Source organism: Salvelinus alpinus, chromosome 26, assembly GCF_045679555.1.
Source record: "Salvelinus alpinus chromosome 26, SLU_Salpinus.1, whole genome shotgun sequence".
Classification (NCBI taxonomy): domain Eukaryota; kingdom Metazoa; phylum Chordata; class Actinopteri; order Salmoniformes; family Salmonidae; genus Salvelinus; species Salvelinus alpinus.
Window position 1 is genome coordinate 13,978,144 of NC_092111.1, and position 115,243 is coordinate 14,093,386.

Consider the following 115,243-nt stretch of genomic DNA (forward strand, 5'->3'; position numbering starts at 1 on the left):
AAGCCCAGGAGGCCGGCTGTTAAGGAAATATTGGATCTGGCACTGACAATCATACCACGCTCAAAGTTGCTTAGGTCACTCGTTTTGCCCATTCTAACGTTCAAACGAACAGTAACTCGATGCCTGTCTGCTTTATATAGCAATCCATTTTCAGGTAAGGGGTGGTGTACCTAATAAGCTGGCCAGTGAGTGTATATGGTGATTTAACCAAAGCGCTCACAGTGTATTAGTCTTGAGAGAACACATGATGGAACCAATACAACTACGATGTTAAAAGAAGAACGTTTATTCTCTATTCTATGACAATAACCAGTTGGAAGGAGGGAATTACATAGCATTTGGAGTTTAGTTTCATCCAGATGGACACAATCTGAAAACATTTTCACTCACTTTATTTGAGTAGTGTACAACAACCAGTTTTTTTAAAGACAACCTCAAATTCTTACAATTGACACCAGGGGGGAAGACCACTCGCACACCTTTGCAACTTGGATTGAAATATTTAGCATCTCGTGTAGTTGCTTATTTGGTATGACGAGCATCCATTAAATGCTGTTAGGGGAGTTTCAACCAAAGACAGCAACATACTTCAATTCTCCAGAAGCAAAGCTTAAGTTGGTGGCGTTAAATAGAATAAAAACACAAAAGATTTTTCTAGAATTCCCCTTGTAATTCTCATTCGATTTTTTTCTACTCGAGAGTCAAGTCTTTGTACACTTCTGCTAACACAGTAAAAGGAGCATCCAATACTAAATACAAATCCTAACATAAAAACACAGTAGTAAAAAATAGGTTTACGAAATATAAGAAGTGGATGCTAGTTAGACATGATGGAGCTAAAGCACTTTTAACCATATGGACATAGATGCAAAGTTCGGTAATAGTCCCAATTCAGCTTCAAAACAGATTCTCCCAAGAGATTCTGGTCCAAAAAGCAGGCATTTCAGGAGCGTTGATAATGTTGGTTCTTGAAGTCTACTCCGGTCAGTGTCGTCCATTCCTCTCTTCCAAAAAGCAGGCATTTCAGGAGCGTTGATAATGTTGGTTCTTGAAGTCTACTCCGGTCAGTGTCGTCCATTCCAAGTTTAAAAGATCTTTGCGTTCTTCATGCACACACAGGAAAAAGGTTTCAAACTGTGCAGGTGCGAGTCTACTTTGTACTGATACTGATAGAATGGTCATGTCCACATTCAGGAAAAAGTTCCATTTCGAACAGTTCTCTTCATAGGCCCACAATTTTAGAACAAGTGTGTTTGTATGCATGTGTGTCAGTGAATGTTTTTTTTATATTCAAGCTGAGGTTGTGATCACATCAAATTTTAGCCATGTAATGTGAAACAGTGCAGAGTTTATGTAAGTGCGTTTATCATTACATTTGTGTGGTGTAATAGTACTATACAAGCTTCTCTGCGTCTTTCATGTTATCAGTACTGTCTCAGTGTGGGCCTGTTGAAGGAGTCCCTACTCTCACAGTGGAGGTCCTGGTTCACTCCATGCCCTCTGGGTCAGCTTGGGCCATGTATGCGTCCAGCTCAGCGTCCAGGTTGCCCTTGGTCTTGGACATGTAGGCGTCAAGCTGGTTGTCCAGCTGCTCGCGGGTCATTCCTGGGCCACCACCCCTGCCGCGACCTCCTCTTCCACCCCCGCGACTGCGGCCAGCACCCCTGCCAGCGAAGCCACCACGCCCACGTAGACCACCTCGTCCTGGAGGGAAAGATGGTGGTCAACACCCCCCCCAAAAAATTAAAGATGGAATCACAATGCGTTAACAAAATGGTTCCTGTATAAGTGTTCATGTAAACAAGAAACTTGAGGTAGATTGTGACGTGTCAATTTACAGATGAAATGAATCCGAACTCTGAATCCAGTTCCTTACCCCTGGCTCCCACTCCTCTTCCAGCTCCTCGGCCAAAGGCACCTCCACGACCAGCAGCCCCTCTTTGACGCATCCCCCTACGGAGGGCCACACGGCCTGGACCCCCTCTGCCACGCATCATGCCCATGCCTGGGGAAAGGCGATTCCCTATCAGGACACAGGATGTTACAAAGGAGCAGTTAACTAGTGACTTAGCTTACCACATTTCAGTTTAAGAACAAAGTTGTCAAGTGAACACAAAAACATTTTATATGCCCACCATTGACCCACATCTCAGCCACCAACTTAACTAAAGCAGCTTAACTATTCAAGTTCTATGTTACGCATGTTATTTATACTCCAACTTGTTTTACATTAGCCATGACAGACAGGTTACAGGTGTTTGCTGGGTGCCTTGCCCATGTATTCTCAAGTCACTTACTTCTGTTCTAACTAGGCATGGGGTATTCAGACTGAATAACAATTCGTTCTACAGTGAAAGTGCACTAATATCACTTCAAATGCCATGACCAACATTGTTTTTTTTTATCCTGGAATGCCACAGTTCTGCATTGTATGCAACATATGTGACCACAGTGCACATCTTGTATCTACACCATTACATTCTAAACCTGGATCATTTAAAGCCAATGTATTTCTTTTTCTTTTTTTAATTTCTTTTTCCTAATTTTTTTTATCCCCTTTTCTCCCCAATTTTCGTGGTATCCAATCGCTAGTAATTACTATCTTGTCTCATCGCTACAACTCCCGTACGGGCTCGGGAGAGACGAAGGTCGAAAGTCATGCGTCCTCCGAAGCACAACCCAACCTAGCCGCACTGCTTCTTAACACAGCGCGCCTCCAACCCGGAAGCCAGCCGCACCAATGTGTCGGAGGAAACACCGTGCACCCGCCCCCTCGGTTAGCGCGCACTGCGCCCGGCCCGCCACAGGAGTCGCTGGAGCGCGATGAGACAAGGATATCCCTACCGGCCAAACCCTCCCTAACCCGGACGACGCTAAGCCAATTGTGCGTCGCCCCACGGACCTCCCGGTCGCGGCCGGCTGCGACAGAGCCTGGGCGCGAACCCAGACTCTGGTGGCGCAGCATAGCACTGCGATGCAGTGCTCTAGACCACTGCGCCACCCGGGAGGCCCAAGCCAATGTATTTCAATGAATTTCACTTGAAGTATTACTGTCATTTTTTGTTGTTGTCTAAATGCAGTCTAAAATCCCTAATCCCCTCCACCGGGAATGTGTAGAAGTGGGTGTGGGGTGACTGTGTGGATAAGCAGGGACAGTGCAGCTGTTAGATTTGTCACCACATGCTCAGTAGCACAACAGGTGCAGGACCAACCAGGACAGCAGGGGGTTTATGGAGGGTGGAGTCACGATGATTGACAGCCACATTCCCTCAAGTTGAGGGGATGGATAGTAAACCAGGGGGTGAAGCCATACTATGACAGATCCACCTGGACTATTCCATTCAACTCAGCAGGGTGTATTTGCTCAAGCTAGTTTACAGATGAGATCACGTCACCCCTTAAAATAATAAAAAGTTTGCCTTTCCCCCATGCAAAAAAGTACGAGTCATATTTAAAAGCCTGGACGTCCCTGTTGAAAGTATATTCCAGCCCCAGAATAGAACATTTAAGAGAAATTAAATGTCTCGTTAAATGTCTTTCAACAATTTATGAAGCCAACGTTTTCAGTTCTAACATTGTAGCAAAACATCAATCCCAGTAGGCTTTGCTGTGTGGTACCAAATGCTCACCTCTCAGAGCCATAGCGCCCCTTAAGGCTCCTCCTCTGCCGCGGCCTCGCAGGCCTCCTCTCGTCATCCCCCGCATCCCTCCAACAGCGAAACCCCGGCCGCCAGCGCCCCCCCGCATCAAGGCCCCGATGGGCCGTCCCAGCCTGGCCTGGATGTTGCTCTTCCCCAGGCGCTGCTTCAGGCTCTGGGAGGGTTAGGTGGAAGGTTGATACCAAGTGATAGGGAGGTGTTGAACTCCTGTGCTGCATTTGTCAAGTTGTCACTTCAGTGCTTGACCCAAACACTCAGCCATTTATGTGATCTGTATATTAACCTTTGCTCTATGGTGCCCTCTAGGTCTGCGTCAAGCATTTCCTAATATCTATTGATTAAGCCTTTTTCCTGTACCCCATCTCCCTCTTACACGTTTGTAGAACATGGCCTGTTTCCGGTATGCCATTCCTCTCGCAATCTCACCTGTTTACAGTGCTTCAGATGCCTCCCCCATTTGGCTCTCTCAATTCATCTTTCCCCGATTCCTCCTCAAAATGCACTGGAGAAGAAGGCCCGAGAGAAGGGACTTGGACCGTCTCCTCCAATACTGTTGAGAAGGTGAGGAATTGCAGAAAGACTAATTGAGCTGGATCACCTTGTCTCACCTGCTTGTGGTGCAGAGCAGCCTGCACAGAGGGCCTGTTCTCCATTTGCTGGGCGAGCCGGCGGTTGCGGGCACTGGCCATGTGCTGCTGCTGCATGGTTGCTCGCACACTCACCGCTGTCGGCGCCTTGTTCTTCAGCATGGTAGTGAAGCTTTGGAGGGGAGGGGAAGCGGGACAGATAGGGGGTAAAAGGAGGGAGAGAGAGAGAGGATACGGAGGGGGAGGGATGGTTCCAAATCAAGTCATTTCTCATACCATGGACACAGCCACAGGAGCTGTGGCGTGTGTTATGAATGCCCCGCTTGTTGGCACCTCACTCTCTTTGTTTCGCTCTCTCTCATTATTAAGTATTTGACAACCCAAAATGCTTTCTGGAAGCAATTCAGCACATTTTAGGTTAAAATAAAACAAAAGTGGAAAGATAGAAAAAGCAGCAGATGAAACACTGGAACAGATGGGAAGACAAGAATGAGAAAGGCAGAAGAGAAAACAGAGAGAAAGGAAAGTGGATGACAAGAGAGGAGAGTGATTGCCACTTACAGGCCTCCACGCCACCCTGTTTTGATGGCATCAGCCTGCGAAAAAGGCCTGGCAGAGGTTGGAGGCCCAGGACTGGAGGGGTATCTGGCAACCCAGCCACTTACAGCCCGGACCGTGCCTTGTGCTCACACCACACATATGAGAATAGGAGGAAAAGGGGGAGAGAAGAGCAAGAAAAGGGGGGTTGGTCACGTCCGGGCTAGGACTGGGCACCTAGTCTCACAGAAAGACTTCAGAGCACAGAGAACTGAAAATGAAAGTGGTAGCAAAGAAGAGGAAAAGGACACAAAATGGCTAAACAAACTGTCATTTAGTTGAGAGAGAGTTGTGTGTGTGTAGAGAGAGGGTGGGAGAGGAGCGGGAGGGTGCACCCTCCCCTTTTCATTGGTTTGGTCTCTCCTCTCCCATATGTACAGTATATTTTGGGACTGCACCAATGTGTGACACACAGAGAGGAGTGCCGGGGCATATCAGGAGTGCGGCCTGTGCCCATTCTCGGCCATCGCCTTACCAAGCATCACTGTTACCCTCTCTCCTTGGGTCTAAGTGTGCGCTGCTCACACAAAAGACACGCCAAACTTCTAATGTCAGTAAACGGTGAATATGGCATGCATTTTGAGTGAGCAGCGCACACGTCTGCCCCGGGTAGTCTAGCGTCCAGGTCTGGTCCCCAACAGTGGCCTTCCGTAGTAGAGCACACTAGGGCCGTCTGTACCACTTTTTCGACCTTCGCCTCGCTTAGTGCTGTCAGGGTGCGTAGCGCGTCTCACCGCTCATTCAGGGACTGCTTGGTGGTGCTTTTCAGCACGACTTTTTGGGAGGAGGGAGCACTCATTTTGACTTCACTGGAACTCCTTGGAACCAGCAACATATGAGAGGGATAGAAAGGGATAGGGAGGGTGGGGTAGGTCAAAGTCGGAGGGTGTAGTTGGGGGAAAAAATTGGTTAGAAAAACTATTTCACGAGCCAGGAAAAGGAAATATACTGGTGTTGGTCATTCCATTCCATCTGTGCATAACCATTCAAGGTCGTAGGTAATGTTACTAGCTAGTTTCATAATAATACATTATATTTAGCTGGCAAAATGGTCAGCTTAGTTAGTAGATAGCTAGCTTGCGTTTGGCTAGTTGTGGTATGCAGTTAGCTAGTATCCTTTCATTTGCCAACTAACGTTAATGTTGGATACATAATTTGAAGAAAATACGCAAAAGGGCCACGCCACCGGCTCGAAATAAACATATCATGGACTTTCCCGAACGGCACAACATACACGTCCAGTTCATAAAACAAATGTAGCAAATGAGTCGACTTCACTGCTTTTGAATGCCTACGAGAGACCGGACAACTACGAAAGCTAGCTAACTACGTTAACTAGCTAATTAACGAAGTAGGCTGTGACTGTGCGAAAAACAATAGGAGCCTGTAAACTCAAGTTAGGCTGGCGTCCTATCGAGCCTGAACATTATTCGCCAACGTAGTATTTACGAAATATCTAACTAAAAACAGTCAACTTTGTCTCAAACAAGTCCGATAGGCGATCATTGGTAAACTCACTTTGATCGTTGCTTGTTTTTCGAATACTCGTGTATCACTTTGCTAGCAAGCTCGTTAGCTTGAGCGATAGACCAGTTAAAGCTAGTTGCAACCGACAGATCTGGATCCACTACTCACTAGATGTTTTATTTCACCTTGCTCTTACGGATACTACTAAAATACGAACTACACTAGCTAGCTACAGTGATTAAAACAGTATCTGCTTAAAAAATATATATAAACTGAGGCCAGCCTATTCTCCCTCTCTCCTTTCCTTACAAAATGGTGCTAACTACCTGACGACGGAAAATGGAGAGGTTTTACAGCTACGTCACAGAGCTACTTCCTGGCGTGCTTTACGTTTCTTGTTATCACTTCTGGATCTGGAAGAGGAATGGCTGCCCTAGCTGTTGTGGAGACACCGTCAGGGAAAGATGCAATTGCAGAGGGACTGCTTGGCCTCTTGAAACCAGCTGTCCAGCAGCTTGATCTTCATGTGCACTCAGTGAGGTGGGTAGCTAGCAAGATTTTTGCTTCAACTTCAATTGTACTTGCTAGATGCCGTTCCCTTCAATCACAGCTAGTTAGCTTGCTAGACACATATGGTGCGTTCAAGACAACTCGGAACAAACGAGGTCAGATTTTCAGGTGGAAAGTCGGAGCTCTGAAAAGAGTCCAGAGTTCCCCACTTGGAATTATGTGTTGCATGACCGTTGCATGAGCTCAGTTTTCTTCCGATAGTCTCAATTGTCTTGAAAGAACTGAAATCGGAAGTCGGAGATTTCCGAGTTCCCAGTTGTTTCGAATGCGGCAATAAGCTAATTCCATCATCATGACAAGTCCCGTGATCCAGCCCCTCCTTCCCTAGTAAATCAAATTGTATTTGTGAAATGCGCCGAATACAGAAGGTGTTTGACCTTACAGTGAAATGCTTACCTACAAACCCTTAACCAACAAAGCAGTTTTAAGAAAAAGTGTTAAAGTATTTACTAAAATCAACTGAAGGTTAGTCGAGGTAATTGAGGTAATATTTACATGTATGTAGAGGTAAAGTGACTATGTATGGATAATAAACAGAGAGTAGCAGCAGCGAAAACTCCAGGTAGCCATTGAATTAGCTGTTCAGGAGTCTTATGGCTTGGGGTTAGAAGCTGTTAAGAAGCCTTTTGGAATGAGACTTGGCACTCCGGTGCTGCTTGTCCTGTGGTAGCAGAGAGAATATTCTATGACTAGGGTGGCTTTGACAATCCTTTGGGCCTTCCTCTGACACAGCCTGGTATAGAGGTCCTGGGTGGCAGGAAGCTTGGCCCCAGTGATGTACTGGGCTGTATGCACTACCCTCTGTAGTGCCTTGGGTTTAGTTGGAGGCTGAGCAGTTGCCATACCAGGTGGTGATGCAACAAGTCAGGATGCTCTCTATGTGGCAGCTGTAGAACTTTTTGATGATCTGAGGACCCATGCCAAATCTTTTTAGTGTCCTGAGGGGGAAAAGGCGTTGTTGTGCCCTCTTCACAGGTGTCTTGGTGTGTTTGGACCATGATAGTTTGTTGGTGATGTGGACAACAAGGAACTTGAAACTCTCAACCTGCTCCTCTACAGCCCCGTCGATGAGAATGGGGGCGTGCTCGGTCCTCCTTTTCCTGTAGTCCACAATCATCATCTTTGTCTTGATCACGTTGAGGGAGAGGTTGTTATCCTGGAACCACACTGCCAGGTCTCTGACCTAATCCTTATAGGCTGTCTCATCGTTGTCGGTGATCAGGCCGACCACTGTTGTCGTTGGCGAACTTAATGATGGTGTTGGAGTCATGCTTGGCCATGCAGTCATGTGTGAACAGGGAGTACAGGAGGGGACTGAGCACGCACCCCGGAGGGGCCCCCGTGTTGAGGATCAGCGTGGCAGATGTGTTGTTACCTACCCTTACCACCTGGGGGGTGGCCCGTCAGGAAGTCCAGGATCCAGTTGCAGAAGGAGGGGTTTAGTCCCAGGGAGGGAGATTTCCTAAAAACACGCCACTTCGATATAGAATAGAAAAACATTTGATTTATGTAAATTCGAATGCACAGAGATACCGTGACGAGATCCTGAGGCCCATTGTCGACCCGTTCATCAAGGATCTGTACACAATTCCTGGAAGCTGAAAACGTCCTAGTTCTTCCATGGCCTGAATAGTCACCAGACATGTCACCCACTGAGCATGTTTGGGATGCTCTGGATCGACGTGTACGACAGCGTTTTCCAGTTCCCGCCAATATCCAACAACTTTGCACAGCCATTGAAGAGGACTGGGACAACATTCCACAGGCCACAATCAACAGCCGGATCAACTCTAAGCAAAGCAGATGTGTCACGAGGCAAATGGTGGTCACACCAGATACTGACTGGTTTTCTGATCCACCCCCCTACTTTTTTTGTTTTTAAAGATATCTGAAGCATGAATGTGTGTGTGAGTGCATGTGTGCTAAGGTGTGGGGAATCAGAGCAGGTGGTCAGTCCAGTTCAAGTGTTCAGCAGTCTGATGGCTTGTAGATAGAAACTGTCTCTGAGCCTCTTGGTATCAGACCTCATGTTCTTTACCGTCAGGCGGACTGTATCGGGAGTGAACAGCTCGTGTATGGGGTTCTTGATGGTTCTGTGGGTATTCCTCAGGCACCGTTTTGAGTAGATGTCCTGGATGGGTGGGAGCACGGTCCCAGTGATGTACTGGAGGGCCTTGCGGTCAGGTCCAGTGTGCCTGGCATGCTGGCTTTAATTTGATTCATGACCAGCCTCTTGAAGCACTTCATAATGACTGGGCGATAGTCATTTGGCCATGTCACCTTGTTTTTCTTGGGCACTTGGATGATGGTGGGCTCCTTAAAGCAGGTGGGGACTACAGCCTGGACAGGGACAGGTTGAAGATGTCTGAGAATACGCCTGGCCGTCCTTCCTGGATGGAATAGAATGTGTTAAGCTCGTCTGAGATGGACGCTTCAGTTAGCATCACACAGCTGGATTTGCCTTTGTAGTCTGTGATAGTCTGTAGTCCTTGTCCCATGCGTTGCGAGTCTGAGTTGTCTAATATAAATTCAAGTTTGAGTCTGTATTGTCTTTTTGCATCCCTAATAGATTTGTGGAGCTTGTACCTGCTTGCCCTGTACACGTTGCTGGCCACCGAGTCATCGTGGTTCGTTCTGCTGACATTGAATGCTGCAGTACGAGCTCTCAGAATTGTACGGATATCTCCGTTCACCAAGGATTTTTGTTTGGGGTATGTTCGGATTGTTATTGTGGGTACATCATCAACACATTTCCTAATGAAGCCTGTGACTGACAATGTATATTTCTCAACGTTGATGGATGAGTCCTGGGTGGATGAACATATTCCAATCAGTATCCTCAAAACAGTCCTGCAGCTTTGAGTCTGCCTCTTCTGTCCAGTGCCTCACTATTCTCTGTGTCGGTAGCTCGGCTACACATTTTTTTCGTAGCAGGCTAGGAGAACTTACACAGCAGGTTAAGATAATTAACGTAGCAGGTTAGGGAGTTAAGGTTAGGAAAAGGGTTAGGGTGAGAGAAAATGCTCTCCTAACCTGCTACGAAAAGTAAATTGTCTCAAAGTGGCGTGTTTTTATGGAGGGACATTCTGAATGTGTCCTTTCCTCATTCATGTGTTACTTGCTGTAGGCCTAGGCTACAGCTATCAATGTCTTCTGCTGTAACCACTCGGTCTGTTGTAGTAGTCATGATTTTGTTACTTTACTATATTTCTGTATTTATAATGCTATTGTGTTGTTTTTTTGTTATAGGGAAAGCCAGGTGGAACTACGAGAACACATAGACAATCTAGCCACAGGTAAAACTATTCACTTTTACATGCTTAATATGCACTCCCGGGGGAACAGGGAAGTGGACGGGTGCCGGGTTAATGCACTTGACCTTGTGAAAGAAAGCCCATTGCCAAGCCCATGAAAACCCCTGTGTGAGACAGGCAGAGGCTGCTGTGATGTGACTAGTATAATCACAGGTTTCGAAGCATGTGTGTAAGGCTTGTACAAGCTCCTGTGCTGCCTGGTTCTCATGAGGTCATAAAAAATACATTGCTTTTAATTATATACAGAATCAATCCTACAAATTGAAGGCTTGAACAATAGCTGAATATCTTACCAAAATGGCTGCTGCCTTATCCATTTTCTTTATGAGATAAGCCAATCATCCTGTCGGTCATCCTCATCTCATCCCTTCATTTTTAGAGCTGTGCAGGATAAATGAGCACCAGAAGGTGGTGCTAGACCTGGACCCCTATGTGAAAAAGCTGCTGAATGCAAGACGCAGGGTGGTGCTGGTCAACAACATACTACAGAATGCTCAGGTCAGTGGCTCAAAGCAAGAGCTTGGATGCTTTCTTTCTTTGCCTGTGCAGTATCTTATACAATTTTGTGGGCCTTTTTTTACTCCTATCCTTGTATCTAACACTCTATTTGTATGTGTGTCACTGTCAAATTCAGTGACGTAGTGTTCATCCAATGTATCTATCTATACATTAATTCCAATAGGCATGGCAATTCTGCTTTGTTGTGTGTATTTTGAATTCATGCAGCTCAGGTGGTATATTATGTCAAGCTACTGACTTCCAATGCTCACTTGAGTTTCACTCTTTCTCCCTCTCTCTAGGAACGGTTGCGACGGCTCAATCACAACGTCGCCAAAGAGACAGCGCGTCGGAAGACCATGCTGGAGACCTCTGGAGCGTTCACGCCTCGGTCGCCCAGTAAACCATGACCAGTAAACCATGCCCCACTCCTCAGCTTGGAAGAAACTGCTTAATAACATCACTGAGCTTGTCTGCCTGTGTCCTGGACTGAATAAAGTTTTCACAAACTCTACACTGGGGTTGGGCAGTATCTAGATGTTCATACCGTTCTTGTACCATACCAGGAAATACGGTATTACAGTCAGTGCGCACAAGGGGCGCTATTATTTTCAAACATATTAAAATGTTTACGGGGGGGAGGTTGGGGTCCCAACAAGTTACTAGTGACAAGTTCTCTTTCCAATCTCACAGATTAAGGCAATACTCAGTTTACCTGCTGAAACGCCAACCTCACATCACTGCTTTGTGCTATTGTAGCAACGTGTACGTGTCTTGAGTAGTCATAAACTACTAATTTACAATAAGCCAAAGGCAATTGGAATCAGGGGTGCTTTGCTTCAAAAACGTACACCAACTTGATCAAATGTTAAGATTGTGCAAACTGAAATTGGAATCGAAAATAATAATCTAATAATGCAAAGAAATGTGTTTACACTGCTGGAGTGCTTTGTGCCTACTGGTTTTTACAACCCTCTCTCTTTCCAGAATATGTGTATGGATGCCTCTGCATTCCATTCAAAGCTATGGCCACAGATATGTAGTTGATGGAACCTGTTCTTCTCTAGGGTGAAGTATTTTTGTCACTGTGGACTAAGTAACTAGACCCGGCAATACAAAGTAGTGCAGAAAAAAAAGCTGCAAGGAATGTACGGAAACAGAACCGTCACTGTTTCACGCTTCTAGCAGCAACTGATATGCAACCATGCCTAATATGGTTTGTCAAACCTTTTTTTCTCGATGTCAAATCAAGTTTTATTGGTCGCATACACATATTTTGCAGATGGTATCGCAGGTGCAGCAAAATGCTTATGTTTCTAGCTCCAACAGTGCAGTATTACCTAACCATACAAAATATGTTAATGACAACTTCTGTACTTTAATTGCTATTGAATAAAACATAAGTATCACCATTTTTTGGTCTCCTGTATTATGAAGTGCACATATACTCTGTTAAAGTGTATAAATTGTAATTTAAGGAAACTGTCTTAGTACTACTGTCATTACATGGTTGTATGATGTGTGTGCATAGACAATCAGAGCAATCCATACAATTATTTGAGTTCTATGGGAGTGGTCTGACTCCACAATGAAATGTGTTATTGTAGTCAAATATTTAAGTTTTACACAAACCGTTTTAATTGGTTCAAGATGACAGATCAGTATCAACATGGAAGATGAATGGTGGCGAGCCAGTATCCTTATCAACTGTTTTCAAGCATTTTAACAGTAAACTTCAAGGACACCTTAAAAAAGGCGATTTAATTCAAATTCTGCTCTGTAATTCTAATCACAAATCTCAACCAACTCCGTCTTTCTCACAAACAAACCTTGTGTGGTGTATAAAGCTTATGTTTATGTGGGTATACTGATCTTAAATAATTGTGTTGTCATGCCATGAGAGACAGCGTTGTAGGATACTCAGATCAATTTATTAGGTACGGCACCTTGTTCCCTGCTGTATAAGGCAGCCATGAACCATTCAGTTACTGTTCGAATGAAAGTTAGAATGGGCAAAATGAGTGACCTACTGTAAGCGACTTTGAGCATGGTATGATCATCGGTGCCAGGTGCACCGGATCCAGTATCTCAGAAACGGCCGCCCTCCTGGGCTTTTCACGCATGACCGTGTTTATGTTTAACTTAAAAAGGTGGGACAAACAAAAAAAATCCAGTCACTGGCAGTCCTGTGGGCAAAAACAGGTTGTTGATGAGAGAGGTCGAATAAGAATGGCAAGAATTGTGCAAGCTAACAGGCGGGCCACAAACAGACAAATAACATCGCCGTACAACAGTGTTGTGCGGAACGGCATCTCGGAATGCACAACTCATCGATCCTTGTCACAGATGGGTTATTGCAGCAGACGACCACACCAGGTTCCACTCCTATCAGCTAAAAACAAGAAGAAGCGGCTCCAGTGGGCACGCGATCACCAACACTGGATAATTGAGTGGAAAAACATCGCCTGGAACATGACAGTGAGCTCAGTTTACTTAAGTGGCCTGGTCAGTCCCCAGACCTGGTCAGTCCCCAGACCTCAACCCAATAGAGCACAGGTGTCAAACTCATTCCACGGGGGGCCGAGTGTCTGCGGGTTTTCGCTCCTCCCTTGTACTTGATTGATGAATTAACATCACTAATTAGTTAGGAACTCCCCACACCTGGTTGTCTAGGGCTTTATTGAAAGGAAAAACCAAAAACCTGCAGACACTAGGCCCTCCGTGGAATGAGTTTGACACCCCTGCAATAGAGCATCTTTAGGATGAGATGTAACGGACTGTTCGCAGCATGAATGTACTGCCGTCCAATCGGCAACAACAATGCCATTGTGTCAACATGGACCATCATCCCTGTGAAACGTTTCCAGCACCTTGTAGAATCCCCCAAATAAATCAGGCTGTTCTGGAGGCGAAGGGGGGGGGGGGGGGGGGGTCTGGCTCAGTATTAGATGGGGGTACCTAATAAACTGTCCGGTGAGTGTATATTGACCATCAGTGGAATGTAACATCACTGATTGTGATAATTTAGGACCAAAAAGACGTTGAACTGTTCAAACTTTTTGTTAGAACAATGGGCTGTGTTTTTTTATTTATTTTTATTGCTCTAGCCTGCTCCCATATCTTTTTGTGCTTTCTTGTCAGTTCCTATGGTCATTGTTAGCCAACAAATATGAGATCGAGCTAGAATTGCTCCACCTCTCTTTTTAAAAAGTCCTTCGCCTGAATACCTTTATCAGCATTGCCCTCTTGCATAATTGGATCAGTGATAAAATGCAAGGTATGTCTGCCTCCAATGTCAATACTGAATGTTTTGTAATCAGAGAAGGGGGGTTGAAGGTGACCCTGTTGGGTTTGAGCTAGAGTAGGAGGGAATGTGAGAGAGAGATATATGAGAGAGGGGCGGAGGTCAAGCAGGGAAGGCTTGTGGAAGAGGAATTGATCAAAATGGATTGGGTGAGGCCGAGTTTGAGTTTTATGGTGGTGTCATCTTAGGTTAAGGTAGTTAGGCAGAAAGGGAAAGGCTGAGACAAAGTGAAGATGTACAGTGACTGTACAGCCCTTGGTGTGTGTTGCAGATCAGGCCTGACTTTTTTGAATATCCCTGGATTTGCCTGAACATGGATTTGGAGAGAATTTGTGCAGGCAGGTATGTATGGCACTTCAATGGAGAGTTAGATAGAGTTTCACGACAGTTCTTTATGCCTATAACTCTATTGTATCTTAGAGAAAAGCTGAAGGGGGCTGGATCCTCAATCTGCGGTGCAGAAGCAATCGTTTAATGACCTGTACCACAAAGCCTGGGGCTCAGGTAGAGGTAGTAGCACTCACATATGCCACGCGAGTGGCACTTGTTTATCACAGAATGTCATACAAATGGTACATTACAACAGAATTGTACTGACTCTTCGAGAGCATCCTGACTGGTTGCATCACTGCCTGGCTCGGCAATTGCTCGGCCTCTGACCGCAAGGCACTACAGAGGGTAGTGCGTACGGCCCAGTACATCACTGGGGCTAAGATGCCTGCCATCCAGGACCTCTACACCAGGCGGTGTCAGAGGAAGGCCCAAAAAATTGTCAAAGACCCCAGCCACCCCAGTCATAGACTGTTCTCTCGACTACCGCATGGCAAGCGGTACCGGAATGCCAAGTCTAGGACAAAAATGCTTCTCAACAGTTTTTACCCCCAAGCCATAAGACTATTTGCATTGTGTGCCTCCCCCCTCTTTTTTACACTGCTGCTACTCTCTGTTTATCATATATGCATAGTTACTTTAACTATACATTCATGTACATACTACCTCAATTGGGCCGACCAACCAGTGCTCCCGCACATTGGCTAACCGGGCTATCTGCATTGTGTCCCAACCACCACTCGCCAACCCCTCTTTTACGCCACTGCTACTCTCTGTTATATGCATAGTTACTTTATCCATATCTACATGTACATACTACCTCTATCAGCCTGACTAACCGGTGTCTGTATGTAGCCTCGCAACTTTTATAGCCTCGCTACTGTATATAGCCTGTCTTTTTACTGTTGTTTTATTTTTTTACCAACCTATTGTTCACATAATAGCTTTTTTGCACTATTGGTTAGAGCCTGTAAGTAAGCATTTTACTGTAAGGTCTATATCGGTTGTATTCGTCGCACATGACAAATAAACTTTGATTTGATTTGAAGGGGCATGGTAACCTGTCTAAATGACTACTGTCCCGTAGCACTCACGTCTGTAGCCATGAAATGCTTTGAAAGGCTGGTCATGGCTCACATCAACACCATTATCCCAGAAACCCTAGACCCACTCCAATTTGCATACCGCACCAACTGATCCACAGATGATGCAATCTCTATTGCACTCCACACTGCCCTTTCACACCTGGACATAAGGAACACCTATATGTGAGAACGTTATTCATTGACTACAGCTCAGGGTTCAACACCATAGTGCCCTCAAAGCTCATCACTAAGCTAAGGACCCTGGGACTCTGCAACTGAATCCTGGACTTCCTGGCGGGCCGCCCCCAGGTGGTATGGGTAGGTAACAACACATCTGCCACGCTGATCCTCAACACGTGGGCCCCTCAGGGGTGCGTGCTCAGTCCCATCCTGTACTCCCTGTTCACTCATGACTGCACGGCCAGGCACGACTACAACACCATCATTAAGTTTGCTGATGACACAACAGTGGTAGGCCTGATCACTGACAACGATGAGACAGCCTATAGGGAGGAGGTCAGAGACCTGACCGTGTGGTGCAAGGACAAAAACCTCTCCATCAACATGATCAGGACAAAGGAGATGATTGTGGACTACAGGAAAAGGAGTACCGAGCACGCCCCCATTCTCATCGACAGGGCTGTAGTAGAGCAGGTTGAGAGCTTCAAGTTCCTTGGTGTCCACATCACCAACAAACTATCATGGTCCAAACACACCAAGACAGTTGTGAAGTGGGCACGATAACACCTTTCCCCCTCAGGAGACTGAAAAGATTTGGCATGGGTCCTCAGATCCTCAAAAGGTTTTACAGCTGCACCATCGAGAGCATCCTGACGGGTTGCATCACTGCCTAGTATGGCAACTGCTCGGCCTCCGACCGCAAGGCACTACAGAGGGTAGAGCGTACGGCCCAGTACATCACAGGGCCCAAGCTTCCTGCCATCCAAAAAATTGTCAAAGACTCGAGCCACCCTAGTCATAGACTGCTCTCTCTGCTACTGCATGGCAAGCGAAACCGGAGTGCCAAGTCTAGGTCCAAGAGGCTTCTAAACAGCTTCTACCCCCAAGCCATAAGACTACTGAACAGCTAATCTAATGGCTACCCAGACTATTTGCATTGCACCCCCCTCCCCTTCTACGCTGCTGCTACTCTCTGTTATTATCTATGTATAGTCACTTTAATAACTCTACCTACATGTACATATTACCTCAATTATGTTGACACCGGTGCCCCCGCACATTGACTCTGTATATAGCCTCGCTATTGTTATTTATTTATAATAATTATTTATTCTTATCTCTTACATTTTTTTTTTAGGTATTTTCTTAAAACTGCATTGTTGTTTAAGGGCCTGTAAGTAAGCATTTCACTGTAAGGTCTACAACGGTTATATTTGGCGCATGTGACAAATAACATTTGATTTGATGGTTGGTTTAGAAAAAAAGTTACCACACCCTTTCTAGAGTTCAGTAGATCAAATGTATTACCCAAGAGAAGTGGAGTACTAATTGCCCTATTTGTCACCATGGTACCTTGTTGTCTGTCATTGTTAGCCATGCCCCTTCAGTTTCACTCTAAAATTACCTTTGACCCTTACAAATGAGGGTCAAATCAAATCAAAGTTTATTTGTCATGTGCGCAGTGCTGTGCGCCGAATACAACAGTGAAATGCTTAGTGGTGCAAAAATAATAGGGACATAATAAACAATACAATAGTCATCAAACTTGGGGTGGTGTGAAGGCTTACTCGGGCGACAGGTAGCCTAGTTGTTAGAGCGTTGGGCCAGTAACTGAAAGGTTGCTAGATCGAATCCTGAGCGGACAAATTAAAAATGTGTCGTTCTGCCCCTGAACAAGGCAGTTAACCCACTGAAATAAGAACTTGTTCTTAACTGACTTGCCTAGTTAAATAAAGGTAAAAAAATAAAATAATAGCCTACAACACACATCACTAGTCATTAACAGTATGGACAAAGTGGAGTCGTGGAGGGGCGTGGTAATCTCCGCGGCGCCACTTAAAAAAAACAATCGCGTTGATATGTCAATCTTTCACCGGGCCCAGCCGTGAAAGCCGCGTCACTATTGGCTGAGAGCTGCCAATCCTTTGAGACCGGAGTCCCCATTGGCTGGTGCTCAGGGAGACACTCACGCGCACAATATCTTCCTTCTTTTGTTATTGTACGGAGCGCGAGGGTAGGCTTCTGGGCGCTAGCAGGATGCACGAGCGGAGACAGCGAGGCTGATAGTCATATCGACAGGGATAGAAGCCGATAGCCCCTTAGGGGAGGAAGGAAAATCGGATTACTAGCTACCTCAGTGCACCACATTCTTCACTACTTCACTTCTAATCCCTCAATACTCCGGTTGATGTGTAAGTATAGTTAATTTATCAAAGTATGCGGCTTCTTCTCGTCACGCGAGTTCTTCATTCTCCAATCATACTAAATAAGATATGGATGTTGAGGAGATTGCTGTACCCGGTCCTGACAAGCAAAATAGCTTGATTACTCGCTAACGTTAGTTGTATCAACCAGGCATATGTCTGGGGAGTGTGTCTGTGTGTCTTGGGTTTTATGATATGCTTGTGATAAACTGCTTTTATTTCGAATGATTTGGTCCTGCAGTGATTTCACTGGCTGCATGACTGTCTAACGTTAGTCTGCAATGTCGATGTTTTTTTCGGGAAGGTAGTTGATATGACATTTTGCCCTCTATCTTATCAACTTCTAATGTTCTATTCAAATATGCTACTGTAACGAGTTGCATTGTAGCGCCGGCTTTCGAATGATTAGATTGATACAATGCTGAAAGCGTTTTATCATCCCTGCCAGGATTGAAAATTGGTCAGATTGAGTTAGAATAATGCATTGTAAGGGTCGGCCAAGAAGGTTACAACAGCAATGCTGTGTTTTGGTTGTAGTCTATTTTTCCATGCAAGGATCCTTTCCATTCCATGAGATTAGTTTATAGTCAAGTGCAGGTGTACCAGACACTGCCATAAAACAGTACATCTTCAATTGGCAAAGCTTATTTGGGCGCTAGGGACCTATGTATTGCGAGCTTTGCCGGACAGGAGATGTTATTGGCAACATCGGCTGTTTTATGAGGAAATGTCAGAGTGCTCACTACTTGATACATAACAGCAGACTCTGTAGTGTAGGCCATACATTTATGTTATAATAGGTTCACTACTAGGGTGTAAAGATACAGTAAATCATGTTAACATGAAATGTAACAGCAACATATTATACATGTAGGCTTATAAGTGGATGACAACCTTGTGCTCATTGTTATTACATTTGTTATTACATTTTAATAATATTTTACCTTCAAAATGGGGCAGCCCTAAGAGGGTACTTTAGGTCTACAGGAATAGTGTCAGAACAGAATTGTAGTCCTTCATTAATTAATTGCTCACTTGATATAATTTGCTAGTTATATACCTATTCATTGTGAGGTAGGCCTTAGTTTAGTACAAATCTATCATATAACGTAAACTCACCCCATTCCGTACAAATGTGCGCAACCACGACATTCATACGAGGCTGCAAAGAAAACGAATGGGACTGTGTTGACTTCAAAATCTGGGGTGTGAACTACGTTTCTATTCAAGCGCTGATCGATATGGTAATGGCTCTATAGTATTGGAGAAAAGTAAAAAAAACGGACCCTCCGTTACATCGTGACGTGTCTTGCCGTAACGTACAGCACGCATAAAGCAACTATTTCTGTCTTACAATTTCTCCACCAGGTGTAGCACTTCTCTCATCGTTTAAAAACAAGAAATGCACAGTGACGGGGGTTAAGGGGGGATACCTAGTCATTTTTTTGCGTCATCACTGCAAGCGATCACGACTCTCAAAAAAAACTGTTTACTTCTGAAGATCACTTTAGCACCGCCGTAAAAACCCGATTCAAATTCGACACAAACCTTCAAATAGGTATGTAATGACACATTATATAAACTCTTTATGGTGTTTTATTTAAATTTTTGAGGCGATAAGGTGATAAGTTGGACAGATAGAGTGAAAAAAAGCACTTTTCCCACACGACATCTCTCCTTCTCACTATCACGCATTAGTTTCGCTTCCCCACCTGCCATTTTTAAAAAGACGCAACAGAGCTCATTGCTTTCTTGAATTATGCAGAAACGGGCAGCGTGAAGGTCATGTCATTAATTTTGTTGGAAAGGGGAGAAATTGTGCTTTACAATGGTATTGACATTACAGTTGATCTGGAAGTATTATGTTTTTTGGGCGCTAAAATACGGTCAATTGTACAGACCAAGGCGATGTACAAAGGTGAGTGAGTTTACGTTACCCACAGAATGACATCTCTATGCCAGGCTATCATTCTTTTCTCAGACTGCCCTTATTGTTGGTCACTTGTTGCATGGATTCACTTCTGAATACTTTAATTTTGCTTTATGATTTAGAGCCTTTCTTAAGCTTGGTTTGTAGTCGTTCTTATGACAGGTTGATCAACAGTCCTTAGACCAGTGGTTACCAACCGAACTGGTCGATCTCCAAGGCATTCGTAGTCGATCGCCAAACATTTTTCACCCCCAAAAAATGATTACGGCTTGCTTTCCTATTTTTTTTTATTCCTCTCATGCTGTTGGCGGTAGGTGCACTAGGTAGGCGAAATGTTCCCATTTTGAACTAGTCTGAAGGTACAAACTCTGCCTTCCCTGCGGGCCCGGAGAGCAAATCAAGTGCACTCAGATTACAGTGTCTGCCGTAACGTAGCAGACCTAAAAGAAAGCTACAGCAAAATTTATACTGTGAGATTTCACCACTTTTAAAACCATGACTAAAGAATACAGAAAAAAGCTGCTGTTTTTATGAGTGAGTTCGCTTTAAGTTCTTATTCAGCACTGTCAACACTTTTTATTCAACACTTTTATAAGCCATAAAATGCGTGTTCTTCCCACTTCCACTCGCGCTACAACCAGTACTGCAGATGTAAGGATTGAGTAGGAAAGTGTATCGTTATGCTTGCGTTATTATTAGCAGCTTGGGTCTTTTTTAATATTTAGAAATATTTCACTTTCTCTGCTCATAGGAGTGACAACCTGAATTTATGCATGAGGCAGAAATAATGTGGTGAGACTCGAGTTTCGCCATCAGCTGGAAGAATGTGTCCCTTTTTGGTCAGTGTCAGGGGAGGAAAGGGAGAGCAGAGGGACGTTGACAGGCGGACCCTCAGTCTGCTGCTCTCTCCCTCCGATGACACTGGCCATCAGATGTAGGCACCTTTAGGTCAGAAACATACTTAAATGTATGCTCACTCAGAATACAACAACTGATCTATTACCGGTGTGATCATATAACCTACCTCAAATTTTGAAATATATTTAAAAACAATGGTCAGAACAACAATGCATTGGCAAGGCAATTCAAGCAAAGCCAATATGCGGTGGTAATGTATTGGGCCTATAGCCTACTGCACAAACCTCATTGCTACAGTACTGTTTTCAATGGGTTAATGTTGTATAGGCTTACGTTTTTTAAGTTATGTTTAAAAAAATCTGAGCGGGAGTTCTCGGCTGGCATTTTGACTCAGAAAGGGATCTTGACAGGGCCTTCCGAGTGACACAGTGGTCTAAGGCACCGCATCGCAGTGCTAGCTGTGCCATTAGAGATTCTGGGTTCGAGTGCAGGCTCTGTCGCAGCCGGCCGCGACCGGGAGACCCATGGGGCGGCGCACAGTTGGCCCAGCATCGTCTGGGTTAGCGGAGGGGTTGGCCGGCAGGGATGTCCTTGTCCCATCGCGCACTTGCGACTCCTGTGGCGGGCCAGGCGCAGTGCACGCTGACACGGTCGCCAGATGTACGGTGTTGCCTCCGACACATTGGTGCGGCTGGCTTCCGGGTTAAGTGGGCATTGTGTCAAGAAGCAGTGCGGCTTGGTTGGGTTGTGTTTTGGAGGACTCACGGCTCTCGACCTTCGCCTCTCCTAAGTCCGTACAGGAGTTGCAGTGACAAGACAAGACCGTAACTACCAATTGGATACCACAAAATTGGATAGAAAAAGGGGTAAAAATTAAAGTGATCTTGACTCAGAAAGGGTTGGTGATAACTGCCTTAGACCTACTGTAAACCATCATAGCTTTCTCTTCAACTGAGACTTTCCCCTTTCCACAGAGCCCTCAAATCCACTCATAATATCACCCTCCATCTCTATTGGAGCAATGACCTCACAGTAACACTGGCCTAGTCCAGTATAACCCCCTAACCCCTGCCCCTAGACACTTCTCAGTTTTGTTCAGTGTAAGAGGACAGACACACCAGTCTTTTTGATGGTGACATACACCATTCTCTATGACTGCTTTAAAAAAAACGACTATCAAAGCAATGCTATCAATCAATTTTCAATCAATTTTATTTTATATAGCCCTTCGTACATCAGCTAATATCTCGAAGTGCTGTACAGACACCCAGCCTAAAACCCCAAACAGCTAGTAATGCAGGTGTAGAAGCACGGTGGCTAGGAAAAACTCCCTAGAAAGGCCAAAACCTAGGAAGAAACCTAGAGAGGAACCAGGCTATGAGGGGTGGCCAGTCCTCTTCTGGCTGTGCCGGGTGGAGATTATAACAGAACTATGCCAAGATGTTCAAAAATGTTCATAAGTGACAAGCATGGTCAAATAATAATCATGAATAATTTTCAGTTGGCTTTTCATAGCCGATCATCAAGAGTTGAAAAACAACAGGTCTGGGACAGGTGGCGGTTCCATAACCGCAGGCAGAACAGCTGAAACTGGAATAGCAGCAAGGCCAGGCGGACTGGGGACAGCAAGGAGTCACCACGGGCGGCAGTCCCGACGCATGGTCCTAGGGCCCAGGTCCTCCGAGAGAAAGAAAGAGAGAAGGAGAAAATTAGAGAGAGCCAAGATTTTCAAAATGTTCATAAATGACAAGCATGGTCAAATAATAATCAGGAATAAATCTCAGTTGGCTTTTCATAGCCGATCATTAAGAGTTGAAAACAGCAGGTCTGGGACAGGTAGGGATTCCATAACCGCAGGCAGAACAGTTGAAACTGGAATAGCAGCAAGGCCAGGCGGACTGGGGACAGCAAGGAGTCACCACGGCCGGTAGTCCCGACGTATGGTCCTAGGGCTCAGGTCCTCCGAGAGAAAGAAAGAGAGAAGGAGAAAATTAGAGAGCGCCAAGATTTTCAAAATGTTCATAAATGACAAGCATGGTCAAATAATAATCAGGAATAAATCTCAGTTGGCTTTTCATAGCCGATCATTAAGAGTTGAAAACAGCAGGTCTGGGACAGGTAGGGGTTCCGTAACCGCAGACAGAACAGTTGAAACTGGAATAGCAGCAAGGCCAGGCGGACTGGGGACAGCAAGGTGTCATCATGCCCGGTAGTCCTGACATATGGTCCTAGGGCTCAGGTTCTCAGAGAGAAAGAGAGAACGAGAGAATTAGAGAGAGCATACTTAAATTCACACAGGACACTGGATAAGACAGGAGAAGTACTCCAGGTAACCAACTGACCCTAGCCCCCCGACACATAAACTACTGCAGCATAAATACTGGAGGCTGAGACAGGAGCGGTCAGGAGACACTGTGGCCCCATCCGAAGAAACCCCCGGACAGGGCCAAACAGGAAGGATATAACCCCACCCACTTTGCCAAAGCACAGCCCCCGCACCACTAGAGGGAAATCCTCAACCACCAACATTACAATCCTGAGACAAGGCCGAGTATAACCCACAAAGGTCTCCACCACAGCACAAGCCAAGGGGGGGCGCCAACCCAGACAGGAAGATCACGTCAGTAACTCAACCCACTCAAGTGACGCACCCCTCCTAGGGACGGCATGAAAGAGCACCAGCAAGCCAGTGACTCAGCCCCTGTAACAGGGTTAGAGGCAGAGAATCCCAGTGGAGAGAGGGGAACCGGCCTGGCAGAGACAGCAAGGGCGGTTCGTTGCTCCAGAGCCTTTCCGTTCACCTTCACACTCCTGGGCCAGACTACACTCAATCATATGACCTACTGAAGAGATAAGTCTTCAGTAAAGACTTAAAGGTTGAGACCGAGTCTGCGTCTCTCACATGGGTAGGCAGACTGTTCCATAAAAATGGAGATCTATAGGAGAAAGCCCTGCCTCCCGCTGTTTGCTTAGAAATTCTAGGGACAATTAGGAGGCCTGCGTCTTGTGACCGTAGCGTACGTATTGGTATGTACGGCAGGACCAACTCGGAAAGATAGGTAGGAGCAAGCCCATGTAACGCTTTATAGGTTAACAGTAAAACCTTGAAATCAGCCCTTGCCTTAACAGGAAGCCAGTGTAGGGAAGCTAGCACTGGAGTAATATGATCAAATTTCTTGGTTCTAGTCAGGATTCTAGCAGCCGTATTTAGCACTAACTGAAGTTTATTTAGTGCTTTATCCGGGTAGCCGGAAAGTAGAGCATTGCAGTAGTCTAACCTAGAAGTAACAAATGCATGGATTAATTTTTCTGCATCATTTTTGGACAGAACATTTCTGATTTTTGCAATGTTACGTAGATGAAAAAAAGCTGTCCTTGAAACAGTCTTGATGTGTTCGTCAAAAGAGAGATCAGGGTCAAGAGTAACGCCGAGGTCCTTCACAGTTTTATTTGAGACGACTTTACAACCATCAAGATGAATTGTCAGATTTAACAGAAGATCTCTTTGTTTCTTGGGACCTAGAACAAGCATCTCTGTTTTGTCCGAGTTTAAAAGTAGAAAGTTGTCAGCCATCCACTTCCTTATGTCTGAAACACAGGCTTCTAGCGAGGGCAATTTTGGGGCTTCACCATGTTTCATTGAAATGTACAGCTGTGTGTCATCCGCATAGCAGTGAAAGTTAACATTATGTTTTCGAATAACATCCCCAAGAGGTAAAATATATAGTGAAAACAATAGTGGTCCTAAAACGGAACCTTGAGGAACACCGAAATGTACAGTTGATTTGTCAGAGGACAGACCATTCACAGAGACAAACTGATATCTTTCCGACAGGTAAGATCTAAACCAGGCCAGAACTTGTCCGTGTAGACCAATTTGGGTTTCCAGTCTCTCCAAAAGAATATGGTGATCGATGGTGTCAAAGGCAGCACTAAGGTCTAGTAGCACGAGGACAGATGCAGAGCCTCGGTCTGACGCCATTAAAAGGTCATTTACCACCTTCACAAGTGCAGTCTCAGTGCTATGATGGGGTCTAAAACCAGACTGAAGCATTTCGTATACATTGTTTGTCTTCAGAAAGGCAGTGAGTTGCTGCGCAACAGCTTTTTCTAAAATTTTTGAGAGGAATGGAAGATTCGATATAGGCCGATAGTTTTTTATATTTTCCGGGTCAAGGTTTGGCTTTTTCAAGAGAGGCTTTATCACTGCCACTTTTAGTGAGTTTGGTACACATCCGGTGGATAGAGAGCTGTTTATTATGTTCAACATAGGAGGGCCAAGCACAGGAAGCAGCTCCTTCAGCAGTTTAGTAGGAATAGGATCCAGTATGCAGCTTGAAGGTTTAGAGGCCATGATTATTTTCATCATTGTGTCAAGAGATATCCTGCTCTCGATAAGCTTTTAACTACAACACCAACTCAGTAGGCCTGGCCTATACAGTATTTCCTGAATAACGAAGACATGTATCACTTGGTATGAATAGGACAGGCATTTTTGTAATGTGAGGCACGTTATAGTAACTAAGTTTGTCTTTTTATGGATGTTCTATGTTGAAGAAGCTGTGTCAATGAATTTTCTTCATGAGAGGACACACTAACACACACACACACACACACACACACACACACACACACACACACACACACACGCACACACACACACACACACACACACACACTGGTAGCCTGGGACTTTCTCCCACAGCTTGAAGCCATGTTGTTGTGCGAGCATGTTTCCAAATGGACAGCTATTAAGATAATGAGAGGAGAGGGAGAACAGAGTCACTTCCAGTCAGATTAGCCACGTAGATGCAACAGGTTATGATAGCTCTCATGGCAGAATTAGATTAGCTCTGGCGCGTATTACAGTTTTTTCCAACTGCTTACACACAAAATCTTTTCATGTCACATGATTTTTGAAACCTCTCACTCAAAGTGCAAAACTACACACCAAATATCCAAAACCATAAGCTATTTCTCAGCCTTTGACTCAGTTGTCAATTGCATAAAACACTTTTTTCAAAACACTACACACAATTCTCTACCTAAAACACAAAATCTAACAGGAAGTGGCTTGCTTTCCTTTTCCAAACACAACCAATCAAAATGCTACACTTATTCACCAGGTCACACACACACTCCTCACATGTGCAAACACTAATAGCTTAACTGATCACTAACCAATCACTGCTTTACTGTAGTATAGGCTATAAATAGGTCAAAGGTCAGATTACCTGTTTTGAACAATGGATGCCAACAATGGACAGAGAGCAAGAGGAGTAGGAGGGAGAGGAAGAGGAAGAAGAGAACGAGGGCAAAGAAGAGAAGGAAGGAGAGCCATCTCTGATGAGATTAGGGCAACACTTGTTGATCATGTGATCAACCACGGTTTGACCATGAGAGAGGCTGGACTGAGTCCAGCCCAACTTGAGTCGATTTACAGTGGCGTCCATAATTCGAACCTTCAGTAATGAGAACAGGTATGCAACTATCTAATGACTATTTTAGCATTACAGTAATGTACTGTAAAATATGTATGACTGCATAGTATTGCATAAACATTTGTAACTCTAAGCCATCCATTTACTGCACTGCATTGAATGAATGAGGTTGGTTATCATGCTGTACTACATTTTTTTGTACATTGTTTACAGTTCCTATGCTTAACACATACTGTGTTTGAATTCTGTACAGAGTGGAAAGGCAAAGACATCATGGAGGATGAGGACGCTTGTTTACAGATGTACAAGAGACTGCAATTATAAATATGGTTTTGGCCAACAATGCAATTAGGATTAGAGAGATAAGAGAGCATATCTTGAATAATGACACCATATTTAACAACATCAATGCTGTAAGCCTGTCGACCATACAACGCATCTTCCAACGGCACCGAGTGACGATGAAACAACTTTACAAGGTGCCATTTAAGAGAAACTCTGACAGAGTCAAGAATATGCGACATGACTTTGTAGAGGTATGTATGCAACACTACTTCCAGTACTTCCGACATACCATATTTACTCATCTGTATATCCTTTTGTCTGTTACAGAGAGTATTGGAGCTGGATGCCCATGTAATTCGCCATGAATTTATTTATGTGGATGAGGTTGGCTTCAACCTCACCAAAACCAGGCGCCCCGGAAGAAATGTAATAGGACAGAGGGCAATTACCAATGTCCCTGGACAGCGTGGGGGTAATATAACTATGTGTGCTGCCATCACTCAAAACGGGGTCCTCCATCACAATGCCACACTGGGCCCGTACAACACCGGCCATATGCTCACTTTTCTGGAGGCAATTTACACAATGCTTGTCCCTGTTCCAGATCAGGAGCCTGCTAGATTTGTGGTTTTATGGGACAATGTTAGTTTTCACCGGGCTGTTCTGGTCCAAAACTGGTTTGCCACCCATCTACAATTTGTAGTTTTGTACCTACCCCCATATTCACCTTTTCTAAATCCCATAGAGGAATTCTTCTCAGCCTGGCGCTGGAAAGTGTATGATCGCCAACCCTATGTCCGCATGCCGCTTCTCCAGGCAATGGAGGACGCATGTGGGGACATAGAGGTTGCCTCTATCCAAGGTTGGATACGTCATGCTAGGAGATACTTCCCTCGATGTTTGGCAAGAGAAAACATATCTTGTGATGTGGACGAAGTATTGTGGCCAGACCCAGGCCGGAGAAGAGATGAAGCGTAGCTTAGCACTGGTGACTGCCCCCCCCTACCAATTCCTGGACTGCCCCCCCGGGACCCCACACACACAATTGTGTTCTTTACTATATTCTAAAGAATATACTTTTGGTTTACATATGTTTATGGTTTTGTTGTATGCTACTGTATACAACAGTAATGTTTGGCCTAATAAATATTTTCTGTTTCTACATTGCATTGGTGTTTACAGTGTACTTGTACCCCTCTCAGCAGATTACTTTCACTGTAGAACGTTGTATTGAAATGTAGATATAAGCCTATGAAAGACCAAAGAGCTTTAGATTTAGAACAACAGTGTTTACATGGTATATCCAAAAATGTACTATTATGAAAGCTGTGTTTGCCATTTGATGCAAATGCTTCATTCTGACATGTGTTTATGGCATTTTGAATGCAGTGTTACATTTTGAAGGAGATGTGAGGCATTTTGCATTTTGTGTGTGCAGTTTTGGGAATTGTGTGTAGAGTTTTGAAAAAGGAGACCGTTTTGAAAATGTGTGTAAGCAGTTGGAAAAAAACTGTAACAGACAGACAAACAGAGCAAGGCTGCAGTTTTGCTACGGAGTTCCTAATAGTGACATGTTGGCTTTATTGACCTAACAGTTCAGAAATGAGCTTACATAAGATCAAACATTTGTCTTTAGACAAGTGCAGATAGTACCTTCCTATTTCACTCAGCTTTGAAGCATTTCTTCTCCTTTCTTTTTTTGTGGCTCCTGAACTCAACCATGGTAGGGAAGGTATGCTTATTAGTGAGTATGGGGGGCTTAATTTCATCAGATTCACATTGCACTAGTAGCACATAAACATGTTTTCCCCCTTTTCAAATGAAACTGTAGAATGGTTAAGGGCAGGCTACTTTAAAGTACCAGGTACATTCCCCTCACAGGTAGATCCTCCCGGCTAGACCAGGGTTGCCAAGTTGGATCAAGCTCATTCTGGGAGATTATAATTGCTAGCATGTACAGTACCAATCCAAAGTTTGGACACATCTATTTATTCAAGGGTGTTACTTTATTTGTACTATTTTCTACATTGTAGAATAATAGTGAAGACATCAAAACTATGAAATGACATTAAAGGGGTCCCACAAGGTTCTATACTTGGTCCATTACTGTTCACTCTCTACATAAACAATATCGGTGATGAGAGATAAAGTGTAAAATTAATCTATATGCTGATGACACTATCATGTACTCTATTACTTCAGCGGCTGACCAAGCATTATCACAATTGGAGACTGTTTTTAAGATATTACAAGGGTCTTTTATTCAGCTGAAACTTGTTTTAAATGTAAAGAAAACACATTTTATGATTTTTAATAGGTTCAAAAAGTTGGTTGGAAATACACTTCCTGTCACGTTCCTGACCTGTTTTCTGTTGTTTTGTATGTGTGTGATGGTCAGGGCGTGAGTTTTGGGTGGGCAGTCTATGTTTGCTGTTTCTATGTTGGTTTTGGGTTGCCTGGTATGGCTCTTAATTAGAGGCAGGTGTTTTGCGTTTTCCTCTAATTGAGAGTCATATTAAGGTAGGTTGTTCTCACTGTTTGTTTGTGGGTGATTGTCTCCTGTGTCAGTGTCTGTATGTTACGCCACACGGGACTGTTCCGGTTTTTGTTAGTTCGTTCGTTTTATGTAGTCTGTTTTCCTGGTTCATGCGTTCTTCACGTTGTATGTAAGTTCGTGTCCAGGTCTGTCTACATTCGTTTATTTGTTTTGTAATTATTCAAGTGTTTGTCGTGTTTTTCCGTTTTGTCTATTAAATCAATATGTATTCACAACCCGCTGCATTTTGGTCAAATCCCTGCTACTCCTCTTCGGATGAGGAGAAGGAGGAAGCCCGTTACAGAATCACCCACCAAACCCAGATCAAGCAGCGGGTTAACGGACAGCCACGACAGCAGCAGTGGGAAAAGGAGGATTGGACATGGGAAGAGATCCTGGACGGTAAAGGACCCTGGGCAGAGCCAGTGGAGTGTCGCCGCCCCAAAGCGGAGCTGGAGGCAGCGAAAGCGGAGAGGCGACGTTATGAGGAGGCAGCACGGAAGCAAGGCTGGAAGCCCGCAAGTACTACCCTAAAATTTCTTGGGGGGTGGCTAAGAGGTAGTGGGCCGAGGGCAGGTAGGAGACCTGCGCCCACTTCCCAGGCTAACCGTGGAGAGCGGGAGTACGGGCAGACGCCGTGTTACGCAGTAGAGCGCACGGTGTCTCCTGTACGGGTGCATAGCCCAGTGCGGGTTATTCCACCTCCCCGCACTGGTAGGGCTAGATTGAGCATTGAGCCAAGTGCCATGAGGCCGGCTCTACATATCTGGCCACCAGTACGTCTCCTTGGGCCGGCTTACATGGCACCAGCCTTACGCATGGTGTCCCCGGTTCGCCTACATAGCCCGGTGCGGGTTATTCCACCTCCCCGCACTGGTCGGGCGACGGGGAGCATTCAGCCAGGTAAGGTTGGGCAGGCTCGGTGCTCAAGGGAGCCAGTACGCCTACACGGTCCGGTATTTCCGCCGCTACCTCCTCGCCCCAGCCCAGTACCACCAGTGCCTACACCACGCACCAGGCTTCCAGTGCGTTTTAAGAGCCCTGTTCCTCCTCCACGCACTCTCCCTATGGTGCGTGTCTCCAGCCCAGTGCCTCCAGTTCCGGCACCACGCACTAAGCCATCTGTGCGTCTCCAGAGCCCTGTACGCACTGTTCCTTCTCCCCGCACTCGCCCTGAGGTGCGTGCCCTCAGCCCGGTACCTCCAGTTCCGGTACCACGCACCAGGCCTATAGTGCGCTTCGAGAAGTCAGTGTGCCCTGTCCCTGCTCCCCGCACTAGCCTTGAAGTGCGTGCCGTCATCCCGGTACCTCCAGTTCCGGCACCACGCACCAGGCCTATTGTGCGCCTCAGCAGGGCAGAGTCGGCCGTCTGCCCAACGCCGTCTGCACTGCCTGTCTGCCCAACGCCGTCTGAGCCATCTGTCTGACCAGCGCCGTCTGAGCCATCTGTCTGCCCAGCGCCGTCTGAGCCATCTGTCTGCCCAGCGCCGTCTGAGCCATCTGTCTGCCCAGCGCCGTCTGAGCCATCTGTCTGCCCAGCGCCGTCTGAGCCATCTGTCTGCCCAGCGCCGTCTGAGCCATCTGTCTGCCCAGCGCCGTCTGAGCCATCTGTCTGCCCAGCGCCGTCTGAGCCATCTGTCTGCCCAGCGCCGTCTGAGCCATCTGTCTGCCCAGCGCCTTCTGAGCCGCCCGTCTGTCCCGAGCCATTAGAGCCGTCCGTCAGTCAGGAGCCGCTAGAGCCGTCCGTCAGTCAGGAGCCGCCAGAGCCGCCAGCCAGTCAGGAGCTGCCAGAGCCGCCAGCCAGTCAGGAGCTGCCAGAGACGCCAGCCAGTCAGGAGCTGCCAGAGACGCCAGCCAGTCAGGAGCTGCCAGAGACGCCAGACAGTCATGAGCTGCCCTACAGTCATGAGCTGTCCTACAGTCATGAGCTGCCCTACAGTCATGAGCTGCCCTACAGCCCGGACCTGCCAGAGTCCCTCAGCCCGGACCTGCCAGAGTCCCTCAGCCCGGACCTGCCAGAGTCCCTCAGCCCGGACCTGCCAGAGTCCCTCAGCCCGGACCTGCCAGAGTCCCTCAGCCCGGACCTGCCAGAGTCCCTCAGCCAGGACCTGCCAGAGTCCCTCAGCCAGGACCTGCCAGAGTCCCTCAGCCAGGACCTGCCAGAGTCCTTCAGCCAGGACCTGCCGCCCCTTATCCCGGTGCTGCCCCTTATCCCGGTGCTGCCCCTTATCCCGGTGCTGGCCCTTATCCCGGTGCTGCCCCTTCATTTAGGTGGTTTTAGTTGGAGGGTGGTCATTGGGAGGGGGATACAGAAGCGGGGAGTGACTATGGTGGTGGGGGGACAGCGTCCGGAGCCTGAGCCACCACCGTGGTCAGATGCCCACCCAGACCCTCCCCTGGACTTTGTGCTGGTGCGCCCGGCGTTCGCACCTTGAGGGGGGGGTTCTGTCACGTTCCTGACCTGTTTTCTGTTGTTTTGTATGTGTGTGATGGTCAGGGCGTGAGTTTTGGGTGGGCAGTCTATGTTTGCTGTTTCTATGTTGGTTTTGGGTTGCCTGGTATGGCTCTTAATTAGAGGCAGGTGTTTTGCGTTTTCCTCTAATTGAGAGTCATATTAAGGTAGGTTGTTCTCACTGTTTGTTTGTGGGTGATTGTCTCCTGTGTCAGTGTCTGTATGTTACGCCACACGGGACTGTTCCGGTTTTTGTTAGTTAGTTCGTTTTATGTAGTCTGTTTTCCTGGTTCATGCGTTCTTCACGTTGTATGTAAGTTCGTGTCCAGGTCTGTCTACATTCGTTTATTTGTTTTGTAATTATTCAAGTGTTTGTCGTGTTTTTCCGTTTTGTCTATTAAATCAATATGTATTCACAACCCGCTGCATTTTGGTCAAATCCCTGCTACTCCTCTTCGGATGAGGAGAAGGAGGAAGCCCGTTACACTTCCACTTACGAGCTTAGATGGCTCTCGAATTAATCAGGTCTCTGCATATAAATACTTAGGGATATGGTTGGATAATAAACTGTCTTTTAAAATGCATGTTGACGAACTTTGTAAAAAATCAAGCTAGGCTTCCTCTATAGAAACAGGACACGTTTGTCCTCTACAAATAGAAGAAAATTTGTGGAAGCTACTTTTATGTCTGTTATAGATTATGGGGATATTATCTACATGCATGCTATGGCATCCACACTTAAATCTCTGGATGCTACTTATCATTGCGAATTTAGGTTTATTACGGGTGCTAGCTACAGAACTCACCACTGTGTTTTATATAAAAATGTGGGTTGGACTTCGCTGTCAAACGAGACGAGAACAACATGCTCTCGTGTTTGTCTATAAAGGACTTCTGAATAAACTACCTTCTTATTTGTTATCACTCATCAACATTATAATTATAATTCCTAAAACCAGGTCTCAAGCATGGATTACACTTGAGGCCCATGCGATCTCCACAGAGTTGCCTATGGCTGCCTTTTCCTGTTACGCTCCTTAATTATGGAATAGCCTGCAGACTAAACTTAAACTTGATACTCTTGTCCCCCTTGCCCATTTTAAACATTTATTGGAGGATAATTTTTGTATTGCTTGTAACTACATTTACATTACATTTAAGTCATTTAGCAGACGCTCTTATCCAGAGCGACTTACTACTTAGGTTAATGCAAGTTCTTGTACTTTTAGGGGAATAACCTGTGTGTAAATGTAACAATCTGCTGCTGTATTTTTTTGTGTTATTTGTGATCGTTTTGTTTGTCTTGTGTAGTTTCTTATTCATTGTACCTAAACTGTATGTGTACGCAGGGCCCAGCTGTAAAAGAGACCTTGGTCTCAGTCTGTGTTCCTTGTTGAAATAAAAGTATAATAATATGGAATCATGTAGTAACCAAAAAAGTGTTAAACAAATCAAAATATATTTTATATTTGAGATTTTTCAAAGTAGCCACCCTTTGCCTTGATGACAGCTTTGCACACTCTTGGCATTCTCTCAACCAGCTTCACCTGGAATGCTTTTCCAAGTCTTGAAGGAGTACCCACATATGCTGAGCACTTGTTGGCTGCTTTTCCTTCACTCTGCGGTCCAACTCATCCCAAACTATCTCAATTGGGTTGTTGTCGGGTGATTGTGGAGGCCAGGTCATCTAATGCAGCACTCCATCACTCTCCTTGGTCAAATAGCCCTTACAAAGCCTGGAGGTGTGTTGGGTCATTGTACTGAGGGTTATCAGCTGAGTAACAATGCCAGTAAAGAATGATGACACACACACACACACTCGCAAGTCGTAAACTAAAAGCACAAGCCTTGATACACAACTTCCCTCCGTTTTGTGTGTGTGTCTGTATGCGCTAATGGTGTGCACTCATGTCTGTTCTCATGAATGCAGTATGGGTTATGAAGGAGTTATGAAGTCCTAATGTAGGACACTATTTTGAATTGTATGCCATAACATTATCACAATGTTGTCATTACCATGGCATAACAACTGAATGTCAAGTGACAAGACAGTGTCATTTTACATGCACCTGAACCTTTATGGCAAGTGTAATTAATATATGTAAAGGGTTATCATTATGCCAATCACTGACCTCTCCATCCTCCCTCCCTCGGCAGCATCATGTCGGTAAACGCCCCCAACAGCAATGACGCCTGCCTGAGCATCGTGCACAGCCTCATGTGCCACCGGCAGGGTGGTGAGAATGAGGGTTTCGCCAAGCGTGCCATCGAGAGCCTGGTGAAGAAGCTCAAGGAGAAGAAGGACGAGCTGGACTCGCTCATCACCGCCATCACCACCAACGGTGTGCACCCCAGCAAGTGTGTCACCATCCAGAGGACCCTGGACGGACGCCTGCAGGTGGGTCATACAGTAGTAAAAAGAGAGGGACTTCCTCATTTTGAGTTGCACCCCCTTTTGCCCTCAGAACAGCCTCAATTCAACAGGCCATGGACTCTACAAGATGTCGAAAGCGTTCCATAGGGATGCTGGCCCATGTTGACTCCAATGCTCCCCACAGTTGTGTCAAGTTGGCTGGATGTCCTTTGGTTGGTGGACCATTCTTGATACACTTGGGAAACTGTTGAGCGTGAAAAACCCAGCAGCGTTGCAGTTCTTGACACACTGGTGCGCCTGGCACATACTACCTACCATATCCCGTTCAAAGGCACTTAAATCTTTTCTCTTGCCAATTCACCCTCTGAATGACACACATACACAATCCATGTCTCAATTGTCTTCTTCATCTACACTGATTGAAGTGGATTTAACAGGTGAGATCAATAAGGGATCATAGCTTTTACCTGGTCAGTCTATGTCACAGAAAGAGCATGTTTTGTACCCTCAGTGTACATGAACGAATACACAATATACAATTTATACTATATAGACATATTCATAGTGCAAAAGCATTGTGCAAAGTCTAAAGGATAAATTATATATTTTCCACATTTTGTTTTGTTACAGCCGGAATTTAAAATGTATTAAATTGAGATGTTTTGTCACTGGCCTACACACGATACCCCATAATGTCCAAATAGAATTATGTTTTATTTATTTATTTTTACAAATATTTGGGCACTAGGGACCTATGTATTGTGAGCATTGCCGGACAGGAGATGTTATTGGCAACATCGGCTGTTTTATGAGGAAATGTCAGAATGCTCACTACTTGATACATAACAGCAGACACTGTAGTGTAGGCCATACATGTATGTTATAATAGGTTCACTACTAGGGTCTAAAGATACAGTAAATCATGTTAACATGAAATGTAACAGCAACATATTATACATGCAGGCTTATAAGTGGATGACAACCTTGTGCTCATTGTTATTACATTTGTTATTACATTTGAATAATATTTTATTATTAAAAGCTGAAATTTATTGAGTCAATAAGTTTAGGGAAAGAGCGATACCTAGTCAGTTGTACAACTGAATGCCTTCAACTGAAATGTGTCTTTCGCATTTAACCCTCTGAATCAGAGAGGTGCGGGGGGCTGCTTTAATCGACATCCACGTCTTCGGCGCCCAGGGAACAGTGGGTTAACTGCCTTGCTCAGGGGCAGAACGACAGATGTTTGCCTTGTCAGCTCTGGGATTCGATCCAGCGAACTTTCGGTTACTGGCCCAACGCTCTAACCACTACTATTGACTCAGTTGTGTGAATACTTATGTAAATGAGATACTTCTGTATTTCATTTAGGGCTGGGCGGTATACCGTATTTGACTATACCGGTATTGTCGCACGGACCGGTTTGAGTTTTTACTTGGTATTTCAGTGTTTGGTTTGTTAAATGTGATGCGCAACTCTGGCACGTGTAATGTCCAATTCGATAGTTTACGCCATTTTCTACTTCAGTCATCTCTCTCCTAACCACACCAAGCCCTGCCTCCTGTCACTCAAGAAGAGAGCAGTTGCTCGACCACGGAGTCACAAGCACTTTCTTGACGTTTATTCTTCATGGTCAGATGGATGCAAAAATGTTGGTGACATGCTGCTTTCCATAAGCGTTCTATAATTACTGTACACTATTAGTTTGTGTATCTTATTGTCTGCAAACTCCTGTTTGCTATTTGTCTTTTCTCAGCAAGGTTGCTAAAATAATTTGTGTTATCCGCTAATGCTAATCACTAGTTAGATGGCTAGCTAGCTTGCTAAATGTGAGTCAGAGCAAACATAGTCTGTTACGTAATACTGCCGGGTACCAGTGCTGATCTAGGTCTAGATAAGCATGTTTGTGCAATGGCATCTTATCAGAGAGGAATAGGCAAAGCATGAATATGTTGGCTAGCTTCATGAAGTAGGAAAACATGTAATGTAACATATAATTAGGGTCACCTGGAAACACTGACCAACACTTTGGTCCCTACCCTGACAATAATTTCTCACTCACTTATTAATTCGTTAACATGACAAAAAACAATGTATTCAAAGTGCTGCCCACTATATTCCAACTCTAGAATTAGAATAATCATTATATTTCCATGATTCGAACAGTTCACCAATTAACTAGATTTTCTTGCCCACATGCTGTGTGGCACAGTATGGAAATTATAATAAAAGTGCAGAAATGGATGGAAATGCTGAAACTTATATTTGTTTGGATTTAACAGTATTAATGGAGAAAAACCCATTTTGTATTTGTATTTATTAAGGATACTCATTAGCTGCTGCCAAGGCAGGTTACTTACATTGTGTTTTCCAACGCCTCTGGTATAATGTACACTACCGTTCAAAAGTTTGGGGTCACTTAGAAATGTCCTTGTTTTTATAAGAAAAGCACATTTTTTGTCCATTAAAATAACATCAAATTGATCAGAAATACAGTGTAGACATTGTTAATGTTGTAAATTACTGTTGTATCTGGAAACGGCTGATTTTTTTATGGACAATTATCAGCAACCATCACTCCTATGTTCCAATGGCACGTTGTGCTAGATAAACTTGGATTATCATTTTAAAAGGCTAATTGATCATTAGAAAACCCTTTTGCAATTATATTAGCACAGCTGAAAACTGTTATTCTGATTAAAGAAGCAATAAAATGGGCCTTCTTTAGACTAGTTGAGTATCTGGAGCATCAGCATTTGTGTGTTCGATTGCAGGCTCAAAATGGCTAGAAACAAAGAACTTTCTTCTGAAACTCGTCAGTCTATTCTTGTTCTGAGAAATGAAGGCTATTCCATGCGAGAAATTGCTAAGAAATTGAACATCTCGTATAACGCTGTGTACTACTCCCTTCACAGAACAGCGCAAACTGTCTCTAACCAGAATAGAAAGAGGAGTGGGAGGCCCCGGTGCACAACTGAGCAAGAGGACAAGTACATTAGAGTGTCTAGTTTGAGAAACAGATGCATCACAAGTCCTCAACTGGCAGCTGTGTTATAGTGTTATAGACAGATTAATCTAAGTTTGAGGTGTTCGGATCACAAAGAAGAACATTCGTGAGACGCAGAAAAAATGAAAAGATGCTGGATGAGTGCTTGATGCCGTCTGTCACGCATGGTGGAGGCAATGTGAGGGTCTGGGGTAGAGGTCGATCGATTAATCGGAATGGCCGATTAATTAGGGCCGATTTCAAGTTTTCATAACAATCGGAAATAGGTAATTTTGGATGCCGATTTAGGTGATTGTATATATATTTTTTTACACCTTTATTTAAAACTAGGCAAGTCAGTTAAGAACACATTCTTATTTTCAATGACGGGCTAGGAACAGTGGGTTAACTGCCTTGTTCAGGGGCAGAACGACAGATTTTTACCTTGTCAGCTCAGGGATTCAATCTTGCAACCTTACGGTTAACTAGTCCAACGCTCTAACCACCTCACGAGGAGCCCGCCTGTTACACGAATGCAGTAAGAAGCCAAGGTAAGTTGCTAGCTATCAATCATAACCACTAGTTATAACTACACATGGTTGATGATATTACTAGTTTATCTAGCGTGTCCTGTGTTGCATATAATTGATGCAGTGCGCATTCGCGAAAAAGGACTGTCGTTGCTCCAACGTGTACCTAACCATAAACGTCAATGCCTTTCTTAAAATCAATACACAGAAGTATATATTTTTAAACCTGCATATTTAGCTAAAAGAAATCCAGGTTAGCAGCCAATATTAACCAGGTGAAATTGTGTCACTTCTCTTGCGTTCATTGCACGCAGAGTCAGGGTATATGCAACAGTTTGGGCCGCCTGGCTCATTGCGAACTAATTTGCCAGAATTTTACGTAATTATGACATAACATTGAAGGTGGTGCAATGTAACAGGAATATTTAGACTTATGGATGCCACCCGTTAGATAAAATACGGAACGGTTCCATATTTCACTGGAAGAAAAAACGTTTTGTTTTCGAGATGATAGTTTCCGGATTCGACCATATTAATGACCTAAGGCTCGTATTTCTGTGTGTTATTATGTTATAATTAAGTCTATGATTTGATAGAGCAGTCTGACTGAGCGATGGTAGGCACCAGCAGGCTCGTAAGCATTCATTCAAACAGCATTTTCGTGCGTTTTGCCAGCAGCTCTTCGCAATGCTTCAAGCATTGCACTGTTTATGATTTCAAGCCTATCAACTCCCGAGATTAGGCTGGTGTAACCGATGTGAAATGGCTAGCTAGTTAGCGGGGTGCGCGCTAATAGCGTTTCAAACGTCACTCGCTCTGAGACTTGGAGTAGTTGTTCCCCTTGCTCTGCATGGGTAACGCTGCTTCGAGGGTGGCTGTTGTCGTTGTGTTCCTGGTTCGAGCCCAGGTAGCAGCAAGGAGAGGGATGGAAGCTCTTCTGTTACACTGGCAATACTAAAGTGCCTATAAGAACATCCAATAGTCAAAGGTAAATGAAATACAAATCGTATAGCGAGAAATAGTCCTATAATTCCTATAATAACTACAACCTAAAACTTCTTACCTGGGAATATTGAAGACTCATGTTAAAAGGAACCACCAGCTTTCATATGTTCTCATGTTCTGAGCAAGGAACTTAAACATTAGCTTTCTTACATGGCACCCCAAACATTTGAATGGTAGTGTACATTTTCTGAAGCATTATGACAACTCAGCGACACAATGGTAGGGATTAACTGAGCTGGGCTTGGGTCATTGATAATCATTGTCTCAGCGCAGCCTTTTAATGCTGTGAAACGATCCAAGAACCCAAAAGATTGAGGTGGAAAACAAGCTTTGTTTCCAGAAGGTCTCGAAATTGTCAATACATGTTACACCCTCAGAGTTGCAATAGTCACGTAGCCAGTTGTGGAGGGCTAAAAGTCTACTGAAACGTTCAATAGAAACGATTTAGGGAGGGCAGAGGGCCAGATATTATGGTGCGTTTGGTGGTGTCAAGTATAAACCCATTCATAATGTCATTGAATCCCACATGAACTATGATCGACAGAATTTCTTGCTGCAGGTTTAAAATGTCTGGGCGCATCTTATTGATGTCCTGTACTCAGTTTTTACTCCAGGTACTGAGATGTTTCTCGCCATTGAACTGCCCAATACAACGGCCGGAGAAGGGGATGGGGGAAATCTGCCCATTCCTACCCCTCACATTAGTGGAACCTTTCACGGGCCCACGAGAAGCAGGATAGCATACGCCCGCAGCTCCTGGCGATAGGTCCAGACCGCCCACAGCAGGCAGTGCCCCGTCAGATCCAGAGAGACGGAAAGGAGCTGAACTCGACGACAAAGCCGCTGCTGGAGTCAGCATAGTTGGAGTCAGCTCAGCCGTCGCAGACACAGGCAGTCCCAGCGATGAAAACGCAGGTAGATCAGGCAGCAGGGCTGTGAATATCAGACCTCAGGATAAGACACAGATGCAGACAGTTCAAAGTAACAGAAGTTTATTACAAAAACAGGGAGCATGCAAACAACAGGTCAAGGACAGGCAGAGGTCAGTAATCCAGAGCAGAGTCTGAAATGTACAGAATGGCAGGCTCAGGGTCACGGCAGGCAGAATGGTAAAAAACAGGGAAAACTAGAAAACAGGGACTAGAGAGAAAACAACAGGAGTACAGGAAAAACGTTGGTAGGCTTGACGAGACAAGACGAACTGGAAACGAGAACACGGGTATAAATACACAGGGGATAATGGTGCAGGTGGGCAACACCTGGAGGGGGGTGGAGACAAGCACAAAGACAGGTGAAATAGATCAGGGTGTGACAGGGAAACTATTCCTCATGATAATCTTCTCCGGACCTCTTGCAGACATTCCAGTTCACTTAGCAGCATGCCACTGCCTTTGATTTCCACGTTACTTGTGACATGGGACCCGCGCTGATTGGAACAATCCTCTTGCTGTTCTCCGTCTACTCCGCTACAAGATGGAGGATGAGAAGCAGGTGGAGACGACTTCCTTGACAGGCAGGCTCCAGGTAGCACAGGCCATTCGGATAGGGACAGATGACAAGGCAGGGATACATCCATCAGGCCCGAGCGGCATCCAGCCACAGGTGTTGAGAATGAGAAAGTTTGCGCAGAATTGAAATTTGCTTGCTAAGGATAGCCACCTTATTCCTATAATCCTCCGCAAGCAAACAATTGCCGCATTGGAACTCCTGATTGTCCATATTGTCCTGGACAAGAGCGTAATAAACACAGCTTCTACAGCGCTGGAAACGTTTGTTAGCTATTCCAGGCGAAGCAGGCTCCATTGCAACCTAGCTAGCTAGCTGGCTAGTTGATAGCAGGTTTTGACACAAACACTTATGAACAAAATAAAACAAAATCGGACTTCGAAAACAACTGGACGAAATAACAGGTCGAAGCGAAGGAGGTATCCGAATTTGTGACGAGTTCGTGGCAGGAAATCACTTATAATTTATGTGTTGCCAACCTAGGGGTCATGAACTACTCAGAAAGCATATTTAGAACTTTTATTATTCAAAAACATAAAATACTGTCAAATACCTCCAAAAGGTCAAAAATGTGAAAAATATCATGATATGATATTTTGTCCATATCGCCCAGGCATTATTTCATTTTCAATAAATGTGCAAAAAAACTAAAAACATGTTTTCACTTTGTCATTATGGGGTATTGTGTGTTGATATAAAATAAAATGAAATACATTTTGAATTCTGTCTGTAATACAACAAATCATGGAATAAGTCAAGGGGTATGAATACTTTCTAAAGGCACTGTATATTGACACCTGCAGATGGGTCACCTATAGCATACATAGAGAAAGGTAAGTAGTACACAGTACAGGCCTATTGATCCTGCAAGTTGCTCTGGATAAGAACATCTGCTAAATGACAAAAATGTAAATGTAATATCACAGAGAAAGGCATTTTCACAGTGCAAATGCATTGGGCAAAGTGTAAAAAATACAGTAAACCTCAATCTTGTATTATGATTTAATTTGAAACTTGTCTTTAACAATGTGTGATATGAGGAGGCTAACACGACTCAGGATAAGACCCAGATGCAGACAGGTCGAATTCCAGATGTGTATTACAAACAGGGGGCAGGCAAACGGCAGGTCCAGGGCAGGCAGAGGTCGGTAATCCAAGACAACGTAAAACAGGGACAGAATGGCAGGCAGGCTTAGGGTCAGGGCAGGCAGAATGGTCAGAACTGGGAGGACTAGAAAACAGAAACTAGAGATACTGGAATACGGGAGAACACGCTGGAAAGACTTGACAAGACAAGACAAACGGGCAACAGACCAACAGAAAATGCAGGTATAAGTACTCGGGATAAAGGGGGGGAATGGGAGACACCTGGTGGGGGGTGGAGACAAGCACAAGACAGGTAAAACAGATCAGGGTGTGACAGAGCCGATTATTTAACTTGAGTTTAATAAACTGAGCAATACATAAATAGACCATTTATGTATGTCATGCCACATGGTCATATGTAGCCTAATGTGAAATCTCTCAAGGTTTCTTCCTACCTACTGTAGGGAATTTTTCCTTGCCGCTGTTGCCCTGGTTTTCTCTTTTGAGAGTTAGGCCTAGGTTTTTGTCAAGCACTTGCTGCCAAACACGTTGGAGATATTATGCTGAAAGACATGGACATTTCTCAATGATTTATATGACGATAGGCTACATGGAAACCTCTTTCATAGACTATGCCTGTAAAGAATGTTGGCTAATGTTACATGGCAACAGTCAAATGAGGAGTTTCTAATTTATGCGGATGCTATGAGGTTTCACTTTGCTAATGGTGGCTAATGCTGCAAAGTTACTAGGCAGCTGACTGTACTCAATGAGGCTAACGCTATAGAGTTACTGACAGCTGGAAGTCTCACTACTTACAGTAAACACTTAAAGTACTAGCTAACAGCCAGGTTTAGCTAATGTGGCTAGTGCTATAGTAGTGAGACAAAGGCATACTTGCTAATAGCAGCTAACACCTCAGTATTGCAAACGAGAATCCTATCTACAATGGTGGTTGAGGCTGTTTGGTTATTGGTGATGCTAATGCTACAAAGTTGCTAACAGCTTTAGCTAAAAAAACAAACATAATAATACACTTGTGGGTACATTGAAGCCTGAGTGGTGGCCAGTACCACATGTACTGTCAACAGAGAAGCACACAGTCAAGTTTTGCATGTCAAGAGAGAGAATGCACAACGTAAAACAGCAAATAATGCATGCAGAGCAGAATTAGGCCGATACCCGCTAATTATCAAAATCCAGAAAAGAGACGTTTAATTCTACAACCACCTAAAAGGAAGCGATTCCGAAACCTTCCATAACAAAGCCATCACCTACAGAGAGATGAACCCGGAGAAGAGTCCCCTAAGCAAGCTGGTCCTGGGGCTCTGTTCACAAACACAAACAGACCCCACAGAGCCCCAGGACAGCAACACAATTAGACCCAACCAAATCATGAGAAAACAAAAAGAGAATTACTTGACACATGGAAAGAATGAACAAAAAAACGGAGCAAACTAGAATGCTATTTGGTCCTAAACAGAGAGTACACATTGGCAGAATACCTGATCACTGTGACTGACCCAAACTTAAGGAAAGCTTTGACTATGTACAGACTCAGTGAGCATAGCCTTGCTATTGAGAAAGGCCGCCTTAGGCAGACCTGGCTCTCAAGAGAAGACAGGCTATGTACACACTGCCCACAAAATTAGGTGGAAACTGAACTTCCTAACCTCCTGCCAAATGTATGACCATATTAGAGACACATATTTCCCTCAGATTACACAGATCCACAAAGAATTTGAAAACAAACCCGATTTTGATAAACTCCCATATCTACTGGGTGAAATACCACAGTGTGCCATCACAGCAGCAAATTTGTGACCTGTTGCCACAAGAAAAGGGCAACCAGTGAAGAACAAACACCATTTTAAATACAACCCATATTTATGTTTATATATTTTCCCTTTTGTACTTTAACCATTTGCACATCGTTACAACACTGTATATATACATAATATGACATTTGTAATGTCTTTATTATTTTGGCACTTCTATGAGTGTAATGTTTACTGTTCATTTTTATTGTTTATTTCACTTTTGTATATTATCTACTTCACTTGCTTTGGCAATGTTAAAATATGTTTCCCATGCCAATAAAGCCCCTTGAATTGATTTGAAATTGAATGCTTTAGGGAGTTCCCCATAGGAGGAGGGAGAGGAGGGCTGGAGGGGCTGTGCAAGTTGTTTTGTCTGAGACACAGGAAAGGGGCCGGGCCAATCTGAGGGTGTGTGGTTAGGGTTAGGTTTGTGGTTTGTGTATACTGTATGTATGTGCGTCTGTGTGTGTGTTTGTGTATACTATATGTGTGTGCGTGTGTGTGTGTGCGCGCACACCCACCCATGGTGGAACTAGAGAGAGGTAGTTAATTCAATACGCCCTGGCAGAATAAATCCTCACTGCTGAGTGAAGACATCATGTCTCACCTTCTGTGACCTTCTCCCCAACAAGAGAGGCTGGGGAGAGAGCGAGAGAGAGCGAAATAGGGAGTGAGAGGGGGAGCTGTAGAGACATAGCTGTGGACTAGATCAGGCTTCAAATGTCTAAGGACTTTGCTCACAGTCACATGTAGATCCATATCCTCTCTTTCTGTCACCCACTCTCCCCTTCTCTGTCTCTCTTTCTGTCACCCACTCTCCCCTTCTCTGTCTCTCTCTCTGTCTCTTTTTCTGTCACCCACTCTCCCCTTCTCTGTCTCTCTTTCTGTCACCCACTCTCCCCTTCTCTGTCTCTCTTTCTGTCACCCACTTTCCCCTTCTCTGTCTCTCTGTCTCTCTTTCTGTCACCCACTCTCCCTTTCTCTGTCTCTCTCTTTCTTTCTGTCACCCACTCTCCCCTTATCTGTCTCTGTCTCTCTTTCTGTCACCCACTCTCCCTTTCTCTGTCTCTCTCTTTCTTTCTGTCACCCACTCTCCCCTTATCTGTCTCTGTCTCTCTTTCTGTCACCCACTCTACCCTTCTCTGTCTCTCTTTCTCTGTCACACACACACACGCATGCATGACCGCACGCAGGCACTCACACACACATTAAATACTGTACAAACTCACCCCCCACCACCACACCCATTTTCACACATAATTCATCTTCCTGCCACACACACCGTTTCCCCTGCTGATTCCAGGTCCAGTCAGAACAGTATTGACACCAGCAGCTGTAGTAGCAGAGCAAAAGTGACATCATCACACAATACATGAGACTTAGTGCAGGGTGCGAATTATACATTGACCCTTGGAGGAACCCTGAAAAGTTCTCTACACAAACAATTTGACAATTATTTATATGTTCAGATTTTCACGGCGTATGAGGGTGCCCTGATTTGTAATGGGAGAAGCCAGTGTCACAGGCAGGATCTGAACCCAGGGAGAAACCAATGTCTTGACTGTTAGACCAAGTGTGACACCTATTTGGAAGTCGCAGGCAGTGCTACCGCATTACGAGACCATGTGTCTGACTCATGTCCGCTACATCCACCTCCCTTAAACCACCTCCTCCACAATTTGGTGCTATTGTCACAGTCAGGATCCAAACCCAGGTCTCCCACAGAAAAAAACAATGTCTTGACCATTAGACCAAGGGTGAGGGTGACACTTTTGAAGTCCCAGGCAGGGCTACCTCGTCACGAGACCATGAGTCCGCTACATCAGCATCCCCGGTAACCCCTATAATTTAGCCCAGGCCTGTATAAACAGATTAAAGTCTCTTGTGTCTCTAATGTCTCTATTCCTCTTCCATAGAAACCTCATGAAAGTTTATGAGCTTCAATCTTTGCTTCAATCAGCATGACAGACAGTATATTTTCACATCCGTTTAATATTTAATCATATTTATTTTCACAGTGTTAAACAATATGAAATATAACCACATCGCCTATTGATTAAAACATGCTGTTATATTTGTCACACCCTGGCCTTAGTTATCTTTGTTTTCATTATTATTTTAGTTAGGTCAGGGTGTGACATGGGGAATGTATGTGTTTTGGTTTGTCTAGGGGTTTGTACGTTTATGGGTCAGTGTCTTGTCTAGGTGTTTGTATGTCTATGGCTGCCTAGATTGGTTCTCAATTAGAGGCAGCTGTGGTTTATTGTCTCTGATTGAGAGCCATATTTAAGGCAGCCATAGGCATTTGGGTTTTGTGGGTAATTGTCTATGTTGCATGTGTGCACTTAGTTCTTTCATAGCTTCACGTTCGTCTGTTTGTTATTTTGTTTTCGTTCGTTTTTCGTCTTCCAAATAAAGAAGATGTATTTTTCACACGCTGCGCCTTGGTCCTCTCTCTCACCGCAAGACGATCGTGACAATATTGTACAGGAATATTTATTTATTTTCGACAGTTGGGTCATTCCACCAGTAGAGTGCCTTTTAGGTGGTGTACTTTTGTAAAAAAAATAATTATACAAAAAAATTCACCTAATTTTAACATTCTGTCTTAAAGAGCACATGTTCAACTTTTTGTTGTTGTATTTATAACATTTTATCACATTTTTCAAACTAAATAAACATACACAGACAAACACACATCAACATCACACCTGTCCAGACCCACATGTTCCCACCTTATCCATCTCCAGATCGCCTGCAAGACTCTATGCCACATGGCCTCAAACTGCACCACTCTGCCCTTCTCTGTCGCCCACACACTTTCAATATTCTAACAATAATGCATTTGATTCTTCCACCGTCCTAACGATGGAGGATCACTTGATTTCCAGTTAAGTAAATGTTTTTTCAACATGATTGATGAGAAAAGTATGGTCCAACTCACTGGTTATCTACCGTGCCCTCATATGACATACCTTGAAATATGCGGATAGACAGATTAAAAGTACATTTACATTGTAAAACTTCTGACAGCCAACTTTCTAACTCCACCCATGACTTTTGGACTTTATTGTCACGATCGTCTTCTTGAGAGAGATTGGACCAAGGCGCAGCGTGTGCAAAATACATCTTCTTTTATTAAAGAAGAGAGAAAAAACAAGAAACGAACAACTATACACAAACTAACAAAATAACAAACTGACGACCGTGAAGCTATACATATAAATAGTGCTGACACAAACACTACACATAGACAATTACCCACAACCAGCTAAAGCCTATGGCTGCCTTAAATATGGCTCCCAATCAGAGACAACAATAACCAGCTGTCTCTAATTGAGAACCAATTCAGGCAACCATAGACTTTCCTAGACACCTACACTGAACACTAAACCATCTACTCTACTTAACCCCCTAAACCATACAACACCCTAGACAATACAAAAACACATACTACACCATGTCACACCCTGACCTAACTAAAATAATAATGAAAACAAAGATAACTAAGGCCAGGGTGTGACATAACCCCCCCCTTAAGGTGCGAACTCCGGACGCACCAGCATAAAGTCTAGGGGAGGGTCTGGGTGGGCGTCTGTCCACGGTGGCGGCTCTGGTACTGGTCGTGGTCCCCACCCCACCATAGTCACTACCCGCTTTCGTAGCCTCCTCCAAATGACCACCCTCCAATTTAACCCCACTGGATTAAGAGGCAGCACCGGACTAAGTGGCAGCACCGGACTAAGGGGCAGCACCGGACTAAGGGGCAGCACCGGGATAAGGGGCAGCACCGGACTAAGGGGCAGCACCGGACTAAGGGGCAGCACCGGACTGAATGGCGGATCCTGGCTGGCTGGCTCTGGCGGATCCTGGCTGGACGGCTCTGGCGGATCCTGGCTGGACGGCTCTGGCGGATCCTGGCTGGACGGCTCATGGCTGGCTGACGGATCTGGCTGCTCATGGCTGGCTGACGGATCTGGCTGCTCATGGCTGGCTGACGGATCTGGCTGCTCATGGCTGGCTGACTGATCTGGCTGCTCATGGCTGGCTGACTGATCTGGCTGCTCATGGCTGGCTGACGGATCTGGCTGCTCATGGCTGGCTGACGGATCTGGCTGCTCATGGCTGGCTGACGGATCTGGCTGCTCATGGCTGGCTGACGGATCTGGCTGCTCATGGCTGGCTGACGGATCTGGCTGCTCATGGCTGGCTGACGGATCTGGCTGCTCATGGCTGGCTGATGGATCTGGCTGATCCTGTCTGGCTGACGGATCTGGCTGATCCTGGCTGGCTGACGGATCTGGCTGATCCTGTCTGGCGGAAGGCTCTGGCTGATCCTGTCTGGCGGAAGGCTCTGGCTGATCCTGTCTGGCGGAAGGCTCTGGCTGATCCTGTCTGGCGGAAGGCTCTGGCTGATCCTGTCTGGCGGAAGGCTCTGGCTGCTCCTGTCTGGCGGAAGGCTCTGGTTGCTCCTGTCTGGCGGAAGGCTCTGGCGGCTCCTGTCTGGCGGAAGGCTCTGGCGGCTCCTGTCTGGCGGAAGGCTCTGGCGGCTCCTGTCTGGCGGACGGCTCTGAAGGCTCATGGCAGACGGGCGGCTTTGCAGGCTCAGTACAGACGGGCGGCTTTGAAGACTCAGTACAGACGGGCAGTTCATTCGGCGCTTGGCAGACGGACAGTTCAGACAGCGTTGGGCAGACGGGTAGTTCAGGCGCCTTTGGGCAGACGGGCAGTTCAAGCGCCGTTAGGCAGACGGGCAGTTCAAGCGCCGTTGGGCAGACGGGCAGTTCATGCGCCGTTGGGCAGACGGCAGACTCTGGCCGGCTGAGACGCACTGTAGGCCTGGTGCGTGGTGCCGGAACTGGAGGTACCGGGCTAAAGACACGCACCTTCAGGCTAGTGCGGGGAGAAGGAACAGGGCATGCTGGACCCTGGGAGCGCACATTAGGCCTAGTGCGTGGTGCCGGAACTGGTGGTACCGGACTGGGGACACGCATCTCAGGGCTAGTGCGGGGAGCAGCAACAGGACGCACAGGACTCTGGGGACACACAGGAGGCTTGGTGCGTGGTGTAGGCACTGGTGGTAAAGGGCTGGAGACACGCACCATAGGGCTAGTGCGTGGAGGAGGCACTGGTGGTACTGGGTTGGGGCGAGGAGGTGGCGCCGGAAATACCGGACCGTGCAGGCGTACTGGCTCCCTTGAGCACCGAGCCTGCCCAACCTTACCTGGTTGTATGCTCCCCGTCGCCCGACCTGTGCGGGGAGGTGGAATAACCCGCACCGGGCTATGTAGGCGAACCGGGGACACCATGCGTAAGGCTGGTGCCATGCAAGCCGGCCCGAGGAGACGCACTGGTGACCAGATGCGTTGGGCCGGCTTCATGACATCCGGCTCAACGCTCAATCTAGCCCGGCCGATATGTGGAGCTGGAATGTACCGAACCGGGCTATGCACGCGTACAGGAGACACCATGCGCTCTACTGCGTAACACGGTGTCTGCCCGTACTCTCGCTCTCCACGGTAAGTACAGGGAGTAGGCGCAGGTCTCCTACCTGACTTCCCCACACTCCCTTTAAGGCCCCCCCCAAGACATTTTTGGGTTGTACTCACGGGCTTCCAGCCTTGCTTCCGTGCTGCCTCCTCATATTGCCTCCTCTCGGCTTTAGCTGCCTCCAGCTCTTCACGAGGGAGGCGATATTCTCCCGGTTGTGCCCAAGGTCCCTTACCATCCAGTATCTCCTCCCATGTCCATGAATCCTGTGTAGGTGGGTCCTGTTGCCGCTTGACACGCCGCTTGGTCCTAGATTGGTGGGTAATTCTGTCACGATCGTCTTCTTGAGAGAGATTGGACCAAGGCGCAGCGTGTGCAAAATACATCTTCTTTTATTAAAGAAGAGAGAAAAAACAAGAAACGAACAACTATACACAAACTAACAAAATAACAAACTGACGACCGTGAAGCTATACATATAAATAGTGCTGACACAAACACTACACATAGACAATTACCCACAACCAGCTAAAGCCTATGGCTGCCTTAAATATGGCTCCCAATCAGAGACAACAATAACCAGCTGTCTCTAATTGAGAACCAATTCAGGCAACCATAGACTTTCCTAGACACCTACACTGAACACTAAACCATCTACTCTACTTAACCCCCTAAACCATACAACACCCTGGACAATACAAAAACACATACTACACCATGTCACACCCTGACCTAACTAAAATAATAATGAAAACAAAGATAACTAAGGCCAGGGTGTGACATTTATAGCCCTCCCAGAAGGCATGAATCACTGAGTCACTGTTCGTTTTACACTTAAGACATGACTCTGCCGTTGTGCTGTAGAATTTATGCATTTTGTCTCATGTATAATACGTTCTATACATTCGTTTATACTGGATTAAGCATACATTTTAGTAAACTGTAATTTCGTTAGTTATGTTCCAACACTACCTCCATCTTGTGCCAATATCAGTTCTTTTTAAGTCTTGGTTCCTATAGTTTGTATTTTTTCCGAAGAGATTGTTAGATGGATAGACTCCCTGCAAGGTTTTGTATATCTTACCTATCAAATTAATATCATTTTCTGAATCAAATTGGATTCCCTCAACATTGCTTGATCAATATTTTATTTTGTAATCTAAAACATTTAAGTTGCATGTATTTGAAAATGTCTACATTGGTCAGTCCAAAAGGGCTTTTAAATTCTGTCATGGAAATACATTTATTTGACTTTACTTTACTTTTTCATGTGGGCCAATTTATCGCTGAATTCTGAAAAGCTATCCAAGAATTGTTCCGTAGTGGTGTGTTTTTAAGGAGTGTTATTAGTTCTTGTAGAATCTGTTTAATTTTCTTCCATGTTGATATAGTGTTCTTAACTATGAAATTGTTAATGTTCTTAGCTTTATCTTTTGAAAATAGACATGTGGAAAGATTCTGGGGATGTGCATCTTCAATATGTACCCATTGTTCCTCTTTAGTGCATTTAACAATATATCGCAAGTAAAAGCCTTGGGTGGCGAGTTGATACAATTCCAAGTCTGGAAAGTTAAAACCACCATCAGACTTAAGGAGATGTAAAACTTTCCTTTTTATAAAGATGCTTATTCTACCAGTAAGATTTATGGTAAGATTGTTCCATTTAAATAGATCTGCTTTCATGTTGTTGAGTAATGGGATAAAGTTAACTTAATATATTTTTGGTTTTGTTGTGACTTATTAAGCAACCTAAGTATTTAATATTTTTTGTGGTCCACTTGAACGATTGCTGTAGATCATGAGTTATTCATTGTCTTTTTCCTATTGCCATTATTTCAATTTTTTCAATGTCAATTTTATATCCTGAGATTTTAGAGTATTTTAGGGGCATTGAGTTTTCAATATTAGTCAGGTATATCAGGAGATTGTCTGCAAATAAGTTTAGTTTATATTAATGTTTACCAATACTGATACCTGTTACGCTTGGGTACTGTAAAAATGTGTCTGCAAGTGATTCAATTTCCAGTGCAAACAGGAGAGGGTAGAGGGGACATCTCTGTCTTGTGCCCCTTTCTAAAGCAGATTCATCAGATAATGTATTATTTGTGTATATTTTTGCTTCAGGATATTTAGATAATATTTTCACAAAATTTATTATTTCAGCTGGAAAGTTGAAGGCTTCCCGAAGCCTTTTCGGGATAAACAGCTGTTATTGATGAATCTACATCTTGTTTTTTAACGTATTGTATTATACTGAAACATGTTATTATATTTGTTTGTCTTTTTTTAATAAACCCTGTTTGATTAATATGTATCAAGTCTGACAAGACTTTTGCCATTCTGTTGCTTACAAGTCTTTTTATTATTTTATTGTCATAATTATTACATTTATGAGTTTGTAATCTGCAGAGGGCTCCACGGATTTTCCTGGTTTTACTATAACTGAAATAACTGTTTGATACATGGAACTCGGAAGTACTGAACTGAGTGACATGTGTGTCGTCATTTGACTAAATAGGGTCACTACTTTGTCCCAGAATGTCAAATAAAATTATATCGGAAAGCTGGCCATTAGTGATGCACCGATATTACAATTTTGGCCGATACCGATATCCGATATTTTTCTTGCCAAAAAACCCGATACCGATAACCAATATTTAACATTTTTGCGGCCTTTTAACTTCTCTAGGGTAGGTGAGACGCTAACGTCCCACCAAGCCAACATCCGGTGAAACTGCAGAGAGCTAACATTCTAAATACACCATTCGTTATATTAAACATTCTTGTAAATACATGTATCTTACATCATTTAAAAGATGAACGTCTTATTAATCCAGTCACTGTGTCAGATTTCAAAAAGGCTTTCCTGCGAAAGCAAACATGCGAGGACGGCGCCCCGCACACACAAGTATTACTAGCATTTTCCAACCAAGCATTAGCGTCACGAAAGTCAGAAATAACAATAAAATAAATCGCTTACCATTGAAGATCTTCCTCTGGTGGCAATGCCAAGTGTCCTAACTACACAGTGAATGTTCGTTTTGTTTGATAAAATCTATTTTTATAGCCTAACACGAAACATTTGTAAACCGCTTGCATCGTGATTTCCGTCTCATTCAACTTTGGACAAAGCGTTCGTGGTAATTACCCACACTAAACAAACGTTTATTCAGTCATAGTTGGTTTCATTGCAATCCTCTGGTTGTTACTAACACAACCATACTTGATGGTTCTTTTCCCGGGATGTATTGACCGAAACAAATCGTTTTGAAGACACCAATCAATGACCTCATTGCGCACCAATGGTAGGACTGGTCTATCGTTGATTGACTGTATTTTGGCCCAATGACCACTGATCATCTTGAAATCTAGCTTGGAAGATAGCCAATGAGCTGAGGTAAACGGCAATATGTAATGGTTATACGTTCGAAGACCAGCCTTTGTCGTAAACTCTGGGGTAAAAGAGGTTCATTCGCCATTGCAAATCCTACTTGACTGAGCCACGAGTGTTACGCATAGCAGTACATATTCAATAGCATTTTCAACAAGTTTATATATTTAAATTATGGCAAATAAATCAGGAAAAGCTAAAACAAAGTCTAGGTATACAGATTTAACCCAAATTATAGAGGAAATTGAGACCGAGTTGCTTCAGGAAGATGAATCTTTCAGCGAAGCTAGTTTTGACTCCCAGGCGAAAGACATGTTTCTGCATGGCGAGGATACCATGCTGGATTGGTAAGTTCTAATGCTAATGTCATTGTTTGAAATTAATAATATCAAATATTATTCATTTTAGATTTAAAAAAAATATTTTGCAATATATAAAAATATCATCTGTAATGAAATGTGTAAAGTACACATTGGCTATACTGTGTGTGTGTGTGTGTGTGTGTGTGTGTGTGTGTGTGTGTGTGTGTGTGTGTGTGTGTGTGTGAGATATATATTTTACATTTATTTTACATAAACATGGAATGGAACAGCACTTCATCATAGTGATTATGTTCCCTGTACTCTATATGTATCTGTTTATTTTACGTGTTGATACAGGTCTCATACGTGAAAGTATTGTTACTGATTTTTTAAAATCTTTCACAGTGGCAGTGATTCTGATTATGAGCCGCCAATGTCTAGGTGTCCATCTCCCTCTGAAGCTGGTTCATCCAGCCGGACCCCCGCTGTCTCCGGCTCCACACCTACCCGGCCATCTAGAGGTGTGAAGTCAGTGACAAAGAAGCGGAGGTGGGGAAGAGAGAAATCTGCAGACAGAGTGCCAGAGGGTCATTGGCACTCTGTGTTAGAAGATGATGTGGAACCAAATCCACCAGTTTTTAGACCCAAAAGGCAGCCAGGACCTCAACTAGACATGACTGCAAAGTACAGCCCCCTTCAACTTTTTCAACTGTTTTTCACCTCGTCAGTTGTTGATTCCCTGGTGTCGAACACCAATAAGTATGGGGCCAAGAAGCAGGCAGGAAAGAAAGAGGCATGGAAGACCATTTCCATGTCAGACCTTTTCTGATACTTTTCAATGGTCATTTACATGGAGCTGGTGAAGTTGAAAACTCTAAGGGACTACTGGAAAACGTCAGCTCTCTATCAACTGCCTTTCCCCATGACTGTCATGTCTTGTAAAAGGTTTCTGACTATCTCACGGGCGCTTCACATCAGTGACCCAGAAGTTGATGGGGAGAATGACAAGAAGAGAGGCACACCAAGGTTTGATAGGCTCTGCAAAATCAAACCTCTCTACCCCAGCATCGTTGAGGCCTGCAAGACCTATTTTCAGCCCGCCCAGAACCTGTCCATCGATGAGAGGATGGTAGCCTCAAAGGCCAGAATCAGCCTCAAACAATACATGCGTAACAAACCAACCAAATGGGGTTACAAACTGTTTGTTTTGGCTGATTCTGTGTGTGCCTACACTTGCAATTTTTTTGTTTATGAGGGGAAAAACAGTTTTGCTACCGGTAATGGACTTAGTTATGATTCCGTTATGGAGTTGTTGGATTTTCAACTGCTGGGGAAGGGCTACAAACTGTTTGTGGACAACTTCTACACAAGCCCTAAACTGTTTACAGAGCTGAGGAAGCGGGAGGTGTAGGCTTGTGGCACCATTCGTACCAACAGGGTGGGATTTCCATAGACAAAGGTGAATGACATGCCTAAGCGGGCTGAGCGGGGTACCATGCGATGGATCCGTGAAGATGGCCTGCTGTTTGTGAAGTGGATGGATACCAGAGAGGTGGTCATGTGCTCCAGTATCCACAAGTCCTTCAGTGGAGATCACGTCATCAGGCGTGTGAAGGACGGTGCCGGGGCATGGACCACAAAAAAATTTCCCAATCCCAGCTGCTGTGAAGGACTACAACAAGGGCATGGGAGGTGTGGACCTGTCAGATGCGCTGATAGGATACTATAATGTTCTCCACAAGACCATGAAATGGTACAAGACATTTTTCTATCATTTCATTGACATTGCTTTGGTGAATTCCTTCATCCTCCAGAAGGAAATGGCCAAGAGCTGTGGACAGCCCCCCATCTCACAGCTAGCCTTCAGGGAGCTGCTCATCCAGGAGCTTGCTAGCTACAGCAAGTCCACTGCAGCACCTTCTGTCCCTTCTGCTCCAACCAGTGGTGTTCACCTGCCCAGATTCATCTCTGCAGGCATGAATGTTTCTCAGGGCAAAAAGGGCACAGTAGGGAGACGTCGTTGTGCCCTTTGTCACAGGAAATGCCCCATCACCTGCACCACCTGTTCAGTAAGCCTCTGCTTTACAGCAGAAAGAGACTGCAATGGGCCATGGCACCAGCAGCACAATATTGTGTAGAGGACTGAGGGTCTTCACAATATTGTAAATAGAAAATGTGTAAATAGTTACCCTTGTTATTTGTTTGTTTATTATTATTTAAAAGGGGGGGGGGGGGTGTTAGAATATCATTTATGTATTTTGTATATATTTCTTTCCTTCAAAATGTATCACTGTACCAATTTGAAGAACGTACCAAAGAACATAAGATGGTAACAATAGCTGAGCAAAGTATTAGACAGATAACTTTAAAAAAAATTGGGTACATTTGGGTACATTTGTGTGGGACACCTGGGTAACTTCATGCTCAATGTCATGTAGCTCGCTCATTTTTTTTTTTTTAAGTTATCTGTCTAATACTTTGCTCAGCTATTGTTACCATCTTATGTTCTTCATTCAAATCATCCACAGCAGCCTATCTGTATGTTTGGCTGTTCTTGGTAATTTGAAAGATGATGCAGCAACAATAAAAAACAGAAAACGTATGTTCATTTCCTTGTATTTTCTTCTACCAGATATATTGTGTTATATTCTCCTACATTCAATTCACATTTCCACAAAATTCAGAGTGTTTCCTTTCAAATGATACCAAGAATATGCATAACCTTGCTTCTGGGCCTGAGCTACAGGCAGTTAGATTAGGGTATGTCTTTAGGCGGAAATTGAGAAGAAGGGGGGTACCCCAAAGAAGTTAAGCATTCTAGTAGGGTTAAATAGTTAACACACGCACATGAACACAGCGGTCTAAGGCACTGCATCTCAGTGCAAGAGGCGCCACTACAGTCCCAGGTTCGAAGCCAGGCTGTATCTGTCACGATCGTCGTAGTGAGGAGAAGAAGTGGACCAAGGCGCAGCGTGTGAGAAATACATCTTCCTTTTAATTTTGAAGACGAAGACGTAACACGAAAAGAAACACTCAAAAAACGAACAAAACAAACAAACGACCGTGAAGCTATGAACGTAGTGCACACACAGGCTACAAACGTATAACATAGACAATTACCCACAAACACCTAAAGCCTATGGCTGCCTTAAATATGGCTCCCAATCAGAGACAACAATAACCAGCTGTCTCTGATTGAGAACCAAATCAGGCAACCATAGACTTTTCTAAACACCTACACTGAACACAACCCCATACATACTACAAAACCCCCTAAACAATACACACACCCTAAACTAGACAAAACACACAAACATCCCCCATGTCACACCCTGACCTAACTAAACTAATCAAGAAAATATATATAACAAAGGCCAGGGTGTGACAGTATCACATCCGGCTGTGATTGGGAATCCCATAGGGCGGCGCACAATTGGCCCAGCGCTGTCTGGGTTTGGCCGGGGTAGTCCGTCATTGTAAATAAGAATTTGTTCTTAACTGACATGCCTAGTTAAATAAAGGTTACACACACAGCACACTGACCAAAAAGTTATTTTGTTGGCATGTACGTATGTCCCCATTACCAGTAAAACATAATCAAAACCTATTTCTTTGACTTACTTGCTGTGCTGTTTTGTTGTTCATTTTTTCAGTTGTTTCATTCTCAACCAGGATTTCATCATACATGTCAAGCAGTGAAGTTTCAGCTCTGTCTGTCCGTGGCCTCTCTTCCTCGGTGCGCACTGTCACTGTGTCCGTTTCCATCTTGTCCAACTGTGTATGTAGCATTTCACGTAAACCCTGTTTCTTGTCTGCATCGAAGTAGCGGTCCTTGTACGTAACATCGAGCATGGTGGCGACACATTAAAGAGAGAATGCCACCGAATCGCTTGTTCACAGCCTGTGTCGGCAGTTTTGTTGAGCATGCGTTTCAATGCCATGACAGAGGGTATCACGTCTGCTGCAGGCACAGTTGATGAGCTTATTTCTCGAGTCAGTTGTTCGAATGGAGCTAGCTAGTGTATTCATGTTTCCCAGTTTCAAACATTTTCTCAAATGCCATTGAAATGGCAGTAGCGGTATGACGACTTTCCTCAGTACGAAATCCTCGACGACCCACTGTGCTGTCAGACTCAGCATTCTCATGGGGCTGATATCGCTGGTCCAAATGTCAGTCGTGAAGCTAATAGCAGTGATGCTATTACTGTGTAACTTCAGTAGGGCAACATCTGAAAAATAGCGCACTTGGTAGTGTGTACTGGTGCTCGACCAGTCGGCGAAAGCAAACATCACAGACGACGGAGAACAGTTGATTGTCAAGGGCGATGAATTCCATTATCTTGGTATTAATGGATTTCGCCTTTGAGTTGTCTCGCTGAAATGTTCTTACGCTTTCAAATGACTGCTCGACTTGTTGACTGCTCGATCCACACAGCAGACATTGTGGGCTAGGTTAGGAATTCTGTGTTGCACATGTAGTGCAACATTTTACATGGCGTCATTACGTCATGTACCTACGTTATAGGTATGATCATCAGCTTTGACATCGGTTTTGCACATCAGCGTTAAACTAAACATCGGGCCAATACCGATGTTGGCATTTTTAGCTAATATCGTCCAGTTCCGATGTGTTCAACGATATATCGCGCATCCCTACTGTCCATACCTTGTTCTTTTCTTTGCGCGATTGTGTTTAACAGTGTCTAATATTTATTTTTGGGTGCTTATTTTTTGTCTGCTGATAGTTGCTTCAGGGTTATTGGGTCAAAGAAGGCTGTAGGATTAGTCCAACTGTTATTTAATTCTGATTCATATCGAGTTTCATAGAAGCTTAAAAAATATATATTAATAGCGTTATTCTTTCTAATTAAAGCATTTTTATCTTTTGGTTTGGCGTGTATTCATTTTGTGGGGGCAGCGAGGTATTTACCAGGTTTATTTGCCATTAAATAGTATGCATTATTTGAGTTTAACCTGTAGTTTTTGGCTCTCTTCAAAAGTAAAATATAATATTCCTGCTTAAATTCAGAAATTGTATTTTCTTCTTTGACTTGTAAATATTTTTTATGGCCTTTTTTTAAGATAGTAATGTGTTTTTCCTTTTCTTTCATTTGAATTTCTAACAAAGATTTTACTTTTGCCGAGTGTGAGATTATCATTCCCCTAATGTATACCTTAAAAGCATCCCAAATTATGTCAGGGGTCGGCTGTCCTCTATGTCTCCATTTGTAATGGTAAAGGTTTAAAAATTTTCGTTTACGTATTTAATACATTTCGGGTCTTGAAGATGTGCTCTGTTCAGTCTCTGCCATGCCCTGATCTGTTTCACCTGTTCTTGTGCTTGTCTCCATCCCCCTCCAGGTGTCGCCCATCTTCCCCATTATTCCCTGGGTACTTATACCTGTGTTTTCTGTCTGTCTTGTTCGTTCAAACCTACAAGCGTATTCCCTTGCCCCTGTCTTTGCTATAGTCCATGTTTTCTAGTTTCCCGGTTTTGACCTTTCCTGCCTGCCATCCTGTACCTTTGCCTCTACTCTGGATTTACCTGACACTGAGCCCGCCTGCTGTTCTGGTGCCTTACACCCTCGCTGGATCATTGACCCCTGCCTGCATTGACCTGTCGTTTGCCTGCCCCTGTTAAAATAATAAACTTTAGTTTCTTCAACACTGTCTGCACCTCTCCATATTCTGTCGCTAAGTGTATTTTATTGCTGTCTGTCTAACTTGCCGAATATGTGATTTAGATCACCTGCTAAAATACTAGTTCCTGTCTGGATTTGATCTAAGATAGCTTGAATTCTATCCAAAACACCAGATTTGCCCCAGAGGGGATATACAATGAAATCAATGTGCATTTTTCACCATGAATGGTACAATTCAACATTAGAAAGCGGTCTTCTTGGTCCGTGTTCTGAGGTATAATGGAAAAGGGTTCTTATTTATCAGGATGCCTACACTTTTCAAGAGATTAAATGAATCAATGATTATAGTAAGTGCTTATTAAGTGCCAAATAAAGTAACAGGGTTGACCGTAACAGGGTTGAAGTTTTCATCTTAAATCAGTCAGATCAGCTTATGTGCAAAACATTTTTTTTTAAAGCCCCCATGCAGTCTATTTTCATTTTTAAATAATCTATGTATGTCTAATAAATCACTGTTTATTTCATGAAAATATAATTTATCATTTATTTCCCAGAGCCTCCTTTTGCCATTGAAATGTTCAGTCTGATCATGTGGGCGTGTTGATACAATTTTTATATATTTACATACACAGCCCTGATTGGCGGATAGGATTGTCTCTAAAGCCTACCCCACTTACCCCTTCAAAGTATGAGGATACATATGCAAATAAAAGAGGACTGGTCATTGGTCAGAATAATCAGATCAGATTGCGATGTCATGATGTGCAGATTGCGATGTCATGATGTGGGCCAAAATTTCCATCCTGCCTGAACAGGCTGAAATTCCGAGCCTAAAAAATAGTGTTATTTCAAACCCATGGTGTGGGAATATCATTTAAAAAATACAGTAAAATCTAGTTTTTGATTGCAATGCCTCTTTAAAAAAAAAAATGTCTAGCCCAGTTAAGAGATTTAACGTAAACCCATATACTAGTTTTGATTGAATAGGGCCATGTATCTCTAACTCTCTCTCTCCGCCCTCCCCCTCACTCCAGGTTGCAGGGAGGAAAGGCTTCCCCCATGTGATCTACGCTCGACTATGGCGCTGGCCAGACCTACACAAGAATGAGCTAAAGCACGTCAAGTTCTGCCAATACGCCTTCGACCTCAAATATGACAATGTGTGTGTCAACCCCTACCACTATGAGAGAGTGGTTTCGCCCGGCATTGGTAGGTCTGCTCAACAGCTTAAAGGGATAGTTCACCCTATATTGCTTAATGCCTAATGGTGCAGATGTTTCTGATATGTACTGTAAATACTATGTTTTCTGTCATAACATTACAAATATTACAGTAGCTAGGTTTCCATCCAACTGGCAACAGATTTTCATGCAAATATTCTAAAATCCGCTTAACAGGAGATGTCTTTCCATCAAATAGACTTTTTGTGGATAAAAATCCGTGCGTGATGAAGTTCCCATGTACCTAATAAGAAATACAAGTTAAATGGGTTTCCAACGGATTTTCAATTCTACTGATGGTTTAGTCAAACCAAAAAAAGGTGTGCCCACTCTGGTCTTGGCACTTGTGCTCTAGCCTTCACCTTGCAGATACAGTGCGGGTAGGCTACCTACATGATGAGATTATTATGGATAAGAGCGAGATTATTTTTATTTGACAAATGTCAGCCAAACATCGATCATCATGTCACCAGAATTAGACCCTCAATATTTATTGGAAAGTAGCATCAAGCTCATCACCGTGCACTTTCACCACCCTGTGAAGTTCATTATAACATATTTCATCTGTAGCCTAATAATCTGCAAGCTTTCCCGAGTCGTAGTGGGAGGACCACGCAACATATCACAGCGTGACTTCAAATTTACTTCGATATGATGGTTATTATACACTACATTACCAAAAGTACATGGACACCTGCTCGTCTAACATCTCATTCCAAAATCATGGGCATTAATATGTTGGTCCCCACTTTGCTGCTTAACAGCCTCCACTCTTCTGGAAAGGCTTTCCACTAGATGTCGGAATACTGCTGCAGGGACTTGCTTCCATTCAGCCACAAGAGCATTAGTGAGGTCGGGCACTGTTGTTGGGCGATTAGGCCTGGTCGGCGTTCCAATTCATCATTATATAACGTACTTTACTTGCATAAAAATATTTATTTATGTGAATGATATTTGGACTTCATCAGAATTTGAATTAATTACAAATGATAAGCATATCATTGCAGACATTTACCCCCTATTTTCTCTCTCGTATTCTCTCTTTTTCTTTCTTTCTTTCTTTTCCCCCTCCTTCTTTTGTTTGTTCTCTTTCAAAGTTGGTCTCAGTCTCCAAAATACAGGTGAGTGCACTATCACAGTACTAACGAATTTACTGCAGGCTTGTTAAGTATAACAGTATTATTTTGTCTTCATCTACTTTGTTGATGGTGTCAGATGTCCAAACATTCCTCTTTCCCTTCAGTCCTATACCCTTTTCATACTACAGAGCCTAGCCACATCAAACATTCCTCTTTCCCTTCAGTCCTATACCCTTTTCATACTACAGAGCCTAGCCACATCAAACATTCCTCTTTCCCTTCAGTCCTATACCCTTTTCATACTACAGAGCCTAGCCACATCAAGCCAAGTTGCACTGTGCTGGTCTGGTTAAGCATACACCATAGTTGCTGGAACTGTGCTGGAAAGGACAATGTGAAAAGAAAATATCCAAGCCAGCAACTTATGGTTCGGCTTGGCACAATAGTGTGAAAAGAGTACAATTGTGGTATGCCCATGTCTCACTGGCTTGGATGCCAGACTGTTTCTGCATTCATCAATTCTTTATAGTTGCCTAACCAAAAATGACTTGTATTCATTACAAAGCATTGCACTTTTTAATGTTTAAAGTTGCATAAATGCATTTACAATGCAATAAAGATTTTAGCATAAGTATATTAGCCACCTGTGTGTACAGGTGGTTAATACAGGTGGTTAATGCATTACACACAGGTGGCTAATATACTTATGCTAAAATCTTTATTTTATTCTACTGAGCTATTTACTTTATATTTGTATTCTAATATTGTATTATTTCTTATTGTTGTTGCATTGTCGAGAAGGAACCTGCAAGTAAGCATTTTGATGGACGGTGTATACCACGTGTATCCCATACGCCTAATAAAACTTGAAACAAATAACAATGTTATACCATGTTGTTGGTAGCCCTCTCTCCTCTAGGCCCCCCTGGGAGGCTGATCAAGGAGGAGTACATTCATGACTGTATCCAGATGGATATGCCACCAGGCATGTCCCCGTCGGACCACCCCCACCCTCACCCCCACCCAGGGGTGCTCAAGCTACAGCCTCCGGACCACTATGGCCAGCCTCTCCCGCCTCTGCAGCTCCCGCCGGAACCGCAGCGGGCCCCTCCGCCCATCATCCTCTACCCCAACATGCCCCTCTCGCCCACAGGTAAGACCAATAGGTGTTTAATGAATGGAGGGAGTTTTACGCACATCCAACATAATAACGGGAGCTGGACAAAAATAAGTTCCAATACATAGAGAAAAATAGAATGTCCACCCGTTTTGCTGCTCCCTAAGGTGATCTTTTAATAAGCTTAGGGGATTGTTTGACAGATAGGTGTTACCAAGGATGTCCACAAGTGTTCTGTTTCTATGGGTGTCACTGCGTCATCCTGTTCTGTGACATTTGTTTATTGATTGCTGCCTACCTATTGATATTGACAACAACCTGGTAGCTCTTCATGTGTGTGTGTGTGTGTGTGTGTGTGTGTGTGTGTGTGTGTGTGTGTGTGTGTGTGTGTGTGTGTGTGTGTGTGTGTGTGTGTGTGTGTGTGTGTCTCTCTCTCTCCTCTCTAGTGTCCGGCTCTATGCTGCCTCTCCAGGGAGGTCACAGTGAGGGGCTCCTACAGATAGCCTCCCCTCAGGGTCAGGTCATGACCACTATGACCCCCACGCCACCCCCCTCCACCCCAACACACGGGCTGCCACACGGGCCACCACAGAACCCCCAGCCCCTGCCTGGTCAGAATGGATACAACAGCTCCAAACACACACAGTCACAGGCTGCGTTCCACAGTTAGTACTGCCATACGGTTCACACACACACACACACACACACACACACACACACACACACACACACACACACACACACACACACACACACACACACACACACACACACACACACACACACACACACACACACACACACAAACACTCAGGGAGCCAAACACAATTCATTTCAACGGCATGATAAATCATCATACTGTATTTGAAAACTGTAAAAAGAAATCAAAATATTTGTAAAAATGCAAAATGGTAGTTTGCCAGATTTATGGCTTGAGCTTGTGCTTGTTGTTTTGTATTTATTGTTTTGTAATTCAGCAACTTGGACAGGTAGTAGCACAGCCTCCTACACTCCTGTGGGACCACAACAACAGAATGGGCGTGGCCACCAACAGCCTCCTCTCCACCATCCAACCAGCTTCTGTAAGTTAGGCAGTTACAGTAAGTCACAATATGCCCAAAGTGTGTCTGTATGTCTTCTGAGGTGCTTTTTGGGGGATATTGTTAGGAAAGTGTATGTTTGGTAACCTGTGTTGTTTCCTGTTCACCTTCTAGGGTCTCAGCATCATGGCTCAGCCTCATTTCCTCCCCCTGTGTCCAATCATCCAGGTAAGACAACACATATATACAGTATATATAGATGTATAGATGCAAACGCATGCACACACACTCTGCTAACCACATTATTGTCTGTGTGCAGGGCCAGAGTTCTGGTGCTCCATCTCCTACTTTGAGATGGATGTCCAGGTGGGGGAGATGTTCAAGGTGCCGGCCAGCTGCCCGGTGGTGACGGTGGACGGCTACGTGGACCCCTCAGGGGGCGACCGCTTCTGTCTGGGCCAGCTCAGCAACGTCCACCGCACCGACGCCAGCGAGAGAGCCAGGTCTGTGCTCCTCTAGTGCCATCTCTATATCAATAAGCATGCTAGTTCCTACCTTGCCACAAATGTCTATTTTGAATGCCTTTATATGTGGCTGTTGAAATGTTGATTGGTATATCTATGCCTTTGTGTAAACTGTGTATATGTGTATATCTCTCATTCATAATCATGCCATGCCTTGTCTCTATCTGTTTGTACCTGTGGCAGAAGACCCATTGTAGCAAAATGCGACTTCTTTTATTGTCTGAAATATAACACTTTAATACAACTATATTCACTTGTACTCATCATCTTTATCCTCCCTCTTTCTCACAGGTTGCACATAGGTAAAGGAGTGCAGCTGGAGTGTCGTGGCGAGGGAGACGTGTGGATGCGCTGTATGAGCGACCACGCCGTGTTCGTGCAGAGCTACTACTTGGATCGAGAGGCAGGCAGAGCGCCAGGCGACGCAGTACACAAGATCTACCCCGGCGCCTACATCAAGGTGAGAAACACAATGACCTCTGTCTGTTCACTTTGCACTTGTTTGTCCTCTTGATGACCTCTCCCAATAGGAGTTTGACTGGACACTGATGTCTCTCTGTAGGTGTTCTGACATCAGACTGTTCTCTCCCCTGTAGGTGTTTGACCTGAGACAGTGTCACAGGCAAATGCAGCAGCAGGCAGCTACAGCGCAGGCAGCGGCAGCAGCTCAGGCTGCCGCCGTGGCAGGCAACATCCCTGGGCCAGGTAGCGTTGGAGGCATAGCCCCTGCAGTCAGTAAGTACAATATATGAGATATGCACAGCCTTAGTGTGTTTTATTTTCATATTTTTTCAATTAGGCTATTGTGAATTTATAGTCTCTGTTGAAGTGGAATTCTTTTGAATGAGAATGGGTCCAAGTATTGACCCATGTGGGACACCACATTTGTCTTTTAATTTATACCTCATAGGAATGGGCACAGTTATTTACATATTTTAATATCCAAACGGACGTTAGTATTCGATTACTTGAAGGAGTATTCATTTTTTTGGTTGAAAAAATATATGAACAATGAAGGCTTTTTCTTTTTCTCAATTAAATAAAATGATCTATGTGACAATGCTACACACAAATATATACCATGACATTTTATACTCTTCATTTAATAAAACAACAAACAAAAGTCGTACCTTATAGCCTATACAGGTTATACACGTGTAGCTTGTTGTTGTTGTTGTTGTCAGTGACTTCATGTGTAGCAAGTGAAGTGGGAGATTTCCAATCACTGCAAAATGGAATTACAATTACGGAATTAAGTTGGCTAAATGAGAAGTAGAAGGCAACAATGATCAACCAACAGGTAGGCTGTTGTTTAATATGAATGGAGTTGTTATAGATAAGGACAGGGAGAGCAGCAAAATAGCTTCAATTAGCCTTGCTACTTTATCTAGCTAGCTGGCTAACTCAGCTGGCTACTGTAGCTAGCTAGCATCTTTACATTGATTTGATGCAGTCAAGACAGGTACTACCAGATGGTATGATAAATCACCTATAAAGAGACAAGTTTGTCTAACTAGCGCGAGTCGGTTTGGCTACTTTTCTCTCCCTCCATGCCACACACACAGGCCCCTGCTCCTCTTCTGCCGCTTCCCCAAACAAGCAGTGCGCAGCGCACCGGCTCTCTCCCGAGTCACACAAGCAATTCCACATGAAGTTTCCAAATCATTTTTGTTTTCTTTAAAAAAAACTATATTTTGACTATCTGGATATCCGAGAGAAAAATCACGATATTATTCGAATAGTGAAATCATTTAAAATGCCCATCCCTAATACCTCACTTCATCTTTCTTCCAGGTCTTTCTGCAGCAGCAGGGATAGGTGTGGACGACCTCCGGAGGCTGTGTATCCTGCGGCTGAGCTTTGTGAAGGGCTGGGGGCCCGACTACCCCCGGCAGAGCATCAAAGATACCCCCTGTTGGGTGGAGGTACACCTGCACCGGGCTCTGCAGCTGCTGGACGAGGTACTACACACCATGCCCTTGGCCGACCCAGGACCCGCTAACTGAGTAAAAGGAAAGAGGATCAGTTAAAAATCCATACTGGGTTAAAAACATACAAACACACACACACACACACACACACACACACACACACACACACACACACACACACACACACACACACACACACACACACACACACACACACACACACACACACACACACACACACACACACACACACACACACACACACACACACACACACACACACACACACACTGATTCCCCCTCTTGACGATACATATTTAAGCAATAAGGCCCGAGGAGGTGTGGTATATTGCCCATATATCACAAACCCCCGAGGTGCCTTATTGTTATTATAAACTGGTTACCAATGTAATTATAGCAGTAAAAATGTATGTTTTTGTCATACCAGTGGTATGCTGTCAGCCAATCATCATTCAGGGCTCGAACCACCCAGTTTATAAAGACTGATACAGATTGATACATGCACACACAACCACATACATGTTTTCGTTCTATTTAAAGCACACAATGTAGAGCCACTCAAAGCCCCACAAAGGCTAACCTCAATCTCGCCGTCACACACAGACACACACACAAGCAGCCAACAATCACTGCGCTCTCCTTAACCACTTGTACTGTCTCACACACACCCATGCAACCACTAACCAAACCTGTGGGCATGCAGATATAAAACTACTGATGTCCTGAACATACTTTCCATGTTTTGTGAACATTAATTATTTTTTCACAGCACAAACACCACAAAGCAGCCTTGACCCCTGAATTACCTTTCATAGAGGTTCTTTATTATAGTATAAACAGGTAACTTTAGTGAAAATGTATACTGAGTAATTTATGTTTATTCTTCTATTCTCTACAGAAATAGAAATGCACTGTAGAAATCTAGGGATGTTTTTCAGAGATCCAGTGTTCTGACATGATACAAGCACTTTACGGTACTCCTCAAATGCACACACAATCCACACTTACTTATTTCCTGCTTACATGTATACACACACTATACACACACACACACACACACACACACACACACACACACACACACACACACACACACACACACACACACACACACACACACACACACACACACACACACACACACACACACACACACACACACACACACATCAGAAATCCAAAGATGACCCAAACCCAGGAGGACTACAGATCTTGACCTAAATAACTCATGAACAATATGAACTGGTCAAACACAAATCTCACACTACAAAATCAGATTTGGATTCCGATGTTAACCTAGAAGATGTACAGAGTTTTTGGTAAATCCAGACCAATAGAACAGATGCTTTATATCGGTGATTAGAACCTGGGTCACAGAACCAAGATGTCTCGGAACTGTGAAGAACACCAGAGTGATGGAACCAGCGTCCTAATTAATCTAGCCAGCCATCCTTTTGTCATCTCTGTGTGTGTGTTGTGTTCTCCTGTGTGTGGATCTCAACTCAAATAGTTAGTCATTCTTATCTTGTTAGCCCTATAATAACACAGGGCACTTTTCTCAAGCTAATTTATTTTCTTACCAAAAGACAAAAAAAGACAAAAAAATGTAAGCTTTAAAATAGTGGTGTGGGTATTTGTGATGAAGCAGTACAGTGTATGTAACCAAACAGTTTGCCATTCGGCGGAACTCACCAAAGCCAGAATACCTCATGATAACAGTGTAAACCCACAGTTTGTCTTTCAGCCAAAACCTCAGACGCTCAGCATTTTCTCTTGTAAGTTCCCCATTAAAGCGTCCGCATGCTTCCCAGCCGAAACAATTTGGAAGAGTTTGTGATATTATGACAACATTTTGTGAGGTTTTTGTTTGTTTTGGACTTCGGTAAAGAGTCTTTTCAGCTGTTCGGGCACACAAATGTTTTTCTCGAGTCCAGCCGACGTTTGGGAGCCGAAGTCTACACCCCTTCTTCCGTAATTAGTCAACTGTGGGGATTCTTCAATAAAGTCTTTGGGTGTGTTTGTAAATTGCCTTCAGTGTGTCAGAGTGTGCTCTGGGTCGTTCGTAAATTCAGAGCATTTCACTCTCGGAGTGTTCAGAGCGCACACTGGATGCTCTGGCCGAGGAGTAGGGTTGACCCGAGTGTTCTGACCTCAACGGCAGTCAAGCACCCAAGCTAACTGGCTAAAGTTGGTTAGTTTGCTAGCTACTTGCAGACACAAATGAGAGAACACGTCACTCTGACCATTTTACTCACCCTAGCAGAGCTGGTTAGGCTGTTTTCATGTTATCTAGAGTGTTAGTAACTTTAACTGTGCTGCTGGCAACAATTAAATTCTGTTTTTTTGCAGACGTTTACTGACACTGGTCATATTCATTGGGTGTTGCACATTTGTAAATTCATCAGTTATTCTGTGCTCTGGCACACTCAGACAAGAGTGCTCTGAAATTGGAGTAAATAGCCAGAGTAAATTTACGAACATGGTGGTCACTCAATGAGAGACGACTTGTTTTCATGCAAAATGTTTAATTGAGAAATACTGCACCTTAGTTAGATGTAAAATTACGCGACTAAGATCTCCCCTGCAAAAACGTCAAAATGAATGACAGATTTCTTGAGTTATCTTAGATTTGTTCTGACTTTTGAGGAAGTGTATCTGGACAAACAGTACTATTGACACTTTTTTCTCGTTTTTCATGGGAGTATGCGAGCACACTCTTTCGGTTCGCCTAGCCGACTTTGGCTAGCCGTCAGCCGAACTGAAGCATGCTGATGCCTTTACAGCCTCATATCACACTATGCCTTTCACCAAATAAATATAAGATGGAATATGGAGTGGACCCACAATGAAGCCTTGGGGAACACCAAGACATGATCCAGGCAGTTATACAGTAGTTATTAGTCTTTAAAAGTTGAAATCCAGTGACTCGTGGGAATAATCTTTTGAGAAGAGACCCAACACAACTTTTAAAAATATAATTGTAATAGGATGCCCCAACTTTGGATACAATGATTCATTCTCAGTCAGTTTAAATTAGGCCATAATAATATCACTTATAATGTGACAAAACATTAAGAACACCTTCCTAATATTGAGTTGCACCCCCCCTCCCCCCCACACTTTTGCCCTCAGAACAGCCTTAACTCATACGGACATTAACTCTACAAGGTGTCAAAAGTGTTCCACAGGGATGCTGGCCCATATTGATTCCAATGCTTCCCTCAGTTGTGTCAAGTTGACTTGATGTCTTTTGGGTGGTGGACCATTATTGATACGCACAGTAAATTGCAGGTGTCCTTAATGTTTTGTACACTCGGTGTAGGTCACTTTGGATAAACATAAAATGTATCTTTGGAATGGAAGATGACTTTCCTTTGCATTCATTTAAGTCAGGTCATTTTGGTAATGATCAACCTCAAGCCTACTGAAGTGAAGTTATGACCGATGTTCTAACATTGATGCATAATACGACATGCAAGCTAATCATTTAAGACAGCAGCCGGAAGTAGGCTATGCTTCATGATTTTGCGTTGAAAAACCTGGACTGAATGCAAACCTTCACTCTGTCCAGGGGAAGGAACATGAGTGCTTTTATTGGCTCCTTCCTGTGCTCTGGTGCATTTGATACATGTGCCTTTCCGTTCTCCAAGTCAGGCTGTTTAGGGATGTACTTCACAGATGCTAGGGTTTATGTCATTCATAAGTGTGACATCTGCAAAGCATGACCATTTCCTCCAGATGGACTGTGATTTCTATTCAGCCGACATGTTGGCCACATACCCTATGCTCAAGGTCAAAAAGGTCAATTCTTTCCCCCATAGTTATCAAACCAGAGGTGTCCATTTATAATCACTGTTTGTGATTTGTGCTTTTAGTTTTAGTCAAAGTAGATGACACCCCTCACAGTGGATTGTAACACAGACAATACTTTGTCTTCCTTTGTCTGTAGATATACAGTACCATGATATATGGGTTGTGATCTCGATAGGTTTATCCCTTCTGTTGAGTGTGTTGGTTGGATGGAAAATGGAAAATAACACAGCTCAAGTGCTTTGTACACGTCACTGAGTTTTGCTGATCAATTTGGGCAATGTAGCAATAAGAAGTGAAACGTGTTGAGCTCAACAGCCCCTGAGTTAGATTGAGCACAACATATAGTGGTTCCCTCAGGTACTGTGTTACAGCCCCATTGTAGGTGTTATTACATAACACTTTATTATTGCATCAGGCTGGTATTGGATTAATACTGTTTGACAGTTATAACCCCCACTATCCATATAGCCCTTGCGGTGTTATTTAGCCTTACTGAAATATTATGTTACTAAGGTGTCTAATGGAATTGGACAACTTGCTGCCCTTTGAAACTGTGCATGCACTCCACACACCTACAGTGGGGAGAACAAGTATTTGATACACTGCCGATTTTGCAGGTTTTCCTACTTACAAAGCATGTAGAGGTCTGTAATTTTTATCATAGGTACACTTCAACTGTGAGAGACGGAATCTAAAACAAAAATCCAGAAAATCACATTGTATGATTTTTAAGTAATTAATTTGCATTTTATTGCATGACATAAGTATTTGATACATCAGAAAAGCAGAACTTAATATTTGGTACAGAAACCTTTGTTTGCAATTACAGAGATCATACGTTTCCTGTAGTTCTTGACCAGGTTTGCACACACTGCAGCAGGGATTTTGGCCCACTCCTCCATACAGACCTTCTCCAGATCCTTCAGGTTTCGGGGCTGTCGCTGGGCAATATGGACTTTCAGCTCCCTCCAAAGATTTTCTATTGGGTTCAGGTCTGGAGACTGGCTAGGCCACTCCAGGACCTTGAGATGCTTCTTACGGAGCCACTCCTTAGTTGCCCTGGCTGTGTGTTTCGGGTCGTTGTCATGCTGGAAGACCCAGCCACGACCCATCTTCAATGCTCTTACTGAGGGAAGGAGGTTGTTGGCCAAGATCTCGCGATACATGGCCCCATCCATCCTCCCCTCAATACGGTGCAGTCGTCCTGTCCCCTTTGCAGAAAACCATCCCAAAAGAATGATGTTTCCACCTCCATGCTTCACGGTTGGGATGGTGATCTTGGGGTTGTACTCATCCTTCTTCTTCCTCCAAACATGGCGAGTGAAGTTTAGACCAAAAAGCTCTATTTTTGTCTCAACAGACCACATGACCTTCTCCCATTCCTCCTCTGGATCATCCAGATGGTCATTGGCAAACTTCAGACGGGCCTGGACATGCGCTGGCTTGAGCAGGGGGACCTTGCGTGCGCTGCAGGATTTTAATCCATGACGGCGTAGTGTGTTACTAATGGTTTTCTTTGAGACTGTGGTCCCAGCTCTCTTCAGGTCATTGACCAGGTCCTGCCGTGTAGTTCTGGCTGATCCCTCACCTTCCTCATGATCATTGATGCCCCACGAGGTGAGATCTTGCATGGAGCCCCAGACCGAGGGTGATTGACCATCATCTTGAACTTCTTCCATTTTCTAATAATTGCGCCAACAGTTGTTGCCTTCTCACCAAGCTGCTTGCCTATTGTCCTGTAGCCCATCCCAGCCTTGTGCAGGTTTACAACTTTATCCCTGATGTCCTTACACAGCTCTCTGGTCTTGGCCATTGTGGAGAGGTTGGAGTCTGTTTGATTGAGTGTGTGGACAGGTGTCTTTTATACAGGTAACGAGTTCAAACAGGTGCAGTTAATACAGGTAATGAGTGGAGAACAGGAGGGCTTCTTAAAGAAAAACTAACAGGTCTGTGAGAGCCGGAATTCTTACTGGTTGGTAGGTGATCAAATACTTATGTCATGCAATAAAATGCAAATTAATTACTTAAAAATCATACAATGTGATTTTCTGGATTTTTGTTTTAGATTCCGTCTCTCACAGTTGAAGTGTACCTATGATAAAAATTACAGACCTCTACATGCTTTGTAAGTAGGAAAACCTGCAAAATCGGCAGTGTATCAAATACTTGTTCTCCCCACTGTATGTCACAATTGATTTCATTATTTGTCACTTAGGCTCCACTTGTCTGGGAGTGTTAAGTATTCAGGGATGAAGAGAGGTTTAAAACTATTATTGCTCCATCTATGGCTCTGTTTATCATAGTGCTATATCTACACGACTACATCTCCGCTCAACCAATGCTTTAACCATTGAGAATAGGGTTGCAAAGCTACCAGTAGTTTACCAAAGTTACCAGAATCCTTAGTAATTTTGGTAATTAACAGAAGATCTATGGCAATCTATTGTAACTTTGGTAATTTATACTTGAATAACTTTTAAAAAAATTATTCATATATAGTATTCCTGTTTTTTTTCATCTGTATCCATGTTGTCCATGATTTCTAGTAGATAGACCATACGGTTCAAGAGAAAATAGTCTAATTAATGAAAAATCATGTAATCAACAATGGCATTTAGATTTAACTCTGCAACTCTTCCAACAATTTTTTTTTACAACTGCCACCAGTTTGATGCCAAAACATTGACAACAAATACATATTGACATAGTAAAAAAAAAAATATATATATATATACACTACCAGTAAAAAGTTTTAGAACACCTACTCATTCAAGGGTTTTTCTTTATTTTTTACATTGTAGAATAATTGTGAAGACATCAAAACTATTAAATAACAAATATGGAATCATGTAGTAACCAAAAAAGTGTTAAACGCATGAAAATATATTTGATATTCTCAAATAGTCATCCTTTGCCTTGATGACAGCTTTGCACACTCTTGGCATTCTCTCAAACAGCTTCACCTAGAATGCCTTTCCAACGGTCTTCAAGGAGTTCCCACATATGCTGAGCACTTGTTGGCTGCTTTTCCTTCACTCTGCGTCTGACTCATCCCAAACCATCTCAATTGGTTGAGGTCGGGGGATTGTGGAGGCCAGGTCATCTGATGCAGCACTCCATCATTCTCCTTCTTGGTAAAATAGCTCTTACACAGCCTAGGGGTGTGTTGGGTCACTGTCCTATTGAAAAACAAAAATAAGCCCAAAGCAGATGGGATGGCGTATCACTGCAGAATGCTGTGGTAGACATGCTGATTAAGTGTGCCTTGAATTCTAAATAAATCACAGACAGTGTCACCAGCAAAGCACCCTCACACCATCACACCTCCTCCTCCATGCTTTTGGGTGGGAAATACACATGCGGAGATCATCCATTCACCCACACTGCGTCTCACAAAGACATGGCGGTTGGAACCAAAAATCTCCAATTTGGACTCCAGACCAAAGAACAAATTTCCACCGGTCTAATGTCCATTGCTCGTGTTTCTTGGCCTAAGCAAGGCTCTTCTTCTTATTGGTGTCCTTTAGTAGTGGTTTCTTTGCAGCAATTCAACCATGAAAGCCTGATTCAAACAGTCTCCTCTGAGTAGTTGATGTTGAGATGTGTCTGTTACTTGAACTCTGTGAAGCATTTATTTGGGCTGCAATTTCTAAGGCTGGTAACTCTAATGAACTTATCATATGCAGCAGAGGTAACTCTGGGTCTTCCATTCCCATGGCGGTCCTCATGAGAGCCAGTTTCATCATAGCACGTGATGGTTTTTGCGACTGCACTTGAAGAAACGTTCAAAGTTATTGACATTCTCTGTATTGACTGACCTTCCCAGAGTCGCCTCTTCACTTTTGACGTTGAGACTGGGGTTTTGCGGGTACTATTTAATGAAGCTGCCAGTTGATGACTTGTGAGGCGTCTGTTTCTCAAACTAGACACTCTAATGTACTTGTCCTCTTGTTCAGTTGTGCACCGGGGCCTCCCACTCCTCTTTCTATTCTGGTTAGAGCCAGTTTGCGCTGTTCTGTGAAGGGAGTAGTACACAGCGTTGTACGAGATCTTCAGTTTCTTGGCAATTTCTCGCATGGAATAGCCTTCATTTCTCAGAACAAGAATAGACTGACGAGTTTCAGAAGAAAGGTCTTTGTTTCTGGCCATTTTGAACCTGTAATCGAACCCACAAATGCTGATGCTCCAGATACTCAACTAGTCTAAAGAAGGCCAGTTTTATTGCTTCTTTAATCAGAACAACAGTTTTCAGCTGTGCTAACATAATTGCAAAAGGGTTTACTAATGATCAATTAGCCTTTTAAAATGATTAACTTGGATTAGCTAACACAACGTGCCATTGGAACACAGGAGCGATGGTTGCTGATTATGGGCCTCTACGCCTATGTAGATATTCCATTAAAAATCAGCCATTTCCTGCTACAATAGTCATTTACAACATTAACAATGCCTACACTGTATTCCTGATCAATTTGATGTTATTTTAATGGACAAAAAGTTGCTTTTCTTTCAAAATCAAGGACATTTCTAAGTGACCTCAAACTTTTGAACGGTAGTGTATATTTATACATGTAAATATATTTCATGCTGAAACCCTCATATTAAACATCAATGGTATTCACTAAATTGATTGTTTATATTTAGGATAATGTTTTACAGCTTATATTTGACATGTGATGAGGCTACACAGAGGGCCAGAGATAAATACAGACACCTGTGATAATCTGAGTAACCCAAAAGGGCCACCTGATGTCTTGTGAAAAATATCAAAATGTGGGTAGTTTACTAGTAAACTGAAGGTCTCCAGTAATATACCCTCCCTTTGCAGCCCTAATTGAGACCCATGCCATGTTCCTCTGCATTTGACCACATTCAAACTGATACCTGTCACAAAAAAGAACGTGAGTGAGATGACGGTCACTCAACAGGAATCATACTTCATTCCATAAATAAATGAACTATTTCGTTTTAAAACAGAAAATATATAGACAATATGTTGTCAAGTGTGAAATGACTCAATTTGGCTATTTTATGGATATTGTTATTTCTATTATTGTTGCAATTGTAATTATTTTATTGTAAAAAAAAACGTGCTGCTCTTGTAATGTTGACTGTACACCCAAGTGAAATAAAAATACAGCATTGTAATTTTAATACGAACTTTGTTTTGTCATGTATTGACACTGTTTAAATTACTTTTCATGTTAACTTAGTTACAATATTCAGGTTCTTCAAGTCCTGTGGAATGGAATTAGTCGTTTCTTATCACAGCCACTGTGTCTCCGGCTTTGAGGAGAGACTAGTATTCTAGTGGCCATAGGCTTGCTACTGTTCAGGTTGAACACTGGAGGGCATTCTTTCTCTATCCAGCCATACCCTTTCCCCTTTCCCTTTTAGTAGTAGCAGGAACTGATGACAGACTGGGAAAATCACACCATATGTAGCATAATCCTTCAGTTCCTTAGGTTATCCATCATTAACTGAGTTTATGCATTGGGAATAGATTTGACATTCTATTCATCCTATTTACTTTTTAGTATAGCCTTTTCTATATTCTGTTCCAAACAACTATAGATAACCTAGGCTATCCTATATTAGTCAAAGCCACCCATATTATCATTTTTGCACTTCATGTCCACATTATCTTAGAGTAGAATGTTTTATATTGTGTAACTAAATTGTGATACTGTTATGGCATACAATTCAAAATAATGTCCTACATAAGGACTTCATAACTATTGGGTTCTAACTTGAAATATACTTATTCCTATCACTATATAAGAACGCACTGGTTACGTTACGTATGATAACTGTTTATGTTCTGTGTCAATGAAGGGTGAATAAGGAATGTGTATGGAAAGTTACTGAGGGAGGCAAAGGGCAAAAGTCTCTGATAAGGCAGGCCAGCTGCGGAACTAGGGGGGAGCGAGGAATTTGGCCCAAGGTCAAGTCAGCAGATGAAGTGAGAAGAAACCTCTGGGAGGGGGGCCAGAGAGGCCCACCCCAACGACTCTCCTACTACAGTCCTATCTCACACACATGCACTTCCACACCCATGAAGGTTCAAGCATCAGGCAGGGCCATGACTACACTAGTGAGAGGAACCAATTGAGTTCCTGCATAGCAACAGAGATGTATTGGCTGTCTAGATGTGGAAAGAGTTGAGTAGGAGGTTATAAATATATGTGCTTGTATGATCATACCTTGTATTTGCAGCTGTATGACCCAATGGGATGAATAAACTTGGCTTGAACTTTTGCAAGTCGTCTATTTGAGGTATTACTATTTGTTCTGAACCTAACATAACCCAAACATACTGCATTCATGAGCACAGACATGAGTGTACACCATTGGCGCGTACAGACACACACACAAAAGGGAGGGAAGTTGTGTATCAAGGCTTGGGATTATAGTTGTTATGACTTGCTTGTGTGTGTTTGTGCATGTTCATACTCTTCCTCATTGTTGCTGTTCACATTGAAGAGAACCTGCACACTGGGGGTATTTCTCAAAATGCATACTACTGCGCTCTGAGCACGCAAATTGGAGCAAAGGAGGGTCGGCGTATGAGACCAAATCTAAGTATGCCAAACGGAGGGCACTTCTTGAATGCGTACTCCATTTGTACATATTTAAAAGCATGCATCGATGCAGGCTTCAATGGAAAGTATGCAAAGAAATATGACCTAACCACGTAAAAATACGATGCAGAATGTATTGAAATCCATGGTGGCCATTATTTGAGCTGAAGCGAGAAAATACACTCCGACTTCGGAATGAAATGTTGCCTATTCACATCTCATATGTTGTCTGACTACAATATTTTTTATCTTGATACGTTAATAAATACATGCTGTGTTAATTTTGGCATGTTTACCTGCCTACGTACCGTAGATCGCAAGCCCATAATAAGTAGATTGGGATAACTCGCTAGCTACTATTGTTAGCTAGCCACGAAGAATTGTTAGCTAGCTACCCACGAAGAATTGACATCTATCTTGCATACTATTAGTTTTAGGTCATTTTGACTGTTAAACTATCTGGTTAGTTTCATTATTACGATTCACATATAGCTAGCTGATAGTTATGAAGTAAAACGGTTGCTTTGTGTATATCTTCTTTTGTCTTTATTGCCATTGTCCTGGCTGGAAGACGGTTCAGTGAATGGGTAAGTCCATAGGTCAATAGGGCTAACTGGCTAGATAGCTAGCCACGGAAAATGTACATCTACCTGGCATAACATTAGTTTTAGGTAATTTTTTCCTGTTTAACTAGCTGGCTAGCTAGATTATTGTGATTCACATATCTAGCTGATAATCATGAAGTAAAATGTTTGCTTTGTGTATACCTTGTTTTGTCTATTGTTGCCATTGTCCTGGCTGGAAGAAGGTTCAGTGAGTTTATACAACGGGTGGGTCTAACCCTAAATGCTGATTGGTTTAACCACATTCCAGCCGATGTCTATTCCACAAGTTACCACCGGCTAAATCTATGATGTTAAAATGCCTTTTCATCAGACCAGCCAGGCAATTTATAAACTTGATCTCCACTATAAAAAGCATCTATACATTATCTCACATTTCTTTTAGTCTAACATTTAGTTTTCAACAGTGGAGATTTATATAAACCTTGCTGTCTGTCTCCGACATTTGCAACATTGTTTCAATAGTTAAATTCGATCTCCTGCTGTCCCATAGTAATGAACGTGTCGGGAGTCAGGACGAGACAGACAGTCACGCAGCGTTTCTCAGCCAGTAGAAATCATGAATCAGCTGGCATAATTTTTATGGAAATATACAAAGAAATGTAAATTGAAAGAAGGTAAAACAAAACAAAGTGCAGCTAGTTTGCAGTCTTTCCAGCTCCAGTTTGAAGTGATTGTGTTAGCTGTGTTGTTGGCTAGCTCCTCTGAACAATAGTGTCATGATGAGAGGACATTTCTATGCCAGGGGTAATCGCGCCTCATTAGCTCATTGTTATGGATGTGTCCAAATAAATGTCACTAGAAAACAGCTTAAACTAATGGAGCTACTGTTGTTATTCTGTCTGCACTGTTTGACGTGATTGTAAGTAAGTCGTCCTCACAAGAACATACTCAAGAGAATGCACTCGGAGCATGAGAGCGTGGTGCACGGTAGTATGCATATTGAGAAACGCCCCGGGTCTCCTACACCTGTGTTCCTCCCCCGTGTCCCTCGTCTCCCCTTACATATCCTGTAGAACGATGCATGGTGTGGGGGCGGGGCTGGGAAGCGGCAGAGTCAGCAGTGGTCACTGGGGTCACCCTCACTGACATCACAGGAAGTACTTCCTCTTCGTGTCCAGTGAGGTCAGAAGAAACAGCCCTATCTCAATACTGGGACAGGTGATGTTCAGATTCCTCTATGTGTACAAGCTGTCATAATTCAAACTAAAACCATTGATGTTCCCTTTACTTCACATTTCTCAATGGCAACCATGTTTAGTGCCAAGTTATCGACCAATAGAAATCGTCAGAATGTTACGAGGCTCTAAAATCTGCTTTAGAGACTTAAGGGAGACTGTATCACATCCAGACTGTATCACATCTGGGCGTGATTGGGAGTCCCATAGGGTGGCGCACAATCTGCCCAGCGTCGTCCGGGTTAGGCTGTCATTGTAAATAAGAATTTGTTCTTAACTGGCTTGCCTAGTTAAATAAAAAAAAATAAAAAGGGAGGCCAGTGGAGGACTTTGAGGAAGAGTTTGCTGCTATTTGCAACTATTAATTTAATATTACATCTACATACAATATCCTCACTGTGATTACATTTGACATCTTATATTCATAATTACAAACTTTTACTCTTATTTCCACAGCAGACATAGACCTCATCTTCAAAAAGTTGGTACGGCAGGTGGACCACCCTCAACCGCAAGGCTCTACAGAGGGTGGTGAAGACTGTACAGTCCATCACTGGGTGCCAGCTCCCAGCCCTACAGGACATCTACACCAGGCGGTGTCTGAGGAAGGACTGGAAGATCAACGAGGACTTCAGCCACCCCAGCCACGGCATGTTCTCTCCGCTTCCAGTACCGGGGAACACGGTCCCGGACCAACAGCTTCTACCTCCAGGCCAACTGTTGAAAAGCTGACCTTAACTGTCCACCTGCACAACCTGCTGTTCAACTGCACCTGAAGAGACTATTTGCGTTGACTCTCTACACATACCACACACACTACCATCACTGCTGCTATAATTTCTTTCTGTTTTTTATTACTGTTACTTTATTTACTTATAAATAACAATCATATTATTGACATATCACATTTCATAGTACATACTATACTGTATATTCTATAGTGTACAGCAGTAGAGGCTGCTGAGGGGAGGACGGCTCACAATAATGGCATGGAAACCATGTGTTTGTTGTATTTGATACCATTCCACCAATTCCACTCCAGCCATTACCACGAGCCCATCCTCCCCAATTAAGGTGCCACCAACCTCCTGTGGTATACAGTACCTTCAGAAAGATGTCATACCCCTAGACTTATTTCACATTTTGTTGTTACAGCCTGAATTCAAAATGGATTAAATCATTTTTTCCCTCACCAATCTACTCACAATACCCCCATAACGACAAAGTGAAAACATGTTTTTAGACATTTTTGCTAAATTATTGAAAATGAAATACAGAAAATATTTATTTACATAAGTATTCCACCCCTGGGTGAATACATGTTAGAATCACCTTTGACAGCAATTACAGCTGTGAGTCTTTCTGGGTAAATCCGTAAGATCTTTGCACACCTGGATTGTACAATATTTGCACATTATTTTTTTCAAAATTCTTCAAACTCTGTCAAGTTGGTTGTTGATCATTGCTAGACAGTTATTTTAAAGTCTTGCCATAGATTTTTAAGCCGGTTTCAGTCAAAACTCTTAACTAGTCCACTCAGGAACGTTCAATGTCGTCTGGGTGAGCAACTCCAGTGTATATTTGGCCTTGTGTTTTAGGTTATTGTCTTGCTGAAAGTTGAATTTGTCTCCTAGTGTCTGTTAGAAAGCAGACTGAACTCTGTTTTTCTCTAGGATTTTTTCTGTGCTTAGCTATTTTCCGTTTTTTTCTTTTATCCCCAAAAACTTCTTAGTCCTTGCTGATGACAAGGATAGCCATAACATGATGCAGCCACAACCAAGCTTGAAAATATGAAGACTGGTACTCAGTGATGTGTTGTGTTGGATTTGCCCCAAACATAATGCTTTGTATTCCGGATATAAAGTTAATTTCTTGCCATGTTTTTTTTTGCAGTTTTACATTAGTGCTTTATTGCAAACAGGATGCATGTTTCTGAATATTTTTATTCTGTACAGGCTTCCTTCTTAACTACAATGTTGTTGATCCATCCTCAGTTTTCTCCTATCACAGCCATGATACTCTGTAACTGTTTTAAAGTCTTGGCCTTATGGTGAAATCCCTGAGTGGTTTCTTTCCTTTCCGACAACTGAGTCAGGAAGGATGCTTGTATCTTTGTAGATCAGATCAAATCAAATTGTATTTGTCACATGCGCCGAATACAACAGGTCGTGAAATGCTTACTGACAAGCCCTTAACCAACAATGCAGTTTAAAATATTTACTAAATAAACTAAAGTTTAAAAAAAGAAAGAAAAGAAACACAATAAAAATAACAATAATGAGGCTATATACAGGGGGTACCGGTACAGAGTCAATGTGTGGGGGCACAGGTTAGTCAAGGTAATTGTACATGTAGGTAAGGGTAAAGTGACTATTGATAATAAACACAGCGAGTAGCAGCAGTGTAAAAAACAAGGGGGGAGGAGTCAATCCAAATAGTCCGGGTGGCCATTTAATTCATTGTTCAGTAGTCTTATGGCTTGGGGGTAGAATCTGTTAAGATGCCTTTTGGACCTAGACTTGGCGATCCGGTACCGCTTGCTGTGCGGTAGCAGAGAGAATAGTCTACGACTTGGGTGACTGGAGTCTTTGACAATTTTTTGGGCCTTCCTCTGACACCGCCTAGTATATAGGTCCTGGATGGCAGGAAGCTTGGCCCCAGTGATGTACTGGGCTGTACGCACTACCCTCTGTAGCACCTTACAGTGGAATGCCGAGCAGTTGCCATACCAGGTGGTGATGCAACTGGTCAGGATGCTCTCTATGGTGCAGCTGTAGAACTTTTTGAGAATCTGGGGACCCATGCCAAATCTTTTCAGTCTCCTGAGGGGTATGCTTTCTGACTGTCTTGGTGTGTTTGGACCATGATAGTTTAGAGGTTGGACACCAAGGAATTTGAAGCTCTCAACCTGCTCCACTACAGCCCTGTTGATGAGAACGGGGGCGTGCTCAGTCCTCCTTTTCCTGAAGTCCACAATCATCTCCTTTGTCCTGATCACTTTGAGGGAGAGGTTGTTGTCCTGGCACCCCACTGCCAGGTCTCTGACCTCTTCCCTATAGGCTGTCTCATTGTTGCCGGTGATCAGGTCTACCACCGTTGTGTCGCCTTGGTGAAACTTAATGATGGTGTTGGAGTTGTGCTTGGCCACGTAGTCGTGGTTGAACATGGAGGTGGGGACTAATCATGCACCCCCGAGGGGCCCCCGTGTTAAGGATCAGCATGGCAGATGTGTTGTTGCCACACAAGTCCAGGATCCAGTTGCAGAGGGAGGTGTTTAGTCCCAAAGTCCTTAGCTTAGTGATGAGCTTTGTGGGCACTATGGTGTTGAATGCTGAGCTGTAGTCAATGAACAGCATTCTTACATAGGTGTTCCTTTTGTACAGGTGGGAAAGGGCAGTGTGGAGTGTGATTGAGATTGCGTCATCTGTGGATCTGTTGGGGCGGTATGCGAATTGGAGTGGGTCTAGGGTTTCCGCAATGATGGTGTTGATGTGAGCCATGACCAGCCTTTCAAAGCACTTCATGGCTACCAACGTGAGTGCTACGGAGTCATTTAGGTGGGTTAACTTCGATTTCATGGGCACAGGGACTATGGGGGTTTGCTTGAAGCATCTAGGTATAACAGACTCGGTCAGGGAGAGGTTGAAAATGTCAGTGTAAATTCACTTCTCGACTGAGGGACCTTACAGATAATTGTATGTGTGGGGTACAGAGGTGAGTTGTCATTCAAAAATCACGTTAAACACTATTATCGCACATTGAATGGGTCCATGCAACTTATTATGTGATTTGTCAAGCACATTTTTACTCCTGAACTTATTTAGACTTGCCATAACAAAAGGGGTTGAATGCTAATTGACTCAAGACATTTCAGCTTATCATTTTTTAGGAATTTGTAAAAACATAATTCCACTTTGACATTATGGGGTATTGTTATTGTGTGTAGGCCACTGACACAAAATCTAAATTGAATACATTTTAAAGTCAGGCTGTAAAACAACAACATATTGGAAAAGTCAAGGGGTGTGAATACTTTCTGAAGGCACTGTATGAGTAGACTTTTATTCTGTCTTTTTCAACATAAATCACAGTTGTTCCAAATAAGCCCCAACTACAAGGTTCTAGCAGTCCTAACCTGTTATTCTCAGTAGAGGGCGCCTTCACCACACACAAGTTGTTCCAACTACCTACACCTTCAGCATCAGCCAGGCCTTAAGATCAGCAACCTGCCATGTGGAGAACACTGAAGAGCAGTGACAGATCCTTTCACCCTATCCAGACTGCATCCCATGGACAGCAGAAAATGGTGCAACAGTTAGGCAGAGTGCAACACTGCGACTACAGCAGATATCCACGTTTCTCCAACTTAAGCCATATGGACATCTGACCACCCATGGTCCCACAATGATTTCCCAAAGTGGTGCAGTGGACTTAACAGCCAGACCTAACAGACAGTTTACCTCCCTTCGAGTTCTAGCTAAACCACCAGATCGCACTCTCCCTCAGGCCCTACCTCTGCAGTTAGAGAGAGTTCAAGATCAAGGCCAACTGGTTCACTCACAGTCTGTCCAAGCTCGAGGCCAACTAGTGCACTCTCAACCAGTCCCTGCTCAAGGTCAGCCAGTGTACTTCCATCAGGTCCAAGTACCAGTCTACCCAGGCTACTCCCAGCAAGTTCCATTCCTTGCTCCGGAGCCAGAGTACCCAGCTTACCCACAGCAAGTTCCACATCTAGCTCCAACAGGGTATCTGCAAGAACAGGCGCAGAGCAACGGCAGAGAGGCAAACCCCCAAGTCCAAAGGTCAGACCACCAACATCTACCATGGTGCAGACCCCCTGAACCCTGGAGTGCACAGCCCACTCGATCAGAGTTACCTCCTGCTACTGAAACCCATAAGAAGTTCATTATTCACTGTCTCTTCTGCAACAGCAGTGAACACTTCATCACCAGGTGTCCAAAGATCAAGGGAGAATCTAAGAACAAGACAGAGGTGTGGATAAATGATGTCAAACATTGCTGGAGGTGTGGCTGTGCCCACTTGCATAAAGAGTGTACTCTGAGGAGTCCATGTTATGATTGTGATGGGATACATTTACATATGTTTCATCGGGTGGCAGAGCAAGAACCCTATGCTCCCCCAACCAAAGTCTCCCAACGGCAGAGTATATCTCGCCCATTCCAAACAGGTTGGTCGGGTTCTCCTGAAGGTGGTTCCAGTGCGCTTGAGAGACTTACGCCATTCTGGACGATGGAGCAGAGTGAACAATGTTACTGCCTGAAGCTGCCCGACAACCTACGACTGTCAGGAGAGCAGGAGACCTTCATCCTCCGTACTGTCAGCACTGACGTCACCCAGCTCAAGGGCGCAACAGTCAGCTTTAGATAACTCCGCTCTCCAAACCTAAACAAAAGTATGCGATCCATGGTGCTTTCACTGCCATAGGTGTCGATCTCACTGAACAGACCTATCCAATGAAGTCAATGCACCGACGTCATGCTCACCTAAGGGATCTCCCTCTGCAGCCCTTCAGCAAGGTACACCCTCTCCTCTTGATCGGTTCAGATAATACCCACCTGATCACACCCACAAAGCCAGTACACCCAGGCACCAGTGGAGGACCAGCAGCAGTCCATACAAGGCTGGACCCTACAAGGCTATGAGGGCCTCCCTACCAGTCACACTCCAGTGGAACAATGCCTTCTGACTTCCCAGGTTATGACCTCTGACACCCTGTACCGTCAAGTGGAGAAGCATAGTGCACAGGCCCTTGATGACCCAGCAGAACGGGAAGGACACCCTCTGCAGCTTCACTTTCACAGATGTAAAGGACCATATCCCAGATGCTGCTCAGTATGCTTCTTGGAAGGAGCTAGTACAGGCAACTTACCAGTACCTCCATGGGGCGGCACTGCAGGATACCACTCTTCCCAAGCTGTCTCACAGAGATGCTGAAATGACCCTCCTCAGATACTGCCAGGCTACTAGCTTCTTAGATGAGATTCTTGCTCTAAAGGCACAAAAAACAATCGCTCAGAGGAGGTTTCTCAGCAGCTTTGCTCCTGAGCTGGACCACATAATCCCTAACCTGCTCCTGAGCTGGACCACATAACCCATAACCTGCTCCTGAGCTGGACCACATAACCCCTAACCTGCTCCTGAGCTGGACCACATAACCCCTAAACTGCTCCTGAGCTGGACCACATAACCCCTAACCTACTCCTGAGCTGGACCACATAATCCCTAACCTGCTCCTGAGCTGGACCACATAATCCCTAACCTGCTCCTGAGCTGGACCACATAACCCCTAACCTGCTCCTGAGCTGGACCACATAACCCCTAACCTGCTCCTGAGCTGGACCACATAACCCATAACCTGCTCCTGAGCTGGACCACATAACCCATAACCTGCTCCTGAGCTGGACCACATAACCCCTAACCTGCTCCTGAGCTGGACCACATAACCCATAACCTGCTCCTGAGCTGGACCACATAACCCATAACCTGCTCCTGAGCTGGACCACATAACCCCTAACCTGCTCCTGAGCTGGACCACATAACCCATAACCTGCTGCTGAGCTGGACCACATAACCCCTAACCTGCTCCTGAGCTGGACCACATAACCCCTAACCTGCTCCTGAGCTGGACCACATAACCCCTAACCTGCTCCTGAGCTGGACCACATAACCCCTAACCTGCTCCTGAGCTGGACCACATAACCCCTAACCTGCTCCTGAGCTGGACCACATAACCCCTAACCTGCTCCTGAGCTGGACCACATAACCCCTAACCTACTCTTGATCTGGCGGTGGGATGCATCCCTGCCTCAAGTTGCCGATGTCCTTGGCTCCATAGGGCGGCGGACATGGCGCCACAGTCAAATGCTGGCAGATACTAGACTTTGTTCATCCGTCAGTACCAACCCACACTGCAATCCAGACAAAAGTCTGGATTGCAGAAAAACCCTACCACGGGCTCGGCGACCGAGAGCTGCAGAGATCTCTGTAGGGAACAGTCTACACAAGACCAAGTGGCCTGCCTTGTGCCTTTGCCAGCCATCGCAAAAGGCGATGCCTGAAGAGCAGTTAGGGCGCACATTTGCTGCGCTAATGTGGGGGCGGCTGTTGTGGATTATTCCATGTTTAATGTCCAATTCACTATCAAACTCATTATCACAGTAGCAAAGTGCCTCTCCAAAAGGCTCAAATGATGGCTCATGTAGTCACCAGCTGACCATATTAAGATCGACGCCATACACACGCCACACCAAACAATTCATTGAACAGCAGCCATCATCTGGGGACCAGCAGTGAGCATCATCGACCAAAGGTGAGTTATTATCTGATGTGTTTTGTCTTACTATGTACTTTGATTTGTTCTATATTTTCCGACTTAGATGTTCTTGAACTTTTGTTGCTGTGCTGCCATATTGTTTGCCCATGGCATGTTGTTAATTTAGGTTTAAGCCATTCAATATTGCTACTTAGAGCACCCTTTTGAGTAGCGTTACATAGGAAATGTGTAACGATGAATTGGGCCAGGGTAATTGTAGCTTATTGTGGATTTGTTGATAACTGGCACTTGTTTCCTTTGTTCCTAGAACCATACTACATACTGACCTCTGCCAAAATAAAACGGATCACAGTGATCAAAGACAAGTCCTGAATCTGAGTCTCTCTGACAGGAGCCCTTTGGTGGCCACTACCATTCTCATTAATCCCAGCCATACAGTCCTTTCAAATTTAGACAATTTCTTACACCCATTATGCTCCTATTAAGCCTGGTTTGCATTGAAACAGGAACAGGAACATGAGCATACATGTTTTTTGTTCAGATTTAAGTTGATTAAACACAAACTACAGTTATGCATATTATTGAGGGATATCAGGGATAGAAGACGTGGTGGTGGACAAAAATGCAAACAAATGAGGGACAATAAGATGACTATTGGGTAACTACTCATGCACTTTTGGGTGGGGGCATTGTCATATTGTTGATTCAGTTTTTCCCACCACCTGTCCCTTTTGAAATTGTCTTCAGATAGGCTTTAGAAAGACAAGTTCAAATTAAGAACAATAACATTACAGCAAATGTGAATCAGTTGTGTGCACAGCTTCTTATCCAGTGTGGTGTTATTTTATTTTACCTTTATTTAACTAGGCAAGTCAGTTAAGAACAAATTCTTATTTTCAATGACAGCCTACCAGGGAACAAACAGTGTCTCGTTCAGGGGTAGAACGACAGATTTTTAGCTTGTCAGCTCTGGGATTTGATCTTGCAACCTTTCGGTTACTAGTCCAAAGCTCTAACCACTAGGCTACCTACCGCCCCATGCACAGCTTCTTATGCAGTGGGCCAGTGTGGATGCAGGGTTGTGTTCTAACCAATTCAATTTATGTCTTGGTTGAAGTCGATTAGTTTAATTAGTTGATTAGTTTAATCAGGTGTGTACTGGCTGGCAAGAACAAAAGTCCACATTGATTTCTGTGGATATGATTGGACACCCCCTTGTTATAAGTGTTACTTTTATAATGAATAGTAATGATACGTTTATTTTAATAACTTTAGGGGAGATAATATAATTTTACATAAGAAATGTCAGTTTAAGGTTTGAACGTTTGGATGTTAATTTAAATTGATTATTCAAGAGGTGGGTTTATTTGGTACACCCATGGGCTTAAAGGGTACATTCAGTACCCATTAAGCCCAGTCTGGACTTTTCACATATTTTATAAAATATGTGTCTTAATATTTGTTCTTGTAATTAAAGCATAAAACTTCACGAGAGATTAACCTTTAATTTTATCTCAACTTTCTTACAAACACGAGGGCAATATATGTTAGTGTCACACCCTGATCTCTTTCACCTGTCTTTGTGCTTGTCTCCACCCCTCTCCAGGTGTCGCCCATCTTCCCCATTATCCCCTGTGTATTTATACCTGTGTTCTCTGTTTGTCTGTTGCCAGTTCGTCTTGTCAGTCAAGTCAACCAGCGGTTTTGTGTCTCAGCTCCTGCTTTTCCCAGTCTCTCTTTTTCTCACCCTCCTGGTTTTGACCCATGCCTGTCCTGACTCTGAGCCCGCCTGCCTGACCACTCTGCCTGACCCTGAGCCTGCCGACCTGTACCTTTTCCCACCTCTGGATTATTGACCTCTGCCTACCCTGACCCTGCCTGCCGTCCAGTACCGTTGCCCCACCTCTGGTTTACTGACCCCTGCCTGCCTTGACCTGTCTATTGCCTGCCCCTGTTGGATTATTAAACCATTGTTAATTCGACGTTGTCTGCATCTGGGTCATACCTTCAGACCTGATAGTTAGAAATGTCAACTTAGATATTGTTGTGCTTAATAGGTACAATTACCCTAGCCTGTCAATTATGAGGATTTAGTAACATGTTTATTTGCAGACAATTTGCCAAATTATGCCTACATCGAGGCTACTCTTCTGCTAAAATAAAGTTATTGAAGACCAACTGTTTATTACCACATTGTAAATGAAAGTGATATGGAATGCAGCAACTTGTGGTAGACCATTTTTAAAAATATCATTATACAACAAAGCACTTTGCATACGTTTCTTTGGTTAAGATAACGACTTCCAAATAATAAGAAATTACTCTCCCTACAACATCAGACATTGTTTCTACAATGAAGTACATGCCACAGTAGACATACTGGCCTTGTAGTCCTGTAAGAAAATATGAAGGTTCACTATTGAGTGTTATCGCGGTGTTCTACAAATAAATAGATAATCTCCACTCTCAACACAACATAGGAAATGTTACTTTTCAATACCAGCCTAACCACGAACACCATTTTAAAAAAACGATCATTTGTGCAACTTTAAATAACTTTATTCGAATAAATTCTAATTTGATTCAAAATTCAACACAATCGCAATTGAATGTCAAATGTGTAGCCTACAGTTCAAGAATGTTTACTTTTCCCCTCTTGATAAGAAATTACCATGTTTTAGTAGTACAAGTAAAATTATAGGCCCTTCACTCAAATGTGCTCTTTGTCACCTGGGGCCAAAGGGCCCAAAACACAAGTCCATTTTAAGGGCTAGTCAGCCCTCCCCTTGTTTAGGACAAAATGTATGTTTTTGCAGACATGACTGTAATATACTATAGTATTCACTGTAGTGTTTTTGTTGACTTTACTGTATTGTTTTTGCATACACGACTAGTTACTATAGTTTTCACTATAGTGTTTTGCGGACATGACTAGTATACTGTAATATTCCCTGTAGTGTTTTTGCAGACATAACTATTATTTACTGTAGTATATTGTAGTAACACCTGCCATCTAGGGTTGAGTTGTTTATTTTTACAGGGACAGTGCACATTAATCAACGTTTCAGTAAAAGTGCCGGTTTTAGCCAGCCGGCTAATTTTCAACCGCAGTCCCTGGGCAGGTTATTAAAAACAATTACAATAACAATACAGACAATGAGAAGTGAGCACATGTCGAGCAGCATAGAACAAGCAACAAGTAGCACGCAGACAGAGCAATAGCACAAAAAGCAACAAAAGAAAATACATTAAAAAGCAACAGTGTTTCCCCACCTCACAAGTTACAGACAACATGGAAAGCGACAATACACAGCTAGGGATTATGTTCACAAGTTTGATTGGCCTTTAGCCATGTCTTCATGTTTTTTGTGAAGGTGCGATGGGTGGCGCTGTTATGTGTGTCTGATGGCAGTGTGTTCCAGACATGGGAAGCTCTCACAGAGAAAGAAGTTTAGGAAAAACACCTTTAGTCAAAGGGAACTATAAAGTCACCTCTCATGGCAGACCTTGTGGATCTGCTGCCATGGGTTTGGGTTTTCTATTTAACAAAAGTACTAAGTGGAGGTGGAGCCAGGCCATTTAGGATCTTGAATACAAGACATGCGTCGGTGTATTGCATAAGATTTTCCCAACTCAGGAGCTCATGCTTTCTGAGGATGTAACAGTGAGGGTGGCTATTGGACTTTCTATCAAGCACTTTGAGAGCCTGTTTGTAGACAGACTGAATGGGGTTTCATGTTGTACAGCAAGCTTGGGCCCAAATAGTCAAGCAGTATGTTAAGTGGGGGAGTATCACAGATTTGAAGTACAGTTTTGCTACCTCTGTATTCAAATAATTTTGTATGAATCTGAAATTAGCTCGGTTGAATTTAGTTATTTTAGTTACCTTTTTCACCTGCTTTTTAAAAGAGAGGTTGGAATCAAGTATGATGCCAAGGTATTTAAAATCAGATACCACCTTGAGCTTCTCCCCTGACACATAGACATCTGGCTCAGTGGCATCAGTTGCCCTCTTTGTGAAGAACATGCAGACTGTTTTTTCACATTGAGATGCCAACGTGAGTGACTGAGCCACTTTGTAACCTGGACCACTACAGTAGTGAGTTCTTGTGCATTTTGCTATTTGCAAGCACATATATCAATGTATCATCTGCATACAATTGAACTTCAGACCCGGTACAGACAGAAGGCAGATCATTAATGTACAGGCTGAACAGGAGGTGCCCCAGTTTTGACCTTTGGGACACGCCCACATCATAGCTGAGAGTGGGCGACAGCTCATTAATCACTCTGACACACTGGGTTCTACCTTCGAGGTATGATTTCATCCATCTCAAGGCATCGGAGGAAAAGTTGAACTTGGACAGTTTTGTGATGAGAACCTCATGGTTAACAGCATCAAAACCTTTCCTCCAGTCTAGAAATACAGCCCCAATAACGCCACCTTTGTCTATCTTGGACTTCACATTTTCCAGAAGAAAGCAGTTAGCCGTTTCTGTGGAGTGTTTTGCTCTGAAGCCAAACTGCATGGAGTGTAATGTGAAGGGGCTGTTGTTGAGGTGGGCAATTAGTTGCTCTGCTACACACTTTTCAGTAACCTTCGACACCACAGGTATTATACTAATGGGCCTGTAGTTACTAAAGATGGCCGTTATTATGGCCGACTTCCAGACCCTTGGAAACACCCCCTGACCAATAGATGTGTTGGTGACCTTAGTAATGGGGCCAATGAGGACTCTTTGTAGTTTTTAAGAAAGGTAGAGTCCAGCTCAAACACATCTTTGACTTTAGAGTTCTTTAGTGAGCTAATCACCTTGTTCCCCTCTGACTCAGAAACCTCCCTTATGATGAAGACAGGTTGAGTGTCATTCACTAGCGCTGAGTCCAACAAACCAGTGGAGGGGTTCTGTGTCAGTACCTTGACAGAGTCAACAAAGTAGGAATCGACTGCCTCCTGTGTTAGACTGTCATTCACATTGATTTCTAGTCTTTTTGCAGTGTTACTATGGCCTTTCCCTGTTAACTTTCTTAGATTCTCCCTTTGCTTCACCAATTATATTGATAAAAAGTTTGCCTTGGCCTGTCTGATTTCTTTCATCACCTAATCTCTCAACATGGTAAACCTACGTCTGTCATGTTCTAATTTGGACTTGAGGGCTGTTTTTAGAGCATGATCTCATTCTTTCATCAGTATTCAGATTTAGCCATGGAAGAGTGCTCTTTTGGCCAGGTTTGGATTTGATTTTCTTTAGGAAGGAATTTATTGTAGTCTGGATTGTGGATAGAAAAACCTGACCATCAGTTTCCACATCTGTGTAGGACAAGACATCATTCCAGTTAATTCCCTTTATTGCGTTTCCAAAATAATTTAATTCACTCTTAGGTATTCTGAGCTGATCAGGCTTTCTAACAGTAGAGGTTAAACCTGTTCTTGGAAAGCTTTCTGGCTGTATGTGTCAGATTATGATCAGACAGCCAGTAACCATATTGAATGATTTAGTCACTCTCTCTGGTTTATTACTGAACACCAGCTCAATCTGTGTTTTAGAACAACAAGTCATCCTGGTCGGCCCTTTAACTAGCTGTGTAAGAACAAAGGTATTAGTGATCCGTTTGAGGGTTTTCCTACAAGACTTGTCTTCATAATTAATGTTAAAATCTCCCATTAAAATGACACCTTTCCCAAAATCACATCCCTAAGCATTTATTCAACTGATCAAAAAACACACTTTTGGTGGGTGGTCTATAACTTCCAATAAGGGTAAAGGGCATTTGGGGAGACAGTGTAACGATTAGGCCAATACATCCTAGTTCATTATCACATGACCAATCAATTTGTTTACATCGGATATGTTATTTAATGTAAATCATCAGACCCCCTCCTCTTCCTTCAATCCTGTCTCTCCTGAAAACATTGTAGCCAGGCACAATCAAAGCAGCATATGGAGAGTTTTTATAGAGCCATGTCTCTGAAAGGCAGAGGAAGTCAAGGTTGGAGTCTGTGAGAAGATGTTGAATTTTATCACTTTTTGGAATGGCACTGCGAATGTTCAAGTGCCCCCCTAGTAGTCCCTTGGGTTTAGCTCGCGGGTCCCAGATTACTCGAGTGATTGACATATTGAAAAAAGTCACATTTTCTGTGTTTAGGCCGTTTTGATTAGGGACAATTCGGTAGTGCAATTAACTATACCTTCCGCTTGCACTGGATGCGGGGAACTAGTTAAAAACATGCGTGGGGATCGCGTATAGCGACTTGGACATGTTTGGAGTGTAAAATGTAATCTTGGAGCCGGGTACTCGAGAGAAATCATGGGACCATAGCGCTCACCCACTTCCGCGGTGATTTGAGGACGCAGCCATCCACTGCTTTCAACTCCGGTGAGTATCGCTTGCTCAGTGGTGTTCGGCCCAGGGTTGAGTTGCACATCCCCGGAGAGTCGGACTTGTACTTGTTACTCATACGCGATTCAGTCGAATAGGGAGAGAAGTAGACTTGGCCATTATTCAGAAAATGGTGTGGTGTGTACTGTCCGCTCTCGTGGAACGGTGAACCAATGTGTTTGTCTGGGGTGTTGGCATTCCCCGACAGTAGATTGATTGTGTCATCCCAGCAAGGACGCAATGAGATTATCGGTAGAGCAGCTACATCATTGACAATCGTGGCAATGTACTGAAGATAAAACGCATAACTGCGCTTTAAATTTTTGCACGAGTCACTTAGCTGGGGTCGGCGTACACCGGTTTAAGATAACATAACAGCATCTGGAGGAGAAGCGGCACCTGCGCACCACCCTCCCTTCCGTCTGCAATCTCACAACTACGCCAGTTACTGTTTAAAGAGGGGAACACCTTAAACAGAACAAGACGCAGTGAAATATTGTAATGTTTGTTTCAATTAATCCCGTAAGGGATGGGTTGCAATTGGCGATTTGACACGAAAATATAATTGATACATGCATTAATTCACTCACAGGTTTGTGACAGGCCATCTGTTGTTTAACAGTTCTGATCAATGCAACAGACCAGACAACACCTTAGCAAAAATAGACAATTTTATATTACAATTGTAACATCTCAACGTTACAGGTTCTAGGCCCAATAAAGGGAAACAGTACAGAGGTAGATATAAATAACAAGCAACGTTTATTAAACCTTAAAGGAGAAGGTTTGCTTGTTTGACACAAACGTACATTAACAAGAGTACACCGAAATGAGTTACACTACAGGACCAAAAGTATGTGGACACTGCACATGGGGATCTTATGCTCGTGTGCGGCTGCTAGGCCATGGAAACCCATTTCATGAACAATTATTGTGCTGACGTTGCTTCCAGAGGCAGTTTGGAACTCTGTAGTGAGCGTTAGATTATTTTTACGTGCTTCAGCACCCGGCAGTCCCGTTTCTGTGAGATTGTGTGGCCTACCACTTTGCGGCTTAGCTGTTGTTGCTCCAAGACATTTCTAATCCACAATAACAGCACTTACAGTTGACCAGCTCCAGAAGGGCAGAAATTTGACAAAACTGACTCGTTGGAAAGGTTGTATCCTATAACAGTGCCACGGTGAAAGTCACTGAGCTCTTCAGTAAGGCCATTCTACTGCCAATGTTTGTCTATGGAGATTGCATGGTGGTGTACTCGATTTTATACACCTGTCAGCAATGGGTGTGGCTGAAATAGCCAAATCCATTAATTTGAAGGGGTGTCCATACTTTTGTATATATGGTGTAGATCTGTGACTTCCACTAGATAGCTTTCTGAAATACTGCGTTAAGAGATTCAGCTTGCCAAGTTCACAAGACGATCAAGAACAGTGATAAACAATATTATACTTCTGATGGTAAAGAAAAAAAACATGGATATTTTAGACATACAGTTGAAGTCAGAAGTTTACATACACTTAGGTTGGAGTCATTAAAACTCGTTTTTCAACCACTCCACAAATTTCTTTACAACAAACTATAGTTTTGGCAAGTCGGTTAGGACATCTACTTTCTGCATGACACAAGTCATTTTTCCAACAATTGTTTACAGACAGATTATTTCACCTATAATTTACTGTATCACAATTCCAGTGGGTCAGAAGTTTACATACAATAAGTTGACTGTGCCTTTAAACAGCTTGGACATTTTCAGAAAATGATGTCATGGCTTTAGAAGCTTCTGATAGGCTAATTGACATCATTTGAGTCAATTGGAGGTGTACCTGTGGATGTATTTCAAGGCCTACTTTCATACTCAGTGCCTCTTTGCTTGACATCATGGGAAAATCAAAATAAATCAGCCAAGACCTCAGAAAAAAATTGTAGACCTCCACAAGTCTTGGTCATCCTTAGGAGCAATTTCCAAATGCCTGAAGGTACCACGTTCATCTGTACAAATAATAGTACGCAAGTATAAACACCATGGGACCATGCAGTCGTCATACCGCTCAGGAAGGAGACATGTTCTGTCTCCTAGGGATGAACGTACTTAGGTGCGAAAAGTGCAAATCAATCCCAGAACAACAACAAAAGAACATGTGAAGATGCTGGAGGACACAGGTACAAAAGTATCTATCCACAGTAAAACGAGTCCTATATCGACATAACCTGAAAGGCCGCTCAGCAAGGAAGAAGCCACTGCTCTAAAACCGCCATAAAAAAGGCAGACTACGGTTTGCAACTGCACATGGAGAAATGTCCTCTGGTCTGATGGAAAAAAAATAGAACTGTTTGGCCATAATGACCATCATTATGTTTGGAGGAAAATGGGGAAGCTTGCAAGCCGAAGAACACAATCTAAATCTAAATTTTGTGCACTTCACAAAATAGATGGCATCATGAGAGAGAAAAATGATGTGGATATATGGAAACAACATCTCAAGACATCAGTCAGAACGTGACACTTGGTCGCAAATGGGTCTTCCAAATGGACAATGACCCCAAGCATAGTTCCAAAGTTGTGGCAAAATGGCTTAAGGACAACAAAGTCAAGGTATTGGAGTGGCCATCACAAAGCCCTGACCTCAATCCTATAGAAAATTTGTGGGCAGAACTGAAAAAGCGTGTGGGCGAGCAAGGAGGCCTACAAACCTGACTCAGTTACACCAGCTCTGTCAGGAGGAATGGGCCAAAATTCACCCAACTTATTGTGGGAAGCTTGTGGAAGGCTACCCAAAACATTTGACCCAAGTTAAACCATTTTAAAGGCAATGCTACCAAATACTAATTGAGTGTATGTAAACTTCTGACCCACTGAGAATGTGATGAAAGAAATAAAAGCGGAAATAAATCACTCTCCTATTATTCTGACATTTTACTTTCTTAAAATAAAGTGGTGATCCTAACTGACCTAAGACATGGAATTGTTACTAAGATTAAATGTCAGGAATTGTGAAAAACTGAGTTTAAATGTATTTGGCTAAGGTGTATGTAAACTTCTGACTTCAACTGTACCAAATGACTTTACTTCAAGACAGTCACCTCATTGAAGGGTGCTGCCGATAAAATGCCTGGACGTCAAACCAGCAAAGCCTCCAAACAAGCCAACTGAAAACAAAAGGACATTATTGCAGTGTCTTTACATAATGAGCACCTTGAATAACCTTTAACTCACTAACTCACTGACGGTCAAATGAGTTTGTGATCATGCTGTCTTGAAGAAATGTTCAGGGTGGGGTCAATTATTCTGAAGGGCATACCATTCAGAATAATTGACCAAACACCTAACATTTCTTCAAGACAGCATGATCACAAAATGGCTGCTCACAGAAATGACGTCAACTCTTATCTTGCACTGACCTTAAGCACACTCAATAGACTTTATATACGCCATATACAGTGGGGAGAACAAGTATTTGATACACTGCCGATTTTGCAGGTTTTCCTACTTACAAAGCATGTAGCGGTCTGTAATTTGTATCATAGGTACACTTCAACTGTGAGAGACGGAATCTAAAACAAAAATCCAGAAAATCACATTGTATGATTTGTAAGTAATTAATTTGCATTTTATTGCATGACATAAGTATTTGATACATCAGAAAAGCAGAACTTAATATTTGGTACAGAAACCTTTGTTTGCAATTACAGAGATCATACGTTTCCTGTAGTTCTTGACCAGGTTTGCACACACTGCAGCAGGGATTTTGGCCCACTCCTCCATACAGACCTTCTCCAGATCCTTCAGGTTTCGGGGCTGTCGCTGGGCAATACGGACTTTCAGCTCCCTCCAAAGATTTTCTATTGGGTTCAGGTCTGGAGACTGGCTAGGCCACTCCAGGACCTTGAGATGCTTCTTACGGAGCCACTTCTTAGTTGCCCTGGCTGTGTCTTTCAGGTCGTTGTCATGCTGGAAGACCCAGCCACGACCCATCTTCAATGCTCTTACTGAGGGAAGGAGGTTGTTGGCCAAGATCTCGTGATACATGGCCCCATCCATCCTCCCCTCAATACGGTGCAGTCATCCTGTCCCCTTTGCAGAAAAGCATCCCCAAAAAAATGATGTTTCCACCTCCATGCTTCACGGTTGGGATGGTGTTCTTGGGGTTGTACTCATCCTTCTTCTTCCTCCAAACATGGCGAGTGGAGTTTAGACCAAAAAGCTCTATTTTTGTCTCATCAGACCACATGACCTTCTCCCATTCCTCCTCTGGATCATCCAGATGGTCATTGGCAAACTTCAGACGGGCCTGGACATGCGCTGGCTTGAGCAGGGGGACCTTGCGTGCGCTGCAGGATTTTAATCCATGACGGCGTAGTGTGTTACTAATGGTTTTCTTTGAGACTGTGGTCCCAGCTCTCTTCAGGTCATTGACCAGGTACTGCCGTGTAGTTCTGGGCTGATCCCTCACCTTCCTCATGATCATTGATGCCCCACGAGGTGAGATCTTGCATGGAGCCCCAGGCCGAGGGTGATTGACCGTCATCTTGAACTTCTTCCATTTTCTAATAATTGCGCCAACAGTTGTTGCCTTCTCACCAAGCTGCTTGCCTATTGTCCTGTAGCCCATCCCAGCCTTGTGCAGGTCTACAATTTTATCCCTGATGTCCTTACACAGCTCTCTGGTCTTGGCCATTGTGGAGATGTTGGAGTCTGTTTGATTGAGTGTGTTGACAGGTGTCTTTTATACAGGTAACGAGTTCAAACAGGTGCAGTTAATACAGGTAATGAGTGGAGAACAGGAGGGCTTCTTAAAGAAAACCTAACAGGTCTGTGAGAGCCGGAATTCTTACTGGTTGGTAGGTGATCAAATACTTATGTCATGCAATAAAATGCAAATTAATTACTTAAAAATCATACAATGTAATTTTCTGGATTTTTGTTTTAGATTCCGTCTCTCACAGTTGAAGTGTACCTATGATAAAAATTACAGACCTCTACATGCTTTGTAAGTAGGAAAACCTGCAAAATCGGCAGTGTATCAAATACTTGTTCTCCCCACTGTACATGTACATTTAAAACAAAATATTTTTAAACTCTGCATTGTTGAGAAAGGTTTGTAAGCAAGCATTTCACTGTGAAGTCCTACACCAGTTGTATTTAACGCATGTGATACTGTAAATACAATTTGATTTGATGACCAAGGGATGCTTTTATACATTTCATAAATCTACCTCCTCTAATACGGGTGCCCAGTAGGGTTGAATATTTTCCAGGTATTTTACAAATGTTCCATCCCTAGAATAAATCCCTTTTCTCCCAGTAACCTGGTATTTCCTGCCAAAACTGGAAGTGTCATTCAAAAACATTATAAAGCATATAACTAGGCCTATATCTGGATTTGATTAGAGCTTTGATTGAAAATTCAAGCCTGATGCGACCTTAGCCTGATGAGCCCTACATTAAATACATATGAGCCCTACATTAGACATTTAATGAGCCCAAGCCCAGAAAATCCCAAGTCATTGTGCCCGTTATCCAATACACATATGATATAGGCTACTGCACATTACACGCGACAGGAAAACATGAAAGCCTGTAGGTTTAGCTAGCTATATGCTCTCTTGGGTAAATAAATGAAACTAGCTCCAGTAGGCTAATCTTTTTCAATGTGAACTGTATTACTGTACTGTATTGTATTATATGGACTGGATTTACGCACTTTGTTCAAACCATGATAAAGCAGGGAGAGAACATGCGATTCTGGTGCAACCCATGTGGCCTACAATGTTATAGGCTAGCGAATTGGATTTTAATTTTGAAATATAATAGGGTAAATTTGTATAGTTACTAGCTTGACGCATATACCTTTCATAATATTTCCTCTGTTATTAGCCTTCCACCTCTTTCACTCTCTTGTTGCTTCATTCCTTACTCACTTTCAACAGTTAAATAGTCTTCATCATTGTAATGACATCCTTTAATAATATAGAACTAGAGTTTGATGTAGAAGGCTTTCACTTCTCTTCAAGAAGATTGAATGGTTGTGGGTCTGAATAAATAACTGCTATTGCCTACCGCCATCGCGAGTTCGCTCTTCTTTCAAACTACCCGTGAGTTGTATTGGCTGGTGTATTTAACATTCAGCTAACAAGAGCTTGCGTCCCTCTTCGAATTGTCTATTGGTATAAGAAATGCTAAAAAATGATGTCCAGCAAGCAATTCTAGTAAACATTTTCCTGCATGGGACTCTACATGGGACTTCAACGCTAAGGAGCATTTTTGAAGAAGAGAGGCTAGCGGAGCACAGGTGCATGCGTATTGCGCAAGAGATAGGTTATCCATAATAAGCTTTATCTTTAATTAGCTAAATATAAGGCTAATACTGCATTGAATTAATTACCTGAAAGAGTTGGCTAGGACATCAATATATAGAGCTAAATATCAATCTAGAACAGCATATTTCAATACGTTGGCTGAGCGAGGAAGGAAATAATTCAGTATAATAGGACTATTTGGCACCTTTTAGAAAAATGCTAGCAAATTAGCATTCTATTTTGACACAATTTGAATGGAGTTGATGGAGAGAAAGACTGGAAAGCCAGATGGAGATGGGTTGATTAGACGCGCATTCAGTCTTTATACCTATTGCTGTAGGAAATGCAGGCCCACCCCTTCAAATTAGTGGATTCAGCTATTTCAGCCACACCGGTTGCAGACAGGTGTAAAAAAAAATCGAGCACACCAGCCATGTTGCTCCTAGACATTTCCTCTTCACAATAACAGCACAACGGCTCAGACGAAAATTGGTAGGCCACACAAGCTCACAGAATGGGATCGCAGGGTGCTGAAGCGCATAGCGTGTAAAAAATCATCTGTCCTTGGTTGCAACACTCATTACTGAGTTCCAAACTGCTTCTGGCAGCAACGTCAGCACAAGAACTGTTCGTTCAGGAACTTCATGAAATAGGTTTCCATCGCCGAGCAGCTGCACACAAGCGTAAGATCACCATGCGCAGCGCCAAGTGTCGGTTGGAGTGGTGTAAAGTTTGCCGCCATTGAACTCAGTGGAAACGTGTTCTTCGGAGTGATAAATCACAATTCACCATCTGGTGGTTCGACGGACGAATCTGGGTTTGGCGGATGCCAGGAGAATGCTACCTGCCCGAATGCCCAGTGCCAACTGTATAGTTTGGTGGAGGAGGAATAATTGTCTGGAGCTGTTTTTCATGCTTAGTTACAGTGAAGGAAAATCTTAACGCTACAACATACATTGACATTCTAGACGATTCTGTGCTTCCAACTTTGTGTTTGGGGAAGGCCCTTTCCTGTTTCATCATGACAATGCCCTCGTGCACAAAGCAATGGTCCATGATACAGAAATGGTTTGTCGAGATCGGTGTGGAAGAACTTGACTGGCCTGCACAGAGCCCTGACCTCAACTCCATCAAACACCTTTGGGATGCATTGGAACGCTGACTGCGAGCCAGGTCTAATCGGCCAACATCATTGCCTGGCCTCACTAATGCTCTTGTGGCTGAATGGAAGCAAGTCCAACATCTAATGGAAAGCCTTCCCAGAAGAATGGAGGCTGTTATAGCAGCAAAGGGGGGGACCAACTCTATATTAATGCCCATGATTTTGGAATGAGATGTTTGAGCAGCAGGTGCCCATACTTTTGGGCAATAAATCTCGGTAACCGGGTTCCCACCATTTAACTCTAGCCCAAACGGTTTGGACGCTGCAAACAGAAATACAAGCTAATATATTGATAAAAGACACCTTGTACTAGAGAGATTTACATGGTTATCAAAACATCACGCCAGGGTAAGCCTACACGAAACACAGCCCTTATTTGAAGTGTTCCTAAAATCCCCTATGGGAGAAATGAATGGTGGAAAAACGATTGAAACCATTTCCCTGTTTGACTGCTAGGTTTGGTTGGTATTATGACTCCTACTGTGGTACTCTACACACACACACACACACACACACACACACACACACACACACACACACACACACACACACACACACACACACACACACACACACACACACACACACACACACACACACCCTCCCCTCCCCTCCAACTCCTCCTCTCCTTCCAATCTGGAGTCAGGGGAAAATGTAAAATAGTACATCTAAATCCGGTACACTCCAATTAGTATAATATGTTACCTTTTTGTATGGTATGTCTTAATTTGTGAATGTCCATCATCCATTTTGTAAGATATGTTACGAATTACAGTTCATATGATGTTATGAATAGCAATTTGTACAAATGTCAGTTCACACATTGTTACAAATTTGCAAAACGTATGATATATTATGGATTTTAATTTGTTGTGGCTAACGTTAGCTAGTCAAGGGGTTAGAGTTAGGGGTTAAGGTTAGGCGTAAGTTTTTAAAGTAGGTTAACATGCAAAGTAGCTGGTTAATTAGTTGCAAAGTTGCTAATTGGGTTGGTAAACGTTCACGTTATATGCCAAGCCATCCAGCCCGACCAACCACCCTACTTTCGTATTTGACTTAAGTAACCTTCTGTCTTATGTAACCATACCAAACAAAACATATCATAGTAATTTAAGTGTCTCGGAATTATGTTACGTATAGTCTAGGAGACCCAGGCTGCTCCTCCCTCCCTCTATTCCTCCCTGATGGAGAGTGTCATTTGTCATTCAGTCTGTGACCTGTTGTAACAATGCGTTACCTGGTTCTATTAATTCTGGTCTGCTCTGGAACTCTCCTGTCCATTACGCTCATGGACTACTACCAACACCAAAGGTACGTTTGTATTTTTTTAAATGTCATCTTTATTTAACTAGGCAAGTCAGTTAATTTAAGAACATTCTTATTTACAAAGACGGCCTACCCCGGCCAAACCTTCTCCTAAACCAGACGACGCTGGGCCAATTGTGCGCCGCCCAATGGGACTCCCGATCTCGGCCAGTTGTGATACAGCCCGGGATCGAACCCGGGACTGTAGTGACTCCTCTAGCACTGCCTTAGACCGCTGTGCCATTCAGGATCCCAAAATGCTGTCTATGCGTGTGTGTGTGTGTAATGGAGAAATTTTAAGAGGGATTTATACTGAACAAAAATATAAGTGCAACATGCAACAATTTCAAAGATTTTACAGAGTTGCAGTTCATATAAGAAAATCTGTCAATTTAAACATTCATTAGGCCCTAATCAATGGATTTCACATGACTGGGAATACAGATATGTATCTGTTGGTCACAGATACCCCCAAAAAAGATAGAGGCTTGGATCAAAAAGCCAGGTTACCACCATTTGCCTCATGCAGCGCAACACATTTCCTTCGCAAAGACTTGATCAGGCTGTTGATTGTGGCCTGTGGAATGCTGTCCCACTCATCTACAAACATGCTTAATGGGTGATATGTCTGGTGAGTATGCAGGCCACGGAAGAACTGGGACATTTTGAGCGTCCAGGAATTGTGTACAAATCCTTGCGACATGAGGCCTTATCATGCTGAAACAGGAGGTGATGTCGGCGGATGAATGGCACGACAATGGGCTTCAGGATCTCATCACGGTATCTCTGTGCATTCAAATTGCCATCGATAAAATGTACACATTTCCAGTGTTCTGTTTGTGACACTCAAGGTGCGTGTTCATGGTCACTAGATTTGAAGCTGAATGTTATGAATTATTCTCGTATCTGTTGATAATGCTTGACGTAAAACGACCGAGGATACAATGATTATTCACTATTACGTTGTATTGAGAACAACATTCTGTGAACACTGTGTGATTCTGTTGCAGCTGACAAAGTCACTATCTTTTTATTTGGGTTTCACACAAGCCTCCCGGGCCGGTGTTTACAGATTATTTGGTGCTGTCTAATTAGGATATGAAGGGCCTGTCTCGAAGAGGCCAGTTAGAATTTTTTTCTGCTTCTGGCTGCATCACATCTGACCGTGATTGGGAGTCCCATAGGGCGGCGCACAATTGGCCCAGTGTCGTCCAGGTTTGGCTGGGGTAGGCCGTCATTGTAAATATGAATTTGGTCTTAACTGACTTGCCTAGTTAAATAAAGGTTGTGTATAATAAATAAAATGTTGTGCTGGTGGTGTCTCCCTGTTGCAACTTGTAATTAACCAGATAGAAATTTGATTGACTTCACCAATGTCCGCTCTCCTCCCACTGGGCAGAGAAGTCAGTTCAACATCTAGATTTACATTTGGATGAGTTGTCAACTAACGTGAAATCAACCAAACAAATCACCATGCCATTGGATTTAGGTTAAAAGTTGGGTGAAAAAAACCCATCCCTGATGTTGATGACTTTTTGCAAATCTGTTTTCCACATTTCATTCAGTGTCATCACATTGCATTTTTGTTGAAATGACATGCAAACAACGTTGATTCAACCAGTTTTTGCCCAGTGAGCTTTATGTTCACCTGGAAATTCATTTGTGTGTGTGTGTGTGTACTTTATTTATTCCAGAGGGGAAGTTAGTTTGTAAAACAATTTGTGTGTGGTACCCTGCAAACCATGACCCATTTGTGTATTTGACATGATTCAAAAGTAATGGAGTCTGTTACCCATGTTGTGAATGGTTGCTGTTCATACAAGGACCTGTACATTGCTAGACATGATCGCCTTGTCGACCTGGTTCTATTGTCAACAAAGCAGCAAGACAGAATTATTAACCCAAGTTTTCAAATTTTACATCTTCCCAAAGAAACAACCGGTAAAGGGATCTGTGCATTTGAACAACTGTAAAAATACACCAATTTCACTTTTGCATGTAAAAACAGAACCACAACCGCTGCACATGCTGTCACTGTTTTTGATTAGCCTACCAAAAGTAATATTTTTAGAATGAGCAGCGCGCAGCCAGGTCCCATCGTGACACAAACACAGGGAAAATGCAAACAAGCGACAAGTGAACACAAATGATCTAACTGGGGATAGCTACCTAGCATAATGTCACAAGCACGATGAGCTCGCCGTGGTGTTTTTGTCCTACCAGATCCGTGAAAATGTCCTAACAATTGTATCCCTCTGTACTTTTGACTGTTAGTGGATGTTCAGGTCCCAGGATACTAATGACTGTAATGATTATGTATTTACAAGTTAATTGCAATTTCCTCTTTAGCGCCATCTGTTCAGTACCTGATAAAGCAGACCCAGAAGACCTGGGCGTTCATTTCAACACCCCCAGGAAGGTCCATTTTATTTTGTGCTGTGAAAATATGGTGAAATGCTGCAATCTCATTGCTGCAGTCACCCCCTATAGCAAGCAATGTAATAGCTGGCTATGCAATCCAAGCACTGAGAGACAGGCCAAACGCCTGGAGCCGCTGAAGGCAGAGCAGTGGGTAACTGAACGGCTTGTTTTGAACAATAGATTTTGGAAACCGTAAAATGTATACAAATTAACCACACTTCTATGTACATTTTAAACATAAATCTTGAATTATATTATATATATTTTGTAGACTTTTTATTTTTTTAATTGCTCGGGGGAATCCCTGTCAAAACCGGATGCAGTTTTATTCATAAACGTTGCCCGCTCGGCCCTCGATTTAGCTCGAGGGAGCCAGTGAAGAACTTTGTTCACTTGCAAACTGTAGTCACGTGTCAAACTCGACACCCGCTGCATTCCAAACACATAAAAGACACACCCTCAGCCCCCAAATTAAGTGGACACTTATGATGAGTTGACACTTGCAGGGTGAGGAAGGAATTAATGAATTTTTAAATGTACCGCCCTTGTCCGGAAATCTGTCACTCATTCGACCCACGGTTGTGTTTTTATCATCAGTCTACACACAAAACATGTTTTTAGAGCTTTTTGCAAATTGTTAAACTGAAATATGACATTTACATAACTATTCAAACCCTTTACTCAGTACTTTGTTGAAGCACCTTTAGCAGCGATTACAGCCTCCATCTTCTTGGGTAAATTGTTAAACTGAAATATGACATTTACATAACTATTCAAACCCTTTACTCAGTACTTTGTTGAAGCACCTTTAGCAGCGATTACAGCCTCCATCTTCTTGGGTATGACACTAGAAGCTTGGTACACCTGTATTTTGGGGAGTTTCTCCCATTCCTCTCAAGCTCTGTCAGGTTGGATGGGGAGTGTTGCTGCACAGCTATTTAAGTCTCTCCAGAGATGTTATATTGGGTTCAAGTACAGGCTCTGGCTGGGCCACTCAAGAACATTCAGAGACTTGTCCTGAAGCCACTCCTGCATTGTCTTGGCTGTGTGCTTAGGGTTGTTGTCCTGTTGGAAGGTGAACCCAGTCTTAGATCCTGAGCACTCTGGGGCAGGTTTTCATCAAGGATTTCTCTGTACTTTGCTCTGTTCATCTTTGCCTCGATCATGACTAGTCTCCCAGTCCATGCCTCTGAAAAACATCCCTACAGCATGATGCTGCCACCACCATGCTTCACAGTAGGGATGGTTCTAGGTTTCCTCCAGATGTGACACTTGACATTCAGTTCAAAGAGTTCAATTTTGGTTTCATCAGACCGAGAATTTTGTTTCTCATGGTCTGAGAGTCCTTTAGTTGCCTTTTGGAAAACTCCAAGCGGGCTGTTGTGCCTTTTCATGCGGAGTGGCTTCCGTCTGGCCTGATTGGTGGAGTGTTGCAGAGATGGATGTCCTTCTGGAAGGTTCTCCCATCTCCACAGAGGAACTCTAGAGCTGTCAGTGTGACCATCGGGTTCGTGGTCACCTCCCTGACCAAGGCCCTTCTCCCCTGATTGCTCAGTTTGGCAGGGTGTCCAGCTCTAGGAAGGGGTCTTGGTGGTTCCAAACTTCTTCCATTTAAGAAGGATGGAGGCCACTGTGTTCTTGGGGACATTCAATGCTGCAGACATTTTTTGGTACCCTTCAATTGATTTGTGCCTCAAAACAATCCTGTCTCGGAGCTCTAAGGACAATTCCTTCGACCTCATTGCTTGGTTTTTGCTCTGACATGCACTGTCAACTGTGGGACCTTTATATAGACAGGCGTGTGCCTTTCCAAATCATGTTCAATCAATTGAATTTACCACAGGTGGAATCCAATCAAGTTGTAGAAACATCTCAAGGATGATCGATGGAAACAGGATACACCTGAGCTCATGTTCAAGTCTCATAGCGTAGTGTTTGTGCCATCATGTGCATTAGTAGCACAATTTAACTTATTTACATTTTTCTTACACTTGTATGTTGACTCCATAATGATTAAAAGTTTTGGCAGACTTTTCTTAGCGGATGTATAATCATCGGCAATTGAATTATGGGCTGTTTTAGGCCCCGGAGTGAACAGAATTGTACACTCGCACACTTGATCACAAACGAGGGCTGAGGGGCTTACGTTGCTAACTTCCCTTGCTTGGCTAATTGTTTGGACCTACGGCAAAGATGGCCACGGGGATTCCCCCAAGGGCATAAGGCGAGGGTAAGTGTGTGTCTTTTACGTGTTTGAAACGCAGCCGCTGCTGCATTTTCGGCATGTCAGACAAAATTATGACGCTAGCTTGCTATTTTTTTTTATAGATAGATGACATTGATTTTAGCTTTGGAAAATTGGCTTAGTCTTGTAGTGAGGGGCCTATAAAACATAGCTAGATCCATAAACATTTTGGGGGGAATTCTGAAATGTATTGGAATAAATGACCAAACTATAAAACTAGCTTGGTAGCTACCTGACAGGAGTGCTAGCTAGCTATGTTAGCTTTCTAGGTACATTTAATAGGTTTAAGCTCAACTTCAAGATTTTCACCAAGGACGTTGCCTCTCCGATTATCACTCTCCCTCACTTGGGCAAGGGACATTTTAAGGTATACTCGGATGTGACGATGTAAAACGTCATTCAAGGGCTGAGGGTTCAGGGCCTAGGGCTGTCCACTTTGAGTTTGGACTGCAGCCATTATTTTGTTTGGCCACCATCAGAGGACTCTTCCAATGCGTTCTTGATGAAAAAACGTACCCATACATTCTAAGTTATCATCTGTGTTTTGCCCTCTGGGCTGGGATGTTTTTTGCTGTTAAAATAAATGGTTGAATGTCCATTGGAGTCTTGTACACCCCACTCTCTTACCCGGAGCCGGAGTTCTGGAGTACTGTGTAATTGTCTTTTCATATTAAACCTTACAGACTAGTTTAAAACCTTATCTAGTCATAAAGCCTTTCTGTGATAGCCTTATCGGAGAAGTGACCTAAATGATAAATATGTGTGTGCATGTGTGTTTTTGCATGCATGTGTGTGTTGCAGAGATGGGTTCTTGAACTCTGTCCAGAAGAGGTTGCAGTGCAGAAGACTGCGAGAGAAACTGGTGACCATGACTACTATGAAAAAGTAAGTGGAGTTTTGATTATTTGATTATACACTTTTTTTTTTATTCCCCACTAGCTAACATCATGGTGTTTGCTAAATCTTCCTGGGGTCTGAGTGAGAGATTCTATGTAAGATGTTCTTTACTGGAAAGTCTGAAAGTCTGATCAGATCAACAAGTTAATCCATCCTGATCCAACAAGTTCACCATCTATATGTCAATTTACATTGTGTGTGTGTAACAAGACCTCACGGTTTGACACGGTTTGAATTCAGTTTTCTACGTTTGTCTAAAAGTCATAATTTGACGGTTAAGTTTAGGAATTAATTCCGATTGGTTAAGTAACCTTTTTACTAGGATGGGCTAAATCAGTGTCACATAGTGTTTCTTGGTAGTCTTAAACAAATCTACTTTGAAACAAAGTATACACCTCACACATGGTATGGGCCCAGATATAGAGTTGAAATGTATTCAATTTTGAGTTTACATCCCAATATTACACTTTATATACATCACAGAAGACTGAAATATAGCAAAACCGTGTCACATAGAAACACTTGATTTGCGGCTTTAAATGAATAAATGTAATTTAACTATGAAATTATGAAAACGTTGAGGGCGATTTGGTCATTTGACTGCAGGAAAGGGTTTTAAGGGTTAAGGTTTGGGAGAGGGTTAAAACAGAAACAACTTGAAGGTTAAGTTTAGGTATTAATTCCGAATAGTTAAGGTAAGGGTTAAGGTTTGGGATAGGGTAAAAAAAATAAAAAATTAATGCCTACCACTGGGATTAAACCCACGATTCTCAGAGCCAATGACGCAAGACTACTTGATAGTAAGTGCTCACCGCTGCCTCTAGTGGCCGGTATTGACGGCATCTCCCGACGTGATAGGGACCTGGACGAACGTTGAATATTGGAATTGGAGTGACCTGGCGTGTTTGTGTGTGTGTGTGTCAGAGTGGACATTGCCCTGTTCTCTCAGGAGGTGAGAGGGCTAATGAACTGTCCCTGGAGACTCAACCTCACACACAGAGAACTATACAGGTGAGACACACACCAGTGGAGCCTGGTGGGAGGAGCTATAGGAGGACAGGCTCATTGTAATGGCTGGAATGGAATAAATGGAACTGTATCAAACACATGGAAACCACGTTTGACGCCGTTCCAATTATTCCATTCCAGCCATTACAATGAGCCCGTCCCCCTATAGCTAACTCCCACCAGCTGCCACTGATACAGTTTTCACACACACCTTGCTCCGTCTTGCGATCGTCTCCAACAAACTTACTGTCCTTCCCTCCCAGGACAGAGTTGTGGTCATGCTGTAACGCTTCTGATAGGCTGATGGTGACCAGACAGAACACCAATCAGAACCAGAGTCTGACTTACGATGCAGAGAAGTGGAGGAAGAGAAAGGTGGACCAAGCACTATGGGACATGCTGCCTCAGGTGTTTGTATGGGTTAGCTCTTCTATCCTTGTGGGGACCACAAGGTTAGTAAAACCAGGAAAATTGTCCCTCGTGGGGACATTTCCCACGTCCCCATGAGGACAAAGGCTATTTTAAGGTTTGGGGTTAGGTTTAGGGTAAGGGTAAGGGGTTAGTGGTTAGTGGTTAGGGTTTGGGTTAGTGGTTAGGGTTTGGGTTAGTGGTTAGTGGTTAGGGTTTGGATTAGTGGTTAGTGTTTAGGGTAAGGGGTTAGTGGTTAGGGAAAATAGGATATTTCATGGAAATAAATGTTATGTCCCCCTTGAGGATAGAATAACAAAACGTGTGTGTGTGTGTGTGTGTGTGTAGACCGTACCCTGGAGTAAAGGTTCGTTGAGTCGTTGTGCCGTGGTGGGAAGTGGAGGAATCCTGCAGAACAGCAGCTGTGGAGCGGAAATAGACAATGCTGACTATGTCATCAGGTATCAGCAACAACATTATCAATCAATCAATCCATTATTGGTAGTAATCTATAGCAATGTAGTTCTGTTGTGTAGTTTTCAACTTTGATGTGATGTGTGACTGTTGCTGTTTATAATCTTGTGTGGATATTCTGTGAATGTTGTTTTATCCTGTCGAAACCGGCACCTCTAGTCCATCACTAGTTTGTATATGGCGCTCTTATTCAAATCAAATGAAATCAAATTGAATTTGTCATATGCGCCGAATGTAACAGGTGTAGGACCTTACCGTGAAATGCTTACTTACAAGCCCTTAATCAACAATGTAGAGTTTAAAAAACATTTATTTAACAAAATATTAGCTAAAAAAGTATACAATAAATACTATATATAAAGTAACATTAAAATAACAATAACCAGTCAATATACAGGGGGTACCGAGTCATTGTACGAGGGTACAGGTTAGTTGAGGTAATATGTACATGTAGGTAGGGGTATACAGTTGTTATTTGTTTTGTTGATGTAATGTGGTGTGAATGTTGATGTCAGTTGTTTCTAATGTTGTGATTATTGTTTTTGTTGACAGGTTTAACCTGGCTCCTATCAACAAGAGTTATGACGTGGGAGTGAAGACGGACCTCATAACAGCCAACCCTTCCCAGATCAATAAAAGGTATATACTCTATCAATACACATGATCAAATACAGACAAAGAGCTCTATTTTCATGTCATCTGACCGAAGCACCGGTTTCAATCCTAGAGCAAATGCCGTTTTATAAAAACTCCAGGCGGCAATATGGTCAGAAGACATAAAAATATGGGTGGGTGTTGAAAAGTAGCTCATACCTACAGTAAAATATGGTAGTGGATCTTTGATGTTATGGGGATATTTTGCTTCCACTGGTCCTGGGGCCCTTTTTTTTTTTCTTGTGTACTTTTTACCTCCTTTTCTCCCCAATTGGTAGTTACAGTCTTGTCCCATCACTGCAACTCCCGTACGGACTCGGGAGAGGCGAAGGTCGAGAGCCATGCGTCTTCCAAAACACGACTCCTGCCAAGCCGCACTGCTTCTTGACACACTGCTTGCTTAACTCGGAAGCCAGACGCACCAATCTGTTGGAGGAAACACCGTACAGCTGGCAACCAAAGTCGCTAGAGTGTGATGGGACAAGGACATCCCGGCCGGCCAAACCCTCCCCTAACCCAGACGACGCTGGGCCAATTGTGCGCCACCTCATGGGTCTCCCGGTCACGGCCAGCTGCGACACAGCCTGGGATCGAACCCAGGTCTGTAGACCACTGCGCCACTTGGGAGGCCCCTGGGGCCCTTAAGGTCAACAGCATCATGAACTTTTCCAAGTACCAGGACATTTTAGCCAAAGACCTAGTTGCCTCTGCCAGGAGGCTGACACTTGGCCACAAGTGGATCTTCCAGCAAGACAATAACCCCAAGCACTAATCAAAATCCACAAAGAAATGATTAAAACTGCTATGTAACTTTTTTTATTTTGTTTCTGTTTAAAATCTCTAAGTCTCTAGTGGTCATCCAATACGATTCAACAGTAATAATATTGCGCCTCCAGACTGCCTGAAAACCGCTATATTCTAATTCACTGTCGGTTTGGATTTTCCCGCCAGATTTCTAATCGAACCCGAGGCTGTAGTGGCACCTCAGCACTGCGATGCAGTGCCTTAGACCGCGACACCACTCGGGAGGCCCCCTTCCTAACTCAGTTTCCGGAGAGCAAGGAAACCGCTCATGAGTTCAATGGTGACTTAAAACAGTTACAGAGTTTAATGGCTGTGATGGGATAAAAGTGAGGATGGAGACATTGTAGTTACTTCACAATACTAACCTAAATTACAGAGTGAAAATAAATAATTCTGTACAGAATAAAAAATATTCCAAAACATGCATCTTGTTTGCAATAGTAGTAGAAGTTGAAAAGCTTCAAGTTCCTCAGCGTACACATCACTGACAATCTGAAATGGTCCACCACACAGACAGTGTGGTGAAGCAGGTGCAACAGCGCTTCTTCAGGAGGCTGAAGAAATTTGGCTTGACCCCTAAGACCCTCACAAACATTTACAGATGCATCATTGAGAACATCCAGTATCACCACCTAGTACGGCAACTGTACCGTCCGCAACCGCAGGGCTCTCCAGAGGGTGGTGAGGTATGCCCAACACATCACCGGGGCACACTGCCTGCCCTCCAGGACACCTACAGCACCCAGTGTCACAGGAAGGCTGAGAAGATCATCAAGAACCTCAGCCACACTATATATAGTGCATTCGGAAAGCATTCAGACCCCTTTACTTTTTCCGCATTTTGTTACGTTATTGCCTTATTCTACAATGGATAGCTTTTTGCTTTGTTTTTTAAATATATTTTTTTATCAATGACAAAGCAAAAACATTTTTTTTTTTTTTTTCTTTCAAATGTGCAAAAAAATAAATAATCACATTTGCATAAGTATTCAGACCCTTTACTCAGTACTTTGTTGAAGCACCTTAGGGAGCAATTACAGCCTTGAGTCTTCTTGTTTATGATGCTACAAGCTTGGCACACCTGTATTTGGGGAGTTTCCCCCATTTTTTTTTTCTGCAGATCCTCTCAAGCTCTGTCAGGTTGGATAGGGGGCGTCGCTGTACAGCTAATTTCAGGTCTCTCCAGAGATGTTCGATCGGGTTCAAGTCCGGGCTCTGGCTGGGCCACTTAAGGACATTCCGAGACTTGTCCCGAAGCCACTTCTGCGTTGTCTTGGCTGCGTGCTTAGGGTCGTTGTCCTGTTGGAAAGTGAACCTTCCCTCTGAAGAAGGCACAGTGATGCCGGAACGTTGGTGATTTACCCAATAAATGACTGGGAGTTTATATATATGGAGTGTGCGACTCTCTTTATTTTTATAGTTTGGAAGGTGAACCTTCGCCTGAGTCTGAGGTTTTGAGCACTCTGGAGCAGATTGTCATCAAGGATCTCTGTACTTTGCTCCGTTCATCTTTCCCTCGATCCTGACTAGTCTCCCAGTCCCTGCAGCTGAAAAACATCCCCACAGCTGATGCTGCCACCACCATGCTTCACCGTAGGGATGGTGCCAGGTTTCCTCCAGACGTGACACTTGGCATTTAGGCCAAAGAGTTCAATTTTGGTTTCATCAGACCAGAGAATCTTGTTTCTCATGGTCTGAGAGTCTTTAGGTGCCTTTTGGCAAACTCCAAGCAGGCTGTCATGTCCCTTTTACTGAGAAGTGGCTTCTGTCTGGCCACTCTACCATAAAAGCCTGATTGGTGGAGTGCTGCAGAGATGGTTGTCCTTCTGGAAGGTTCTCCCATCTCCACAGAGGAACTCTAGAGCTCTGTCAGAGTGACCATTGCGTTCCTAGTCACCTCCCTGATCAAGGCCCTTCTCCCCTGATTTCTCAGTTTGGCCGGACGGCCAGCTCTAGGAAGAGTCTTGGTGGTTCAAAACTTCCATTTAAGAATGATGGAGGCCACTGCTGCAGAAATGTTTTGTGAACCCTTCCACAGATCTGTGCCTCGACACAATCCTGTCTCGGTGGTCTAAGGACAATTCCTTCGACCTCATTGCTTGGTTTTTGCTCTGACATGCACTGTCAACTGTGGGACCTTTTTATATAGACAGGTGTGTGCTTTTCCAAATCATGTCCAATCAAGTTGTAGAAACATCTCAAGGATGATCAATGGAAACAGGATGCACCTGAGCTCAATTTCGAGTCTCATAGCAAAGGGTCTGAATACTTATGTAAATAAGCTATTGCTGTTTTTTTTATCTTTAATAAATTAGCAAAAAATGTCTAAACCTGTTTTCGCTTTGTCATTGTGCAGTATTGTGTGTAGATTGCTGAGATTATTTATTTATTTATTTAATCAATTTTAGAATAAGGCTGTAACCTAACAAAATGTGGGAAAAATCACGGGGCCTGGATACTTCCCCAAGGCACTGTACTTGGTAATAAATAGAGTAGTGCAGTTGTGAAATGGCAGCAATTGTATGTTGTAAGGTGCATGAGTCTTTGGATTGGGTATATAGCATTCTGTGAACTTGGAGATGTCTTTGGTAGTACTGCTGGACTGTAGATGATAGAACAGTTCACCGTGTCGTTAAAGGCTTTCTTTAGGAGTTGATTTACTGTGCTGCCTTCTGTAGTGAGGACGTCAGAGTGTGATAGTTAATGTAGCTACCAAGTTAGCTAGCTTGGATAGCAATCTAATCTTGTACCAGGCAGAGAAATTAATGGTCGTTACAACGTTATTACAAGACAATAACTAACATTGCTACCTTTCTGGCAAACGGCATGAATACTTTTATTTCAATGTAAAATCAAAGAATTATACCCAGTGTATACATGTTTTACCTGTTCTGAAGACATTGGAAAATGGAATAGATTTATCTTCTTTTCAATCTTGTCTGTGAGCTGTTATTGCATCCACTATCAGTTTCAAATTTGCCACAGCCTAGACTGTTCAGGATGTTGATACTACGTCATTCCCAGCCGACTACCCATGAGAGCGGGCGTTTCTTGGAAATTGTGTTCAAATCTAGAAAAAAATCTGCATTCTTGTTAGAGTTGTCCCTACAAAACATCTGTACACACATAGTTACCCAGTGCAGCTGTAATTGACCACAAAATCAACCTTTGTGGTCAATTAATTAGCACCCTCTCTAAGGCTCAGTGTTGTTATCCTCACAAGGGATAATCCTCACAGGGGTGCCAATAATTTGACCCCTTTTGAGAATCTCCTAACGCCTCCCCTCGCTTGTCCTCAGATACTCTGACCTCCAGCGGAACCCTGGACCCCTGGTGGAAGTCATGTCAGTCTATGGCCACGCCCATCTGCTTCTCCACGCCTTCTCTTTTGGTTTTGGGACCTCCCCCTGCTTCAAGGTGAGCTGCTACCATGAGATGAGACTAGGTAGAGCCCTGCTACCCGGCTCCAATGCTATGTACCTGTTAAGGGCCGGGCCTATTTTTTTTCATCAATAACTAGCATTTTTAAGAACAACAAAATTTAACTAACATTTGGATCCTGGGAGAGGAGGGTAGATGGTAATGATGTCATTAATCAGTCTTTATTCTGTCCCAGGTGTACCACGCCCTCCGTAAGGCCCGCACCCAACAGAAAGTGGTGTTCTTTCACCCAGACTACCTGCTTAAACTGGACAAGTTCTGGCGTCGCCGCGGGCAACGAGCCCCACGGCTGTCTACTGGTATGATGCTGGCCAGCACTGCTCTGGAGATCTGTGAACAGGTATGTGTGTGTGTTGCCTCAGTAGAGGTTCCCATCCAATCTGAAGTTTCCATGTCCTTGTGCAGGAGGAAAAGGAGGAAAACATTGAATAGGACCGGCACAAGCATACACCCTTGCCTCACACTAGTGCCTACCCCAAAGCGTTCAGACTCCTGACCGCCAACTGTTATCCTGGCCATCATCCTCTCATGGAACTGACACAGGATGTTGACATAGGCAGCCATGCTGCATGAGGGCCTTCCAAAGGAGTTCACGGTGTACTGTGTCGAAGGCTTTGGAGAGGTCCACAAAGCCCATGAGTAGGTGTTTCTGTTCACTGCACTTTTCCTGAAGTTGGCGTGCACGGAAGATAATGTCCACCGGGCTTCTGTTCTTTCTAAAGCCGCACTGGGTCTCCAGTAGGAGCTGCCACAAAGCTGGAATCTGAACGAGTACTTGAGCTTCAGTACGTGGATGATTGTGCTTTTGTGACACACCCCAGAAGCTCTACAAGCCACCCTCACAGCAGCTGTACAGACAGCTACAACTGGGCTGTCATTCTGCAGGTGGTCAGAAAAAGCGTCTAAAGGACCAATTGAAGACTTCACTAAAGAAGTGTGGGATAAACCTTGCCTCCCTCTGGACTGTTGCTGCGGAACGTTCCACCTGGTGCGGCCTCTGCCATGAAGGAGTGCAGTTGGCTCAGGAAAAAAAGACTGAATGTCGCCTGGCGAAGTGACAGAGAAGACATATGACCATGGCTGCACCAGCCTCAACGACAGCATGCATCCCGCATCGGATTATACAGTCATCAGCGAAGACACAAGCAGTAGAGGATGCGATTTACTACCATAAGAGATTAAGTGTGTGTGTGCGTGCGTATGTGTTTGTATATGTTTCTAAGTCTAGATCTCTCTTTGTCAGGTTCATCTGTATGGCTTCTGGCCCTTCCCTCTGGATCTATCCCAAAATACTTTGCCCCATCACTACTATGACAACGTTGGTCCAAGTCACTTCATGCATGCCATGCCTGAAGAGTTCCTGCTGTTACTACAACTCCACAGCCAGGGGGCGCTACAGCTACATGTTGGACCCTGTACACCCTAACAAGCAGATGGTCAGGGGGCCAGAACATAATTATAATAATTTACACAGTGCAAATTGACCACAACTAAGCCCAAAAATAGGTTGTATTTGAAAATAACAATCATGTCATACCTTGGTTACACTGAGACATGATAACGTCTCTTTTTTAAGCTCCAAAAAATCTCTCACGGGCCGCCTGTTGCCGACCCCTGCACTACACTCTAACCCCTTCAACTATAACCTACATTTTTCTATTATTTGTTTTATTTAGCCTTATTTTAATGGTGAGTTGACTGAGAATACATTCTCATTAACAGCAATGACCTGTAACCCCTACACCACTATAACTCCAAAGCCAGGGGGCACTACAGCTACATGTTGGACCCTGTACACAGGCATAAGCGACATAAGCGGCCGCCAGGGGGCCCCCGAAACAGAAATAATAACTCAGTTGGGGTCTTAATGTATAGTTGAGTTAGAATAGTAATTTTTTTTGTTAGGGCTCTATTCAATCCATATCCCAGAAATTCAGCATTACAGCGTGATTGAAATTTAAATGCAATGTTCCTGCATTAGCGGAGATTGCATTCACGGTAAACACTGCAGATGTCGTCTCAATAGGAAATTAGCCATACAGATTCAATAGAGGCCTTAGTCCAGCCAGTTATCTAAACTGGTAGTCATCATGGCCTAATACCGATCGGGCACGTGCCCTAGGGCCCTGACCGCCAAAGGGCCCCCATTGACCTTGTTTGTCACTCCGATATCATTAACATGGCATAAGTCATTGCAAAAAATAGTATTGCAGGAAATGTGTTTTAAAACTGAAAAAAAAAATCTCTACCCTATGGCAAAATGGGTAAAATTACAGGACATTAGCTTTAAAACGGCAAGAATTTAGCTCTGCCCCATGGCAAATTTTGTAGAATTGCATGAAATGTGTTTTAAAATTCAAAAGTTTTATCTGCAAAATGTGTAGAACTGCAGAAAACTTGCAACCAAATCTTGCTTAGGGCTGGCCCTGCCTGTACACCGTAACCCCTGTTAATACAACTCCACAGCCAGGGGGTGATATAGCTACATGTTGGACTCTGTCTTTAACATACATCCTAAAGAGTTATTTATACATTGTTATTAGTATGCTGTGGTTTTAAATGTTATGGAAAACATTAAAATGTTATACTTATTTTTGGATTTCCTTCCTGTATGGTTTTAATTAATTAATCAAATTATTTATACATTCCCTCGTGTGTGTCACTACAGACCCTGGTTCGATTCCAGGCTATATTGTGATTGGGAGTCCCATAGGCCTGCGCACAATTGGCCCAGCATCGTTAGGGTTTGGCCGGGGTAGGCCGTCATTGTAAATAAGAATTTGTTCTTAACTGACTTGCCTAGTTAAACAAATGTTAAATAAATAATGAGTGCATCCATTGGTATGTATGTATGTGCATATATATATACATACACACACATATGTATATATACAGTTGAAGTCGGAAGTTTACATAACTTAGCCAAATAAATTTCTAATCAGTTTTTCACAATTCCTGACATTTAATCCTAGTAAAATTCCCCTGTCTTAGGTCAGTTAGGATCATCACTTTATTTTAAGAATGTGAAATGTCAGAATAATTGTTGAGTGATTTATTTCAGCTTTTATTTCTTCACATTCCCAATGGGTCAGAAGTTTACATACACTCAATTAGTATTTGGTAGCATTGCCTTTAAATTGTTTAACTTGGGTCAAACTTTTTGGGTAGCCTTCCACAAGCTTCCCACAATAAGTTGGGTGAATTTTGGCCCATTCCTCCTGACAGAGCTGGTGTAACTGAGTCAGGTTTGTAGGCCTCCTTGCTCGCACACATTTTTCAGCTCTGCCCACACATTTTCTATAGGATTGAGGTCAGGGCTTTGTGATGGCTACTCCAATACCTTGACTTTGTTGTCCTTAAGCCATTTTGCCACAACTTTGGAAGTATGCTTGGGGTCATTGTCCATTTGGAAGACCCATTTGTGACCAAGCTTTAACTTCCTGATTGATGTTGCTTCAATATATCCACATCATTTTCCTTCCCCGTGATGCCATCTATTTTGTGAAGTGCACCAGTCCCTCCTGCAACAAAGAACCCCCACAACATGATGTTGCCACCCCCATGCTTCACGGTTGGGATGAGGTTCTTCGGCTTGCAAGCCTCCCCCTTTTTCCTCCAAACAACATAACAATGGTCATTATGGCCAAACAGTTCTTTTTCTATTTCATCAGACCAGAGGACATTTCTCCAAAAAGTACGATATTTGTCCCCATGTGTAGTTACAAACCGTAGTCTGGCTTTTTTATGGCGGTTTTGGAGCAGTGGCTTCTTCCTTGCTGAGCGGCCTTTCAGGTTGTCGATATAGGACTCGTTTTACTGTGGATATAGATACTTTTGTACCTGTTTCCTCCAGCATCTTCACATGTTCTTTTGTTGTTGTTCTGGGATTTCGCACC

The 115,243-nt window shown here is 43.5% G+C and overlaps 4 protein-coding genes across 9 annotated transcripts; 3 read left to right on the forward strand and 1 right to left on the reverse strand.

The window, feature by feature from the left end:
- Nucleotides 1-270: 270 nt before the first annotated feature.
- On the reverse strand, nt 271-6,687 carry LOC139554779 (chromatin target of PRMT1 protein-like). Of its 2 annotated transcripts, XM_071367915.1 has the most exons (6): nt 6,362-6,687; nt 5,578-5,661; nt 4,268-4,418; nt 3,630-3,813; nt 1,877-2,023; nt 271-1,704 (listed from the first exon to the last, which is right to left on the reverse strand). In XM_071367915.1, exons 2-6 carry the CDS (start codon nt 5,640-5,642, stop codon nt 1,487-1,489), a joined length of 765 nt encoding a protein of 254 aa, XP_071224016.1. In that variant the 5' UTR covers nt 5,643-5,661; nt 6,362-6,687; the 3' UTR covers nt 271-1,486. The 2 variants fall into 2 exon arrangements, with proteins under 2 accessions (XP_071224016.1, XP_071224017.1); XM_071367916.1 differs by lacking the exons at nt 5,578-5,661; nt 6,362-6,687 and adding an exon at nt 5,319-5,451.
- Nucleotides 6,610-12,106, forward strand: LOC139554780 (SNARE-associated protein Snapin-like). The gene is made up of 4 exons (XM_071367917.1): nt 6,610-6,850; nt 10,130-10,176; nt 10,574-10,692; nt 10,995-12,106. Exons 1-4 carry the CDS (start codon nt 6,735-6,737, stop codon nt 11,100-11,102), a joined length of 390 nt encoding a protein of 129 aa, XP_071224018.1. The 5' UTR covers nt 6,610-6,734; the 3' UTR covers nt 11,103-12,106.
- Nucleotides 12,107-17,545: 5,439 nt separating this feature from the next.
- Nucleotides 17,546-78,612, forward strand: LOC139554781 (mothers against decapentaplegic homolog 4-like). 4 transcript variants are annotated; one of them, XM_071367920.1, is made up of 13 exons: nt 17,546-17,783; nt 33,455-33,695; nt 58,464-58,638; nt 59,747-59,770; nt 60,633-60,881; nt 61,292-61,510; nt 61,823-61,945; nt 62,060-62,113; nt 62,205-62,388; nt 62,701-62,869; nt 63,006-63,144; nt 64,204-64,370; nt 77,013-78,612. In XM_071367920.1, the coding sequence occupies exons 2-13, from the start codon at nt 33,459-33,461 to the stop codon at nt 77,019-77,021; spliced, it is 1,749 nt and encodes a 582-aa protein (XP_071224021.1). In that variant the 5' UTR covers nt 17,546-17,783; nt 33,455-33,458; the 3' UTR covers nt 77,022-78,612. The 4 variants fall into 4 exon arrangements, with proteins under 4 accessions (XP_071224021.1, XP_071224019.1, XP_071224020.1 ...); XM_071367918.1 differs by lacking the exon at nt 77,013-78,612 and having other exon boundaries at nt 64,204-68,801; XM_071367919.1 differs by lacking the exon at nt 77,013-78,612 and having other exon boundaries at nt 17,547-17,783; nt 61,823-61,927; nt 64,204-68,801.
- An 11,359-nt stretch (nt 78,613-89,971) lies between these two features.
- LOC139554783 (alpha-2,8-sialyltransferase 8F-like) lies at nt 89,972-113,938 on the forward strand. Of its 2 annotated transcripts, none has more exons than XM_071367922.1 (9): nt 89,972-90,228; nt 104,463-104,546; nt 105,483-105,569; nt 105,830-105,974; nt 106,323-106,435; nt 107,001-107,087; nt 111,206-111,323; nt 111,523-111,687; nt 112,591-113,938. In XM_071367922.1, exons 2-9 carry the CDS (start codon nt 104,530-104,532, stop codon nt 112,771-112,773), a joined length of 915 nt encoding a protein of 304 aa, XP_071224023.1. In that variant the 5' UTR covers nt 89,972-90,228; nt 104,463-104,529; the 3' UTR covers nt 112,774-113,938. The 2 variants fall into 2 exon arrangements, with proteins under 2 accessions (XP_071224023.1, XP_071224024.1); XM_071367923.1 differs by lacking the exon at nt 89,972-90,228 and adding an exon at nt 103,511-103,646.
- The last annotated feature ends 1,305 nt before the right edge of the window (nt 113,939-115,243 follow it).

What these genes read in the sequence shown, in the direction of transcription:
- LOC139554783 (XM_071367922.1), top strand. An exon ending in TATGGGACATGCTGCCTCAG is followed by an intron (nt 105,975 to 106,322) that starts GTGTTTGTATGG and finishes GTGTGTGTGTAG; the next exon opens with ACCGTACCCTGGAGTAAAGG. An exon ending in CCTTCCCAGATCAATAAAAG is followed by an intron (nt 107,088 to 111,205) that starts GTATATACTCTA and finishes GCTTGTCCTCAG; the next exon opens with ATACTCTGACCTCCAGCGGA.
- LOC139554780 (XM_071367917.1), top strand. Translation starts at nt 6,735, where the DNA reads ATGGCTGCCCTAGCTGTTGTGGAGACACCGTCAGGGAAAGATGCAATT. An exon ending in CATAGACAATCTAGCCACAG is followed by an intron (nt 10,177 to 10,573) that starts GTAAAACTATTC and finishes CTTCATTTTTAG; the next exon opens with AGCTGTGCAGGATAAATGAG. An exon ending in ACATACTACAGAATGCTCAG is followed by an intron (nt 10,693 to 10,994) that starts GTCAGTGGCTCA and finishes CCCTCTCTCTAG; the next exon opens with GAACGGTTGCGACGGCTCAA.
- LOC139554779 (XM_071367915.1), bottom strand. Translation starts at nt 5,642, where the DNA reads ATGAGTGCTCCCTCCTCCCAAAAAGTCGTGCTGAAAAGCACCACCAAG. An exon ending in GGGCGCTATGGCTCTGAGAG is followed by an intron (nt 2,024 to 3,629) that starts GTGAGCATTTGG and finishes GTGTCCTGATAG; the next exon opens with GGAATCGCCTTTCCCCAGGC. An exon ending in AAGAGGAGTGGGAGCCAGGG is followed by an intron (nt 1,705 to 1,876) that starts GTAAGGAACTGG and finishes CTTTCCCTCCAG; the next exon opens with GACGAGGTGGTCTACGTGGG.
- LOC139554781 (XM_071367918.1), top strand. Translation starts at nt 33,459, where the DNA reads ATGTCGGTAAACGCCCCCAACAGCAATGACGCCTGCCTGAGCATCGTG. An exon ending in CTGTAAGTTAGGCAGTTACA is followed by an intron (nt 61,946 to 62,059) that starts GTAAGTCACAAT and finishes TTCACCTTCTAG; the next exon opens with GGTCTCAGCATCATGGCTCA. An exon ending in CCCTGTGTCCAATCATCCAG is followed by an intron (nt 62,114 to 62,204) that starts GTAAGACAACAC and finishes GTCTGTGTGCAG; the next exon opens with GGCCAGAGTTCTGGTGCTCC.